The 129,170-nt window shown below is 49.2% G+C and overlaps 1 protein-coding gene and 1 long non-coding RNA gene across 2 annotated transcripts; one reads left to right on the forward strand and one right to left on the reverse strand.

The window, feature by feature from the left end:
• The first annotated feature begins 5,755 nt into the window (after positions 1-5,755).
• Positions 5,756-107,393, forward strand: RPH3AL (rabphilin 3A like (without C2 domains)). The gene is given in 10 exon segments (XM_038548448.1): positions 5,756-5,774; positions 18,737-18,848; positions 24,171-24,314; positions 27,726-27,855; positions 54,048-54,134; positions 80,477-80,651; positions 101,367-101,480; positions 104,378-104,493; positions 104,495-104,524; positions 106,255-107,393. Coding segments are annotated over 9 exon segments (1,056 nt in total). The 5' UTR covers positions 5,756-5,774; positions 18,737-18,771; the 3' UTR covers positions 106,438-107,393.
• Positions 28,416-31,082, reverse strand: LOC111097456. The gene is made up of 2 exons (XR_005364756.1): positions 30,879-31,082; positions 28,416-28,749 (listed from the first exon to the last, which is right to left on the reverse strand). It is a non-coding gene; the product is annotated as an uncharacterized LOC111097456 (long non-coding RNA).
• Positions 107,394-129,170: the final 21,777 nt, after the last annotated feature.

The following is a 129,170-nucleotide window of genomic DNA, read 5'->3' on the forward strand; positions in this document are numbered from 1 at the left end:
ATTTTATTTGTTTATTCATGCGAGACACAGAGAGAGGCAGAGACACAGGCAGAGGGAGAAGCAGGCTCTGTGCAAGGAGCCCAATGTGGGACTCAATCCTGGGACTCTGGGATCACACCCTGAGCTGAAGGCAGATGCTCAACTGCTGAGCCACCCAGGCGTCCCAATACAAAGTTGTATTTTATTTAAATAATCTCTATACCCAACGTGGGGGGTCAAATTCATGATCCATAGATCAAGAATTGCATGCTCTTCTCACTGACCCAGCCAGGAACCCCAAGAATTGTTTTTTAATTATAAACAGTTTGAAGGCTTTTTATTTTGGCATAATTTAAACTCATATAAAATTTGCAAAAATAGTTCAGAGAGTCCCCATTTCCCCTTCACACTGCCTGCCCTGCTTATATAACGATATGGCCACTCTTCATTAATTTTTTCCTTATCTTTTATGACATTCCCAGTTTTGAAGAGCCCTGGTCAGTTACTTTATAGACTGTCCCTCAGTTTGGCTTTGTCTGGTATTTTCTAGTGATTTTTTTGGAGCTATGCATGTCTGGTAAGAATCTCACAGGGTGATACGTCTTTCTCAGTGCACTGTATCAGGAGGTACATGATGTCTAAATGTCTCATCACTGTTGATATTAGTCTTGACCACTTGGTTAAATTAGCGTCTGATGGTTTCCCCCCTGTATAGTTCTTATTTTTGGGGTGCCTGGGTGGCTCAATTGGTTAAATGCTTACCTTGGGCTCAGGTCAAGATCCTAGGGTGGAGCCCTGAGCCCCCCATCAGGCTCTCTGCTCAGCTCTCTGCTCAGAGGGAGCCTGCTTCTCCCTCTCCCTCTGCTTGGCACTCCCCCTTGCTTGTGCGCATTCTCTCTCTCTGTCAAATAAATAAATAAAATCTTTAAAAAAAAATAGTTACTATTTTTTCCTTTGAAATCAACAGCTATTCTGTGGGAGATGCTTTGGGACTTTGCAAATATCCTGTTTGTCTTCAAACTTTTGCCTTCTAATTTTGGGATCTATCCATGGATCTTCCCTATAACAGTTATTACTGAAAAAAAATTTTTTTTTTACTGGGATGTTTTAATGGCGATTCTTCTGTTTCTTCAATTCCTCCTACATTTATTTTTTATTATCTAAAATATTTTATTTATTTATTTCACAGAGAGAGAGAGCACAAGCAAGCGGAGCAGCAGGTAGACGGAGAAGGAGAAGTAGGTTCCTCGCTCAGCAAGGAAACCAATATGGGGCTCCATCACAGGATCCCAAGATCATGACCTGAGCCAAAGGCAGACACTTAACTGACTGAGCCATCCAGGTGCCCCACCTTCTACATTTATTAATTGGAGCTCTTCTACAAGAAAGAGCTGTCCTCTCTCTCTATTTACTCAATTTTTTATATAAGGACTCATAAATATTTATCTGATGGCTTATAATCCAATGCTGTTGTTATTTATCTTATTGCCCAAATCATTCCAACTTTAACCATTGAGAGCTCATTATGAAAGCTTTTATTGTGAAAGTTTTCCACCATTACAGAAAAGCTAGACCAATAGTACAAAGAAAATGTGTCAGACGCCTGGGTGGCTCAGCAGTTAAGCGTCTGCCTTTGGCTCAGGGCGTGATCCTGGAGCCCCGGGATCGAGTCCCACATCAGGCTCCCTGCATAGAGCCTGCTTCTCCCTCTGCCTGTGTTTCTACCTCTCTCTGTGTGTCTCTCATGAATAAATAAATAGAATCTTTAAAAAAGAAAAAAAGAAAGAGAAGAACACTTGTTATCCCTCCGCCAAGATTCAGTAATTCTTAGCATTTGACCATATTTGCTTTCTCTCTGTCTTTCTCTTCCCTACCCCTCTCCTGCAATGTTTTCACAAATGCACCATCTGTTGTGTGGTTTTGTTTTGTTTTGAGGTTAATTTACAGTTAATCTGGCCCCAGACCAGCAGGGGTGGATGGTAATATAAGTGGCAAGCTCTTTGCCCCCTGGAGACCGTGTACTGCCTATCTTGTTCAGACACTAGTTCATTCACTGTGCCCCATGATTTTTCAAACAGCTTTATTGAGATATAATTCACATATCATACAGATCACCCATTTAAAATATACAATTAAAAAAAAAAAAACACCCAGGGAGTCCCTGGGTGGCTCAGCAGTTTAGCACCTACCTTTGGCCCAGGGCATGATCCTGGAATCCCGGGATCGAGTCCCACATCAGGCTCCCTACATGGAGCCTACTTCTCTCTCTGCCTGTGTCTCTGCCTGTCTGTCTCTCTCTCTGTCTCTCATGAATAAATAAATAAAATCTTCAAAAAACAACAACAACAACATACAATTCAGTGGGTTGAAGTATAGTCACAGATGGGGCAACCCTCACCACAACCAGTTTTTGAACATTTTCATCACTGTGAAGGTAAACCTAGTATCCTTTCGCTGTTACTTGCCCTCTTCCCCCATAAGCCCTGGGCAACCACTAATTTACTTTCTATCTCTATAGATTTGCCTGTTTTGGACATTTCACATAAACAGTCATATGGCATGCAGTCTTTTGTGGCCAGCTTCTTTTGGCATCACGTCTTCAAGGTTCACCCATGTCATAGCATGAATTGGGACTTTGTTCCTTTTTATGGCCGAGCAGTATTCCACTGAATGGTTTTACCATATTTTGTTTATCTGCTCATTTGCTAATGGACATTGGGTTGTTCCCACAGCCTTTTGGCCATTGTAGACAGTGCTGCTATGAACATTCTTTGGGGGACACACCTAGCAGTGGAGCCGTTGAGTCATATGGTAATTCTGTATTTAACTTTTTTTGTTTTTTTAAGATTTTATTTTATTTTAAAGATTTTATTTATTTATCCATGAGAGGCACACACACACACACACACACACACACACAGAGGCAGAGACACAGGCAGAGGGAGAAGCAGGCTCTATGCAGGGAGCCTGAAGCAGGACTCGATCCCAGTACTTTAGGATCACAGCCCTGAGCCAAAGGCAGACGCTCAACCACTGAGCCACCCAGATGTCCCTAATAAGAATTTTAATGAGAAATTTTTTAAAAGATTGTATTTATTTATTCATGAGACACAGGGGGAGAGAGAGAGAGGCAGAGACACAGGCAGAGGAGAAGCAGGCCCCATGCAGGGAGCCTGACGTGGGACTGGATCCCAGGTCTCCAGGTTCCGGCCCTGGGCTGAAGGTGGCGCTAAACTGCTGAGCCACCCAGGCTGCCCAGATTTGCAAATATTTTATCCCATTCTATGGGTTATCTTTTCACCTTCTCGAGAGTGCCCTTTGGTGCACTGAAGTTTTTAATGTTGATGATGGCCAAATTTTCTGGTATTTTTTTCTTTTGTTCCTTATGCTTTTAGTGTCATATCTAAGAAACTGCTGCTAAATTTGAGGTTGTAAAGATTTACCTGTATAGGGGTGCCTGGGTAGCTCAGTCAGTTAAGCATCTGTGCTCAGCTTAGGTCATTCCCAAGGTTCTAGGATTGAGCTCCACATTGGGCTCCCTGCTCAGTGGGGAGTCTTCTCCTTCTGCCTCTGCCCTTCTCCCTGCTCATACTCTCTCTCTCTCTCTCAAATAAATAAATAAACAAAATCTTTAAAAAAAAGATTTGCCCCTATATTTTCTTCTAAGAGATTTTTTTAAAATATTTTATTTATTTATTCATGAGAGATACAGAGAGAGATGCAGAGACACAAGCAGAGGGAGAAGCAGGCTCCATGCAGGGAGCCTGATGTGGGACTCGATTCCGGAACTCCAGGGTCACACCCTGAGCCAAAGGCAGACACTCAACCACTGAGACACCCAGGTGTCCCTCTTCTAAGAGTTTTGAAGTGTTAGTTCTTCAATCCATTTGGAGTTACTATTTTTAAATGGTGTGAGGTAAGGGTCCAACTTCATACTTCTGCATATGGCTACCCTGTTGTCACAGCAGCATTTGTTGAAAGGAGTCTTCTTTCCCCATTGAATGGTCTTGACACCTTTGTCTAAAATCAGTTGGTCATAGATGTATGGGTTTATTCCTAGACTCTTAATTCTATTCCATTGCACGTGTTTTTTTTTTTTTTTTTCCATTGCACGTGTTTTGAGCATCGTCCAGGCATGAGTCTCGTCTCACTCCCAGGGAGCTTTTGGTCTGATAGGAAAAGTCAGACACATTCATAAGCCATCAGAAATTGGCACATGCTGGGAAGGGGTAAAAAGTAAGTGTTTATGAAGATGTCAAGGAGGGAGTAGTTGCTTCAGGCTGGGATAGTGGGTATGGAGGAGGGGGCAGCGAGAGAGAGCCTGGAGGAGGAGTGGGCTTAGACACAGGGGATGATGCCAAGTGTTTCTGTGTGTCTGGAGACAAATTTGGCAAGGTAGAGTAGAGCCTGTGGATGGCCATGAACTTCTAGGTGAAGATGTTGGGCTTGATTTGGAAGTGTCTGAGTAGAGCCTGGCCTTTGTCGGGCCCATCTGGTGGCAGGGTAGGTTACATCTGGGCGGGGGAGCCTGGACAGGTGAACCACTTAGGATCAGAGGGTGATTGGTGTCTGGGTGAGCTCCTGGGCTAGGCAGTGGGAATGGTGAGGAGCAGGGGTGTCACAGACCTGTGACTTTGTGCCACACTGCTCTGTGGGCCATAGACTGGGCCAGAGCAGCCTGCAAGTGCTGCTATGACCCAGGTAACCCTGAGCCTTTTCAGAACTGTTTGGCCAGTTTCTCCATGTCTCAGTTTCTTTGAACTCCTGGCATACTCCCTTGTGCTGGGAACACAGAAGATGGTTGGGTCTGTTGTTTTCATAAGATGTCACATGCCATAGCCAGGGCTCCTTGGGGGACAGAGAGGGTGACAGAAAGGGCCAGGGGCCAGCTGGATGGCCTTGAGGCTGCAGCTCTTGTGTCCAGTCTCAGGCTGCTTCTCTGGAAGGGGATGATGGTCAAGCCATTCCCTTAGGGATTGTGATGAATTTCAGTAGGTCAGCCTACGGCAAGTACTGGCAGATTGTCCATGCCCCGTAAAGCCAACTGCTTTCCCTTTCCAATCAGATAGCTCAGGGCCAGGGATGAACATTTGCAGATACATTTTAATTTGTAGGCTGCTTCTAAAATCCTCAAAAACTATGGCAAGATGCTGGTGGTCCTGTTTGGCTTTTTCCCTGCTCATCTCCTCTGTGCTATGCCATGCTCTGGGGATGATTCCCTCTCTCATCCGGAGTCCTTAGCAGTCCTCACCATGGGCATTCATCAGGGCACCCCTATTTGTTTGGGGTCTAAGCCTCTACCAGGGGAACAGGGAGATGCAGAGAAGTTGACAGCTGGCACCTGGCAGCGCAGTACTTAACCTTGAAGTTGGAACAGAGAAACGTCTGTTTGTGTTTCCATGAACGAGAGGGGACAGCTGGCTGGCAGATAGCAGGCTAGGTCAGCTGGGGCTTGCCTTGGCTGCTGGCTTTAAACAAATAGCCAGGGCCAGGGTTCCCACCCAGGCTCTGGTGAAGTGGGTGGAAGAAGAGTGGAGAAGTACCTGGCAGAGCCTGAGAAGAACCACCTGAGAACTGGTGTCCTAGCAGGACTGGGGGCGGGGGGGGGGGGTGGGCACTGGGGGTGGCAGCGGTGCAGAAGCTGATCCAGGGACCTGGAGGACTGCCCCTGGCAGCATACCTGAAGATTGGGACTTTACCAAGCAGGTGAGAAGGGGTGAACATGCTTTCCTTCCAGAGGTTTCTCTGCTTCACAGAGAAGTTTCTACTGGGCTCCTCCAACAAGCTGCTCCCAGGTGCGAACTAAACTCAGATTTCCTTTGCAAAAATTGTTTGTCTACGACTTTTCAGACACACACAAATTACATCCATGGAAGCAGGCTTGCCTTTCTGTACTGAAAGATAAGCAGCACTAACACCCTTTACTGTGTACCCTAAGCCAGGTGCCTGGTGGCCCTGGAGGACTTGAGCATTTTCTGAGCAGAGTCCCTGGGGCCACAGATACCTGATTATCCTGATAAAGCTTGTTTTCTCCTGGTAATGTTAATCGAGCTCTAATTCTATCTCCTGTTCTTTTTTTGTGCCATCGACCACCTTTCTTTGATAGTCTGGTGAATCCTGTGGAATCTTTCTCGAGATAATGATTTTTTTAAAGATTTAATTTATTTATTCATGAGAGAGAGAGAGAGAGAGAGAAAGAGAGAGAGAGGCAGAGACACGGGCAGAGGGAGAAGCAGGAGCCCAATGCAGGACTCCATCCCGGGACTCCAGGATCATGCCCTGGGCCGGAGGCAGGTGCTAAACTACTGAGCGACCCAGGGATCCCAAGATAATGATTTTAAATGCACAAACAGGATTACAGAGGAGCTAATTATATTGACTTAGAGTTATCAGAATATTTTTTTAAAAACAAGCTTTAGATACAGTAATCTATATCCTTGGTTTTTGAATCATTAAGTAAACGACTTCACAATAGGTCTAATAACTATTCTAATTTTGAAGTAGCGATGAACATGAATAATATTTTGAGATATCTACAATTCTGTGATATGTAAATATCTGTTGATCTGTTAACCACCGAGCCATGGGTACTGATGATATGACTGTGATGTGTTGCCTACATTCATAGTGAAAGAAAATAGACAATTTCAGTTGCAGGTTAATGAAAATAAAGGTATAACTTATTCCCATCTGAGTTCATGGCTCCCCTGTTAAGAGCTCCCAAGAGAAGCAATGACCAAAGGAGATTGTTTTCTTGAATCCTCATTTTGAATCAACTGTGATGGCTTTCTTAGATTTAGACTCCTCTCCTAGTTTTCTGCACTAAGAAACTCCAGGGGGCATTTTAGACCAACTGTGCGTACACACGCAAGGGCCCTCCCCCCAGGGCAGGGAGGGCTTCGGTTTCTGGCATTGCCCTGTGTTGCAGGTTGAATTCTGTCCCCCAGAGGGATATGTTGAATTCCCAGCCCCAGCCCCTCTGAATGTGGCCTTATTGGGAAATGAGGGCACTGCAGTTGTCATTGGTTATGGGGAGGTCACCCTGGAGTCTCCCTGTCTCCTTCCTGTATAGTGAAAGACACAGGGGAAGAAGACCATGTGAAGATGAAGACAGAGACTGGAATGACACAGCTTCAAGCCAAGGAGCATCAAGGATTGCTGTGCAAACCCCAGCAGCCAGGAGAGAGGCATGGGGCAGATTCCTCTTTAGGTCCTTCAGAGAGAGTTTGGCCCCGTCAACATCTCAGCTTTGGACTTCTGAGCTCCAGAACTGTGTAAGCCTCCCAGTTTGTGGTAAACAGATGGAGCAGCCCTAGGAGACTGATGCTGTGTGGTCCCGTGGGGGATGGCCCACCGCTGGGGCCTGGCAGCCAGCCTGTGAAGCTTCCCTCCCTCTGTACGCTTGCAGGTTGTGTCTGGCTCAGGGGGTCTGGTTACTCGGTAGTGGGGCCCCACCAACAGTGCCTGCTTTGATCTAGGACATGTCCCTGCCCTGTTTTAGACCTTTCAGAAATGACAAAAGCGAGCTGTGCCTCTAGGGACATGTAGGCAGAGCTTGTGGCTGTTAAAATTGGAGGGCTGGCTCTAGAAGTGAGAGGGAGAAGTGGGATGCTTTGCATCTCATTTTGGTTGGAGGCTTTCCATAGCATTTCATCCTGGGAATAAGAAAACGGTTTCGGTTAGACAAAAAGACGGGCAGGGGCTTGGGCCCAACAGAGTGGGCATTGTGGATGAGGATTCACTTCCATAGGGGGAGGCACTGCCGACATCAGGGAGGCCCCCTACCACCTGAGACTTTCTGGGGGGCACAAAGAACTGCCCCAGCTCACCCAGCAGCAGACTCAGACATACGGTCAACACTCAGGGCTGGCTTGTTGAATGAATGAGGGCAATGGAGCCAAAAGTACCTGCTTCTTGCCTTTCTGAGGACCACAGCAGACTCAGCTCTGTGATTCAGTGGGGATAGGCCACGGAACAGGCCACAGGGTGTCCAGGATTGGCTGGCCTGGAAGACCACAGACAAGAAAGGCTGTGGGAATGCAAGCAGGGGCTGCTGGGTCTTACAGAGCCCCACCTAGAAGGAGGAATGTGGGCAGGAGCCAGAAGGACAGGTAGGGTGCCTAACTTATCCTTGGAAAATATTGCTGAAATAAATTCACCCACAGTACCACACTGTACTCCTCTAATACAGGGACTCTGCATTTCCCACATGGGTACATGTTGGGGATATCGTGCTATCATTGTGTTTACCACTCGTTCTACTTCTTGAAACTAATTTTGCCGTAAACCTTTTTCTGGGTCATTTGTTATTTGTGATATTAATTGTGCCTTTGTGCCCAGATCTGGTATGGTTGACTATTCTCAAGAGTTGGGGTCCTTCTGTATTTCCTGTGGTTCTAGTTGGGGAAAACCACTTTGCAGAGGAGGCCAGAGGCAGGGTGCTTGAGGCCCATGCAGTGGATGGGCCTGTGTGTGTTTGAGGAAATGTGAGAGTCACACTGTGAGGCCTTTGGTTCAAGACCAGGGAGGCCAGGTGTTAGTCCCTGGGCTTGCGGTAAACTCTTGAAAGTTAGTGTTGGGTCCACAGAGGTGTACGCATACCTGCTAAGTTCTGAGCACTGTGCTAGCCCCGGGACACTGAGGTGTATCCTGGGAGCTGTGGTCTTCATACAGGTGACGGAGGTAAAGACCCCCCAGGATACAAAGGGGGATGAAATGCTGTGGGAAGGCAAGGGAGGTAGAATCCAAACAGGAGCTGGATGGGAAGGAGGGAGGGAATTCCCGGAGGAGGTGGTACCAGGCCTCTGCAGGTAGATAGTGTGCAGGAATGACACTTTACATGTGAAGTTCTGGAGAAAGAGCTGAGCAGTCAGAATGTGTCCAGGTGCCCAGTGGCTGGAGTGTGAGTTTTGTGGAGGGATGCAGTAATTGGTGAGACTGGAAGGGTAGCTTGGGCCAGATCATAGATGACCTTGAGTGTGGCTTCTGGGTTTTTTTCCTTTGGCAGTGGGGAGCCATCGAAGGTTTTTGAACAAGGGAATCACATGTCCTGACCTGAGCTTTAAGGAAGACCTCTCTGGCTGCAAGGGAATGGCGTGAGGCCTCAGGAGGTCCAAAGGCTTTTGCCACAATCAGGGCAGGAGAGATAAAGAAGTGAACAGGGAGGGGTGAAGAGTCATCCAAGGAAACAGATCTGTCAGGACGCCTGCTGACAGAGTGGGTTCTAGGGACGTTTGTCAGGCACTAGCTTCCTCGGGATTCCTGTCTCGTCTCCCAAGCCCTCAAGCCTTGCCTCATGCATAATTAGCCCAAGACACCATAGAGAGATTCCTTCTGGTTTCAGACAGGCCTTTGAGGCTTCCGGTCTGGATCTTTCATCCTCCTGGTGTGGTGTGACAGGTGGAGGAAAGGTGGATGTCTCAGCTCACCTTATCTTGCTATTAGCATGGTGCCCGTATCATGGTAACAGAACAGATGTCAGGGCCTGTTGCTAAGGGTTCCCTGGAATATTAATACCTGGGCGTAGAGCTGAGGGCTCTTACAGGCATCTCGGAGGCCTTGGGAAGCACCAGCTTGGGGGCAAGTATTTTTTATATTCATCTCTGCTTTTTCTTCCTCCATTTCCCTACCTTGTCTGCTCCCCACCCTCTACCCTGGCCAATCACAGCTAGCTTGTCTTGGGATGGCAAACTGGACAGTAGCGGATGTATAGCCCCTCTCCCAGGCTGCCCCAGGCAGGCATGGTTGAAGGCACACAGCAGTATGTTCCCCCAGAAGCTGGATACAGGCTCTGAATCCTTCCCAGGGCAGCTCTCTGGATGTTGGCTCAGACTTGGCACCAGGATGAAGCCTCTTTTCCAGCCTGGCACTGGCCACCTGAGAAGGCTCCAGGCCCTTCCTCCACCCTCTGTCCTCACTCTGGACAGAGTGAGGGCGGGAGTAAATGGATTCTGTTGGCCCCTCGTGTCTCCTGTTTGCCTCCCTCACCTGGTCTGTCGGCCTTCTCACCACTCACAATTTTGTCTTTTTTTTTTTTTTTTTATGATAGTCGCACACAGAGAGAGAGAGAGAGAGGCAGAGACACAGGCAGAGGGAGAAGCAGGCTCCATGCACCGGGAGCCCGACGTGGGATTCAATCCCAGGTCTCCAGGATCGTGCCCTGGGCCAAAGGCAGGCGCTAAACCACTGCGCCACCCAGGGATCCCCTCACCACTCACAGTTTTGAAAGTCAAACTCCAGACAGCTCTAGGAGGGGTTTGGCTGGATATTGAGGTCCAGGTCGGGATTTTATTTACCAGATATAATTTGTATCAGTTATATGTTTCCGTGATAATGCTGCATGACAACCACCCCCAAACTTGACAGTGTACGGCACTTATTTATTGTTCCTAAGTCGGTGGGTCAGCTGTCTGTGGCTCTTGGCTGGACCCCACATTTCATTCATTGTGCTTCGGCAGTGAGAAAACCTCCTGCGCCTCACATGGAGGGATGTGTGTTCACTTATCCTCTCACTGGCTGTTTGGAGCAGCCGTGTACTGTGCTTGCTGCTGACTTGTATTTGCCTTTGCATGTGGTGTCCCCTCCTAGACCCTGTGGTCTCTTTGAGCCTGTCCATTTGGTCTGCTTTGTTCCCACTGTTTTCTCTGTATCATTTCTTCTCTTTCCACAAAGTTGTCTATCCACACCTGGGGGAGTCATCAACAAAATCAAGGAGGCAGAAAATGCCAGGGTCCAAAGGCAGGAGACTGAAGCACACCAAGGACAGGTTATTAGCTTTGGTAACGAGGGCAGTTGCCTCTCATCCCCATCCTGGCCCTGGCAGGCAGAGCAGAGAGCCCCAGGGTGTGTGTGTGTGTGTGTGTGTGTGTGTGTGTGTGTGTGTGTGTAATCCTTCTCAAAGGGCAGATTGTTTGGTAGCTCACCACCCTCTGTTACCTCAGAGAGAGTGTGGGCTGCAGTGTTTCCCAGCTCTGTTAAAGCAGTTGTAAGTTTTGGAAGGTTGGGGGTCTGACAACGGTGTTTTCTTGGATGATTAGTGATGATTGTGCTGCTCTGGGTGCTTTTTTAAAAATATTTTATTTATTTATTTGAGAGAGAGTGAGTGAGAGAGCACGAGCAGGGGCAGAAGGAGAAGCAGACTCTGTGGAACGGAGAGCCCGATGCAGAGCTCAACCCCAGGACCCCAGGATCATGACCTGAGCCAAAGGCAGATGCTTAACCTATTGAGCTACCCAGGCGTCCCAGGAGTGTGCTTTTATCTCATCCTTACCAGGAACCTGGGGTGGAGGGAGAGCCCCTGGCCCTTTTTGGAGGAGAACATTGGCTGGAGGGGTGTTCTGTGACCACCTGGGTCACTTGGGGCTCTGTGTTCAGCTCTGTGTTCACTCTACTGGATTCTGAGCGCATGAAACCCTTTAAGGGGCAGAAGGTTTCTTTCAAGTAGATATGAATGTTTGTGGAGAGGAGACCTTTTTATTTTATTTTATTTTATTTATTTTTTAAAGATTTTATTTATTCATGAGAGACACAGAAAGAGAGAGGCAGAGACACAAGCAGAGTGAGAAGCAGGCTCTGTGCAGGGAGCCTGATGTGGGACTCGATCTCTGGACTCCAGGATCACTCTCCTAGCCAAAGGCAAATGCTCAACTGCTGAGCCACCCAGGTGTTCAGAGAGGAGGCCTTTTTAGTGATTACAGGACTATGTGCATTATAAAACCAACTTGGGAGTGTTCCAGATAAGCTTTTCCATCTTGGAATCCTGGGATCGAAAATACAAAATCCGCATGAGGCCAATAAGACAGAGCTACAACTCTGTCACTACAAGAAGAAGTGGACCATTCTAGAAGCACCTTCAAGAGAGTAGGCTGAGGCCCGTGAGTGATGGCTTTGAGCGGCTATAAATGTCAATGTGGTAAAAGTTGCTTCAACAATATATTAGAGAAAAAGTATACTTTGCCTTTGAGGAATTTGTACTAAGGAAATGATCAGAGATAGGCACAGAGGTTCATCTCCCTGATACCTATTTTTGTGTTGAATATAAACATAATAGAACAGGGAGGCCTCAGTGACTCAGCAGTTGAGCATCTGCCTTCAATTCAGGGTGTAATCCTGGAGACCTGGAATCGAGTCCTGCATCGGGCTCCCTGCATGGAGCCTGCTTCTCCCTCTGCCTGTGTCTCTGCCTCTCTCTGTGTCTCTCATGAATAAATAAAATCTTTAAAAATATATAATAGAACAAAATTGGAAACAATCTGTGTGCTCCCAAGAAGGAAAATGATAAAATACAGAATGCTAAGTTACAATTAAAACCCATGTTTTTGAGAAATTTTAATACTGTGAGAAAGTACAGCGTGAGAAGAAAACAGCAAACAGGACGTGTAGTGAGAATCGATTTTATTTGAAATCTCTACAGAAATACCTGGATAAAATTGGGAGGCCTCCTACTGAGATGTCAGGAGTCTTCCTCTGGGTGGGTGATGATGTGTGTGGGCTGGTTTTCCCTGTGATACCCCGTAGACCCTAGGAGACGCTGTGTGCAGGTGCGTCATGGCCATTGCCCCTCAGAGACAGCCAGCCATGACTGTAGTGTTTGCTGGTGGTGACTAACACCCAGGGTGATGAGCTTTGGACTTGAGGGAGAGGAGAATTAGGTCTCCTGCAAGAATGAGTTGGCTTTCACAGATCTGCCTCAGAAAGTTGCTGGAGGCTCCAGAACCTCCTTCTTCCCCCACCCTGAAATGTATCAGGAAATCCTAGGCAGGCATTTCCTGTTCCTGGTTCCTGGTTCCACCCACACACACACCCCACACACACCGTGAGGCCCCCTGAGCCCATGGGCTCCTGAGGGCACAGCCTCTGCTAGCTTGGCTAGTCTCACTCAGCAAGATAAAGGTGGCACCTGGAGGCTCAACGTCCTAGTGGAGACCTTAGGGCACGCTGGCCTCTTGAGGGGAGGTGGCTCAGCTGCCAAGCCACTGGGTGCTGACTACCCTGTGGGGAGTCCTGAGGAACAAAGTGTTTTGTGAGTGAACAAGTCACAGAGCATGGTTGGAACCCAACTCTGCTCTGTTGTCTGAATTACTCCTTATCTGGGAACAGCCATCTCTCTGATGAAGTCAGTTCCACCCAACAGAGTCACTGAGCACCTGCTTTGTAGCAGGCCCTGCGCTGGGCTCCAGGATGGAGAGAGGAGGAGACACAGGCCCCTAGGAGCCCACAGGCCTGTCGGGGAGGAGAGAGGAGCAGACTGTCAGTAGAGCAGGACTCTGGGTCCCCAGGTGTGAGCCCACCTCCCCCAGGAAGTCTTCTTTCCTCAGCAGAACACACAAGCACATGTGCACACACACACAGGTGCGCACACGTGCACAAATGCACACCACATAACCTCTCTCCTTCCCACTTACAGCTGGAAGGACTTCAGGGACAGGCCTGGCCCCAGCAGCCTGTTCTCCCCTTGTTTCCAGAGGAGGCCAGAGCTCCATGCAGCCCTCTTTCCACAGACCGTGTGGCCTTGCTTCTCTCTAGGCCCTTGGCTGAGTCCCTCTTTCCCCCTGAGGAATTGCCAGGGGGAATCTCCTGCCTTTTCACTTGCCTCCTTCTAGCCCCTGTGTGGTTCCCTCATCAGTTGATTTTGGCCAGGCATTAGCATTGGTTAAGACAAGGGTGTGGCCCACATTCAGCTCCCCTAGCACTGCTCTTTGGAAGCTTGAAGGACCCAGCTCGTAAGAGGGCACAGGTCTGGGGAAGGGGGCCTCCCTGGCCCTCTTCCCAGAGTCCCCAATGGAGGGGGGCCCAGCCCAGGGTGTGTGAGCACACAGTGGTTCTGGATGAAGAGGGTTAAGGAAGCCGGGAATGGGGCTTGGCTGGAGAGTCCGGAAGCTGGTGGTTCAGACTGAAGAGATTTGGAGAACCTACGCTGCCTTTGTTGGCAGTTCTTAAAATGTGGCTCCTGGAGCTGCCCTTCCCTCTCACCATCTGTCCCGAGGCTGCTCTGTGTGGGTGGAGGACAAGTGTGCCTTAGGAGACGTGTGTTAGGTGCAGCCTGGGCAGAAGCCCCAGTTCTCTCCCCGAGCTACCCCTGTGGACACGCTCAGCCGGGATCTTAGCATCATTGAAGACCCGGCCAGCCAGTGTTCACAGCCCCAGGCCTGGGAGTTGACCTCCGCCTCCTCAGTCTGGGTGGGGGATAGAGGGATGCCTTCTTGCTCCCGCCCAGGGGACTAGGCTAGGGTGGGGCTCACTTCCCACCTCCCAGGTTGGAGCAGCCACCAGCCTCCTGCCCCAGGTCCGGTCTCCCGTCTCCCCACCTCCACCCCCTTGCCTCCCTGCGCAGATTGGCAGGGAGGGTTGACAGCTCAGATTGCTCAGGGCAGTATCTCCAGCCTGTCCATCTCAGCCTTTTTGGGGACCTATGAGAAAACTGAGGCCCGAGGAAGATAACTGACCGGTTCCTGGCCTTCCAGTAGGTCTGCATAAAAGCCAGACTCTCTCGGATCTCTTTTCTCTCTTCTTGGAGTCTTTCTTCCCCCTTCCTTTTTTACCCCAAATCCTCCCTCTGCCCTATGGCAGAAGGTGATCCAATGCAGAGATGTTACTATGGAAAGAAGGGTTAGTGGACCAGCACAGTTAGCTGTGTGACCTCACCTCAGTCTCTTAACCTCTCTTGTTTCTCTTCTGTCCAACAGGAAAAGCAGTGATTAGATTCAGGAAGAACAGAGCAGAGTAGCCTGTGGGTCATTGCAGAGTTGTTTGAGCTAAAGTTTTCAAAAGAAAAGAGGAATAGAACTCAAACAAGGGGTTGGGGGGTTGTGGCACCTGGGTGGCTCAGTCAGTTAAGTGTCTGCCTTTGGCTCAGGTCATGATCCCAGGGTGCTGGGGTGGAGCCCAGGATTGGGCTCTCCACTCAGCAGAGTCTTGCCTCTCTCCACTCTACCCCCACTCATGCTTTCTCTCAATGGCTCTCTCAAATAAATAAATAAAAATCTTTTTTAAAATGAATTCAAATAAGTCAGAGGAAGGATAAATGTTAGCTTGAAAGTTTTCTTGACAGTGATCCCTAAGGATTTTGCCCTCTTTAGAAGTAACCCAAAGGGGACAAAAGGGACTCATTCCCTAAAGATTGATTTTGGCCTGTGAAGAACTGCTGCCTCTCTACTCCAGTGATGTTGTCTTCTCCTGGATGTCCCCACCTGTCCTCACCAGAAAGGAGGTGAAGGTTTGAGTGTGAGAGCATAGGACCCCTTCTTTCTCCTCAACCCCCCACTCCAGCTCCATACACTCACTGTTTAGAAGCTTCTGCAGAAGATGGAATTCCCACCCTGAGGTTCCCTGGCTTGCTCCAAACTTCTGGGGTCTCCACTGGTGTGCCCCCGCTTCTATGGGGGTGCCTAGTAGAGCAAAGGGGCCACCCCTTTCCTCACTGTGTCCAGCTGCTACTAGACAGGCAGGACGGCTTGGGACCCTCCAGTCCTGGGAGCTGTGGCCCGGGATGTGGCGCCCCCTGCAGGTTGTGGCAGGAGCGGTGGCATCTGTGAGATGATCATAAATGGCCAATTGGATGCCCAGTTTACCCAGGCACAGCCTCCTGATCAGGGAGGCCCCTCATCACTTTTCTTTCTTTCTTTTTTTTAAGGTTTTATTTATTTATTTGAGAGAGAGACTGAGTGAGAGCCCAGGGTGGTGGAAGACAAGAGGAGGAGCAGATTCCCCACTGAGCAGGGAGCCTAACATGGGACAAGGTCCCAAGGACCCTGGGATCATGACCTGAGCCAAAGACAGACCCTCAACTGACTGAGTCACCCAGGTGCCCCACTTCAATTTCCTGAAACTCGTATTCTTTTAAAAAATAATAAACAGGGCTAATGAATTATAGTATGTTCTAAACGTTTACTTGGAATAGAGTAATGCTTTTCACACCCACCTGGCAGTGTGATTGTGCTATTCACAAGATAACAGATTCTGGAAAACAGCAAAACAAACCATAGAGCACTGAAGGCTGGAAGTGAGATGCTGGTTTGCACTTGTTTGATGAGTGTGTCATTTTGACTCTCTGTTTTCCTGGATCATATGTTAGCCTTACTTGGGAGAAGGTCAAGACTTTCGATTTGAGGAGGCTTTTGGGATGGTGGCATCCTAGTGCCAGGCCTGGCCATGGGGTCTCCACACGTGGCTCTTTAGGGTCTGGATGTGCCCAGGGCTCTCTCCAAGGTGGCCCACAGAGGAGAGCAGGTGCTTGGATGTACTACACACGGGATAGAGAGACCACTGCAGTCAAGGTCATGGGTTTGGTCTCTGTGTGGATCAGTTGGCTACTGTCAACACGCTGCCCCCTGCTGGTCACTATAAAAATCGGTGACCTTGGTCTGGCACAGTAGGTCTCAAACTGATCCAGGGATCCCTGGGGCGGGGGGAGGGGGGGGTATCTCCAACACCTTTCAGGAAATCCACAAGGTCAAAACTATTTTCATAATAATAATAAAATCCTGCATCCTATCCTCTCAAATATACAGAAAAGGATAAGTTCATTAGTATGGTTTCAGATGCCACATTAGAACTAATCTTTAAGAAAGTACCATCTGTTGAATTCTGGTACAGTATGAAAGAAGAATATCCACAATTAACTGGAAAGACTGTGAAAATACTCCTCCTTTTTCCAGGAGTACATATTTGTGAGAGTCTAGATGTCCTTCATGCACTTTAACAAAACCGCATAATCACAAAAGATTGAACAAGAAATCAGATATGAACATCCAGCTGACTTTTGTTAAACTAAACATTACACAGATTTTTGAAAATGTGATACATAGCTGTTATTTTCATTAGTTGCTTTTGTTCTGGAAAATATAGCTTTTTATTACTTTTTATTTTTATTTTTATTTTTTTAATTTACTTATTTATGATAGTCACACAGAGAGAGAGAGAGAGAGAGGCAGAGACAACAGGCAGAGGGAGAAGCAGGCTCCATGCACCGGGAGCCCGACGTGGGATTCGATCCCGGGTCTCCAGGATCGCGCCCTGGGCCAAAGGCAGGCGCTAAACCGCTGCGCCACCCAGGGATCCCCTTATTTTTATTTTTTAAATATTTTATTTATTCATGAGAGACAGAGGGAGAGATAGAGAGAGAGGCAGAGACACAGGCAGAGGGAGAAGCAGGCTCCATGCTGGAAGCCTGACTCGCGACTCGATCCCGAGACTCCAGGATCACACCCTGGGCCAAAGGCAGGCGCTAAACTTCTGAGCCACCCAGGGATCCCCTGGAAAACATAGCTTTTTAAATAAAATATGTGAGCATCTAATATGTTTATTGTTTTTTGATCAGTATTTCACCTTTATGGCCAAATAATATTCCATTGTGTATAGATACACCATATGATACCCATTTATCAGTTGGCAGACATTTGAATTATTTCCACTTTTGGCTGTTGTGAATAATGCTGCTATGAACATCCATATACAAGTTTTGGTGTGGGCATGTTTTTACTTCTCTTGCATATATACCTAGAAGTAGTTTCTGGGTCATATGGCAATTCCATTTAACATTTAAGGCACTGGATGCCTCATGGCTCAGTCAGTTAAGTATCCACCTTTGGCTCAGGTCATGATCTTAGGGTCCTGGGATTGAGCCCTACATCAGGCTGTCTGCTTAGGGAGTCTGCTCCTTCCTCTACCCCTGCTACTCCCTCTGCTTGTGCTCTCTCCCCCTCTCTCTATCAAATAAATAAGTAAACTCTTTAAAAGAAATGTAAGGCACTGCCAGACTAATTTCAGTAATTTAAAATAAATTCAGTAATTTTTAAGAGTATGAAGGATTCCTGTGTTTGAGATCTATTGGTCTAGATTGGATTGGACCAGGGGAGTGTGGATAACTCAGTGCAGGCTTTCATCTTTGCTCTGGGATTGAGTTCCCCCTTTTTTCTCCCCCCAACACTCTCTCTCTCTCTCTCTCTCTCTCTTCTTTCAGAATACGTGAGCAGTAGCCTTATACTAGATAATCCAAGAGCTGGTCATAGCCTTGATAGCAAGGAGAAAGGCAGCTGAGCTAGACTGTACATGTCAAACCAACAGGAAGTTCTGAAGCAGGGTTGGCTCCCTGCAGAATTCCCAAGGGTACCATCTTCATCGTAGTCTTGGTGGACTGTGCCAGGGTACCCCTACAGTTGTACAGGGTGGCAGTCCTGGCTGTAGCTGCTGCTCCCCACCCTCCTTCCTGCTCTGGGGAGCACTGTGATGGCCAGCAGAACATGCTGGGGAGAAGAACCCATGAAGATGGCCAATTTTAGCTGCACCATGGGCCTGGAGGTGCCACGATGGGTCCCCCAGGTTTGAGAGTGGTATAAGGGTTCCCCGGGTTGTCTAGATGCGTGCACCCTGGACCTAGCCCCTCCTGCTAAGCACTGTGCTCAGTACAGTAGGGGCTGTGCTTGGGAGGAGCAGAAGTCAGGAGGCTACCAGCCAAGTTGAAGATTACTGAGATGTGCTTCTTCCCCCCTCTTTCTGCTTCTGACTTGTGATGTCCTGCCAGTCATGTCCAATTTGATCACTTAGCTACGTGAGCCACCTAGTTAACCCTCCCAGAATTATGATCCTTTTGAAAGAGGAGCTTTGAGGGAACAGTATTTAGTTGGAGGATTCTGATGGCAAGGCATCCACAGGTGGCCAGGTTTGGGGATGCACTGGAGTGCCTGGTGCGTGAGGGACCCTGGCTGCCATCTGCACCCCAGCTGATGATGTGCTCTTTGTTTTTCCCTTCTCACCTCAGATGTGACTCTCTGTTCTGGCTGGGCACTCCAAGCCATGGCTGACACCATCTTTGGTAGTGGGAACGACCAGTGGGTTTGCCCCAACGATCGGCAGCTTGCCCTGCGAGCCAAGTGAGTACCTCCAAGACACTGCCCGGCCTTCCCTTCCCTACCTCTCCCCAATTCCTTCTTTTTTAGGGGCAAGACTCAATATCAGGGACTCAGAAAGAGGCATTTGGAGACAAGTGCATGTCTAATGCACACCACACTCCAGGCCCCGCGGTCAGCACTTAACAGCCATTCACTTATTTAACTGCCATATGGAATTGACCCTCATTTTTACGAGGAAGAAAGGGAGGCTGAGCCCCTTGCCCAATGGCAGGGTTGGGACCCACACTTAGGCCCACCTGTCTCCCATGGCTACAGCAGGCTACAGGGGATCAAACCACTTCCTCTGCCTTCTCTGCTGAGAGTATAAATCCCCATCACTGAGCCTTTGGTCCCCAAACCCCCGGAGGTAGGAAGCCTTGGATACTTGGATACCTACTTCATGGTGAATGCCTGGCACTTACAGGACAGAGTAAAGGCTTGTTAAGTGAACGAAGTGTTGCCGTCTGGGCTGAAACACACAGTCCACCTCAAAGCATCCCCAGTCTCTTTTGTGCCCTGTCAGGGTCTCTCTGGTTCTTGTTTTTTCCCTTAGGATCCCAGTTTTCCTGTCCCCCCCGGCCCCATCCTGGTGGCCCCTCAGATGCAGTTAGGTTAGGCCATCTCTACCTACTTTCCTCCCATGGCCAGAGGCCTGGGCCTCCTGGATGCCTTTCCTGCCTTTCAGTCTTCCCCATCTATCCAGGGATTTGGAGGTCCCTGGTGTCTGGTAAGCCCAAGAATGCCTCTCTATCTGTCAAACCATGCCAATTATGGAAGCCAGCATTTCCCAAATGGGACCAAGTTCAAGAAATTTGCAATTAGATGTTATAGGCCTGCAGGGGGACAGAGCTGAAACATCAAAGACAGATAGAAAAACTAATCCAAAATGCCCAAGAGTTGAGTCCTGCCTCATTTGCAGGAATCTCTGTGCAACAGTTAATTTGTTCCTCTCTCTGGGATGGTTTAGCTCTGTTTGGCCCCTGTACAGCCCCCATAGGGGAGAGACCAGGGAAGAAGCCAGCCCCTCTCCCTCTCTGCTCTGATCCCAGGCAAGATGATGTGTCCTCCCTGGCAGGATACAAGGAGCTGGGGAGAGCTGTGCTCTTGTACCAGGGCCTAGTGTGACCCCTGGCAGCCCCTTTGGCATTTCCATCAGTTCTCCCTGACCTTGTCTTGCACTCAGCAGCAGCCAGAAGCTGTTGTAGCATCTTTGAATAGAGCAAATGCTTTGATCTCCTCCCCAGGGTGTGCTGCCTTGTAATGCCAGGCTCCTTGTAATGCCAGGCTCCGTAAAGAAGAGTACTACAAATCTTGCATCTGGGTGCTGTGCCCTGAGGGTTCCTCTGGGAGGTCCGGGGAAGTTACGTTCCCTGGCTTCAACTCAGGTCTGTCCTCCAGAACCATCAGACATTTTCTAAACCCCTACTATGTCCCAGGCACTGATTGCACAGCAGTGAACAAGATGAACATGGTCCTTCATCTTAAGGCACTGATGGGGAGACGTGAACATTATACATGTAATTACCCATGTGTAGCTACTTCTACAGTGGAAACAGGCAGTGGAGTGAAGACAGATGCTGACTTAATCTGGGGGTATATAGAGGCTTGCCTGAGAATGTGATGTTTGAGTCCTGGAGGAGGGATAAATATTAGATGGACATAGGGGGAAGAAGATTCTAAACAGAAGGAAGAACATGTGCAAAGGCCCTGAGGTAGAAGGAACAGAATGAATAGAGGGCCTGACAGGAGGCCTGTGTGGCTTGAATGCAGAATGAGGTGGTAAGCAGGGTAAAAGGAAGTTGAGGAAGTGGGCAGGGGCCAGATGGTGTAGGACTGGTCCTCCAGACACATTCTAGAGGAAGAGACAGAGGATTCCACCTGGCCTTGAAATAATGTTTAATCCCCATGATGGACCCATGCTTGGGCCTTCTGGGAGCTCTGAGAATGAACTCAACCCATCTTGAAGGTGATCTTCACCAGGAATCTTTTTTTTTTTTTTAAGGTTTTGTTTATTTATTCATGAGAGACACACACACACACACACACACACACACACACACACACACACACACACAGAGTCAGAGACATAGGCAGAGGGAGAAGCAGGCTGCCTGCTGGGAGCCGGATGCTGGACTCAATCCGAAGACCCCAGGATCATGCCCTAAGCCAAAGGCAGACGCTCAACCACTGAGCCACCTAGGTGTCCCTTCATCAGAAATCTAAATGAAGTCTTTTTTTTAAAGGTTTTATTTATTTATTTTGGGGGGAGGGCATGAGTGGGAGGGCTGGTAAGAGGGAGAGGGAGAGAGAGAATCTCAAGTAGATACCACACTGAGCACAAAGCCTGACAGGGGCCTCCATTCAAGATCATGACCTGAGCCAAACCCAAGAGTTGGACGTGTAACTGACTGAGCCACCCAGGCATCCCCTAAAAGAAGTCTTAAAAAAGAACAGGAGTAGCCTAGTGGACAGGAGGTTTGGGAGGTGGGCAGGCACTGCAGATGGAGGGTGCAGCATAAGCAAAGGCTTGGCTGCAACCCAGAACACAAGGAACTAGGGGCAGCTTTGGCAACCTGTGTGAGGCCAGGGCAGCTGAGAGATGAGGGCACTGTATGGGGGGCCGTACAGATGGGGGGCACCAGGTGCCACTGAAGATTCTTCCTTGGAGCTTACAACCACAGCTACATTTGCTGGCCAGGAGTTGGCCACCTTTGGCAATATGGTGGGGCCTTTAGGGGAACAGGATGCTCAGAGGCAACCAAGGCCAGATGTGGGAATTGCAGTCTGACTGGACAGGAGCAGTGGGCCAGGGGAAGAGGTTGAATGAGAGGACAGATTGTCAGGGCTTGGTTGGTGACCAGATGGAGGCAGAAAAGGAGGCTGAGAGGATGCCCCAGGGAAGCCTGGAGGGTCTGGCAGCAGCCACTGGCCATGGACTCCTTGGGTCAGGAGGCTGGCCAACCTCTGACTTGACTTCACAGAGCCATGTAACTGCTCTCAGCCTCTTTACCCCACTGAGAAAAGGAGAGGCCCAAGGGGAGGCCTGCCTGATAGGATGACAGGAGGGCGTGGTGCAAAAGGAGGTGTCCCATGCCCTGGACTGGCACCACGCCCACAGCTAGCTGGGTAAGAACTGTACTCCCAGGATACAGGGTGGTGCCATGCCTTCCCATTTCTGTGCTCCTTGGTCTGCCTTTTCCCTATGTGGTGCAGCTCTGAGCTTGAGGACCCTGTTTCTCAGTTCTCCTTCCCTGGCCCAGGGGGTCACACATGGAGGGCATCCTGGCCAATCACTAACTGCCCGGTCCCTCAAATGCTCAGGTGGAGAAAACATGCAGGTTGGGATGGGAGCATGCTCCTTTTCAGGGCCTAAACCCATTGAGTCTGCTCGGGAGATGGAGGAAAGGTGGGTGTGTGCTCTCCTGCCCTTTCCAAGGACTGGCCTCCCCTCCTCTGTCCCCCAGCCCCACTCCTTTCCCATTGTTGGCATCCCCCAGCCCTATGAGGACTGCTCCAAAAGTATTCATCTAGGGCAGTGCTGCTTTTTTTTTTTTTTTAAGAGTTTATTTATTCATAAGAGACACACAGAGAAAGAGGCAGAGACATTAGCAGAGGGAGAAGAAGGCTCCCTGCAGGGAGCCCAATGTGGGACTCAATCCCAAGACCCTGGGACTACCACTAGAGCTGAAGGCAGATGCTCAACCCCTGAGCCACCCAGGTGCCCCTAGGGCAGTGCTTCTCTTTGAATTGGAGACATAAGCAGTCTAGAAGTCTGGAGACCTTCGGTGCAGCACATGACTATTATGTCTTTGCACCTTTGCACATGTGGCTTTCTCTGCCTGCACACCGTCTCCTTCTTTCCATTGGCCAAGTTCCTGTTCATCCTGCAAAACCTTTCATGAGCACTGCCTCTTTGGTCTAGCCATTCCTGATGGTTCTACCCATGAGAATTACAGTAATCATCATTAACCACCACTGATTAAGCAATTGGGCATTTGCTATATGCAGAGCACTTTGCATACCCTGCCTCATTTAATCTGCATGGCTTCTTTTAAAGAGACAGATCAGGTAATCTGGGATGAGCAGCTGCCCACATTCTCACGGCTGGGAAGGGACAGAGCCTAAGATAAGACCATCCAGTAGACTCCAGTCTGAGCCTCTCACCTTAATCAGCCTGCTCTCCTTACAGAGAAAGGACATGTTCTTTAGCTCTCCTAACTTACACAGTGTCGACAGTACATGAACTGTTGGTTGCGGTAGCTCGGATCAGGCAGTGATATGAGACCACCAGTGTCAGCTCATGACAGGGAACCGCCAGGAAGGCATCCACATCCTCATCCTCCTGCCCTGTGTCCCGCATTGAGGACCCTTGGATGCTGTCACTTCTTTTTTTTTTTTTTTTTAAGATTTTATTTATTCATTTTATTCATGAGAGAGAGAGAGAGAGGCAGAGATACGGGCAGAGGGAGAAGCAGGCTCCTCACAGGGAGCCCAATGCGGGACTCGATCCTGGGACCCCGAGATCACATCCTGAGCCAAAGGCAGACGCTCAATCCCTGAGCCCCCCAGGCGTCCCTGTTGTTGTCACTTTTTAGGGAAGTGGGTTTAAGGAAGTAGGGACTGCCCTCCTGCCCTTCAAACCCTCTAGTTTTCAAACTGCTCTGTGCATCTCCTTTTATATTCAGGGTTCATTTTTAATCTAATTACCATTCTTTCCTGTTCCATAGTAAGTTCCATTTCCCTTATATGCCTCAGATCTCTGTCTTTTTTTTTTTCTTTTAAGATTATTGATTGATTGATTTGAGAGATGGAGTGTAAGAGAGAAAGAGAGCATAAACAGCGGGGAAAGGTAGAAGGAGAAGCAGACTCCCTGCCAAGCAGGGAACCCGATTCAGGGCTTGATCCCAGGACCCCAGGATCATGACCCGAGCCAAAGGCAGATGCTTAACCAACTGAGTGACCCAGGTGCCCTCAGATCTCAGCCTTGATGACCTTCTATGCTCTTCCTTCAAAGCCCCACGTGCTGTGGCAGTGGCCTTCTCTGTTTGTCCAGTGGGTCACACCCCATGCTCCTGTCTCTTGTGGTGCTAAGGTGGCACTGCCATCTTTGTGAGGCCCAGTGGCTGGCAGGTGGTCAGAGCCAGCATTCGAAACCTCTGCCCTGTTCCCTGAACCCCTCTCCCTGACACACTGCACCTGGGCTGTTCCCAGACTGTTCTCAGCAGGGGCTTTGTGAAGTGGCACTATGGGGAGGCCTGAGTTTGCACTGTGGTGGCCTCAAGGCTGGCTGTGTTCTCTCTCCAGGCTGCAGACAGGCTGGTCTGTGCACACCTACCAGACAGAGAAGCAGAGGAAGAGCCAATGCCTCAGCCCAGCCGAGGTGGAGGCCATCCTGCAGGTCATCCAGAGGGCAGAGCGGCTGGATGTCATGGAGCAGCAGAGAATTGGGTAAGGGCTGCTTCTGAGCTGGGGTAGAAGCAAGATCCTGGAGAGGGAAGCAAAGTCCTTTTGTGTCAGATCCATGGGCTGAGAATGGCGCCCTGAGTCCTAGTGACTGCTACCCCTGGGAGTGAGTCTGCTCTGCCCGAACACTTCTGAGGTGTAGATGTGTAACCCAGCCCCACAAAGCCTTAATACACTCCTCTGTAAGAAGTGGATAGTGGCTCCTGTGTGGGCCCCAGGCCATGGGGGGGATGAATGAGCATGGTGACATGCATCAGGGGCTCTTCACTTCACATACAGGAAGGTTGGCTGTGGTTCAGCCAGAGGAGGGATTCAAGTTGGAATTGAACCTAGACCTCCGTGTCCCAGTGAGGGTTCCAAGAGAAGAGCTGCTCTCCAGCATGTGTTCTAAGCTCTTCTCCTGGCCCCCTGCACCCAGAGCTGACTTCTGTACAGCCTGCAGACAGTTTGTTGTGTCCATTGTTTAATTACAAAAGCAGTTCATACCTCCTAGAAAATTGGAAAAACACAGAAAAGCACAAATGCAGTTCACTACACTGGGCAGGAATTCATTTGATTTTGCTCTCCTTGTTCTTTTAGTCGTCTTTTAGTAGTCTTTTGTTTATCAAATGTAAGATCATTTAAGAAGTCAGACCTTAATAGAAACGCATAGTTCTAAATGTGAAAGCACCACTACAAAGACCACTGCTGCCCAGTTTGTTGTATGTGCCTTGATAACGCGGACATACTAAGGGCAGTTTATTACAAAAATGGTGTATATCAGACAGACTGATTGTCTTTAGCTCTTTCCTTATCTAAGCTGGCTAACCCTGTCCCCTGCCTAATCCTTCCAGGATCCTGCAAGAAGCTGTGCAGCCCCAAGCTCATGACTGACATGCCAGCACCCCCTGTGTCCCTTGGGCTCCCCCAGGAAGGCATGCTGGGAGCTGGCAGGGGGTGCTTCATGTGGGTCCTCCCACGTAGCAGGAAGTGTTTGCACCCCCTCATCCATCTGTCTGGCCCCCATTGTGAACACTGGTTTTGACAGAGCTAGGGAATGCCCCAGAAGGCAGTGCCTCAGATTAAATGTCTCAGAAGGAGGAGGTGTATCCTATGGGTTTCCATGAGTTAGAAGGCATGGGCTGTACTGACGTGGGTCCCTGAGAGCAGGCAGTTCAGGCCCGAGGTGGGGCTGGGCTTCAGCAAGGCCCCTGGGTGAGAGACAGTGGAAGGGACCTCTGTGGAAGTCAGGAGTGCTTGCTGGAGGGCATGTAGGGAGAGGCACCTTCCCCTTGGCCTCCCAGGGAGAGCCTGATCACCTCAGGGGAGAGTATAGTATGAGATGAGGGCCTAGGCGTTGGGAACCACCTCTTAGGAACTATGTAATTCTGGTGGAAAGTGACTTTACATCTCTGGACCTCAGTCTTCTTGACTTTAAAATGGGGGGAAATAGCATCCTCCTCCCTGGGAGGGTTGAGATAATGTATCTGTGCTCTGTCCTCTGTTCGTTCATTCAGAAATTTTCACTGAGTGTCCCCTGGGTACTGGAGATACAGGCCAACAAAACGGAAGTGGCCACCAGTTTAGTGAGGGTCATAGTGTTGCCATGAAAAGAGGGGTCATAGTGGGCTGAGAGGCCATGGGACCCTGAGGAGAGTCACCTACCTTGGCTTAGCAGGGTTCTGGGATGGGCTCCTGGACACTCAGCAGCACAGGTTCAAAAAAAAGCTCATTTTTCTTTCTTCCTCTAGCTGCTTCCTCTACCCACTTGCTCAAACCAAAACCTCTGTATCACCCCAGATCTCTCTCTTACCTCCTCGCCCCCTATCTCCATGGATGTTGCCTCTGTCTCCCAGACTCAGTGCCCATTCACTGGGCCTCCTACCACCTCCTGCTGGCTTCCTCACCTGCCCTCCCCCACTGTAGTCCTGGCTTTCCATGGCTGCTGGAGTGAGATTTTAAAAATGCTGCGCGAGGGCAGCCGGAGCGGCTCAGCAGTTGAGCATCTGCCTTTGGCTCAGGGCGTGATCCTGGAGTTCCAGGATCGAGTCCCACATTGGGCTCCCTGCATGGAGCCTGCTTCTCCCTCTACCTATGTCTCTGCCTTTCTCTGTGTGTGTCTCTCATGAATAAATAAATAAAATATTTAAAAAAATAAAAATGCCACTTGGGGACACCTGGCTGGCTCAGTCAGAACAGCCTGTGACTCTTGATCTTAGGGTCCTGAGTTTGAGTCCTGCATCAGTGTAGAGATTACTTAAATGAATAAATAAATAAATACAAACTTTTAAAAATTACAATAAAAATTTTAAATGTCCCTTAGATCAAATCAGCCCTCTAACTAAAACTCTTCAGTGGTGGGGCACCTAGGTTGGCTCAGTGGTGAAGCATCTGCCTTCCACTCAGGTCGTAGTCCTGGGGTCCTGAGATCAAGTCCTGCATCTGGCTCTCCGCAGGGAGCTTGCTTCTTCCTCTAACTATGTCTGCCTCTCTCTCTCTCTGTCTCTTGTGAATAGATAAATAAAATCTTAAAAAACAAACAAAAAACTCTTCAGTGGCTTCATGTTGATCTTAGAAAATAATCTAAATTCCATTCTGTGTCTATAAAACCCATGTAATCTATCCGGTCCCTTCCTCATCCCTCCAGCCTCCTTTTATCCCAGGCTCTGGCAGGCTCACAAGGCAGTTGCCACACTGGCCTCCCTGCTGTTCTAATGTGCCAAGGCCTTTGTCTTTGCCCCCTGCCCTGCCTTCCCTCTGCCTGGAGTGCCCTCCACCTCCACCTCCACTTCACCCTACCCCCACCCCTGCCCTGCTCTTTACCTGATTTGGCCTTGTTATCCTTTAGCTCTCAGTTCACATGTTCTCAGAGGGGCCTTCACTGATCACCACCTGACATGCCCTCCCCATCAGTCTTCTCCCCAGTCTGGAGCTGTTTCCAAGATACCGTATCTTCCTCTTTCCTTTGTTTTTCACTCTAGTTTTCCTGGTACCTATCTTCCATGTGTTTTAAGCCTCAAGTTATTTTGGCCAACAAAACAGAGATAGAAACTTCCGTCCTGAGATTACACTGGGTGAGACACTTATTTGATTTCATAGCACTTCCCTTGTCTGAAGTCAGTTTGCTTGTTGACTTGTTTATGGACTTTATTAAACGTAAGTTCTGTGAGAGCAGGGATCATGTCTGTCTATCTCTGGCTTGCTTGCTGCAATATTCCTAGGGTGTGGCACGTTGTTGGTACTCAATAGTTGGTGAGTGAATGAATGATTAGGAGGTAGCCTAGAAAAGAAGTGGGGCAGGGAACAGTACCCCAGGTGAGGGAACAGCACATGGGCCATGTAGGGAGCCATACCTGGGCAGTGGTCAGGTTGAAGATAGGAAACATTCCATCTGACTCTGTGTGTCCTGTGTTGCAGACGCCTGGTGGAGCGGCTGGAGACCATGAGGCAGAATGTGATGGGGAATGGCCTTTCCCAGTGTCTGCTCTGTGGGGAGGTACTGGGCTTCCTGGGCAGCTCATCAGTGTTCTGCAAAGACTGCAGGAAGGTAAGGCCCTTCTCTGGCTACCCAGTCTGGACCTGTTCTGTGGCTTTGCACCCTGGCTTCCATGAGTGTATGTTGTATGTGTCTGTGTGTGTCCATGTATGCATGTGTATGCACATGGTATCCTGTGCTGCTCGGCAAGAAGAATTAGGGCCTAAGGTTGAATGGCCTGGCTTCTAGGGCCAACCCTGGGGAGTGGACCTCTGGATCCCACAGACCTGGGTATAAGTCTAGCTATTTCACTAGCTGGATGACCTCAGAAAACTTGTCTAATATATTGAGCCCTATCTTCCGCATCTGTAAGATATAGATAATGATAACATGTACCTTAGAAAATCATAATGATTAATTATATGCATAGGCCTTAAAAACTTTGGCACATAAGTACTCAGTGAATTTTATTAATCATTATAAAGGAATAAAATTCTCCTCAGGACCAATCATTGTGCTAGGATTATGCTCCTTATTCTCTTGATCTGCTCTTGACCCCTGACCCCTCAAATGAGAATGATCTTTGCTGCAAAGTCAAATGGATTTTTCCCTTTTCTTATACTCCACTGATTACTCTAAATTATGCCCCATATTAAATTGTTACATGTTGAGTCCAAGACTTCTTTAAAATAACTTTTTTTTTTTTCTGGAGTTTCTAATTGTCTTTTCTTGTTGACTCAAGTATAATATGCCTTCTAATCCTCAGGATTATTTAGCATCTCAATTTTACTCTATTGCGTGGAGCCTACATTTTTTTCTCCCTTTTAGACTTTTAGTTCTACTCCAGCATAGACTAATTGCTGCATAGCTGTTATCATGGTCTTCCCTTTACTGCCCTCCTAGGTTAGAGAGCTGTTTCCAAGATACTGTATCTTCCTCTTTCCTTTGTTTTTCACTCTAGTTTTCCTGGTGGAACCAAAAACAAATAATGATCAAATAAATAAGAATATTTCAGGAAATAAATAGTACATTCTAGGAAGAAATAACAGGAAATAGAAGATTGGTGATGGGGCATGGTGGGTGGTTAGAGCTAAGAGGACCATGGAATATAGAGAAGACAAAGAAGTAAACATGGACTTAGCCACATGGAAGTCATTGGCAACCTTATTAAGATCATTTTGAGTGGCAATTAAAAGCTGGATGAGAGAATCCAGATGCAAAAAGGTCAATATACCAAACTAGTAAGTGGAAAAGCCAGGATTAGGCTAAGGTCATTTTTCCCTGTTTTGTAACATGTGGTGAACTGGGCTAAGGAATGTGGATTTGCTGGTGAAGGGTCCCAAGAACAGTGGAGATGTGGGAGGGGCCTGGATGACAGGATAAGGGTGGGCACCTTCCATAGTCCCTGAACTAGATACTAACATAGGCAGCAGGCAAAGGGACTTGGAATGTCTTGCTCCCAGCCCTTGGGTAGATTAGGTTATACTTTGTGACTTCTGTCTGGGAGAATGGGGCCCAGCAGCCTGTTTCCACTCTCTGCCCCTCAACCCCACTGTAAATGCTGTAAATGTTCAGGTTTATAGGACCATGATGAAGGAGCAGAGCCTTGTCTCTTCCTCTAGAAGTCTAAGACGTCTGCTATTGGGGCAGGCTGCTGTCCTGACTGCCAAAGGGTCCTTGGAGAACCAGGCAGTCTGGGACTGCCACTGTTGTCTCCCCTCCCCTCCACTCTTCTAGATGCTCTTGACACTCACTACCCCATGATACCCTGGAACACTGGGCTGGTGCAGTTTGAAATTGTTCTTATTTTGCAGCAGGCTGAGGACCTAGTCTTGGCTTGGGCAGCAAGGTGAGGAGGCCTTTAAGTTTCCAAGAGGAGTTGCTCCTGGGTAGAAGTGGGAGGAAAGGGTGCTAGCTGGGGCCACAGCTGAATAGTGGGCATTGTGCGTTTTCTTCTCCATCCTCAAGAAAAGCATGTCACCTGTTTGCTCATTCATTCATTCTGCAAATAGTAGAGGGCCTGCTGTGTGCAAGGCCTGTTCTAGGTACTAGCAATAGTATGAATGAGAGAGACAAAACCCTTGCTCTCATGGTGATTTTTTTCCAGGAGTGAGAGAAGGGAGACAACAGACAAATAAAATACTGTCAAGTAGACTGAGGGCTCTGTAGTAAATTGAGGGCAGTGTGGTAGGGTATGGCCAGGAGTGCCTCTCTGAGCTCAGACCTGAGCATAAGCAGAAGCCAGTTCTGGGAAGATCTGAATGGAAAAGGGTTCCAGGCAGAGGAAGCAGCAAGCATGAAGTTCCTGAGGTGGAAACCCACTGGGCATGTTCAAGGAGCTAATGAAGGCATCGGAGACATGCCCATCACACAAGAGCTTCGTAAGTCAAGGTCAGGAGTTGAGATTTGATTCTAACCTTCATGGGATGCCACTGGAGTGTTTTAAGCAGGGTGTGATGTGATCTAATTTGTCTTTGTGAGGGATGAGCCTAGCTGCTATCTGGCGAGTGGATTGCGGAGGGACATAAAGTAACAGTGGGAGATAAGTTAGGCACTGCCTGTCATTAGGGGTGAGACAGTGGGGCTGGAGACAAGGTAGCACAGTGTGGGGGTCACATGTTAAGAAAGTCCATCTTTTCACTGTATCTGAGCAGGTGGGTGATTGAGGGTCCCGGGAGGAAAAGTGGGTTCTAGACTACAGACAGGCCAGAGCAAGGGATCACTTGGTCCATCCCGTGTGATGGGTGACTGTGGTCCTTCTGGGCTTGCCAGTAAGTGCCGTTTCAGTGCCCACGGGTATGGGTTGCAGCCCCAGCTGGACTACAGCACAGTGTCCTCATACGAGTCACTTAACCTCTCTGGGCTTCTGTTTCTTTAACTGTAAATGGGATAGGAAAGCTACTTATATCACCATTGGATGGGTGTGAGGAGGAGATGAGCTAAGAGGGCTCATCTCAGGCTCAGAGGAAGCCTTTAGCGGAGTGTAGGGTCCATTTCAAACACCCAGTATGGGATACCTGTTGCTGTTATTATTAAATCCACTCCAAGGTTCTAGCTTTTGAGACTGCCCACGTGTTACAAAGAATGGAACTGACCTTTCACAAAGCTCCGGTAGATTTGGTGACCCCACTGGTCTTAGCTCAGGCTGCCATGACAAAATACCACACACTGGACAGCTTCAGGAACAGAAATTTGTTTCTCACTGTCGGCTGATCGACTTTCTAGCAAACCCCCATCCTGGCTAGTCTTCTCATGTGGCAGCAAGCCAGCTCTGGCCTCTCTCTTTTTATAAAAGGACACCAGGCCTCCTGGATCAGGGCCCCAGCCTTATGACCTCATTTAACCTTAATTACCTCCTACAGAAACTGTCTCCAGGACAGTCACAATGGGGGTTAGGGCTTTAATATTTGAATTTTGAGAGGCTACAATTCAGTCCATAACTCCCCACATTTTCCTTGTTTTAACTCATGTTTTCTTTTTTTTTTAACTCATGTTTTCTTGAACTTAAAATTGAAGTTCCCCACAATTAGTCTCATATTTCTGATAATTTATATAAACCTCCCAGATATCTTTTTAGCCCTCCAGCATTGGATGTCCTGAGCCAACAGAGAGATGCCTTGGCTTTTGTACAGTACCTCATATAAATGTTAACACTCAGTCACTTAACTGTTGTGGGCTAATTCTGGGTTAGGGGAATCCAAAAGGAGAAGTGTCTAGAACAGTCATTTCCCTCAGGTCCGGATGGTCAAGGTGGGCACTGTATTCTCTAGAGTGGTACTCTACCTGGCTGGACCCAGGTTCCAGGATGAGAGCAATTGAGAGATCTGCCTGTAGGAGCTGGCTCCTGGAAGCTGGGTGGGCTTCTGAGAGGCTGAGAGTAGCACAAAGGGTGTTTGGAGGAGGGAAGGACAGCACAGAGCAGGAAACAGGCTGGGCAGGGACCTGTCAGTGAGGATGTAGGCCCTGAGGGCAAGTAGAAGGGGGCTGAAAGAAGGAAGGACCCAGGAGAAGGCATCAGATTTGACTTGGGAACAGGAACCTTGGGGGAGGGGCAGGGCAAGATCCTGGGGACTGGAAGGCCTGGGGCAGAGCTGAGATCTTTGGGAAGGAGAAGGGGGTTGTTAGAAGGAAGAGTTATTTGAGGACAAAGCTGCATTTGAGCAGAGTGGGCAGGTCTATAGGGCATTAGGTCCACCAGGAAATAGTCAAAGAGATGCAGACAAATCCCCTGGGGTCATTCTATCAGATGGTGGTCACTTAGGAGCCAAGTCCCAGAAGAGTCAGGAGCAAGGCCCAGACTTAACCTTACAGCCCTTCGGAACATCTGGGAGTGGAGGGACAGTGGCCTCCATTCAGTCATCCAGCAAGTATTTATTGTAGGTCTGTGTTTGCAAGCCCTGGGAATACAGCGTAAAGACACACAGACCCCTGCTCTGAGAGGGGAGTGTTAAATGGTTGTGGATAATTAATTACAGTTGTAATTGGGGTTACTGAGGCAGCCCTGGGGGCTGAGAGAGTCTAACAGGGCACTGGACCTAGTGGGGGTACCTCAGGAACCCTCTACTCTGGGCTCACCAATTTCTGAGGAGCTTCCCCTGTTTATCTCCATGTCCACCTTCCACCTCCTTCCCTTTTGCCTGGAGCCCTGGGTGCTGGGAGGTGTGCATGTAGGGGCAGGCTGCAGAGAGGGGATACTGGGAGATCTCTGACATGGGATGCATCTAGATCTAAGGCTCAGGTGCTCTTGGCCACATGGAGCTGTCCCCAGCAAGAGCCTTGGTGTATTTAGCCATAAGCTAATGAGTGTGCCAGTAGAGCCTGTGATGCCAGTCCTTGATGCCACGTCTGTCCCCTCTGTAATTGGGCCTGCACGCCCAGGCTGCCAGCCCTCATTATCGAGGGCCGTGGTGGGAAGGGAAAGGGGCTGGCTGGTTAATTAGAGAGGCCTGGTGCTTCTGATTGCTTAGAAGCTGAGTCAGCCAGCCTTTGGTTTGATTGAGAGTGTTTCCACCAACCATGGGGAGCCAGACAAGGCTGCAGGAGAACCAGCCTGAGCCCCAGATGGCACTGTCACTATGCAGGGGAAGCAATTGCATTTTTTCTGGTCTTAGCCAAAATGTGTTCCATGGTTTGGGCACAGAGGGGCCTGCCCATGAAGCTGTGGGCTCTATAATGTATGCTGAGTCCCTGGGGAAAAGGGACTCTTTATATTTGGGTCAAAGCCCTTAGAGGAAGTCCAGTTCATTGGGTTGTCAGGGATCTAGCCTGGTCTAGGGAAGCATGGAGGGAAGGGACCATGGCTGAACCAGATTCCTTGATTCCTGCCCCCCACCAAGGCTCTGAGGTGGTATGTCCTGCAAAAGTCAGCCCAGACCCACAGCCAGGGGAGCCTCCAGGAACCTGGGGCTGCTAATCTCATCTAGAGGGCCCACCTCCATGACCTCATCTCACCTTAGTCGCCTCCCAAAGTCTCCCCTCCAAACACCATCCCAGTGGGGGGTAGAACTGTAACACATGATGGGCAGCCCCAGTAGCTCAGCGGTATAGCGCCACCTTTAGCCCAGGGTGTGTGATCCTGGAGACCCGGGATCGAGTCCCACGTCGGGCTCCCTGCATGGAGCCTGCTTCTCCCTCTACCTGTGTCTGCCTCTCTCTCTCTCTCTGTGTCTCTCATGAATAAATAAATACATAAATCTTAAAAAAAAAAAAAAAAAAAAAAAAGAACTGTAACACATGAGTTTTGAGGGGGTACCTTCAGTCCCTGGTACCTACTGAACAGAAGCTCTGGGGGTGGGGATATTGATCTGTGCTTAACAAACACTCCAGGAGAAGCCGATTGTCTTTGGTTTGAAAACCTCTGCTGTAAGGTCCCAGACCCAGACACAGCTAAGGACAGTGTTAAAATCCCTCTGCTCTTCCCACTCCCCTTGTCCTCCCCCACACTTCCCCACCCTCACCCCTGCACCACACACCCACCACCAGCTCAGGGTCCCCCCACCCTCCTTCAGGCTGTCCTTGCCCTTGCAAACAGTAGACACCGAGGCTGTGGTCTTTCAGTCCTTGTGATGTCCTCTAGGGTTTTTAAAGCTCTTTCACAAAACTCATCCTTTTTGATCTTCAGGACAAAGCTGTAGGGAGAGCACGAGTGGTGACACTGTTCCCCAGCCACACAGATGGAGAGCAGTGGTTCATCTGAGGTCACGTGGCCTACTTGGGTTCCCCACCCCCCCGCCAGGTGGTGGGGAGCTGGGTCCCCCAGGGGTGTTCGCTGGGCCATGCTATGTCTCCACACCCTCAGGCCAGAGCAGTCACAGCATTTCCCTTCCTTGGAGAAGCAGGGCTGTCTTTCAAAAGAATGCAGGAGAAGTATATTCATGGGTTAAATATGGAGAATTTTTCTCTAAAATCACGAATAAGACAAGTTTTATGGATCTTTATCACTGCTTCTATCCACATAGAACCAGCAGCCAGGCCAGGGCAATCAGGCAAGGAAGGAAATGTATGGTATACAGGTTGGAGAAGCATAGCTAAAGCTGTCATTATCTGTGAATAACATCGTTATGTAACTAGAAAGTCTGACAGAATCTAAATACAAATGTGTACAATTAGTAGGTGAATTCATTAACAGGGTTGTTGTATACAAGTTCAATACAGGTGTAAGAAAATCAGTATTTCCATACATCTGAGACAGAAATGAGAGAAAATAAGTACAATTTAGTACAAGGGAGCCACTGATATGCAGAGAATGGTCTTTTGAATAAATAAGGCAAAGCTATCTGGATATTCATGTGGAAGAAAATGTATCTTGACTTTTACCTCACACTAGTCACAAAAGTCAACCTGCAATTGATTTCAGATTTACATGTGAAAGGTAAAATGATAAATATTTTTGGAGGAAAGATAGACCAATCAATAAAGAATGCAGGGGAAGTCACATTAAAGTCGAAGAGTGAGTGCCTGTGTCAGCATGGAAGATGCATTTGGGGACCCCACACACACCCAGATGGCCCTGTCAGGGGACCACCCTCCCACCTGTACTCTGCCTAGTGCCAGCAGTGTGGTTAGCTGGCTGCCCTCACCACCACTGGGGGAAACAGCTTTCTAGCCACCCTCCAAGCCCTTCAGAAGCAGCCTGAATGTTCTCAGGATGTACCCAATGCAAAAGCTAAATACCTGCAGCGGGATGGAACCTACCTCGAGGGGCCAAGGGCCTATGTGGGCAAGAGAAGGGAGCAGCCCTTTGGAGCCAGCTCAGCTCCCTAGGCCTGTCCTTGCAAATGAAATTGACTTTCATGAAGGGCTGTCTCTCTCCAGAATTCTGTCCTTCATTCATTCTGTGGTGTTAATTGTGTACTGACAATATGCAGGCCATGGAGGTACCTGTGATGAACAAGGCAGGAGGCAGCCCTGTGCTCATAAGCAATGCTCATAACCCTGACAATCAGTACTTCTCTCATGTCATACCAGATACTGGTCTAAGGGCTTTTCACACATTCACTTACTCAGTCCTCCTAACAACCCTATGGGGGCAGCACTGTTAGCATCATCCTTTTACAGGTGGGGAAACTGAGGCACTGAGTGGTTAAACCTTGCCCAACGTCATTCAGCAAGTTAGTTATGGAGTGAGGATTTGAAATCACGCAGGCTGGTTCTGAGCATCCTGGCTGTGCGCTGTGGCCCTACCTCACCTCTGTAGAGTATATGGCCTAGAAAGGCAAGATGGACAAGAATAGCTAAATACAATAATTTCAGAAAGCGGTGGGCAAAACATGAAGAGCAGAGGGAGGCACAGCAACTGCCAGTTGGACGAGAGGAGGAAGGAGCTATTTTATTTTGGACACACAGCATGGGTCTCTATGAGATGACATTCGAGCTGAGACAGTGACAAGACACTTACATTGGATCTGAAGAAAGTGTCCCAGGCCAAGGGGTGTGTGGACGAGGTGCTGGTGGGGGGGAGAGTGAGGCACAAGTGAGAAGCAGAAGGAAGAAGGCCAGGGAGCCTGGGGAGGGAGAGGGCCCCACGAATGACCCCTCAAATCTCTGTAGTCTGCCCCTCGCTTGGCCTACAGAGTGGGGCTGCCCCACCCTGCTCCTTGGATTGACTTGAGTCCCTCAAGACAAGAGGTAATTTTTTCAAATGTTGTTTAATTTGTAGGTAAAACGTACATAACAAAAAATTTACGATTTTAACCGTTTTTAAGTATATAATCTAGGGGCATTAAGTACATTCACACTGCTGTCCTACCATCTCCAGAACTTTCTTATCTTGCAAAATGGAAACTCTGCATCCATTAACACTAACTTCCATTCCCACCCACCCAGTCCCTGGCACCTGCCACCCTCCTTTCCATCTCTAGGAGTCTGACTTCTTCAGGTGCTCATGTAAACAGAATCATACAGTGTTTGTCCTTTTGTGACTGGCTTCTTTCACTTAGCATGATGTCCTCAAGGTCCGTCCACGTGGTAGCTGGTGTCAGAATTTCCTGCCTTTTTAAGGCCAAATAATATTCCACTGGGTGTATGTAACACACTCTGTTGATTCATGAATCAGTTGATGGAAACATGGGTTGTTTCCACATTTTAGCTGTTGTGAATAGTGCCTCGATGAAAATGAGTTGTGCAAATCTCTCTTCAGGGCTCTGCTTTCCATCCTTTCCAGAAGTGGAATTGCTGGATCATGTGGTAATTCTGTGTCTAATTTCTGAGGAGCTGTCCTCCTGGTCTCTGTGGCAGCCGCCCCATTTTCACAGTGCCACCAGGGTGCAGGAAGGCTAGGAGGGAATGGTTTTCCCCGCACAACCTGCCCCTTGGATGAGACAGCTGTAGGTCACTCGGGACGCCCTGTCCCCCTTCTTAGCCTCCCTCCAGTGGCTCTGCTCTGGCCCATGGGGGAGGCAGCCTCATCTCCTCACCTTGTCCTTACTCCTCCATGACCTAATTCAGATGTAGAAGACGTGCATTGGTGCCTCATTACCAAGATGGATTTTTTCATTCGGCTTACTCATGTTTCCTTAATTCCTGGGAAAAATCACTTAATTCGCCTGCCCTGCAGGCCTGCTCTTGCTGCTTGTGCATTGCCCAGGCTACTTGGCAGGAATTGACTTGGCTGCTCTTGCCAAGATCGGAGGATTGGACCAGACACCACACAGCATCTTGGAACATCTGCCTTGCTCCGGAGTCTAAGGGACAGAATATCTCCATCCGGGCACACATCTCTGTTGCTGCTCTGGTGCCCATGTGGTGCCTGTGGCATGGCTCCCCTTCCCCGACCCTGGCTTCCTTTTTGCTATTGTATGCAGTTCCAAGCCCATTCTGTTCACCCTGTCAGGCCACTACCCTTCAACTCAGGGTCATCAGAACAAAGGCCCCAGAGGAGCTGCCAAGCAAGGGTGGCCTCTGGGAACCATGCAACCTCCAGAGGTCAAGCCCTACAGCTTCCCAGGGAGAGAGGGCAGAGTTGTGGCTATTGGGTCACTTCCGGCAGCCCTTTGGAGACCCTCCCACTTAGATCACCTTCGTGCCAAGCCCCACCCCCTGGTGACTGGACAGTGCAGTGTGATGTGAGAACTGTGTGGCTCAGAGGTGTGGATGTGGAGTGATGGAAGTGGGAGGGCTGCAGAGTATAGCTGGTTCTCAGCCGGGCCAGGCCCAGGAGGGTGGGCACCAAGGCGCCAGAGGAGGGCATTTCAGGAGACATAGCTGTGTAGAAGCAGGGTGAGTGGAAGTGCTGGCACTGGTTGCTGGTGGTTGAGGGTGTGGGAGAGTCAGCAGGGGAGGGAGGGGTAAGAGGCAGGCTGGAGGAGGGAAGGAAGGGGGCGGGGCTGCTGAGGATCCTGTAGGCAGCAAAGCCATCAAAGAGTGTTAAACAGGGATGACAAACAGGTGGGTCTTTGCAGAGGTTCCATCCAGAGGCACATTTGGAGGAGGGTATGCTTAGTGGGTTGGAGAGCCTGTTGGATGCTGAATTATCCAAGTAGCAATAATGAGGGTCTGAATTCAGAGAGGAACCAGGATGGAGACTCAAAAGACAGTTATGAGTTATAAATAACGAAAGCTGTCAGGGATTGAGAGCCCACTGAATTACCAGCCACCCTGGGAGGTCATGATCCCTACTTTGCAGGTGAAGAAACAGGTGTATGGGAGTTAATCCCTCATCTGGCCACACGAGGGTCAGTGGCCAGGTCTGGCAGCCTTGACCTCTGTGCTATGCTTGTGCTCAGGGCCTGGCCTGCTGGGCTGGGCTGGGCAGGGGCAGGCATGGGGAGGGGCTGGTGGGACTGTTTGGGGCATGTGGGTGCGGATGGGACTGAGATCCTTGGGGGAAGTCATGTGAACCGTGTGGTCTGTGGGCAAGATCCCAGGCCACGAGATTTAAAGAGGGACCCTGGAGGGAGATGAGCAGCCCAGACGTTGGGATGTCAGGGCCACGGGCGGGGGGGCAGATGTGACCGAAGTGACATGGGAGAAAGTAAAGGTCTGGGTTGAATAGAAGACTCCCACCACATGCAGCATGGTGGAAAGGTAGGGGGCAGCTGTCTTCTTCCTTTGAACCTGCCTAAATGACCTACCTGGAGATATTTCTGTGACTTCTTGTCACCACGTGGGTGTCATACTTTTGAAGTGTTGGGGCCTCTCTGTACAGCAGGTGAACCAGGCTGGGTACCTGCTAGGTATAGTCAGATCACCCAGGTGTAAAGGAGTCACACTGAGAAGTACTGATCCATATAAATGTCAGAGAAGCTGCCTGGTAGGGTGTTGGGGGGCAGAGGACATTGCAGAGAGCTAGGCCTGGGGGGTTTCTCCCCAGCCATGAGATATGCACCACCCATCCTCCTGATTGGCCCTTGTGGAGCCCCTTCAGCAGAACCAAGAGCTCAGGGTTCTTGACCGTGCCCTGACTCTGCCAGCGTCTGCACTTCCAGCTCTGAGCGTGTTTCCAGAATTCACAACTCCTGTCCCCTACAGGCTGTGCACTCTGGAGCCTATACCAAGCATCCTGGGGACCCTGCCTATGCCCTGTTCCTCTCCCGCACCAGGGACCAAGAGCTGGGGTCAATAACTATTTTTGTACCATCTTTGAACTAGAATAGTTTTTACCTTTGTAAATGGTTTGGGGAGGGGAGGGAATCAAAAGAATATCTTGTGACACACAAATGTTACATGAAATTTAAGTTTCAACATCCATAAAGTTCTGTTGGAACAAACTCTGCCCATTCATGTACATATGGCTACTTTGGCTTGACAGTGGCACCATTGAGTAGTTATGACAGCCTAAAATATTTATCTTCTGGCCATTTACCAAAAAACTGTGCCAACCTGTTAGCCCCTGCCCAGGGCGCCAGGCCTCTGAGAAGTGAGAAGGGGTGTGTAACTTCCTTCCCCTCCTTGCTATGTGTTGTGGGTGGCCAGGGTTTTTGCTGGGGCTCCAGAGTAAAAGGATTTAGTAAGATAACCTTCCCTTATTTGTATTAGTTCTGTTTTCCTGGAGTTTTACTTTTTTATGATTTTATTTGAGAGTGAGAGAGCACATACACAAGCAGTGGGGAGAGGCAGAGGGAGAAGTGGACTGCCCGCTGAGCAGCGAGCCCCTTGCAGGACATGATCCCAGGACTTTGGGCTCATGACCTGAGCTGAAGGCAGACACTTCACCAACTGAGCTAACCGGGCACCCCTCCCCTTGGAATTTTATTTATTTATTTTTTAATTTTTATTATTATTTTTTTCCCCTTGGAATTTTAAAAAGTACTTTTCAGCATCTCATAGAGGTTGAGAGCCCTGACTTCCGGCTGCCTGGGTTCTCCTCCTCCCTTGGGCACATTGCCTCCCCTCTCTACCTTAGTTTCCTGACCTGGACATGAAAACTCCTGATAGCAGCTACCTCACGAGGTGGTAGGAGGGTCGGAATGAGTGACATGTATGGTAAGCTCTTAGAAACAATGCCCAGCACATGGTACCTGCACAACCATTCTAAAAGTCAAATACAGAGTATATAAAATTCAACTCCACACACCCATCCTTCACAGCCTGAGCGTTTGTCCTTCTGCACCCTTCTCTCTGCGCATGCATACAAGTGGACACAGTGACCCAATAGCCACCCACATGCACTTAAATGGGGCCATAATATACTCTTTATACTGTAGTTTCCTTTTTTCCCCCCACTTATTAACATCAAAGATCCCTCCCCTTCAGGTCTGTACATGGAATCTACTTCCTTCTGTGGGAGCTCTATGATGAAGGGGATCTTTCACACTTCCCTGAGGCCCTTCTCTTCAGGCTGCTTGCATACCCTTTGGAGGTCAGGACACAGGTGGGATGCTGGGCCATCCTCTGTCCCCCATCCCCATTAGGTGTGGACTCTTCTCCTCTCCCAGGGCCACAGCCCACCCTGCAGCTCAGCTCTGCTGCTTTCCTCTGCATAGGCCTTTCCCACACACAAACCCCAGCTCCCCATGCCTGAAATCCAGTTGGGGCATGGGTCAGGTTCTTTCTCAGAAGGGAATCCGATGGTGGACACAGCCAGTGGGTGTGGTGGGAGCAGTGGTGCCTGGCCCTGTAGGTGACAGACGCCACATCTGTGTCAGTGGTACCCACACCTGTGGCAAGGGGACCCATAATCAGGAGAGCCGGCTGCAGATGCAACTCTGTTCTGATGGCCCCAGGTGATTCTGAGTCAGAATCCCTACCATCCCCCACTCCCAGGCCTTGGTCCTCCCCCTGTAGAAGGTAGTACGGTCCAGGTGAGCATGTCTCTCGGGCCCTTCCAGCACCTTCCTCCTGTGACGCTTAGGCTGCGTCAGCCAGCATCATTCCTGCCCCAGACCTGCTCCCCAGGGGCCAGTGCCCGCCTTGCAGATCAGGGAGCAACAGCTGAGAGCTAAACCTCATTTTTCGAGCCTCCAGAACACAGTTGGGCTTGTTTTTTTAAAGCCATCATCAGTTTATTTCCTAGTCTGCTTTGGCTCAGGCTGTGATTGCATCTGTGTCCTCTCAGTAGGAGGAAGCCAGTGTGGGGGTTGGCATGTGCTTCTGGGAGCTGCTCTGCCTCCGATGTTTCTCTGATGCCATGTGGCCCTCACATCCCCCCTCAGAGGTAGGGTAGGCAAAAGGCAATGATTATACCCATTTTCTAGATGGAGAGATAAGCTAAGTGAGAACTACTCTCACTGCTTGGTTCAAAACTTTGCCCACATACCCTATGGGAAGTAGAGAGAGCTAAAGACATACAGGAGGGTATCCCTGGGTGGCTCAGTGGTTTAGCGCCTGCCTTCAGCCCAGGGTGTGATCCTGGAGTCCCGGGATCGAGTCCCACATCGGGCTCCCGGCATGGAGCCTGCTTCTCCCTCTGCCTGTGTCTCTACCTCTCTCTCTCTATGTCTATCATAAATAAATGAATAAATCTTTAAAAAAATAAAATAAAATAAAATAAAATAAAATAAAATAAAATAAAATAAAATAAAGACATACAGGAGACCACCACCGCCACTGCCGCCCCCCCACCAAAGGAAGATGGTCTCTAGTGCCAGCTTGCCCATGGGGTACCAAAGGTGTTGACTGCATAACCCCTAGAGCCGAGTATCACAGAATGCTGCAGCCCTCAATCCTAACACTGCCCCCTCGAAGCAGACTCATCACAGAGTGATCCTGGGGCCTTAGCCTAGTTCATCACACCCCTGAGGTATCCGGGTGGCAAGACGTGCGGGGGAGATCTGCAGGGAGTTGTTAGGGACCAGAGTCACTGTGAGGACAGATCCTCACTGAGCAGGCAAACGCTTCTGCAGGCTTGGGGGGTATTGGGGACCCTGGTCAGGCCTCTTCCCTGAGGACACCTGTCCAGCACCCCCTTGAGCCCCTTGCCACCTGAGCTCAGTGGCTCTTTTCCTCAGGTCTGGTCAGCGTAGCTTTGAGAGCACGTCGACAGCAGGAAGCAGTGTTGGCAAATCGGTTTAGTGGCTGTTACCAAGAACAGTAATTTTGTGCAGCCTCTTGTCCTCTGTTGTGGTAAATAGCAGATAATGACATTTCCAGTTAGTGGTGTGGCCCTCGCCTCTCCGGCTGTGCCCTGCAAGCCGCCACGCTTTGGAAGGCCTGCGATTCTTCATTGCTCTCAAACGGCCTCTGTTTTTCCTTTCACAACATTTCCCTCCCGGCTGTTTGCTGTTCACTGACCTTAACTGGAGGTGGATTTAGCCAGTTCTCCATTTCCCCATGGGGGGAGCACAGGGCACCTCTCCTGCTGAGGGGAGTCTGGGGGCTGGGGGGAGCTGACTCTCCTCTTGTGGCTCCCAGTAGGCCCAGCTTCCAAACCAAGAAAGAACCAGGGCTTTCTCAGAGACAGCTTGGGGGCTTCGTAACTTCCATTCCAAGCCCATTCCTCACCCTTATCACCCCACCTTTCGTGGGAGGGATGACTCTCCCAGGTGACAGATGGAGAAGCTGAGGAGGCCAAGAGGAGTTCCTGAGACCCCTCTGGGAGTTTCCAGACATGGCCAGGAGTGGGGTTGCCCCAGTGGGGCCTCCCCGCCCAGTTCCTGCCTGCTTATAGTAGAGTCTCATTTGCTTTCCAGCAAATGAGACTCTATTATTTGCTGGAAATAGTAGAGTATAATAAAATAATACATTTGCTTTCCTCTGCTTCTTTGCTCTGTCATCTTGCTTAGGTGGGATTGATGGCTCCCTACTGCCTACAGAATAAAGTCTAACCATCCCCGTATGGTATCCAGGGCCTCAGTTTGTTCCCTGGGCACAAACTGCTGACTTGAGCAACAGAGACAAACCCCCTGTGCTGGGAGTTCTGAGGCCTGAGGATTGGGCCTGGCTCCACTCCCCTTGGTGCTCTGTTCCTGCACCCCATCAGGGCCCCTTCTCAATTATTAGTGCTGCTGCTCCTGGAATGTTTTGAAGCCCTGGGGTGTTTGTCTAGCCTGCTGTATTTTTTCAAGTAAAAAAAAAAAAAAATTGGTTCCAACAACAGGTATTATTTTGGCTTCAAGGATGTTTACTGTGTCCCAGGCACTGGAGGGAAAGGGTATTTTCACTTAAACTGACCTTTGGAGAGCTACGATAATCCTGCAAAGTCAGAGAAGGCAGTCCTAACCCCCAGATGGAAGGTGGGGGCTCCCGAGAGGCCAGAATGTCTTATGCTGAGTTGGTGGGGGCAGGGCTGGGGGACGGCTGGGGTCTCCTGACTTTCACCAGGGAGCAGCTGCTGCTGGCTTGGCTTCTGTCGGACCCTGATTGGCCATCCCTTGTCTCCCCAACCCTCTCCTATCTCCCAATCTGGTCTTTTTGGCCAAAGCAACTTGAGTTTATTGAACGACTGGCAGTCGTGTCCAGCTTCGGGCCCCATGGATGTGCTCTGGGTCCCCATCTGCCTCTCCCCAGGTGCTGGTCCCCGTGGCAGCCCCTACCCCTTCTGTGCTGTCCCTCTCCATCAGCTCCTATCCGTAAGAGCCCAAGTGTTCAAGTCCCCTTCAGACTAAACAATTTGTTGAGCACCAACAGCACCGTCCAAGTTCTAGAGCCCCGTCAGAGAATGAGGCACGCCCTCCTGAAGCCCCTTCTAGAGCTGGTGAAATTGACAGTAGACAGCACACAGATCACTATAGAAAATTCACTGATGTCCAAGGCCTCTCCACCGCCCTTAAGTACCCAGGCTCAGCCCTCTCTCCCCAGCCCTGGTCCTGTGTATCTGCTACCACCAGGCAGCTCTTCCAAGGGAGTCCACATACACTGCAAATAGCATGTCCAAAGCCAGTTATCCAGGCTGACTCTCACCCTGCCCCATTAACTCCACCACCATATGCATCCTGTTTTTCATGCTAGCAGCCTCAGAATGACCTGGAGTCCTTCCTTTGCCTTACCTCCCTTACCCAGCCAGGAGTTGGAATTCCATAGGCATCTGGGAATGTTCCAGAAAAAGCATCTTTGCCAAGAATGTGGAAGACAGATCAACTGGGAAAGTGACTGAATCACTCTCAGCGAAGGCACTTTTTCTGAAACGGAGATCTACTCTGTCCCTCTCTCCTTAAAAGCCATGGAATCCCAGCTATGCAGCAGCCTGTGCTTGTCCTGAGCCCCCTCCATATTTTCCTAGCCAACGTCATGCTAGCTACCTGCTAAAGTTGAGCATTTGGATGCAAACCATGTCCTTTTTCTCCAAGGAGTCGTTATCTCAGGGGGCACAGTCATGGGAGAGGCAATTTCAGTATGATACAGTCAGCACTCTAGAAATGTCTATTCATTATGGAAATGCACAGGAAGGAGTTAACTAGTGCTTTGCTGGGAGGTAAATCAAGGAAGGACCTTGGAGGAGGAGATACTTGCATTGTGCCTGAAGGATACACAGAAGTTTGCTAGGCATGAAGCAAGAAAAAGCACGTAAGTCCCTAGAGTGTTGGAAGCAGACAGTGGGGCAGGGGGTGGGCTTGGAGGGGCTGAAGAGTTAAGGAGGGGCCAGATTCTCAGGGGTGTGTGCGTGTTTTCTTTTCTCTCTGCCGGAAGCCTCACTGTGCTTGTAGCCTGGCCCAGGACCTGGCAGTAGCAGGGCCTTGGGAAGTGTTTATTGAACCCCCTTGACCTGCATTATCTCTGGCCTGCAGCTAAGATCGCTGCCCACCAAATTCTAAGGAAAGGGATGGTGGAGGCTTAACAGAACACTCACCTTACCATAAAGATTTCAAGCCTTCCAACTGGGGGTTGTGACGTCAGGGTCTTTGGAGGTCAGGCCCACACTGGTCACATGCCCTGGAGGCGTGGAGTTTCTGAGCTAGGATCTGTTGGGCATACCTGGCCAAAGGCTCCGTGCATGGCCAGTGCTGACCACACCGAATATCCCGCCTCCAAGGTATGGCTTTGTGGCAGCCCCTGAGGAGCCAGGATTACATGCAGCTATTACTTCAGGGGATGCTGAAAGGGACAGGGCATTTTCAAGATGCTAGACGTAAGGAGGTTAAAAAAAAAAAAAAAATCCAGTCTCTTCCTCAGCTGTGGTTCTGAGAGCCAGGTTCCTTTAATAGAACCCGAGCCAAATTTCTACCAGGTGGCAGGAGTGCCTCCCAGTGAGAAATTGTCTGTGAGAGGCCTGGGCCTAGGGCTTCTGGAAAGCAGAGATTGATTATGCAAGCATGGCTGGGCTGAGGGAGGCCAGAGCTGGCTCTGGGACTTTTAATTCCGTGTATTCATATTCCTGGCATGGCCAGTGTCTGTCTCAGAAAGTGGGCTATTTATTTTCAGACCACCATTGTTCATAGGATCACTCTGTCCACTGGTTTTCTCCCAGTGACTCGGTTTCCTGGGCCCTATAAGCATCCTTCTTAACAAGAGTGTAGGTGGAAGGGGGCATCATAGAGGGCACAGGCAGGAGACAAGATCAGGACCAGAATCCCAGCCCAACTCTCCACTTCCTACCCTTGTATGACCCCAGATGAGTTACCTAAGCTGTCTGCCCCATTCCTGTCATTGTTAAATGAATAATCCATATGAAGCACTCATCCCCTGCCAAGCACACAGTATGTATTATATAAGCTCTTACTTTTATTATTATGGACCCAGGTCCCCACCCTGACTCTGCCACTTCCTTGTAACATGAACTTGGCCAAGTCACCCAGCATCTCTGGGCCTTCAATCCCTCATCCACAACATTCAGATCATAAAACCACCCTCACAGGGCTGTTGCAAATGTAGACGAGATTGAATGTAATAATGATAATGTGTGTTAAGCGCTGAGCATGGTGCCAGGCACAGAATAAAGTGCTCAATAAATGGTGGCTATTATCATTATTATGAGTTGTAATTCTAAGTAACCACCCAACAGGGAGCAAGATGGATGTAAGCCGGCTCCCTCCACCACCTGGGCCTCACTCCATCCTGATGGCACAGAGATGGAAAGCTACTGGCCGCTGTGTGACAGGAGGTCCTGAGAGCCTGTTGGTCAGAGCCTCAGCCTCCAGAGATTCAGTGGAGCCCAGTGGACCTGCAGCTAGGAGTCGGGGGCAAGATGTGCTCAGCCAGGCCTCCACCGCCATCAGTTCCAGGAGTCCAGGCTGGCAAGCAGGGTGCAAAAGCCAGGAGTCCTTCCCCTGCGTTGGAAGGAGCTAGTGAGGGCTCAGGATTCTAGTCCCAGGACTTGTTAGAGCCAAGCAGGAGGAGGCAGGTCATGTTCGGAGCTTATAGAGAGCTTGCTGGTGGAACTCCATCAACCACGTATATTCTTCTCCCTTGGCCGCTTGGCTCAGGGACAGGGGAGCCCCAAGGTGCATACCGGGCCCGGGAGGTTTTAGGAGGGTTGTGTTCAGGGACCTGATAGGACCATTCTCAGAGGAGTGGCAAGTTCTGAGACACACATTGTTTCCCATGTTTGTCTGGAAAAGAGGCAAAAGTCGGACACACGGGGTCTGGTCTGAAAGGTGATGCTGAGGATAAGCAGAACCTGAAAGAGTTAGTGGGGTTGAGGGAGCAGGTGGGGCAGCATCCATACCCCCACCCCTGACAGCCTGGCAGCTTCATCTTACCCAAAGTAGCTATATCCCCGTCAGACATGCACTATGGGGCTTGAGCCCAGAGATGACCCAAAGCCGCATGTAAGCACAACTTCTTATCATGCGCTTATGAATGTTAACAATCCAGAGATGATTCTGTTGCTTTTTTGAACCCCCCTGTCCACTCAGGGCTCAGTGCTGACTGGCTGGGGTGAGGTGTTCCTGAAATCTGCCGTGGTTTCTTTCAAATGGGAGAGGCAGCTGGGGGCTGGGGGCTGGGGCCTGGGGGTGGCTGATGGGCAGGCGTCGGTGGCTCATCTGGTGGAGGTGGGCCTGCTCAAAGCTGACTGTGAAGCCTCCCGGAATCTTGGGTGAAGAGGGGAGACCTGGCCCTGCATGGCCCTGCACCTGCCACCCACAGCCAGGTTGGAGAGAGCAGGTGTTTCCTGGGCTGGGCATATGGGGGGAGCACGGAGAGAATTGACTTCCCTCCGAAATTCTTCTCCTGTTTGTCTTCTGGCTTCTGTCTCTGAAGGAGCAGCAGAAGGCTGGCATTGTCAAGGCTGCATGTCTTTGGGCCCCAGTGACTCCATGTTTGTAGGTGGTCAGAGCTAAAGTCAGTGTGCCTTCAGCCCCACTGGCCCCCAGGCTGTGTCCCACTGAATGGGAAGGACACAGCGCCAGGCTGTGTCCTCTCCCACTTTAGGCTTGACCTAGTCTGCAGCCCCGGAGAGGGGCCAGCTCTGCTTGTGTGGGGGCGAGGGTGGGGTGAAGGCTTGGGTGAGTATCTGCTTAAGCAGCTACCTGGGGCCCAAATAGTTTGAGGTTCACATCCCAGCTCCCCTTTGTCAAGTTACTAACCCTCAAGCCTCAGATCCCTCATATATGAAACAGGGACAGTAATGCCCACCTTCTAGGTTATTATAAAAATTAGTAAGATTCTACATAAAACACTTGTAGTTTGGTGTCTGGTGTAGCATAAGTGCTCAGTAAAGTGTATAAATATTTATAATATGTACCTCAGTATCTCAGCTATCTGAGGTCCTTTGACAGCAGGACCTGGGTTCCAGATACTGAATGTGTGGCCACAAGTCCATCCCCAGCCCCTGCATTCCTGGCCCCTGGGGCAGGTGAAGCACCTCCTAACCTGCCTCACGACTCCAGGGTTGAGCAGTGCTGAGCCTGTGATGGGGAGGGGGGTGGTCAGTGACTCAGTGACACCATCTGGGAGAGGCTGGGGGACAAGGCTGACTGTTGACATTTGAGCCATAGTCAGCCAAAAAGCCCGGTCTCCTGCCTATTCATGCATGTGCTTTCAGTTTCTTTAATCCTTCCTGACCCACAAAAATCCAGATCCAGCCAGAAAATGAACTTGGGGCGAGTGATTTCCCAAAGCATTTAGCATAGGCTTCTTTTAAATAGGAATTCTGCTTAACCATTTAAAATAGATTTTGACTTAGCACAATGTGATTTACATTTGGGGCACTATCCTTCCATATATTTTCCTGTACATGTATTGATTTCTAAATAGATACAGGCACTTATACATATTTATATGGTGGAGAATCACACCATGCATGCTGTTTATAACATGCTTTTAAATTTAATTTATTGTGAGTATTGCTCCATTTCAGTACAAATACAGCTTCACTGTGATTGTTTTCACTCTTTTGGTTTCCATTGTCAGCATTTTTATTGCTGCATAGCTTTCTCCAGCAAAAGCAGGTTGTTCGTTGTTGAGGATTTGATCTCTAGCCCTGGGAGCACATTGTGTGATCTGAGGGGCATGCTTGCAGGCTTGGTCTTCACGTGGCTTCATACAGGTGCTACAGTGATTCGGGTGGGGCCGTTTCTTCCCCCATTCCATGGGGATAGGAAGGCCACTCCGTGAGTATCACAGCAGCATTGGTCCTCACGATGGCATCTCTCCTCCAGATTACCCTGAGATGATGGGAACTCTTAGGAAAGTCCTTTCCTCGATGAGTTTTGTCAGTTCATAAACTCCTCCGTTCAGTGGGACCTCACTGAGTCATTGTGGACAAGGGGTCATGCCTTGTTCATCCCCTTCCTTCCTAGAACAGAGCCTTACTTCCAGTATCAAGTGTGTGCTGAATTTTTTGTAAAGATTTTATTTATTTATTCATGAGAGACACAGAGGGAGATGCAGAGACATGGGCAGAGGGAGAAGCAGACTCCGTATGGTGGGGGGATGCAGGACTTGATCCCAGGACCCAGGATCATGACCTGAAGCTAAAGGCAGACGCTCAAGCACTGAGCCACCCAGGCATCCCTAGTGTTTGTTGAATTGAAGCATCAAATATCTTAAAATTAGCCATCTTCAATATTCATTTCTGCAGCACAGCGGACATCTTCTGGTCTCCTTGCATGGAACATTTGAGCACATTTTCATCTCTTTTTGCTTGACTGAGCATCACAAGTGTGGCTTTCTGTGTGATAACTGATAATGCTGTGAAGCTCTCAGGACCCGTTGAGGGGTGTATGGCTGTTTCCCACTTGCTAAATGCTCTCAGACCTCTGTTCCTGGGAGGTGTTGGAGTCTGCATGCCCTGCAGCGTCATTCCTGCCCAGTGCTGGTGCTGCGCCCCCTCCCTTCTCCTAATTGGCAGTAGGTTGGGAACCCCCAGAGAGCATGGGATCTCCCTGAAACAGGTCAGGGGCTCACACTGAGGATGAGAAAGCCTGGCCTGGGAGTAAAGTGCGTGAGCTCTGGTGCATGTGACTCATAGACCTTGTACTTTTGCTTCTTGGCTGTGGTGTGGGAAGGTGATGCTGTTGGATTGCAATGCGCATTTTCAGGGAGTAGAGGGGTAACTGAAGTGGCCAGGATTATGAGGATGTTGAAGAGAGCACCCAATGAGATCTTGGGCTGAGTCTGCACACACAGGTGGCCTGTAGGGTGTACCCTGGGGCAGCAGGCAGAAGCAGTCAAACAAAGGGTGGGGGACACATCCCTCCCACCACACCATCCTTAACAAAGGACCCCAGTGTCATTTCTTCTGTGACTGGGGCTGCCTCGATTCATGCCCCATATACCCTAACAGTGAGGCCCACCTGGCCAGCATCCCTACCACCTTGGACACTGCCCTACATATGGGCTCTCCTGTTGCCCTGCTGGTGAACATCGCTTGGTGTGGACAGGAGTGCACACCCTGGCTTGTGGTGTATACTGTTTCCTGCCTCTGGGTGTCTCATCTCCCCAACAAATTGGCACATTCTAGGAAGGACTATGTCTTGCCTCCTCAATTATAATACTAAAAGTATCTCCTATTTATTTGTTCATTTATTCATTTCGCAGATATTCATTGTGACAGTCATGGAAACAGGAAAGTGAACAGAAATGGACATGGCCTCCACAGTTGGGGATATGACAGCCTAGTAGAGGCAGTGACAGTGGAGGGCAAAAATCTTGACCGTGACAATGGAGGAAAAGAGGCAAGAGCCTGTTATGGAAGCTCCAATGGGGTAAGAAGTCAGGGAACACTTCCTTGATGAAGTGGTGCTTTTGCTGAGGTCTGAAGGATGCATAGGTTAACAATGAGAGAGTATGGCCTAGTATATCCCAGACAGAGGGAGCAGCATATGCAAAGGTCTTGTGGCAGAGGCAGCAAGTGAGGACCAGGGACTAAAGGCAAACCAGCAAGGCTAGGTCTCAGCACGTGGAGAGCAAGGTAGTAAAACAGGGGAGAGGGATGTAAACTGAGGCAGATGAGGAAAGCCCAGCCTGAGCAGGTGTTGCACAGCATGTAAAAGCAGGTGGTCTTCATCCAGAAAACAGTGGGAAGACTCTGGAGCCTTTTAAGCTGGCAGGGACAGGAGAAATGACATGATTAGATTTGCATCTTGAAAAGATCACTCCTGCTGCTATGCCGGGAACCAACTGGAAGCTGGCCAAGATAGGGGTGAGGAGATCTACTGGGAGGCCGCAGTGCAGGCCGGGCACTGGAGGTGACCACAGGGTGGAGTAGGGGCACGGTAGAGGGGAGGTGACAGTGTCAGGTGAGATGTAGAGTTCTTAGTAGTGGGTTGTTTGGTGGGAAGGAGGGAGCATGGGGACCAAGGATGATTCTGGGTTTGCTTGTGTGACTGATGAGTGTTGGCACCCTTCACTGAAACAGGTGTGCAGGAAAGAACGGTGCTTGTTGCTGCTCTTTACCACGCAGTGTGCTAAGCACTTTCATGAATCATCTCCCTTGATCCTTCCAACAGTGGCAGGAGTCTGCCTATTACCACCATTTTATGAGCAAGGAAATGAGGCTCAGGGAAACTTAGAAACAATCCCAAGGTTGCATCTAAATGGTGGACTGTGCTTTCTTGCCCCAAAGCCTGTGTTCCGTGGACTGTGTCCTGAGCCACCCCTCTGAGCTGGAACACAGAGTTGTAAGAGGAAGGTGTAAGGGCAAGGAGAGAACAAGGGCAGGCTGCAGGCCTGAGACTTTGTCACTTCTGCTTGGAGGCAGGCACAGGAGCTAGACTCGTGTTATTTCACTCTTGGACACAGTTCTAGGCTGCAGGAAGCAAGAGACAGCCACGCCCGGGAAGCTGGTACCAGCTCCCCCTAGGGCAATTCTGCTCAGTGGAAGCTCAATTCCCCAGGCAGAGAAGTCAGTGAGCACCTCAGGCCCGGAGACCATCCCGACATAATGGCGCGGTGTTCCCTTTCCACCGAGTCGATATTGTGGCTGGCTTGCCCTCTCTGTCCCTGGCTTTTTAAAATGCCACCTGCCTAATTTTCTTTATTGGAACCTAGGAACAAAGACCAAGCCCATAAGGTGAAAGGTCTCATTATTCACATATTGATCCAAGATTTAATAGAGCAGCAATTGTGTATTATTTGAACTGGAGCATGATATCTTTTTGCTGGCTTGGATTCCCCAGCCAGAGATGCTGCAGGCATGTGAAGACAACAGCGCAATAGCGAGACCTGTGGCTCAACCAGCGATGGCTGGTCACCTGAAAACAGGCTTGTGCATGGGCTGGAGCAGATGTGTCCTGTTGTGCCACCTGTGCCACCTCTGAACCCCCCACAGCACTCCACAGGACAAGAGGCAGGGGGACATTTGGGACATGCATCCCATCCCTCTTCCTGCCCTCCAGACTGGGAGTTGACCAACAACAGCCTTTAACCCAGCCTCGAGTGCCACTGGTCCATGCCACTCCTGTCCCCAGACTGGATGGGTCTGTGGGTAGAAGACAATACAGCTGTTATGCACTCTGTTCTAGTTTCTTGCATTGCCCCTGGTAGCACAGATGTTCATTCAGCCAGATATTTATAGAGGGCATGTGCCCACCCACCCTCCTAGCCTCACGTCCAGGTGTTGGCTCCTAGAACCTGTGTCATGCAGCTGGTAAGCAGTGTGGCTGCTCCCCCATCCCCAGCAAAGCCTTGTCTCAGGGTCATCCTGCGTTGCCCTCTCTGCCTATTCGAGAGGCATCAGCCCCACTCCCAGGGACATGAACCAGCTCCCTGGAGAGCCATGGGCATCAGCTGGGCACCTGGGCAGGGGAGGGAGTTATCCAACTCTTCCTGGAAGAAATGGTGGAAGAGATCTGGAAGAAGGGAGCCTCCTAAATCCTGACTGCCCCCAGCAAGCTGGGGTTCTTGGGCAATCGCGAACACTTCCGAGCCTCAGTTTCCTCATCTTTATAATGGAGATGGTGATATCCCCGCCCTCATTCATACTTTGTCGTCAGGGTCCCAGTGCATGGCACATGCCATTGCTCAATAAATGGTAGCAACTGGTCCCCTACTCTCTCGTTATTCCTCGCACCTTCATTTCACTGGGAGGAGGAGAGCATGCTGGGAGGGCGAGCTGTCATCCTACCCTCTAAACAGTAGGAAAATCTTGCTTCTCTGGGAGGACCACACTTACTTTCACACATGTCCCATTTTATTTATTTTTTTTTAAGATTTTATTTATTTATTCATGATAGATAGAGAGAGAGGCAGAGACACAGACAGAGGAGAAGCAGGCTCCATGCAGGGAGCCTGATGTGAGACTCGATCCTGGGACTCCAGTTTCACAACCTGGACCGAAGGCAGGCGCCAAACTGCTAAGCCACCCAGGGATCCCCACATGTCCCATTTTATACAGGATGGTGGGAATTAGCAAGGAAAACAGCCAACTGGCTTCAGTGCTTCCTACCTCTCTCTTTCCCCCCAGCAAGAAAGGTCCACATTAGGTTTTTTGGAGGCCCACCTGATGGGCTTATGGGAGCCCCTGTCCTAGGTGGTAGAACAGTTGTCAGGTGGGGTAGGAGGAATCCCCAGACTAGGTCAGAGAGGTCAGCCCAGGGCTTTTGGCCCCTGGTGACACAAGCCCCAGCCTGTCACAGATTTCCAAGCCCAGGCCTGGTACAGAAGTGGCTGGGCCTCTTCCCCCTCTGAGGGACTGTGGGAGCCCAGGAGGGAGAGAAGCACAGCAGTGAGCAGCCCAGACAGCACTCACTGACCCCTTCCCAGATGGGGAACCACACCACCCAAGACCCCAAGCATAGGACCTTCACAAGAGCTGGGTAGATGTCTCTTCTAGCCCCGACAGACAAGAGCTTGAAGCAGATTCCATTTTATTTGGAGAAATAAAAGTGACACTTCTCATACCTGAGTGTCAAATGATAGAAAATGTCTACCCCCCACAAATGTATCACAGCTTTCCTTCTGCTGAGAGCTGAGTCCCACCTCCTGCAGCGCTGGGCTCAGCCACCTGAGCCGGGTGACGACATGTTCTGGGAAGCCAAGTTGGTGACATTTTCCTCTCGGAGGAGAGTGTGCTTCTTGCTCAGTTGGCAGCCTGCAGAAAAGGCCAAGCTACAGCTCTGGACTTCCCTGGGTGGCGGGAGACAGGAGAGAGCCCCCCAGCCTGGCAGAGACCGGGCAGCTGCCCTGCGGTAGGAAGATTGATTAGCCGGTGGGACAGCTCTCTGAGGAGGACGCACTGTCACTGAATCATCCTCTGCCTGGGTTTGCTGGAAACTCATCTCAGCTTCACGAAGTCTCCCTTTGCTTCCCTGTGGATTTCATTTGACCTTGCCCACCCCCGCTTGTTGCTATGTGTTTCAGAGAAGCAAGATGGAAATGATGCAGAGGTTAGGAACTTAGGCAACACCATAGAAGGAAAAACACTGCAGAAATTAGGTTCTGGTTACTTGTGTGTCTGTCTAAAGAAAATAATATAATGGCTCTAGAGTCATACCTAAGTGCATTATTTACCTGCTATGTGAACTGGGGCAAATTTTCAAACTACTCTGACCCCAGATTGCTCACCTGTGAAATGGGCCTAATATTTACATAATAGGATTCCTGGAATCATTCTGTGGGCAACGGGGCATAAAGCTGTCACTGGTGTTTCTCACTCAATCACCTTCTTACCTTGTCAGGCACAGGTGTGAGGTTTTTGTGCAGTTATATACAAAAGTGTGTTTTCTGTGTTGAATAATATCATTTCCTGGCTGCATTACCAAGTATTGACACAATCTGCTAAGTCAAGGCCACATCATATTCTGTTGTTTGCCTGGTGATCCAAACAGAACGTAATGGGGATAGTAGTGATGACTTTATATCGTGGTGAATGCATGGATGGGTACATCCATTGTGCCCCAAAGCCAGCTACAGATGATCTGTGCCCTCTGAGTTGGGTACTCTGACAGCCTAAAGCTAACACCATCCCCTTGGAAGATGCCAAAGGGCTCCTTGATTAGATTTCTCAGCCCCTAAGCTGAGGAGGAATTAGCTGAAGTGCTTACATTCCCATGTCCTCTCTCTTGTAGAAAGTCTGCACCAAATGTGGAATTGAGGCCTCCCCTGGCCAGAAGCGGCCTCTGTGGCTATGTAAGATCTGCAGTGAGCAGAGAGAGGTAGGATGCCCAGGACAACAGGTGGAGGTGGGCTGGGGCAGGTCCGAGCACACTTGCACTTGGGGAAATTCATGGGTGGTCGCTGAAAGGGCCTTCTTTAAAGGCCAAGGAGGACCTACCAAGCATGGCCAAGGAGCAGGGTGGGGAGGGCTAGCCTGAGCTATAGTGAGTGCTTGCCTGTTCCATAGTGGAGAGCTGGCATGCGCCTTGGTTCTGCTTTGCCTGGGTTCTGTGGTCTCAGTGGGAAGCCCCTCACACTGTGTGTAGGTACATGCAGCATTTTGGGCAAGGTTATTATTATTGTAATAGTAACGGCTATCCCAGGTTGAGGGTTTACTAAATTTAGTGCCACTGCACTAAATTCTTTACATAAATAAATTTGTTTCATCCTGACACAACCCCATAGGTGGGTGCTATTATTACCCTCTTTTATTGATGGAAAAATGGAGACACAAGAGATTAACTTAGGGGCACAGTGCTAGTTAATGGAAGAGCTAGAAACCAAACATAGCCGTGGTCTGCTGTGGGACCAAAGTCCCTTCTGATGCGATGTTTCCATAATTCTAGTTCTGACCCCATTTTAGGAGAAGAAATCAAGGCTCAGTGAGTTCTCTGAGGCAATCATGATCAGGGACTCAAAGTAGGTCTCCTAACCCCAAACCCAGAGCCCCCTTCACTGCACCAGGATCAGGGCTAAAACAGAGCAGGACATTGGCAGGCAGCTTCTCTCTGGAGAGGGTCATGAGATGGGGAGTGTGGTAACAGAACAATCCCAGCACCAGGGAGTAGATCCCCTGCTTTTCCAGATGTGGAGTTATTTTTTTCACTTAACTCGCTTGGCAACCAATAATGGGCTTTTAATCTGAGGATCCATAAAAGGTCTTCAGTTATGGGAGATTTTCAGCCATGCTGTCCTTACATGTTGCTCTCCTGCTAATGCATGTCTCCTCTTCTGGAAGTCCCGTTGGATACTTTGTAGAGCCTCAGTCCATCCTCCTGGAGCTCCCAACAGCTCTTTCCTGTTTCTTTCTTTATCTTGCTGGGATACTTTCTGGAGAGTCTTTAGTTCACTAAACCTTAGAGGTTAACTCCCAACTGTTGGTTTTGTCGGATGCCATTCTTAGCGTCTGCTTTCCTCAGGTGTTTTTGGAATTTGCGTTTGTACACTTGAGTGGGAGTCCATCTGTCTCCCTTCCCACCATCTCCACCCAGCTGTCCTTGCGAAAAGATCTTGCATTTCCTCCACCCAGGTCCTGGGTCCCTCTTCTCACCTCCCATGTCAGTGCAGAGCCGGGTGTCTTGGGTTAGCGATGGGCTTTGTGTCCATAGTGACAGTGCCCAGAGCTGAGCATCACTACGTCAGGCAGCTTAGCCAGGCCCTGGATGTGTGTGTGCTACTTCCAGCTGCCTCAGCGGTCACATTCTTGGTCTTGGGCCAGGAGGCAGTCTCTGCTTTTTTCAGCCTCCTTCTCAAGGTGGGAAATCCCTTCACCAGTTCCCATTTTCAGTGACTCTGGCTCTTGGGCCCCACCCCCCAGGCACCACTTTTAACCCCTGTTCCCTGGCTTTTGGCTTCCTCCATCTGCTTCTGTACCCAGACCCCAGCAGGCTCTGTCTTCAGCCCCTCAAAATAGTAACTTTGGAGTTTCTGATCTGTTGGATAGGTAGATAGATCTTATTTTTAAACACAGATAAGTTTTCTGTTTGTTTTTAGAATATTTTTATCTGTCACTGCTGTGTTTTTGGAACAGAGAAGGTCTTAAGAGTATGGATCAACACTTTGTCTTGCCCAGAGGTACCTGATTTCTCTCCCTGAAATGGAGATGAAAGCACCAATTTCCTAGAGGTGTCATGGAAATCAGCAAGGTCACTGAAGCGTATAAAATGCACAGAATGTCTGGCCTAGGATAGGTACTTCGTAATATCAGAGGCCTCCCTCTCACCCAGCCAGAAATCCCACCTTGAACCTGAGGTCCTTCTGGTCTTGGAGGTGGGGGGCTCCCTTTTTAAGATGCAGATACCAACTGTCAGGAGAAAGGAAATCCCTCCAGAGATTATCCTGTGGCAGACACTGAGCAGGATGAAGTGCCGGTCACCCCTCCACCTGCCAAGCTGTGGGAGGACAGAGAGGAAGGAGCTATCCGGGAAAAGGAGGTGGAAGACAAATTTAGCAAACAGAACACTTTAGTGGAGCATTGAGGAGGCAGCTGCCCCTGACCAGCCCCCCACAGGGTGCCCTCACACCCCCTCACCTTCCTGAGCTGCCACGCACAGGGCCCACCACTGGCCCATCCTAATCTTCAGAGTGCTCTGGTGCCCAGAAAAGTCCAAAATAACTTAGGGTGAATTTTCTTATCTCTTCTAAGGCAAAGAATATGAGGCTGTGCATTATGCTATCAGTTTGTCCTTGAATTTCTAGAGGTTGATATAACTTAGCAGGACCAGGAATGGCCCATTTCCTCTCTGCAGCACTGGGCACACAGTGGACAGCTGGGAGGGTGAGTGTGTAGACAGGCTGTGAAAGTGCATGTGTCTAGGCATCTGGGTGCCTGTGGGGACCATACCTGGATGCTGCATTTCCCTGCCTGCTTTTGGGGTGAGAGAGTGACAGGGTAATTGGTTTTCTCATGCCTTTTTGTCTTAAAAAATTATCTAATCACAAGAAGATAGAGCATTTAGAATGTCATTTTAAGTGCCGCACATAGCTGATTCTGAGTCTGTGATAAAAATGTGGTGTTCTGTCCTGCAGCAGAAGCCACATCCAATGGGAGAACTTGAATTTTCCAATGGAAACTCTTACTGCTATGCCCAGACACTCCTGTCTATCTTTCCTTTTGATGCTTCCCTTCTGTCCTCTCTGACTGTAATTGTATGTTATTTTTTCTGGATACTGGTTAAATGTCCCTGGGGCTGTCACGTTGGTTTGCTGCCCACCTTATGTACCTCAGTGGTACAGCAGTGCGAACTGCAGCCCCTAATCTTTTTTTTTTTTTAAGATTTTATTTATTTATTCATGAGAGACACAGAGAGAGAGGCAGAGACACAGGCAGAGGGAGAAGCCGGCTCCCTGCAGGGAGCCTGACATGGGACTCGATCCCAGGTCTCCAAGATCAGGCCCTGGGCTGAAGGCGGCGCTAAACTGCTGAGCCACCCGGGCTGCCATGCAGTCCCTAATCTAATGCATATATTTATTCAAGCATTCAACACGTATTTATTGAGCATCTTCTATGTGCCAGGCAAAATAACTCTCTTGTGGGGAAAGGAGATCACAGACACCCTAAAGTAAATTCTGGCATGTTACAGATGGTGACAAAATGCTCAGGACAAAGAGCAGGGTGCTGAAAACATTGGTAGCTGCTATATTTTACATGGGAGTCAGGGAAGGGCTTACTGACAAGATGACGTTGGAGACACTATGTGGCTATGTGATCGGAACATATTCCAAGTGGAGGGTACAGTGAGTGCAAAGGCCCTGAAGTAGGTGTGTCCTTGGTGGGTTTGAGGAGCAGCAAGGAGACCAGTGTGACTGGATGAGGAGGTCAGAGTAAGGCCAGGGTCAGAGCAGGTTGGTCCTTCTAGACCATTATAAGGACTTTGGATTTTACTCTAAGTGAAATGGGGAACCCATGGAGGGTCTTGAGTAGAGGAGAGACATGACCCGAATCCTCTCCCTCTTTTTATTTTTAATTTTATTTATTTATTTGAGAGAGATGGAGAGAACGAGCACACACACAGAGCGAGAGGGAGAAGCAGGCTCCCCATTGAGCAGGGAGCCCAATGCAGGGGTTGATCCCAGGACCCTGAGATCACGACCTGAGCAGAGGGCAGATGCGACTGAGCCACCCAGGTGCCCCTCCTCTCCCTCTTTTTAAAGGATGCTCTGGCTATATTGTTTTGAGAATAAATCATGTACTATAATGTCAGTGTTTCATCTCTCCTAATCATGTTATTTAAGTTCTTAGCTGTTGTTACTCTCAGAAGTTTTCGTTTTAAAAATTTTTTTTAGGGGACGCCTGGGTGGCTCAGCTGTTAAGTGTCTGCCTTTGGCTCAGCATGTGATCCTGGATTCCTAGGATCGAGTCCCACATTGGGCTCCTTGCATAGAGCCTGCTTCTCTCTCTGCCTATGTCTCTGCCTCTCTCTGTGTCTCTCATGAATAAATAAATAAAATCTTTAAAAAATAATAAAAATAATAAATTTTTTAAAATTTTAAAGTTTTTTTTTATTTTTAAGTGACCTCTTTCCCCATTGCAGGGCTCAAACACACCACTGAGATCAGGAGTTACATGCTCTACTGACTCAGCCAGCCAGGCGCCCCAAAGTTTTCCTTTTTTTTGAAACATTATATACATTTTACTCTTTTCTGATTATGAAATTAATATGAATCATTGACATTTACAGTGTATTAAAAAACAGAAATATCCCCCAAATCGAAAATCTTATGATTCAGAGACAATCACTGCTAACATCTTGGCATGTTTACTTCTGACTTTTTTTCTGACTTTTTTTCTTTATATTATTGAACCTGTGTTTTAAAATTAACATTATATCGTAAGTAGTTCCAAAATAATCAGTAACTCTTTGTAAATATTCTGCCATATGGCTATTTCTTTTAATTTAGGATATCTAAGTTACTTCCTTTTTTTCCCTTCTTTTTAACAACCGCAGTATACATCTGTACACAACTCTTTGCCTAAATTTTAAATTATATCCTCAGAATGGGTTCTTAGAAGGGGAAAATAAACACCAGCATTTATATTCCCTCTTTTCTTATAGGCTCTCAAGTTACTATTTTGATTCATCCAATAATTAGCTGGTATATAATTTTATGTAATTGTAAATAAGGGCACATGGATGGTGTTTTCTGAGTCTTTTGCTATCTAATAATAACTCTTGCTTTTATTCTTTAATTTTTCAAAAATATTTATTTGATAAAGAGAGAGCAGGGGAGGGGGCTGAGGGAGGAGAGAGAAATCTCAAGCACACTCCCCGCTGAGCACAGAACCAGAAAACATGCAGCTCCATCTTACAACCCCAATCGACTGAGCCACCCAGGCACCCCAGTAGTTCTTGCCTTTACACAAAAAGACAAATTGACTGATGGTAGAATTGATAATAATCTTTCCCACTCAAAATTCTGTGCCCCTGTTGTCTGCCAACCATATGTGGAAAGAATCACCATGAGGGAGAGTCAGCAAATGTAACAGCTAGGATTGGTGTCTATAAAACTGGGGATAATAGAGAAATTAAGAGATATAAATACATTTTTTAAATTAGTGAAATAAAAGAGATAAGAGACAGAGGAGAAACCACACTGAACAAATAGGACCTTTAAAAAGGGAATCAGCAAATTTGAAAAATACCCATTGAAACGTTTTCATTTCTAAAAATGAGAAATGTTATAAATTTAAAAACTCAACTGAACCATGCTTCAGTAATTTTGTAAAGCAATAAACCTTGTCATTCCCATTAGCAGCCACACACGTTTCCTTACCATTTGCTTCTTACTGTTTTTGATTTTTGATCTCTGGTTGGCACACCCAACAGCCTGGAGTCCCGAGTCTTTATTTCTGCTATACCAACTGTCGTGAATATGAAGTCTTTGTGACCACACAAAACTACAATCCTTACCCAATTAGCCTTTTTTCAATTTGCTTCTAGGTAAGCTTTCGATCTCTGAACTCCTTCCCCCCACCCCCATCTCCATTCCCTCCCTGAACAGGCACACTTTGTGGTCACTTTCCTGACTTCTTTGTGGTCAAATGAATAAACTCAGACATGTGTTCAAGATTTAAATAACCAGAAGGGACAAGCCATGAGAGACTCCTGACTCTGGGAAACAAAGAGTTGTGGAAGGGAGGAGGGTGAGGGGACAGGGTAACTGGGTGATGGGCACTAAGGAGGGCACTTGATGGGATGAGCACTGGGTGTTATACTATATGTTGGCAAATGGAATTTAAAAAAACAAAACAAAACCAGAAGGGGGAATGAAGCAGCCCTCGGTAGACTGGTTAAATGGCACATCAGGCAGGACCACAGAACCCCAAGACAGACTTTGTGAGCCAGAGGACCATTTCAAGGATGCAGCTGAGCCTACAAGTAGATGAAGCCCGTTAAGAGAAAACTGAGAAAAAGAGAAGGCGGGATGACAAGATCCAGTGCACAACAGAAAGTAGTTTTCACGCAAGCACAGACATGGGGGAGAAGTCTAGAGCCAGACTTTGCTTTTATTCCTCTTTAAATAAGCTATGGACATGTTTTATATATATATTAGCCTTTAATCTCGATTCATTAAAAAAAAAAATAGAGTGGCACACACTCAAAGTTACACTGTAACCCATGGAGAAGTTAATTAGATTCTAAATTCCCCAGGATTGGGGATCCCTGGATGGCTCAGTTGTTCAGCGCCTGCCTTTGGCCCAGGGCGTGACCCCTGGAGACCAGGGATCGGGTCCCTGCATGGAGTCTGCTTCACCCTCTGCCTGTGTCTCTGCCTCTCAGTCTCTCTGTTTCTCATGAATAAATAAATAAAATCTTTAAAAAAATAAATTCCCCAGGATTCTAGAAACCTTTCCTCTAGCTCTTTTTAGGGCCTGTAGCTCTGGAGTAAGTCTTTGAGGATGCAGGCATTCTCCAAGGCAGCTGAGCTGGAGAGGGGAGAAGACCAATTTAAGCAATTGAAAGCTGATTAATACAATTAGAGCACATGCTCTGCCTTCCCAGTTTCATTCCACATCCTGATTATAACTCAGCAGAGTCCGGGAAGGGGGAGGGGGGCCATGGACACTTACTCTGTTTCCTGCAGTGCTCTGCACATGAAAGGTGCTCAGGAAACATTTGCTGATTGAAAGAGACATTTGCAAAAAAGGAAAGCCGGTTCCTTGTTCAGATCACTTTAGAACCTTTTCCCAGCAGGGCGCTTTTGATTTGATTTTCCCCCAAAGTCTCATCGCAGCTGGCCCTGGCTGGGGTCCTACACTGATGCCCATTGGTGCCGAGTCTGTATTCTCATCTCCTGGCCCCTCTCTTCTGTTTGTTGATTGACTGAAAGAGGGGCTTCTGAAGTAGGAAAGTGGCTTCACATGGTGGTCTTTAACTCATCTCTCAATTGCACAGCCTGGATGGTGACCAGTACAGCCCGGGTAGGCCCCGTGGAGGGTCCACCTTGGCACAGGCTTGCAGGAAGCCAGGAGAAGCAAGAGCTCCTCAACGGCAAGCCAGCACCAGTGGGGAGCAGCTGTGCCAACCAAGCCCGGCACCCTCATGGCGCCTGCCTTCCAGGCTGGCAGCCTGTGCTCACTGCCATCTGCTTCCCCACGCTGGTTCTCTCCTGGTCCTGCTGTTACTTGCAGTTTGGATTTTTGCTGCAAACAGCTTTGCCAGAGGAACCCCCCCGGAGGCCCACAAGCGCACTCAGGAGTGGGTGGCTGGCACTGGAGCAGGCAGGCGAGCGGCTGCTTGAGTGCCCCACCATCTGTGTCTGGCTCTGGACTGCTGTCACAGCGTCCCGGGGGGACCCGGGTGGTCAGACTTCCTCATTGTGTTGGTCACCTCCCACACTCCATGGCTCTGCCAAGCCAACCATCAGTACAGGCTCCTGGCCTCCCACACATGTAGAAGTGGCAGGAGGAGTAGGATGCTGGGGCCCACCAGCCCCCCTTCCTCCTGTAGGGTGTGGGGGCAGAGTAGTCCCCCCCACTTCCCTGCCCCTTATTTGGGGTGCCTACCTGTGCCTGTGTCTATGTGCTGGAGAAAGAACATTCAGAGTTGCTCTCCAGTCCAAGAGGACTTTGTCACCACTGTGCTCTAGTCTACTGGGCCAGTTGTCCTGCCCATGCATGCCAAAGGAATCCAGTCTGGCACCCACTGTGGGCTAGACAGTGAATATCTAGCTTTATCCTCTCAGGAGCCCAGTGAGGTACTCATTGTAGTCCTATGTGACAGATGGGGAAACTGAGAAAGGAGATCACTTGCCCAAAGACCCCAAGTGGTAATCAATAGAACCAGGGCTTGAAGCTCTTTGAGAAGATAAGATGTGAACAAAGACCTAGAGAAGGTATAGCAGGGAGGCCAGGGGCCGTCCAGGATGGGGACACACTGTACCGTGTTCACAGAGCAGCATGGAGCCAGTGAAATTCTTCGCCTTCCACGTTCAAGGTCCTGGGTTCTACTGAGGTGGGGGCAGGAAGGCTTGAGTACTAGAGGCTTTTTGGCTACAGGGAATAGGGAAATTAGTTGACATGGCCTGATATGAAGCCCCACCAGGAGCATGGCCCACAGCTCCTAGCACTTGGCTCTGTCACACCAATATCCCTCTAGCCCCTGCTTACTCAGCCACCCCAGGGTACTCAGCAGCCTGTGGAGTTAGGAATCATGTGACCAGCCTTGAGTATAACAAGGTGCAGACCGGCTTCACTGTCCCTCTGGATGTGTTGGTATAATAGTGTCGTGACACCACAGCCTAGCTCCCCCAGGCTCCCCCTGTCTTGGGCCTCTATGACCTGGTTTTCCTTGCCATGGTACCCTCCTGGGGCGGTGGGCAAAAAGCTAGGGAGAAAGCATATAATTTGGTCGTTTTCCTGCATTAATTTGAATAAAATTTTGAATAATCAGATTTTCCTGCCCATTTTTCAGATGTCAAATGACATTGGCTAGTACAGTTGTGCCCTTCTCCCTAGCAAGTGGTTTTGCAGATGGAGACTAGGGAGTAGAGTGTGACTGCATCCTTCAGGAAGTATTTATTAAGCTCCTAGGTGGTGCCAGCCCTGGAAAAACACATCCATCCCCTCTTCTAAGGAAATAACTCAAGACACATAACATACCACAGTGCCAGAAAACCGTCTATCAAAAAAGGAAGCAGAAAAGAACCGGCCTTTATTGGGATCCTCCTCTGAAGCAGGCATGGGGCTCTGTGTCTCATTTTCCAGCCAAATGGAAGCTCTGGGATGTTAAGTGACAAGCCCAAGGAGACACAGCGAAGACACAAAGAACTGGGATTTGAACCTGTCCGACTGGTTCTTGCCACTAGGTCAGCTTCCTGCTCCTGGTTTTCTACCAAACCTGTGACCACTTCTCTCAAGAATAGGCCCTCACCCCTTCCTATTCCAGGACAGCTCTGGGGCTGGAGGAAGACAGGATAAATAAATAGAGGCCCTCAGCCTTTCTCCCCTTCTTTGCCAAAGTGGTCATCCCCCAATGTCTGGGGGACTCCTAGCTCTCTGCCTCACTTCTTCTTGCTTTGACTTTGTAAGTAATTACATCCGAGACTGGGCTGATGTACCCAGAACTGAAGCCCAGCCTGGCCCTGACCACTTTCTAATAATGATTTGCATCTCTGAGCCTGGTCCCAGCACCTGGTTGTCCCCTTGTCCCTTGAATTTTTTCTCACTGCTCCCAAGATGCATCAAATTGAGGGTCATGTCATGGTCGTGGGCCAGGTCCTGATGCTCTCTTGTCTACAAACTAAATCAGAGGGGCCCATTCAGTAGCATCCTTGGCTGGTTCATCTCCACACTGCCCCTGGACTTTGTGAGTATCATCTTCTATGCAAGATGCTCCACCTCACACCCCACTCCCAGTTGTACGACCTAGAGAAACTTTCACAAGGCTCCCTAGGAAGCATGACCAAGAATGCATGTAGCAGCATATTCTGTAACAACAAAAAAATTGGAGACTACCCAATTGGCCTTTCATGGTGCAATGGATAGATAAATCGTGGCTATAAAATAATAGCAGTGAAAAAAAAAAGAACTTCAGCTAAACTCATCAAAGGATAAATTGAAAACACAATAAGCAAAAGAAAAAAATTTACCAACGAATACATTGATTCAAGAATATGATCAAACAAGTAATAGTAAATATTAATTTTATTTAGAAATGCACACAAAAAACAAAATGTTTTTTGTTATTGTTGTTGTTGAATAGAAAAGTGAGGGACTGCTTAATGCAAGATTCCCAGTGCTTACCTCTGGAAGACAAAGAGGGCTTAAAGAGGCCTCTCAGATTCAGTAATATTTAATTTCTCCATGAGTTCACAGGTGCTGAGTTGAGTATGTTTCTTTGAAGTGTACTATGTCTTTATGTACTTTAGTATGGATGCTGGATTTCACAGGCACACCTCTTAAATATAACAAGGGATCGCAAAAGTCAGACCCCCAAAAAGCTTGAATCAGTGATAGGAACAAAAACTTTAGGGATATCTGGGTGGCTCAGTGGTTGGGCATCTGCCTTTGGCTCAGGTCATGATTCTGGGTTCCTGGGATCAAGTCCTGCATCAGGCTCCCCACAGAAAGCCTGCTTCTCCCTCAGCCTATGTATGTCTCTGCCTCTCTCTCTCTCTCTCTCATGAATAAATAAAATCTTAAAAAAAATTTTTTTTTAAAGCTCTTCCAGAAGGCAGGGACAAAAGAGCTGAAAACAGTAAGAGACACTACAGTGAATCTGGAAGATGGATGGCCATGGAACCTCAGAATTCTAGGTTTTCCCCCAAGAAGGGACAAGACCAATTGGAAATGAAGCAATAATCAAATCCACAGCTGAGGAAAGCATTCCTGCAAGGCCCACGAGCCCTGCCAGGGAGTGGTCAGCCCAGAAATGCTGTCATATTGGCTTTGGAATATGTTTCTGAAACTGTGTTTAAACATAGGCATGTTTGTTGTTCTGGGAATTGAATCAAAATCATAAAGCTCCTCTGAAAAGACCTGGCTGGGTCTAATTGGCCTGTCCAATTTTCTGATTCCAGCTCTATTCATTTCCCGTGTATGGCCCACTCCATCTGGGGACAGAGGCGTGCTCTGCAGCCAAACACCACTGGAACACGCTTGTCCTCTCAAATCTGTCTTGGACCCGAGAAGATAGTTAAATATTTTGGATTCAAAGGGATTTCATGCTGCATGCAAATGAAGAGTGCGAGGGGGCCTATATGCAGTGTTGACAAAGCAAGTAATTAAGAACAGTTGTGAAAGAGCATCATTAGCCTGCATGGATTTGTTGAATTCCGGAGACCATTCTGAATACGGGGAGAAGATGGCCTGTGGGACCAGAGAGAGAGGGGAGATGGGGTTCCTGTTTTCAGTGGCTTGCAGGGACCTTTGCACAGTGCAGGTAATGAGGGAGATGCAGGGCTAGACACCTTGGGGGCACACAGCCCCACAGCCCGCAGACGTGGAGAGCCATTGTTGGGAGCCACCTCCCTCTGAGGCTGGCAAGTAATTGTGCAGAATTACCTCACCAGTAATTGTGCAGAAGCTTCACTGGAGCAAGCCCCTCGCCAGAGGTTAATGGAAGCCAAAGCATTTCCTTTGGTTCAGAAATAATCTAGCCAAGGTGTTTAAATTATCTGTCAAGAAAACAGCACTCTCAGAAGATTTTGCTCACTGCATTTTTTTCCGTTCTACTATGCTGGCAAATTGGCTTGCCTTCCAGATTGACCTGGTTACTCAAAACCCACTTGAAATGAAAAAGAAAATTCACAAGGGCTCCCTCCTGCTCTTGGGGCCACCTGCTCCTGGGGTGAGGGAGGAGCTGCCTGCAGTGGGGTTGCAGAAAGGGTCATCAAGTGTGTGCTCCATCTTTGCTGGGGCTTAATTTCCCACCTACCTCCTGGTGAGATGCAGGCCTGGCCCCAGGGTGGGGAGCTGGCCAGCCATCAGCAGTACCCAAAGAACTGGAGGCTTTTCAGACAGGGTGAGCAGGGTGAGCTCGAGGACAGTGGAGGCTTTCTCTCTGACTCACCAATACACACACCACACACACACCTGGAGGTTTTAAAGTAGCATTCTTTAAAATGCAAATACACAAATACTCCTGAGAGGAGTCTCATTTAGTTTTCTGCTAAAGCCTCAGTTCTGAGTTAGCACTTCCCAAGGGATAAGTGGAGAGCCTGGGGGAGGAGGAGAGCTCTGTCCCGCTGCCCTGGTGCTTCTCAAAGCCCACTGTTGGCTCAGGATTGATTACTCACACTCTACATCACAGACTGAAGGTTTCACCCCAGGTGCTTGGGGGATGGATGTAGGGAAGCTGCATCAGCGCGGAACAGCTCACGAAGGCAGAGCATGAACACTCTCATGTGGAAGGAAAACATGGACACAGACCCCAGCCTGGTATGGATTTATGCCTTGGACCACTCATTTGCAAGAACATTTGATCTTTTCTTCTCCGAGGCTCTGTCTTAACACATAGGAGGTGCTGAATAAATGTTATTTGAATAAATTAATATCTACTCACTCTGTCTTCAGGGGTTGACCGCCAGCTTCAGCTTTCTGAAGGAGGGGAAGCAAGCAATGAGGAAAAGATGGCTGCTCTAAAACTCAATTTCTGCTCAAAGCAAAAATGGCAAGAACAAGGAGAAAATTTTTAAAACCGAGAGAGAGACAGAGAGAGAGACAGAGAGAGAGAAAGGGAGGGAAGAAGGAAGAGGAAAAAAAAAACTCAAAAATCATGTATTTTGGTGTGACAAAACTTTTCCCTAGTTTAAATTCTGCTGATTGTCTTAAAGGGACAGATAAGTATATATATATAGATATAGATACATATATATATACATATATATATGTATATATATATACACACATATTAGTGTTTAAATATTTAAGCCAGTATTTGTCTAATTGCTTATATTATAATAGAAACAGTGTCTAATAACTTCCCTTGCTGCTGAGGATGAGGAGTCCAAAGCTTTTTTTCAGCCACTTTTTTTAACTTCTTTAAATTCAGTTAATTAACATATAGTATATTATTAGTGTCAGAGATAGAGTTCAGTGATTCATCTGTTGTATATAATACCCAGTTCTCATTACATTACATACCCTCCTTAATGCCCATCACCCAGTTACCCCATCCCACCACCCCCTCCTCTCCAGCAACCCTTGGTTTGTTTCCTATAATTTAGAGTCTCTCTCTCTGATGTTGTCTTGTTTTATTCTCCCTCCCTTCCCTTATGGTTGTCGCCTGTTGTGTTTCTTAAATTTCACATATGAGTGAAATCATAAGCATGATACCCTCTAGTTCCATTCATGTCGTTGCAAATGGCAAGGTTTCATTTTTTGTTGGCTGAATAGTATTCCATTGTATATATGTACACCACATCTTCTTTATCCATTCATCTGTTGATGGACATCTGTACATTTGTATTTTGGGGTAAATACCCAATAGTACAATTGCTAGGGCATAGGTAGCTCTATTTTCAACTTTTTGAGGAACCTCCATACTGTTTTCCAGAATGGCTGCACCAGCTTGCATTCCCACCAACAGTGTACGAGGGTTCCCCTTTTTCTGCATCCTCACCAACATCAGTCATTTCCTGACTTGAAATACGTTGTGGTTTTGATTTTTATTTCCCTAGTGCCAAGTGATGTTGAGCATTTTTTCATGTGTCTCTTGGCCATTTGTATGTCTTCATTGGAGAAATGTCTGTTCATGTCTTCAGCCCATTTCTTGATTGGATTATTTGTTCTTTGGGTGTTGATTTTGGCAAGTTCTTTATAGATCTTGGATACTAGCCCTTTATCTGACAATTCTTTGCAAAAATCTTCTCCCATCCCATTGGTTGTCTTTTGGTTTTGTCAACTGTTTCCTTTGTTGTGCAAAAGCTTTTTATCTTGATGAAATCCTAATAGTTCATTTTTGCCTTTGTTTCTTGCCTTTGGTGATGTGGTCTAAAAGAAGTTACTATGGCTGAGGTCACAAAGGTTGCTGCCTGTGTTCTCCTCTAGGATTTTGATGGATTTCTGTTTCACACTTAGGTCTTTAATCCATTCTGAGTCTATTTTTGTGTATGGTTTAAGAAAATGGTCTGGTTTCATTCTTCTGCATGTGGCTGTCCAATTTTCCCAACACCATTTGTTGAGGAGACTGTCTTTTCTCCATTGGATATTCTTCCCTGCTTTGTCGAAGATTAGTTGACCATAGAGTTGAGGTTCCATTTCTGGGTCCTCTATTCTGTTCCATTGATCTGTGTCTATTTTTGTGCCAGTACCACACTATCTTGATGGTTATTACAGCTTTGTAATATAGCCTGACATCTGGAATTATGATGCCACCAGCTTTGATTTTCCTTTTCAACATTCCTTCGGCTATTTGGGGTCTTTTCTGGTTCCATACAAATTTTAGGATTATTTATTCCAGCTCTGTGGAAAATGCTGATGATATTTTGATAGGAATAGCATTGAATGTATAGATTGCTCTAGGTAGTATAAACATTTTATTTTATTTTATTTTTTTAAATTTTTATTTATTTATGATAGTCACAGAGAGAGAGAGAGAGAGAGAGAGAGAGGCAGAGACACAGGCAGAGGGAGAAGCAGGCTCCATGCACCGGGAGCCCGATGTGGGATTCGATCCCGGGTCTCCAGGATCGCGCCCTGGGCCAAAGGCAGGCGCCAAACCGCTGCACCACCCAGGGATCCCATTTTTTTTTTTAATTTTTATTTATTTTTTTTAATTTTTATAACATTTTAACAATATTTGTTCTTCCAATCCATGAGCATGGAATGTTTTTCTATTTCTTGGTATCTTCCTCAATTTCTTTCATGAGTGTTCTATAGTTTTCTGAGTACAGATCCTTTCTCTCTTTGGTTAGGTTTATTCCAAAGTATCTTATGGTTTGAAGCCACATTTCACTTTTCTTGAGACAATCTGAAATCTGGGGTCAGATTATTTTTGTTAACTGATTATTTTACATCAATATTTTAAGCATCATTTCCTTCACATTTTTTATCATTTTGTAGTTATACATACACTAGTTATTTAGACTAAACTCTGTCTTTATTTCATTGATCATTTCATTTTCTGGTACCACGAGTTCCTCATTCATGAGCTTTTTATTTTAATTCATCTGTTGATCAAATGAACTCTACTTCTGAGCAATTTTTTTAGGCAGACTGGATGCACCTGATTTCTGTTTTTTGCTAATGTGATCCACAGTACCTTTTCAGGACAAGAATCGCAGCCACCTTCTGGATCACAGAGGCACCCAGTTTCCTGGAGTATGTAGAGGTTGCTGTTGTAGGCATTACAGCTGACAGAGGGCTCCCTGGGCTGCCTCTGTGGTAACAGGCCTTGGGGACCTGCTCCCTGCCCCCACTCACTGCTCATGTTGAACAAATGCACACGGTCAAGTCCATGCCAGAGTCACACACACTGTGTAAACGCTGAGTCTCCTTGCTCCTTGAGTAGGGCAGCAAGTTATCAAGCTGCCAGCCAGAACTTTAAGGTAGGATGATCCCAATCTGGTTTGAGCGACAGCATTACCAGCACGAACTGGTAGTAAAACGTATATGTGCATTGCACTAGCACATCTCATGTCAGCTTGCCTTGCTCAGTATCAGCTTGTCGCCTTGGCTGTAATTATGGCTTTTCATACTCAGCTTGTCACCACGGAAACCTGGTCAAAGGGTACTGGCCAGCTGTCTTTGAGAGCAGTCTCCCTCTAACCCAATGCTCCTGGCCCTTCCTGTTTTCTGAGGGATCCAGCTCTGCCTGCCTTTTATGCTTGGAAGCCCTGGTTCCCTTTGAAAAACTGTTCAAGTTTTTCCCATCTCTGACTCCTGGAGGTTAGATGGGTACAGTGACATCTGAGGGGGAACTTGGCTTTCTTCAGGGACAGAAATTTCAGTAATATGAACTCATGCAGGTGTTTTTCAACTAAGCATAGTTTGGTTCTTTTCCTATCCTGTGCTACTACAAAAATTTTTAATTACCGGGCACTTGGGTGGCTCAGTGGTTGAACGTCTTGCCTTTGACTCAGGTCGTGATCTCGGGGTCCTGGGATTGAGTCCCGTATTGGGCTCCCAGTAGGGAGACTGCTTCTTCCTCTGCCTATGTCTCTGCCTCTCTCTGTGACTCTCATGAATAAATAAATAAGATCTTTTTTAAAAATTTAATTACTGCTTTCTTTTCCTTTCCTGAACTACCAACTTTTCTCTCTTAATCACATCCAGGTTCAGTATACTAGCCATAGATGGCCCAACTCCACATGTGTCCACCTGCCATGCAGCCCAGGAATTCAATAACATGAACATCCAATGACCAATTTGTTAGAACTTTAATATTTTTTTTTTACTTTATTTATTTGACAGAGAGAGAATGAGCACAAGCAGGGGGAGCAGCAGGCAGAGGGAGAGGGAGAAGCAGGCTTCCCTCTGAGCAGGGATCCCAATGTAGAGCTCAATCCCAGGACCCCAGGATCATGACCTGAGCTGAAGGAAGACACTTAACCAACTGAGCCACCCAGGCTCTCCTTTATTGGGGTTTCTATGGGAAAGGCAAGGTAGGGCAGGGTACTTATCTTCAGATTGGCTAGTTTAAGCAGTTTAGGGAGGCATTGGGGAATAGGGAGGGACCCTGGGTGATTTACAGTAGAGGAGTTTGGCGTGGTATGTGAGGGTTAGCTGAGGCAGTGGTGTAGTGTGGACTCAGGATTGGCCGGAGGGTTTGCAACATGACTTTCACAGGCCTGCAAAAGCCACATCACAGGATAAATAGCAACATCTTTGGCCATTATTTTGGCCATGTGATTAATGGATGCCAGATAGACAAATAAAGAATCTAAGAAAAGTTAGAGCACTTTGTCTCCAGGTTAGTGCAGGTTGAGAAATCTATAAATAGCATTTAATTTAGCAAACCCGTATATGATTTTATGAGAGGGTAAAGAGGGCAGATCCCAGAGCTAGACTGCCTGGGTTCCAGTTTTGTCCTTTTCTTCCCTGTTCTCTCTGCACCTGGTGTGTCCTTGTCTGTAAAATAGAGCTGATGGTAGTACCTACAGCATAGGATAATGCTGAGGGTTAAATAAGTTATTGTATTTAAAATTCTTAGGACAGTGCCTGACATATACCAAGTGCTCAGTAATTATTGGGGATTTGAATTTTTAAAAATTTGTATATAAACATTAAACAGCTCAGGGTCAAATGGTATGTGAAGATCACATTTTGGTAACTACCTTGACCCCTGCATCCCCCAAATGAAAATGATCCTAATAACATGACCTGATGCATTCCTTTTTAATTTTTCATTTCTGAAAAAAAAAAATTTTTTTTCATTTCTGTCACATTTTAATTTACCTAATATTTAGATCATGACCTTTCCGATCTGATTTTTAATTTTCCCTCAAGGTTTTTATTGATTTTTTTCTAATGACAAAAGAATCATGAAACTTATGTCCTTTTATGCAGCTCCTTTTTTTTTAAGATTTTATTTATTTATTTGAGAGAGAGCATGAGCAGGGGAGAGAGGAAAAGGGAGAAGCAGGCTTCCCAAGAAGGAGGGAGCCGGACGTGGGACTCAATCCCAGGACCCTAGGATCATGACCTGAGCGGAAGGCAAATACTCAACCGACTAAGCCCCCCAGGTGCCCTTTTGTGCAACTTTACCTTTATCTTCTGTTGTACAGAGCCTTCTCTTGCCGTGTCAGAAACCCCTGCACAACCTTCCCAGCTCCAGCCTGCACTAGTTACTGAGAGCCAGCCTCATGGGATCTCCTTCCACTGCCCTCCTGAGTTGGAGACACTGTTTCTAGGATCCCAGTGTCTTCCTCTTTCTTATTTTTCACCAGTATTTTGCTGGAACCCATCTGTACAAACCCATACAAAGAAAAGTTTGGAGTCCTTGCAAGTCTAAAAATGTCTCTATTCTGCTCTCATGTTTGATTGATAGTTTGATAGAATTCTAGATGCATGGTTTTTTTAGCGTCTAGTATTGCTGATGATAAGACTGATGTTGTTCTGATTCTGGTTTCCTCATAGGCCTGTTTTTTTCTTTCTGGAAGTTTCAGGATCTTCTTTTTATATTTGGAACTAAATGATTTTATGAGTATGTGTGTCTATTGCTTTTTACTTTTCATTTTTCCTGCCTTATATTCAATAAAAATCTTTTAATCTAAAGACACGTTCTTCTTCAGTGCCTGGAGATTTTTTTCATTTTTCTCTCTCTGGGGAGTCTATTATTAGGAAATAGACCCCTCAAATTGAGCATTTTTGTCCCTTATCACTTCTTTTTTTTTTAAGATTTTATTTATTCATGAGAAACACAAAGGCAGAGACATAGGCAGAGGGAGAAGCAGGCTCCCTGCAGGGAGCCCAATGCAGGGCTCGATCCTAGGACCCCAGGAACAAGACCTGAGCTGAAGGCAGCAGCTCAACCACTGAGCCACCCAGGTGACCCTGTCCCTTATCACTGTTTTTTTTTAAAGATTTTTATTTATTTATTCATGAGAGACACAGAGAGAGGCAGAGACACAGGCAGAGAAGCAGGCTTCATGCAGGGAGCCCTACACGGGACTCAATCCCAGGACTCTAGGATCATGCCCTGGGCCAAAGAGAGGAGCCCAACCACTGAGCCACTCAGGCGCCCCCCCGCCCCACCCTTATCACTTCTTTTACATTTTTCTGTTTATCTTTGTGCTCCACATTCCAAATGGCCTCATTTTTATCTTTGAGCCTTTATTTTACATTTTTATATTTCTGCACTGTATTCTTCCTAGGAGCCTTTTCCTTTCTAATTATTTCGTTTAAGTCCCTGAATTTAACTCTATTGCTTTATTCAATTAGTTATCAACATACCTGATTGTTTCTTTTTTTAGGAGTGTCTAAACAGAGGATAGGTGACCTACTGGAGGCAAGGAGCCTTAAATGGCTTAAAACGACAACATTCCTTTGCTTGTGATCCAGCAGTTTGGGCTGGGCTCAGCAAGGAGGTTGAGCAGGGCTCATCCAAGGGTTGCAGGCCTGGGCAATTCAATAGGGAGGGACCCAGGAAGGCTCACTCCTCTGCTGGTGGCACTCGCTATGGCTGGGGTGTCTTGGTTGTCCACCGGGCCTCTCATCTCATCCACTGGACAAGGCAGTCTCTCGTGGTGGCCAAGGTGTTCCCAGACGGTGAGAAAGGAAACTGCTGGGCCTCTTGAGGTCTGGTCAGAAGTCCCATGGCACCACCACCACATTCTGTTGGTCAAAACAAGTCACCCGCCTAGAGCAGGTGGGGGACATAGACCTCACCACTTGATGGGACGAGAGGAAAATAACTGGGGGCCATTTTTCATCTTCTACAGCCTCCTGAGAATCTTCTCCTGTGTTGTCCTCAGCTCAGGCTGCCATAACTAGAGAGCGTAACAGGATCCTTAAACAACAAGTTTACTGCTCATGGTTCTGGAGGCTGGAGTCCTAGATCAAAGTACTGTCAGGGTTCCCTGTGAGAGTGCTCTTCCTGGCTCACAGATGTCAGCCACCTCTCTATGTCCTTACACAGAGGAGAGAGATGAAAGCCCTCTGGTGTCTCTTCTAGGGCACTAATCCCACGATGAGGGGCCCACCCTTATAGCCCCATCTAGCCCTCACCACTGCCCAAAGGCCCATGTTCCAACACTGCCCCCTAGGGCTTCAACATATGAATTGGGGCATGGGGCACAGCTTAGTCTATGACACCCTCTAAGCCAGTGCTTCTCTTAAGTAACCTGAGTTACATAAAGCCTTGAAATTTGGATGTGCTCAGTAGCCTCAGATGACAGATTTTTGTGTGCTATCATGCATTGGGGCCCCTGTATGCATCCTACCAGTATGGAGTTTTGAGCTTTTGATCTGGTGCGGGAAACAGGCGTACATAATTTTGTGTGCATTGCAGTGGGAGACCTGACAGTTCTGTGGAAGCTTCTGGATAATAGTAATTTCCTAAAGGCTGGATTTCTTTATCCTAGCCCATGGAGGGAAGAAGGAAAAGCATGTACAAAAACCTGGAAGCAAGCTTAATGTGGCCAGGGAGTGAGAGTGGCTGTGTCTGGCTGATCCCAAGCATGGACCAGGAGGAGGCAAGAGATGAGTCTGGTGAGGGTGGCAAGGATGGCAGAGTTCTGGGGTCCTGTTGGTCATGCTAACAGGAGTTTTGCTTGCCTGGTAGAGCTCCTGGCAGGCTGGCACTCTGTGCATATGTGTGTGTGTGTGTTCAGGTAACTGAAGGGGGAAGGCTGTCCGGCCTCTCTGCCAGGTGGATTGCCCCTTTAAGAGCCCTTTTTTAAAATACCAAAGTGTAAGCAAGAAAACTTCTCTATAATAGGCCATTTCTTTTTTTTTCTTTTTTTCTTTTATTTCTTTTCTTTTCTTTTCTTTTTTTTTTTTTTTTTTTTTTTTTTTTATAGGCCATTTCTTGTGGCTTTTCAAGACTGGACCAGCCGGAAGCTTGTTAAGCAGACAGAACTTGTCTCCTCAAAGACAGAGTCCCATGTTCTGTCCCCTGAGGATGATTCCTTTTCTTTGCCTTCTTCGTTCATTCATCCGTTTTGTTAGTCAGCAGCATTCTTGCCTCACACAGGCTCCTCGTGGGGTCCTGGGAGTACAGGGGTGGCACAGACACAGCCTTGCCATTGGGCTCAGCTCCATGTGGCCTCCAAGAGCATGGCAGAGGTGCTCTTGTTCTGCACCAGGTGGCACAGAAGACTTCCTAGGGGCAGTGTCACAGCCTTGGTGGGAGATGAGGATGAAGGGCATCACAAGTAGAAGGAACAGCATGTGCAAAGTCTGCAAACTGTACCCCTGCTCCGACCCAGGTGTGGACTTCTTGCCTGAATCTGTGCAGGTGCATTCCAGAGTTGCTTGGGAGGCAAGAAGAGGTGGTAACATTCAGAAGGGGTGGGGCAGTGGGCAAGGACAGAGGTCTTGGGCTGTCCTTTGCCCACCCTCCTCAGTGACTGGTCCCCTAGGATCCTCTTCTTCCCAATGGGGCCTGGCAATCACCACCTTCTCCAGCCACAGCCATTTAGGAAATGCCAATGATTAGCAATTGTTATCATGGTAATTAAAATTCCCTGGGAACGGCTTGGCTAATATCCATCAGCAGTCAGGTTGGCTGTGAACTGAAATCCTAATGAAAACCTTGAAGCAGAGCACAAAGCAGTGCTATGGGGAGGATTTAATGCTGCTGGCCACTCCTGTGAGTGCCATGGCGGCTGTGTGGGTCTTTTCTTATTAAATGGCATTTTCAAGATTGGCTGTTGTGCTGGCCTTATCACAGTAAACCACACATGAGGAGCCAACTAGGGTTTTGCAGATCCCACAGCTTCACTAGAAAGTGAAGGTTTTCCAATCTGTGGAGGGCATTTCTTGCTACTGTTCTTGGAGAGGTGGCTGGGTGTTGGGCCATGCAGTGGGTGATAGGCCTGGATGCACAGAGCAGACATCATGTGATTAAAAGCTACAGTTGTGCATTTTGCAGGGTGGAATGGGCAGCAAGGCTAGAGAAGGTCTGAGGATGGCCATGGATTGACATGAAGGGAAGAGGGGTGGCAGCTCAGAATTCAGCCCAGCTGGGGTCCCTTATGCCTCACCTCAGCAGTCCTGCTCTCCCATGGGGAAGGCAGTTTCCAAAACACCATGTTTCATGCACTCCTACCCAGGAGGGCCCCTCCATATTGGCCCCACCTGTGTGCTCCAGTACCCCTACAGTGGGGTCTCAGGAACTGCAGCTCCTCAAGCTGGTCCAGGACCATGGGCCTTTCTGGTCTCAGTCTTGGTCCTTCTGCCTGGACCACCGTGCCAACGGGAGAGAAGGAGGCAGACCCCAGGCCCCATGACCATGGACTCAGGTAGAATGACTGACCTCCTGGGCCCCAGGGAGGTGCTGCAGGCCTGGCAACCCCATGGGGTCATTGCCCTGCTGAGTATAAATATCAGAATGAATTATATGAACCTTATGGGAGGATTTATAGATAAAAAATGATCAAATACCAAAAAAACCATTGATTATCAGCATGTTCATGCAATTCACCCTAATACTTTGGATCTTGGCCTCTTTATCCTATTTTCTAAAAGCACTTTACTGATTAGTATTTTTTAAGCATGGGGGAGGGGTAGAGGTGGATTGTTGCAACGGAAGATGAGGCTGAGGACATGGGGACTGCTGGCCGTGACATTCCAGGGGAGCCAGGGGCAGCCAGGGGCACATTGGTGCTTGATGAGGAGCTGGGAGCGCACAGCCAGGGAGGTTCACTGCCGCTTGCTCTTCACTGGCAGGCCCTGCTAAGCACTTCTCCTTTATCCTTCTTTAATCTGAAACAATAAATCCATTTGATTAATTACAAGAATTTAGGTGAGAAACCCTCAGGCCACATCTCCAGAAAGGTGGCAACTATATAGATTGGGCACGTTCCAGCAAACTACCTATAACTCTACTTCAGCCATACAGCCAGTGTTTGCTGAGCACCTATTGTGTGTCAAGCCTGTGCTAGAAATTTGAAGATACAGTGGTGAACACAGTGCCCTGGACCTGCCCCCCTGGAGTTTAAGTCAAGTGGTTTCTAAAAATGAAAGGACCAGGGCAGCCCAGGTGACTCAGCGGTTTAGCGCCACCTTCAGCCCAGGGCCTGATCCTAGAGACTTGGGATTGAGTCTCACATCGGGTTCCCTGCATGGAGCCTGCTGCACCCTCTCTGCCTGTTTCTCTGCCGCTGTTGCTCTTGCACGCGCGTGCGCTCTCTCTCTCTCTCTCTCTCAGGAATAAATAATAAATAAAATCTTTAAAATAAATAAATAAATAAATGAAAGGACCAGCCAAAAGGTAGACACGACCCAAGTGTCCATCAATGGATGAATAACTAGACAAAATGTGATGCATACCTGCAATGGAACACCATTCAACCTCAAAAAGGAAGAAAATTCTGACACAGGGTTGCAACACCTGAGGTTATTATGCTAAGTGAAAAAAGCCAGTCACAAAAAAGATCAATACCATACAATTCCATTCATATGAAATATCTAGAGTAATCAAATTCTTTCTGAGTCAGATTATCAGAAAGTAGAATGGTGGCTGTCAGGGGCTGGCGGGGTACAGAGGAATAGAGAATTGTTTAATGGGTGCAGGGTCTGTTTTACAAAGGAAGTTCTAGAGACTGGGTGTACAACATGAGTGTGTTTAACACTACTGAACTATATACCTAAAGATAGCTAAGATGGTAAATTTTATGTTATGGATATTTTCTGCTATTAAAACTTAATTTTAATTGAAAACAAAAAAGGAAAGAAAGGACTATGCACACACATAGACCAGAACTGTTGTCCCAGCTCGGCAGGAACTGCCCAGGAGCCCAAGATGAGGCCTTAAGGAGGATCAGTGATGTGTCTGGCCCTGTGGAACCCCCGAATGCAGCTCTATAGCATTTCTTGGTCTCTCCCACTGAAAGCCACATAACAGTGATGTAGTTTACATCTCAATGAGTCACCCTTGATGTTGTCCTGCCCACTCCCCTTCAAACAGCACATGTGACAGTGTGCCCCATCCCCAGGATGGGGACAGTGGGGTCCCCATCCTCCCTGCTATGGCACTTAACTCTGGTGGCCTTGGGTCCTAACAAGCACCTTCCCCACACCCAACAGCCCATGGGAACTGCTCCTGAGCAGGGCCCCAAGGCCAGACCCTAGATCCCACCAGGAAGTGTAGTGTGGGCTTCCCACTTTGAAGACGCTTAGCACTTCACTGGATATTCAACTTTTCTTCCTGGAGGGTGGTCTGATGATATATGTCATCATCTAAATATACACATCTCTTGACCTGGCAGATCCGCCCCTTGGAGTGTTTTCTAAGGCCGAAACTGACGCCTGTCTGATGTGTGTGCTAAGACGATCGTTGCAGCACTGTTAACAAGAGTGATAATCTGGAAGCAACTTAAATATCTATGAGTGGAGGGCTGGTTTAATTAAGTTTAATAAGTCCAAACAATGAAGCTATTAAATAATAGCAGTGGAGACCACCATTACTTATTAACACAAAACAGTTGCTGTGATACATAGTTAGGAGAGAGGCAAACACAGGTTGCATCTACATGATCCTTCAAAAAAATTGCATATATACCCCAGGTATACAGTTGGCTCTTGAAGGCTTGCTTCATTTGTTCCCTCTGAGGCCCAGTGCATGTTGGGGGGCAGGAGGCTGGTACGCTCAGGGTGACAGGTGCTCAGACCTTTGCTCAGCACAGGGAGGCCAAGTGAGCTCCTCACTGGCCACCAGTGGCTTCATGGGCTTGGGCACATGTTCTCAGAAACCATGTGGCAGCTGTGCAAAGACAGGGTGGCCTTGGCAGTCACAGCAGCTCCCTCCTCTCTAGGCACCCAGTCTGCAGGACACTTAGAGTCCATGGTGATGTCTGCCCTGCTGAGGCTTTACTCACCACTCAGCCACACTTAGTGAGCATCTTCTTTGCTTCTGTAAACACTGGGATGAGACTCTGGGGCCTCCGGTGTGGAATAGAGGCCAATAGAATGGTGGGCTGGCCTTGGGCGAGTTGCTTAAGTTGTCAGAGCCTCGGTTTTCCCATCTGGAAAGTGGGGATAATAAGAGCTTCCTCAAAGAATTTCTCACTGGATGCCTCTGGGAATGGGGAGGAGACTTTAATTTTGCACTCTGTGAATTTTAGACCATGTATACACGCTGTCAATTCAAATAAATACTTCCCATAGGAGGGCCATGAGAGGACCGGAAAGGATTTTTTAAAGGGGGCTCCATGAGCCATTCAACCCCTTCAAGCCAGAGACAGGGTTGGGACTCAGTGGCACTGTGTCTGGCACTCTGGAGCATAAAGAGATGACTCATGATAGTTGAGTGATTCCGGTGCTGCACAGTTAGGTGCTGAGTCTACACAGACCAATTACTAGGGTTGAGCATCTGTAGGAAAACTTGTTGAGTAGATTCCAAGTGGGAAACACCACTTGGTGTTTTTTGGCTCTGATGGAGAACTCTTTGTATATTGGCACATTCAAGGCTCTGACAAGTCCTGCAGTAATGCTTGGTTTAACCACCTAGTGCTTCCCAAGTGTACATGATCAAAAACCTTTGTGTGTGTGTGTGGGGGGGGGGTCCAGTCCATGTTAATATCTCACAGAATTAATGTACAGAGGAAGACTGAGGATTAGGAAAACTTGTCCTAGAGAAAAGCAGGGTACCCTCTGGCCTTCTGATTTTAAATTATCTCTTTTGAGGGATGCTTGAGTGACTCAGTTGGTGAAGCATCCAACTCTTGATTTCGGCTCAGGTCATGATCTCAAGGTTGTGAGATCAAGCCCCATAGTAGGCTCCACAATGGGCATGGAACCTGCTTAAGATTCTCTCTCTTATCTCCTTCTGCCCCTACCCCCTCTCTTTCCTTCCTTCCTTCCTTCCTTCCTGAATGAATGAATTCTGTATTTTGAGTAGGGAACATGGTCCACTAGTTGCTAAACTTCCATGTTTGTCAGATGAGAGGAAGAGGGTGATCATGATAATCACAAGCATCACATCTGTGAAATGGCTGCTCATGCCTGGCACTGGGCCATGGGACCTTACATTCATTCAAGAGTTTGGTCCTTGGGCAGCCCCGGTGGCGCAGCGGTTTGGCGCCGCCTGCAGCCTGGGGTGTGATCCTGGAGACCTGGGATTGAGTCCCACATCAGGCTCCCTGCATGGAGCCTGCTTCTCCCTCTGCCTATGTCTCTGCCTCTCTCTCTCTCTCTCTCTGTGTTTATGAATAAATAAATAAAATCTAAAAAAAAAAAAAAAAGGAAAGATACGAAAAAAAAAAAAAAAGAGTTTGGTCCTTGGGATGCCTGAGTGACTCAGTCAGTTGAGTGTCTGCATTCAGCTCAGGTCGTGATCTTGGAGTCCTGAGATTGGGCCCCTCATTGGGGTTCCTGCTCAGTAGGAAGGCTGCTTCTCCCTCTGCCTCCTGTGATTTCTCTGGCTCTCACTCTCTCTCAAATAAAATAAAATCTTAAAAAAAAAAAAAAATCTCATGGCTGCTCTATGAGGTGGGCACTGTTCCTACATTCCACCTACTGATGATGAAACTAGGGATCCAGAAGGCTGATGTGTCCAAATCTCACAGCTGCCAGGGGACAGATCCAGGGCTCAAACCCAGGCTGTTTGCTCTAGCAAACCAAGGCTTGCTCTTCCCTGAGAAGGCCACATTCCTTCACACTCTTCTGATCTTACTAAATACCCTGAATATGTTTACTTCAGTGGAAAAGAGATTATGGAGTACTTGGTGTTTCTTGAAGTAGGCATTAAGAGTTCAGGGGTCTTATCTCTGTGCTGCTCTGAATTCTAATCTGGGGTTCTCAGAGGTCTGCCCCGCCCCCCCCGCCCCGTGCCTTCCCAGACATAGTCTCATCCCTGGGGAGCTCTCTGGGACAGCTTTGAGTACTGTGCTGTCACCCAGCCCTGGCTCGCTCTGCCCCAGAGCCTTGAGGGAAGGGGCGGCAAGAGGAATGCAAGTGGCATCTACTGAGTGTTAAGCACTTTCCAACAGGGGAGGAGGGTGGGTGTGCGTGGGAGCATGGCACAGGGAAGGCTGCTCTGCACCCCTTGCTCTAAGCAGATGTCACCCCTGCCAGGTCTGGAAGAGGTCAGGGGCCTGGTTCTACAAAGGGCTCCCCAAGTACATCCTGCCACTGAAGACCCCCGGCCGGGCTGATGACTCCCACTTCCGACCTTTGCCCATGGAGCCCACCGAGCCAAAGCCCAGAAGCATTGAGACTAGTCGCATCTACACATGGGCCCGAGGGAGAGGTAAGTCCCCTCTGGCCCCCTCTACTGGGAGAGCAACTGTCCGCTAGCCGGGCAGTGCCATGGGCACCAGGCCAGCGTCTGCCATACCCTCCAGGTGGCTCATACTGGTGCTTCGTCCCTCCCTGTGCCCTTGTGTGGGCAGTGGGGCCTTAGAACAGTGACTGCTCGAAGCAGGAGGATCCACTGGAGGCCATTTCACAAACAAGTGCTAATTTGGGGCTGGGGATGCTGTGAGCACTATGGATCTTTGCAGAAATGTGATTCCCTCAAGGTTTTTTGCAGAGTATGAAAATGCATCTTTCCAAAGTTGGCCTGTACCATCTCTTCTTGGTGCTTGTCTTGCATCTCAATAAGGGAAGACTCCTGGAGTCCCTGGTCCTAATGAGCAAAATGACTTCATGCCCAGGGCCCTTTGGTATTCATGGAGGTTACGCTACTGTGATTGCATCCCGGGCAGCCGCCGTCAGAAGGGGAGCTCAGCCCCACCAGCGGGAGCATTCCTGATGTGGTAGATGACCCTCCACAGCTTGCATGAGGCTTGCATGTTCATGATTTTAATTTTTAAAATTCTCATCTCACAACAGGCTCCGGAGGTGACCAGGGCAGGTATTTAAGTCCTGTTTTGTGAATGTGTAGCCTGAGGCCCCAAGAAGAGGAGGCACTTACTGAGCCCCTGTATGGCTGAGCTGAGACCAAAAGGCAGCGTCCTGTCCTCTGGGCCCTGGCTCCTTCTGTCCTAAAGGGTCCAAGTTTCAGCCCAAGACTTAGAGACTGAGGGTCCTTAATGAGAGAGAGCAGTCAGAGGGACAAGTGGCTTACCTGATGCTGGGGCGGGCAGGCAGACGTGAAGGGCTCTTAGAGATTTCTGTCTTTGGATTATGAGTTGGCATCTATCTTTATCTCGTTTGGGCTTTTTTTCCTCTCTTGTTGCAAAAGTAAGGTGTGTTTATTATAAAGTGTTGAAGGTTGTCAAATGATACTATGTAGAAGGTAAAAATCTGCTATAGGGCAGCCCCTTCAGACAGGACTGGTATTAACAGCTGGGCCTCTGTTCTCCTGAAATCTCCTCAGCATCCCCCGGCTCTTTCTGCAAAGGGCCCTCCTCCCTAATTCTGTCGGACTCCATTTGCACTTCTCATTCCCATAAGTTTGCCTCTCCTGCCATCACTGCCACGGCAAAGCCCTTGTAGGACTGTGGGCAAGTGCGGGTGGGCCCTGGGCCGGCAGGCAGAGGAGCAAGCCCTGCTGGGACTGGCCCCCAGGAGAGGAGCCCGAAATGGGGTTTGATGGGGAAGGGGCTCCCTCCTCTACTCAGTCCCATTTCCACCCTTGAGCTGGGGCTTTCTCCTGCCCCATCCCTGTCAGGGCACATCTTTGTCCTTCGGGCTCAGGGGGGACATTGCAGCTAGGGAAACAATGTGGCTTCAAGTGGGTTGAGGTGGGGGGCCCTGTCTGCTCAGACTCAGCACAGAGCACGCATCCATGCACACACACATACAGACACACCCCTGGGGAGGGCAGAGCCTCCATCTCCTCGATCACGCAGGCACAGATGGCCTTTTAATAATGCGAGCGAGGAGGCCAGCGGCCCACATGCTTGCAGCCAGCACGGCTTATTAACTGAGTTTGCACTGTGGCCAGGCTAGGCTATGTGGAGGTCTCCCTGTGAACTTGAGCTCCTTCTGCAGATTGAGTCAGAAGCCTCCAGGACCCCAGAGCATGAGGCAGTGCATCTTTCCTGCCAGGTCCAGGGCCCGGCGGCATGTTGCAGCTATGTGACCACCCACCTTTTCCTGCCAAGCAGGAGGAGGTGGCCCAGATGGATGACCTATGTGTCTTGCCTGTGGACAGCAGAAGGGTGAGGGCTGCTGGCCCCAGGCTGGTTGGGGAGGCCCAGGGAGCATCTGCACACACCCAGAAATGGGACACACTGGGGGTGCATGGGGGTACCTGAACTCAAAGAAACCCACAGTCAAGAGGAGAGGAAGGAAGAATCGGAGCTGGCAGAGGAGACAAAGTAGGAGGCATTGCTGAGGAGGGAGGAGGAAAGCCAAGAGATTCTAAGCCACAGGAACCAGGGAACCAGAGCACCAGGCATTTGCAAGGAGGGGGCCACTAACAAGCCAACTGCTCCTGAACAGCTTCCACGCCTGATCCTGTGGTCCTCTGATTGGCCTATGTGGAAGCCAGGATCTGTGCTTTCCTTTTTTTTTTTTTTTAAGATTTTATTTTATTTATTTATTTATTCATGAGAGACACACACACAGAGAGAGAGGCAGAGACACAGGCAGAGGGAGAAGCAGGCCCCATGCAGGGAACCCGACGTGGGACTCCCGGGTCTCCAGGATCAGGCCCTGGGCTGAAAGTGGCACTAAACCGCTGAGCCGCCCGGGCTGCCCAGATCTGTGCTTTCCAATTGAGTTGGGGTCCCCTGGCCATTGCAGACATGGCCATGTACTCACAGAGGCATTCAGGTGGCTACTGGACACCTGTAGGGGACTAGAGGCCCTAGGCCAACTGGAACCATCCTTATAGCCTTCCTTATAGCTGGTCCTGGGCCTGGGGGTTAGGGAGGGCAGCCCCATGCAAGCCCTTCTGTGGCTTTCTGGTGGTGTACATGACCTAGAGGTCAAGTCTGTGGCAGCCACAAGGGAAATGTTGGCCTGGCCTGTCTGGGAAGTCTCCCAAGCTGGGGGGGCTGCTGCCTCAGCCCCAATTCCTTTTCAAGCTGGTCTCCAGGCTGTCAGACTCCTGACAGCAGACAGCCCTCAGCTGGCAGCCTTGGGAGGCTGGCGTGGGGGCACCCCTGGGCCTTCCCAGACCACTGACAGCTGGGGAGCCAATAAGCATTTTTCTGGCTCCAAGAGTGGCTTCCCCTCCCCCGCCCCACCATGATGCCTGGGTGCCTGGCAGCTGGCTGGGGTCAAAGCTGTAGTTTGTGGTCCAGATTAGGGCCTGTCGGGTAAGCCCAGCCCAAACTGAGCTCAGGGCCGGGCGGAAATACAGTGATCTGCATTGGGGTGTGGACCCCCACCACCCTGGAAGCTGCCTATGAGCAGGGCCCTGTCTGTCCTGAATAGGCCAATTTCTTACCACCTAGCATGGGAGGTGCATGGGACAGATGCTTCTTAGGTCAATGAGTGGATGAAGGAATGGATGAACCACCCACTCCCTGCTAAGATATTTGAAAAACTGTAGAAGGATTTTCCTTAGGGCCTGCAGGCTCCCCTGGATCAGAGTTCTGTTCTGGGCAGCCCCAAGAGACCCTTGAAGACTATTCAAACCACCCCCACTCCCAGGCTCTGCCTCTGGGAACCCTAGGGTCATCATCCCTCTCCTGCCCCACAGTCCCTGCTTCCCAGGGAGAAAGCTGCTCCTGCGGGTGCCTGAGTGGCTCAGTGGATTTAGCATCTGCTCAGGTCATGATCTCAGGGTCCTGGGATCTAGCCCGACATCAGGTTCCCTGCTCAGTGGAGAGCCTGTTTCTCCCTCTCCCTCTGCCCCTCCCCACCCTTGCTTGTGTGTTCTCTCTCTTTCTTCCTCTCTCAAATAAATTAAAAAAAAAAAAAAAAAAAAGCTGCTCTCTTCTTCCCCTGCCCCTGTTCTTCCCTTCCTCTCTCACTCTTTCATTCTCCCTCTCCCTCTCTCTCTCTCTCTCTCTGCCCTTGCACTCGTACACCTGTGACTTCCAGCTTCTTCCCCAGTCCACCCCACCCTACTTTCTTTCTCGTGCCCTGTTACAAGAGGAAGAATAATCAACACATATAAGCCATGAACTTTTCAGGCCATAGGTCAATCAGGTAATATATATTGATGTTTTTGAGGCAGGTTCCTTTTTTTTCTCCTTTAAATTTTTTGTACTAATTTTTTAAAAAGATAGATTGATTGATTTTAGAGTGTGAGTTGGGGGGAGGGACAGAGGCAGAGGGAGGGAGAAAATCTCAAGCAGACTCCACACTGGGTGCGGAACCCAATGTGAGGCTCAATCCCACAACCCCAAGATCATGACTGGAGCTGAAATCAAAGAGCCGCTTAACAGACTGAGCCACCCAGGTGCTCCATGTTGATTTTTAATTACATAAGTATACATAATATATTTTAACAAGTTAAGCAATTCAAAAATGTATGAAAATTTAAAATCTCTTCTGCTTGCTGTCATCCCCAACCCCTTTGTCCCTATTCCTACAAACACTTTATGTAGGATTGGTTCTTTGTTTTATTGCTTTTAACAACAAAAATAGGCTCTTACCTATAACTCTGCATGTTACTTTTTTCACTTAAAAGAACATCGTGAACATCCCTCCAAATTAATAGATATTTTACTTTATTCTTTTTCATGTTACCATGTATTATGATTTAATTATTCATCTATTGATGGACATTTCAAATTGTTTCTGGCTTTTCACTGATGCAGGCAATACTGAGAAGTCTTTAAGTGTATATGATGCTTTTATTTCCATGGGGTGGGTTTCCAAAAATGGGATGTGTGTTTCAAATTTTCATACACATTTGAGGTGGCTGGGTGGCTCAGTTGGTTGAGTATCTGATTCTTGATTTCAGCTTAGGTCATGATCTCAGGGTTCTGAGCTCGAGCCCCATGGCAGGCTCCAAGTCAGCAGGGAGTCTGCTGGAGATTCTCTCTCTCCTGCCCCTCCCTCCTGCTTGTGTGTGTTCTCTCTCTCTTTCTCTCTCTCTTTCTCTCTCTCTCTCTCTCAAATGAATAAATCTTGGTGCTTGCTTTGGTAGCACAGATACTAAAAATTACCTGTTTTAATCCATTCCTCATTTTTTATTAAGTGGTTTATTTTCTCATATTAATTTGTCAGTGCTGCTCTTGTGTTAGGGATGGTAAATGGCTAACAATGCTTTCCTCCTTGACTTCCCATTTTGTTTGACCTTAGTCTTTACTCATAGTATTTGGCCATTCAAAACCTGTTCCTTTTCATTTTTGTGAAGTCAAGTGTGTCTTTTGTTGGTTTTGTGGTTTCTAGGTTTCCTGTCTTAATTCTAAATGTCTTCCTCTCCAAGATTAAAGAAGTATATGCTAAATTTAAAAAATTAATATAAGAATAAAAGGAAATTAAATAACATGATAAAATTACCAAAGAAGAAAAGAATCTAACACCAAGTATTATATTCATTGGTAAAGAACTGAAGCCATGTTCTATTGAGATGCAAATCCCCACCCCATCACCACCATCACTTGACAGTGTTTCATAGTCTTTAACTAATATAATAAGGCAAGGAAATAATCTGTTGCTGTTGAAAAAAGAAGAAATGATCTTATTTGCAGATGATGTGGTTGCATACTAAGAAAACCCAAGAGAACCTACTAAAACAACCTAGTGGGTTTAATAAGACAGTTTGGGAACTGACAGGATACAAAGTAAACCGGTAGTTTATACCCCCCCCCCCAAAAAAAAAACAGTAGTTTTACTCTATGCTGACAATTTAGAAGGAGCAATGGGAAAATTCACTCATCTTTGCAACAAAAATGATGCCTAGAAGTGAAATTGAAAAGACAATTAGAAAAAAAAAAAGACAATTAGAGGTCTAACTTGAAGAAAATTATATAGAGTCTTATCAAAGGACCAAAAGTAAGACACAAACAGAGAGGCAAAGATCTTGATTCCTTCAAATTAATAAGTGTAATAATTCCTGTCTGATTGCCAGTGGAGGTTTTAGGAAGGAATGGATTCAAAAGTTTCTTTTATCCACTAGATAAACAAAATGTGGCATAATCATGCAGTGGAATATTATTCAGCCTTAAAAAGGAATTGAACTACAGACATAGGCTACAATGTGCACACTCTATGCTAAGTGAAAGATGCCAGAGACAAAGGTCATACAACGCATTACTCCAATTCTACGAAATGTTCAGAACAGCCAAATCCGCGGAGACAGAAAGTAGATTCCGGATTGCCAGGGCCAGGGAAGCAGGGGTCAGGGGAGCAATTGCTAATGGGTACAGAGAACATGTGACAAAGATGTTCTGGAACCTGGATAGTGCCGATAGTTGCACGACTCAACAAACATACTAAAAAACCACAGAATCATACACTTTCAAAGAGTGAAGTTTATGGTATATGAGTTATATTTCAATTTAACAAAATGGTTTGCTTGTTTTTTTTTAAGTGTGGCAAGATAGTAGAAGGAGCTGCCTGACCAAATGATAAGGGTTACTATAAAGTGACTATAATCAATAGAAATAGTATAGTATTGGCACCAGAATAAATAGAATATTTATTTATAGAATAAGTGAATAGAATAGAGAAGTAGAACAGAATAGAGAAGTAATAGACCTAAGGATGTATGGAAGCTGAACATAGGTAGTTTTTCAATTCAGTGAGAAAATAACAGGTTTATGTAACAACCAGAATTAGCATAATTAGATTTCCACCCCATTCCATGTGTATTCAGAAACACACTGCAGATAGATTAAAGATCTAAATGTTAAGGGCACCTGGGTAGCTCAGTTGGTTGAGCATCCGACTTTTGCTGCCAGCTCAGGTTACTATCTCAGGGTCCTGAGATGGAGCCTGCCTAAGATTCTTTTTCCCTCTGCCCCTCCCTACCCCTACCTCTCTTTAAATAAAAAATAAAAAATAAAAATAAATAAAAATAAAAACCTAAATGTTTTTTAGGGCATCTGGATGGCTCAGTGGTGGAGCATCTATCTTTGGCTCAGGTTGTGATCCTGGGGTCCTGGAATCGAGTCCCACATCAGGCTCCCTGCATAGAGCCTGCTTTTCCCTCTGCCTATGTCTCTGCCTCTCCCTCTGTGTCTCTCATGAATAAATAAATAATATCTTTAAAAAAAAAAAAAGACAAAGAATGCATTAGAGAAATATCCAAACTATTTTTTTCTGCTGTGTTATCTCAAAGAGAGCTGGTGACACTCTAGCACCTGCGGGACAGACTGGCTGACTACCTGAGTTTGCTACTCTCTTCCTCTTCTGGACAGTGGGTATTCCTGTGGGGCAAGCATTTGCCTGTAGACCCCTCAGTGAGCCCTCTGCAAGCTTGCTTATACCAGGTCATTCGTTCTTTCCCCAGAATGGGGTAGGGAACAGTGTGACCTGAGTGGCCCTGGGGTGACCTGCATACTTCTGGGAGAGGTCCACCCTCCCACTTGATCAGTCTAAATGGAGTGTGTGTGTTACATACTACTTTTCAGTGGCAGATCATTGCTCCAAGTGTATGGCAACAATGACCAAAGCCAGCTTTTGCACACTCGTGAGTCTCATTGTTCCCCTGTGAAATAAAAGGTGTAAAATGTAGAACCAGTACTGTGGGTTCTTGGGTCTTTATTGCTGTAGAGCTCGGCCCACTTCTTCAGCAAACTTCTTTCCTTTGAGCTGGATTCCCACCTTTGGGCTATGTACAGAGGTATTTGCTGGCAGTAGTGGTGGTGGGTACCATATTAATCAGATTACTTTTCTGGTCATATGTTAGAAAGTTTAGAGAAGGCGCCCACAACTTTGGTTCAGCAGCTCCGTAATGCCCTTTCCCTCATGGTCACAAGATGGTTGCTGCAGTTCCAGCCATCATTATAAATGGAAGAAAGTTAAAAGGGGAGCCTGAAAAATCAAGCCTTCCACTTCTGCAGCCTTGCATTATAATAGAAGGAGGCAATGGGGAGGGGCTGGTACTGGACACTGGATGAGCCTAATTCCCTATAAGAGCTAGAGAGACGGACACCTGGGTGCCTCAGTGATTGAGCATCTATCTGCCTTTGGCTCAGGATGTGATCCAGGAGTCACCGGATCAAGTCCCAGCTCAGGGTCCCCACAGGAGGCCTGCTTCTCCCTCTGCCTGTGTCTCTGCCTCTCTCTCTCTCTCTCTCTCTGGGTCTCTCATGAGCAAATAAAATCTTAAAAAAAAAAAAAAGACAGAGAGAGAGCTGAATTTATCTGACTGAAGTCATTATTCTCAGATAGGATTTTGTGCTTCTCTCTCTCCAGTGGCAAAGATCCTTAACATGATGGGGCTTCTTATTTTCTTCAGCCTCCACCTCTGACTAGAGGCAACATTACTCTGGATCTGCTCTGTGATTGGTCTGCCCCAACCTACCCAAGTGGGTCTGAGCTCCTGAAATTAGAGGCCTGAAGCCCTGAGTCTAGAGTCCATATACTGTTCACAGGGCTTCCTAGGATCTGTATACTTTTCTCAGATGGGAACCAGAGAGATGAGTGACCCTGGCTTGGGAAGCTTTGCTGTGTTAGCCTCTCCCTGGGAGCCTGGGGCTGGGCAGGTGGGAGGGGACCCCTTGTCTAAAGCCTTCATCACTGCCCTGTGGCCTGGCCGGATTAGGGAGGCCCTTTCATTTTGCCTTCCACCCTAGACCCCATAAAGCCCTACCCACAGGGTACAAATACCCATTTCCTCCCACTCCATCTCCTCCAAGATGGATAAGAAACCATGGTAGGCCAAAAGGCCCCTGGCTGAGGCAAAAGCAGACCTCTAAAGCTCCCATGGCCATGGAGCAAGTGCACTTTCCCATCCCATCTCCATGAGGCTGTATCACTGTCCCTCTGCAGGGACGCCCTCCCCCACCTCCCGCCCTCTGGCAGCCCATGAGCAGAGCAGGGGCTTCCTGGATTTGAACAGATTTACACACCAGTTGACTTTCAAGGTCTGTTCCAGAAAAATACTTCAAGGTTTTGGATTTGTTCCAGTTGGATCGTTTTGAGAAAAATAGAGGGGTTTCATTATCGCTTCATTGGTTCACTACATTTTAAGCAATTTTTTAAAAATCCTCAGCTGCAGTTCTGTTTGCAGTCCAGAAAAGCAAGCTTTAGGGTTGCTTGGGCTGAGCGGTCTGGTTCAAGTCAGGCTACACATGTTTGCCCTGGGCCAGCCTTCCTGAAGAACCCGGCTGGCCCACCTACCCCTATGCCACCACGTTCCTTGGGTGCCATGTTGGCACAGCTGGAGTTCTGTGGGTGCTCAGCCAGCCCGTGGGGGCAGCTTCAGGATGGATGAGGAGGGGGAAGCTGTCCTAGAGGCTGCGGCCAAGAAGCCTCTGAATCCCAGCCTGTTCCCCCCAGCCCCCCGAATTTAACACCGACTAGGCTATTGCCCAAATCACCACGAACACTGGCTGTCCCCATTCAGACTTGGCAAGAGGATATTTGGTTGCCAGGAACAGAGACCACCGAGGCCAGCTCAAGTAGAGGGATCAGTGCCAGGCACTCGGGGAGGTCTTCCAGAGCAGGGAAGGAGATAAGGCTTGCAAGCCCTGTGGTGGAGAGGAGTATGGCAGCGGCCACTTCTGCTTCTCAGGGAACTCTTAGATCAGCTCCATCTTCAGTCTCACATCTGCATATGCCCTTCCTCTGGCCTGCTCTCCTCAGAACCCCACATCTGCACTCAAGGAGGAGGTGATAGGCCCAACTCATTCCTACTCAGGCTGTCCTTTTTGCATATAGCTTGTGTCCTATCAGATATAATAGATGACATGGCTAGTTAGGGCTACTTTCCCTGAAAGCAGGCTGGGACAGCATAGGAAGGAATTCGCATATCTTGCTCAGTAGCCGCTGAGTCACAGAATTGGGTATCTTGTATCTGATATGGTAGTGAGTTCCCTATCTTTGGGAGCATTCGAGAAGAGACGGGCTATGATAGTGAGGATGCTATGCTTTAGATACTGAGAGAAATTCAATATGGATTTGTTACTGTGTGCCCAGAGTTAGCCCCCATACTGTGATCAGGGCTGGAGAGATGGGGATACAAGATAGAGAAGTCCACATGGCTCCTGAAAGCTTGGGACCAGAGACCTCTGTCTCGGTAGTGCAGAGCTGCAGCCAACTGAGCTAATCAGCAGTTCGGTGGCAGCCGTTTTTCCATCAAACCCATATGCTGTTTCCTGACTTCTTAACGCAGCGTGCTATTTATACCAGTAGATCCATTCATTCTTAATGAGCCACGGTTGTAGATTGTAAAATGTTTTATTTTCATACAGGATTGCTCACTGCCCAGAGCCAGCTGTTGCTATGCCACCTTCCTTCTTCTTCTGTTCCTAAGAAATTAGCATTTTGGAAGCTACTCCAAGTGCTCAGCTGCCCTCTCCCACCCACGACTCAACACCCCCTCCCCCAACGTTTCCCCAGCAGACTCTGGACTTGCCATTTCTGTCACATTGGCCCAAAAATGGCATGTGAACTCCCTGCAGCCTTTGGAGCAGCTGGGAGGGTATGTTTGTGCAGGGGGGCCAGGCTGGCTGAGGCTTGGAGAAAGAAGCAGAGGACATCAGAGCAGGAAGGCTTCCAGGTTGGGAGGTGGGATGCCATCTGTCCTCCAAGGGTTAGACATTTGCTGGTGTTAGCGGTTGCAAACTGGTGGAGCAGTGACTCGATCTGGCTCACTGCTTTACATTCACTGACAACTTTTTTAAACATGGAGAATTCTTACTAAAAAATTATGGAATTCTGGCTACTTTTTTGAAAATCAGAATGTCTGCCAATACTTCCCCCTCCTTGGACAAATTGAACAGGCTTAAGTAGCAGCTTCCCCCTCCACGCTGGGCTCGCAGTCTTGGGTTTACCGTGGTCCCCACCATTCTCTGGTGTCCCTTGGCACTCTGATCACCACCTTACACGGTTATTAAGAAGAAAGTGAAATAGTTCTTGTTTCCACATCCCTACAAAAGGAGGGGCAAGGGGCACCTGGGTGGCTCAGCGGTTGAGCATTGCCTTCGGCTCAGGGCATGATCCTGGGGTCCTGGGATCAAGTCCCACATTGGGCTCCCCGCCGGGAGTCTGCTCTCCCTCTGCCTATGTTTCTGCCTCTCTCTCTGTGTCTCTCGTGAATAAATAAATTAAAATCTTTATAAAAAAAAGAGGAACAATAGGAATTAGACCAGTGGGAGCATCTGTTGCAACAAAAGTGGACACACTTCTCTGTGGAAATCACTACTCATATCCAGAAATATCATAATAAGTATATCAAAATAAATATCATATCCAGCCCACGTCACCCACTGACCCTTTGACCAGCCAAGGACAGGCCTGATCGTATCACATCTGTGCATTCCCACTCCTAGTCCTGATCCCAGGCTAGGGAAATGAGTTTTTGGAAGTCCTTCCTTCTCTCTGGACTCTGGTTGCCCCAAGAATAGGATGGAGACCAGGGAGCCAGGACAGAGTCTGTTCTCTTCCAGCTTTCATATCTTACGGTTCCAAATCCAAGGGAAGGAAACTTTCTGGAGAAATTTCTGGCAGGTGGTGAGGTAGCTTGCAGATCGTACACTAAGGCTGCCCGTCTTGCAGAGATCAGCCTCCTTTCAGCACTGACCCTGCCCTCTGTGCATACACGTGGGTACGCGTGTACACACATACACACACACACACACACACAGTCCCTAGTGTGTACTGCCAGTGGAGCCCCTCAGACCCCCGAGTACCTCGTGCCACCCCCACCACACCTGTGCATGGTGCTTGTGGTAAGTGCTCACTAAGTGTCTATCAACTGACTGAATCTTCCTTTCAAAGTTCTGTCCCCGGGATCATGTCACTCACTTAATCATGGCCTTCTCTGTCGTGTCCATTTTACTCCTTGCATGGCTTCTGGAGTCCTAGGGTGGTGGAAGTACCTGGTAGTTTTTTATATATAAAGTTAATAGAAACCACTAAACACACCACACACACACACACACGAGCCAGGAGGTTTAGAGAGGAGGGCGGGAGAGGCTTCTAGCCATCTGAGAAGGCACTGTGGGTCCCTCACAGAACCCCAGACACCCCCTGGCTCAGGTCTGCATGGTGTAGGTCTGCTGTTTGGGTCCAGAAGGTAAATAAAGAAGAGTCAGAGACAGCGCTGTCTGGGGCTCCCACCAGCCATTTGGGGAACTGAATGTTATCCTTCTCCATGAGCAGGAGAAGGTGATGGGGATGGTGCTAGGTTGCCCAAACCCCTGTGGACCACACCAGGGCAAACACCCATAGTCAGGCAGTTGGCAGTCTTCTCACGTGGCCACCATTTCTCCACGCTCTGAGGGCCCGGGTGCTGTTTGCCTGTAGGTCTGTGCAGGTGAAAGAGGCAGCCTCAGGCCTCAGTGCTGAGTGGCCAAATAAAATCAGCAACAACTGTAGCTGCCAAGGATTGCATGGTTGCTCACTGCAGCCTGTGCCAGGCTCTGTGCACTCCTTGTTTCATGGAATCCCCAGATAACTGGGGCGGGGCAGTGGGGGGAGCTACTCTTGTCCCATTGCATAGTAGGGCATGGAGAGGTGATCTCAGTGTGGACAGAGGGATCCCCTCAGTGTTCAGGAAACTCTGTCCTTTCCCTAAATCCCAGGGAAGTAGAGGCTTGGCCATCTCTTATGTGGCTGTATTTTGAAAGAAAAACCCATGCATACTAATTTGTCTTGACCTTCAGAGCCCTTGGTGAAGCCAAACACGAGCCCAATGCCAGTGTTTGGGAATGGGAGGGCCACCCTCAGAACAGAAGCACCTCGGCTGCACTGCACTCCTGCCCCAGAAGCCCTCCTGCTTATCCTGGGCATCCTCACTGGCTTGGGGATTGATTCCCCAAGAGCAGAAGGCCCTCGTTAGCCACACCACAGAGGTCGGGGGCATGGCTGTCCATTCTGATTTGTCCAAGCCAGTAATAACCTCAGTTGATTAGCCAATTCCAAGTGCAAGGCAAGGTCTTAGGCCTCTTTGTCCCCACTCCCACCCCATCTGAATGGACACAGGGAAGCAGGGCTTCCAGCCAGCCTCTGGCTTTGGTTCAGTAGATGTGCACAGAGTTCCTGTCACAGCCTCCAGGGGCCAGGCAGGGCTGGGCTCCAACCCTGTGAGGTGCGCACCCTCTCCAGCTATTCACCTGTCTCACTGTGGGAACCTATAACCCCATCCTACCCACTCTAGATTTCTCAGCCTTCAGGGGCCTAGCTGAAGTGAATAAACCTGGGCCTGCCTGCCCTGTCTGACTCCAGTAAAGCCCAAGGAGATAGCCATGCCAACTTGGCTCCGTTCTTCCGCAGCTGTCTCCTGGGGTCTTCTGTCCATCATAGGTGAAGCCTGGCCTGGCACACAGGCTGAGCTGATTCCCCACTGCTGACCTGGCAACCACAGCAAGGAGAAGAGAGTCTGGCCGAGCCCAGATCTCCATGCAGGACAGGAGGCCAGGCCTCTCCTGCCTCACTTGTCTCTGGGTCCACCCAGGGTCCAGGTAGATCCAGCAGCCCACCCCAACCCCTAGGCTCTGAGTCTCTGCTTAGGTGCAGGAGCCGGAAAGATGAACCCAGAGGCCAGGAAGGCTAGACCCTTAAGGAATGGACTCTCTCTCTCTCTCCTCAGTGAGGCCTGAGGAGAGAGAGAGAGAGACCCAGAGACAGATGAGTGGAGATGCCAAGAGATGAGACAGGAGAGAGAGAACCTGATTGAAAGCAGAAAGAGGAACCAAGAGAAAACCAGGAAGCCCCAGAACACAAAGACACACCAGACATACAAGGCAGAACGAGGGAAAGCAAAGGCAGAGAGGGGCTTTTTAAAACATCAGCCTTAAAAGAGGCACCAAGAGACCAACTAAAAGATGAAGGCCCAAAGACCCACAGAGGCAGAAGGAGACAGAGAGAGAGCTGTGGTCAAGGACAGAACCAAGGCACATTCTGCATCCCAGCAAAGGCAGGAAACATGCACTTCCCTGACTTCCCTTCTCCCTGAACACTCTCTGCCTCCCCTTGAGAGTATCCGGTTCTCTCTGGAGGAAGCTGTTCTTGTCTTCTATCCACCCACCTCTCATTCTATCTGGAGCTCCTCCAGCAAAGCCAGGACTACAGGATTTCAGTGCTGGTGACCACATCACTATTGATTGATTCGTCTTCATTACCCAGTGCCTCCTGTCTGTCTGCGAGCCCAAAGGAGGTAGTTAATTAAAATCAATGGGGCACGCACAAACAATCCCAGGAAACCCTCCATCCCCCAGCTGTCAGTTCCCAGCCTGGTCTGTGTTATCCCTACTGGTGTCCTTGGTGGCAGCCCAGGAGGGAGACCAAGGCAAAGGGCCTCCCTTGGTGCCACAGGCTCACCCACGCTTTGAGGTGGTCCTGTGATACCTCCACCTCTTCCTTCACAGAGAAGGAATGGCCTCCCCTGGCCTTGAGGCCACCTTTCTCCTTGTCCGGGCCCTGGAGGGAGTTTGCCAAACAAAGGAAGAACCTGTTCCTCTGGCTTGGCCTTGGATTTGAAAGAAGAGCAGGCTCTCTGTGAGCAGTGCATCATTCCTCCCACCTACCACCACCCGCCCAGGGCCCATCACCCCATGTCTGTGACAAGCAGCCTCTGACAGCCCCTCCCCCCATTAGTCTGTCCCTGGCTCCACCAGCAGCCTGGCTTGTCCCACTTGAGTGTCCTTGAAGCAGGAGGAGGCTGTGAGGAGGTGCCTGCCTGATGGGGAGTCCACCTCTTCTGGAGATGGAGCTGGCTCACCACCACTGTGCCAACCGTGCCAACCGCCGTCCGGTCCTGCTGTCTCTGTACAGTGAGTGCCCTGTCCTCTCCTGGGAGGTTCTTCCAGGAAGCAGTCAGGTATTTACTGAGTGCCTGCTTGACTGAAGGCTCAGTGCTGGGAGCCCAGAAGAAGCCAGATGCAGATTAGGATGCGGCCCTGCCCTCAAGTGGTTCCTGGTACAGTTGGGGAAATGAAGGCAGGCATCCATGGTAAAGAAATGCAATGCCAGGCAGTGTCTGGGGGGCCAGAAGAGCTGCCCCAGCAGTCATGGGGAGAGCGAGGAAAGGCCTGTCTTCCATCTCTTCTTCCCCAGGCCAGAGACACTTTTCAGTAGAGGCACGATTTAAATAGGTTCCTGGAGGATGAACTGGAATCGAATTTTTAAAAATATATACAGTCTTGCATAGTTTTTTGAACTTGTAATGCTTTTTGTCCTGCTCGATCATATTTCCTTGGGGTGGCTATTGTCTCTGTTTTCCACATGAGAAGATTGAGGCTCAGAGAGATGAAGGTCTTTGCTCAGGAATGTTAGAGGCTGGACTCCACCCACGATGTGCGGAGGGAGCAGGGAGCCTCGCACTCACATCGCAGCACCTACCTCTGAAAGGAAAGGCCCAGACAGAAGCCTGGGAAGGGCATGTTGCGGAGACTGAGGAGGAGCTGGCATGCCTGGAGAGGGGAACTCCTGAGGGAGCAGAGCCCTTAGGGCAAGGCCAGACTGCGGGGTGCCCTGCCTGCTGTGTGGGGAGGAAAGAGCAGAGGTGTCAGCAGGAGCTAGGCCTGGGCTCACATCTCAGCTCAGCCTGCAAATGGCCCCTGAAGGCATCTCGTGCCTCCAATGTCCTGTGCAACACAACCTAGGAATCTAAGCCCCCTTGGGGAAGGCGAGTCCACCCCTGTGAGGTTGGCCCTGGCACCAAACGTTCTAACTCCAGAGGCCAGCCACGCGCCATGTGGTGTGGGCCACGAATTCAGGAAGAGTCCCTCAAGTAAAAAGCTCCTACCATGTGCCAGATACCTGTGTTACATTACTGATGATACTAACAACCCAGAAAAGGGCCCAACCAGGCCAGTGCCTCTTCACCACCCCATACCTTCCTCCTGCTACCACCAGAGCCCCAGACTTGGGAGGCATCTCAGTGGGATTCAGTCTGCAGGCCTGGCTCTATTTAGAAGTGAGGCAGCTCTCGCCTGTCCCAGGGGACAGTCCTGCGGCTCCCCTCTGCAGCCTGGTAGGCAGAGTAAGGCTAATTGGGGATGTCTATGCATTCCCCAGGGCCTTATCATCTTCCCTTTACATTAAAAAAAATTATTTTGTTTTTAGTATGCAAAATTTTCCACCATCTGCTTTGCCTTGGCAGAATGTTTGCTGAAAATATCTCTCTTCCTCTCTAATTCCCGTAGTTTTGGGGGGCCTTTGGAAGCCTCCAAGTGGAACAGCAGCAGCTCGCAAGTGCCTCCCAGGCTCCTGGGCTGTTCTTGTGCCAGGCAGGCGGATGTTGTGGCCCAGAAGTCACATCACCAGAGAGGAACACTGGGATCCCTCTACTGATGAAATAGAGCTAATCTGAAGTTGAATCCTAGGATTCAGACCGAGTAGCTGTCCAGGTTGGATTCTCTGTGTGTGACCCCTGAGAGATGCCCAGGGTCACAAAGAGAGGTGGTGGCAGAGAAGAGCCAGAAATTAGGTCACCCAAATCCCAGTATGGTGCTATGAGGTCAAGTGGTCAGCATCCTACCTCTCGCCTGGACCATCCCAGGCGAGGTGTCTTCACAGGATGGCAGCTGCCACATGTGTCCTTTGAGGGAGTCAGAAAAGACTTTCCAAAAGGGAAGACTTCCCCCCACCTTCATGTACCAAAACTCTAAGTTTCCATGGTGACAGTCAAATTGCAGATCCATCTAAGAGTGAGCCAGGAAAGAAAAAAATCTGGCCTATCCCCAGAGAAGTGGGCATGGCTGGCACTGGGGCCGGCCGCTGCTAAGGATGAGAGCCAAGCAGAGGGGGGCACCCCTTCTGGGGCATGATGGGTAAATCTCAGAGATGACAGCTCCCTAAGCAAGAGGTCCAGGGTCTCAGGCCACAGGAGTGGGGGAGGCCCAACCTCCTCCCTGCCTCCTGGCAGAGCCCAGGTGAGTCCATTTGGTGACTCCTCCTTCTTGGGAGGACAAGTGGGACAGTCTTCTCCCTGGTGTTTTCCCAACTTCGATCTGAAAAATGAGGCGTGGGTTGAAGGCAAGCACTCATCGCCAAGCCATCCTAGACTGTCTTTGGGGAATTAGAAGGGAACAATCAGCCTTCAGACACACAGAGTGTTCTGTTGAGGATGGAAGAGCAAGGGCCAGAAGATTTATGAGCTTGAAAGCTTTGTTAATAGACCTGGAAGATTTACAATCACAGCTGCCGCGCAGCGAGAAAGGTGGCAATCAGCAATCCAATGGCAAATTAGCCCAGGTTTGGGTTTTGTGGTGACACCCTTCCCCATTGTCTCCTTTGGAGCTCCAAGTATTTTGTGCTCTCTGTCACCGGCACAAGAGCACCAAAGGACCCAGGCATTGTTTCAACATTCGGGTGCTGCACATTGCCCACCCCTCCTCCCCCTGCCCCAGCTGTGGGCTGGCCCCAGGATGATCCTGCATTCCAGATCAGGAAGAACGGCTGCCAGAGACAAGGGGAAGCCAGTGTGGACAGGAGTCCTGGCTCTCCTCAGGGACTTCTGTCTGCCTAACAGGCTACCAGACCCTCTGCTGATTCCTTTACAGCTGCCCCCTCAAGGGTCTCCCTTGGTGGGGGCACCACTTGCTACCTCTAGCCTACCTCCCACTCCCTTTATCTGGGGACCCACAGGGTTGGTGCTTAGTCAGTCACCGAGTGAGTCAAAAATATGTAAATGCCTATAAAACCAACGCTGCAAGGTCCAGTCGGGGGAGTCGTGATCAAAGAAACCCAATCTGGGACCCGCAAAGCAATTGCAAAATAAATCAGGCCTTTGCATTTTTCAGATACTATGAAGGGGCATGTGGATCACAGCCCCTCTGAATTCCCTCTTGATTCTACAGCACGAAAGCCCAAAAAGCCAAAGCAAAACTCTTTCTCATGAAGGCAAGGAGGGAAAGAGCAGAAAAGGCAAGATCCTTGAGCAGATAGAGGAAGAAAAAGCTGGGAAAAATCAGGTTAGCATCACTCTCGCCCCGCCTGTGTGGGCCTGGCTGTGCAGGAAAAGCACATCATTCACAGTGTGCTTTGGCCCCTACTAGGAGCCTGGGAGTCTGCTGGGGGAAGCGCACACGTGCACACACACATACACACACACGCACACATGTACACACACACACACTCTGAAAGCAGAGAGTGGCTGTAGCAGAATGCATAGGGCATTCAGCCAGCCAGGCACAGGAGATAAGGAAGGCTCCCTGGAAGAGATGGTGTCCAAAAGGAGCCAGGAAAGGGGCACCTGGCTGGCTCAGTCATTACATTTTTTTTTTTTTAATTTATTTATGATAGTCACAGAGAGAGAGAGAGAGAGAGGCAGAGACACAGGCAGAGAGAGAAGCAGGCTCCATGCACTGGGAGCCCGACGTGGGATTCGATCCAGGGTCTCCAGGATCGCGCCCTGGGCCAAAGGCAGTCACCAAACCGCTGCGCCACCCAGGGATCCCTGGCTCAGTCATTACAGCATGCGACTCTTGACCTTGAGATTGTGAGTTCAAGCCCCATGTTGAGTGTTGAGATAACTAAAAAAATAATATGAGCCAGAAGAAGAGCCATGAGCAGGGCATTCTGGGCGGTAGGAAGTAACTTGCTGTAGGAGGTACCGACCAGCAGTTTGGTAAGAATTCAGCCATGTGGAAAAACCTGGGTAAGATTGTGCAGGATGGGAGCGTGTACGTGGCTCAGTCAGTTAAGCATCTGCCTTTGGCTCAGGTCACGATCCCAGGATGCTGGGACTCAGCCCTACATGGGCTCCCTGCTCAGTGGGGAGTCTGCTTCTTCCTCTGCCCCTCCCGCTCTTTATGCTCTCTCTCTCTCTCTCTCTCAAATAAATGCAATCTTGAAAAAAAAAAAGATTGTGCAGAACAAGGCTCAAGAAGTAGATGAAGAACAGGGCCATGGGCATGTAGGTTACAGGGAGCTTCTAAGACGGGTAAGCTAGTATTTGTGTGTTAGTTGGAGCATTCCCCTCTGTGCAGAGAGAGGTGCCCACAGGTGGGGCCCAGGTGGGAAGCTATTGAAGGAGTCCAGGCTGGAGACACTGAGCTCTTGAGCTAATCAAGGGCTGTGGCCAAGGTGAGGAGGCCACTGTTTGAAGAACTGTTTAGGAGGCAAAGCTGGCAGAATGTGGGGTGAGGGGGAGAAAAGAGTGAAGTAGTCCTCAGTGCTTCCCGAAGCACCTACTAGGTACCAGATGCTCTGCTATGGAAGCACACGGTTGACAATCTCCTAGAGCTGAAATGTTTGGCCAGCTCCATCTGTCTGGTTGCCCAAATTCTGTGACCTGTGACTCCTTTTGACATGGGCTGAAGGCACAAAGGCTTTCCAAAAGACCCTTCCGGGTAGAAGCTACATGACACAAGTCCTGCCACTGCTGCTCCAGTGCCCACAGCGGATTTCCCTACCTGATCAGGCTCTCCTTGCTGTGGGCTGCTAATGCTGTCTCAGGGCCCTCCTCTACACACTGCTCCACAAGGAGCCCGGACCATCAGATGAAACCTCTTAGCCACTCTTGGCATAGACCGATTTTATTTCCAGTCTCATCTCCCACCAGACTGGTCCCTGTGGCATAGGGTTGATTGGCAGTAGTGCCATCTGGGCACCTGGCACTGTGCCAAGCAGAGTGCCCAAACTCTCCTCAGCTCCCTCTGTAATCAGCATTTTGCACACTCACTAGCAAGGCACACTGACTCTTACCCCATCCACCAGGTCAGTCATCTGTGAGTGCTCCTTACCTGTGATCCCAAACCTTTCTGTGCTGTTGAACTTGTTATTAGAGTTACATCGCATAATCAAATGTTATGTAAACAGATGAAAAGAGCCAGGAAAGACAGAGTTGTTTCATTAAAACCAGGACTTTGGAAAGTCTTGATAGAAGCCTACTTGCTTAAAAAAGCTATTGGACCAGGTGTGGGCAGGACAACTGTAAAAAGCAAGAGAAAGAAATGGAACAGCAGAGAGGGATTCTAGGGATTTGCTAGTGTCTAAGTTGTGCTGCAGTTTAGAGACACTAAGCACAGGGATCACAGACGGTGCAATGTGGGTGCAGCTCGGACATGAAAGACCATGTGGGCCCTATCTCAAAGCCCTCCATCAGAGGATTGGTGAATGGATGTACATGTCTATGCTTAAAATCAATATAGGATGTTTAATCTATTAATACATCCTGTATAATGACTCTCATGATTGACCAACCAGCCAAATATGGTCCCATTTAGTCCAGAAAAGAAGATTTCTACCACAGTGGGAGTTCCCCATGAGAGCTCCCTGCCCTCCCCTCTCCTGGAACACCAGCCCCATCAGTCTGGCTCCCCTCTGCATTCACAAGGCCCTGTTGTGAATTCCTAGACGAACTGAAATGAGGGCCCAGGCCTCCCCACTTCATTCCTTCCAGCAAAATCACAGTGGTTACAAACACAAGGTGTAGAGCCAGCTGCCAGGGTAATCGTCCGAGCTCTCCCACTTACTACCTTGGGCAAGTGCTTTGGGTTCCTCACCTGTAAAATGAGCACAGTCCTGTCTTCCAGGGATGTTCTGAGGCTTCAGCAAGCTAGCATATGTAGAGTGCCAGGAGTGCTTCATAAGGGCTGGCGAGGACTGGAAATTTTGTTACAAGCAGAGCTGCTTTGCCTCATTAAAAGGTAGAGCAGCATTGCACCCCTGAGCGTTACCGGGTACAAGCCTCAGAGAGGTTGTGCCTGCACCAAAGAGGATAATTGGCTCCTCCTCCAGCGAGAGGCTTCTGAGTCCGCCCCTGGGATGGGGTCACACATGGAGGCCGCTGGCTGAGGGGCCAGCCCTCCCCGCTGGTGCCAGTCACTCTGGCCCCGAGTCAGGGCCTCCTCACACCAGGACTTGCCTCTTCGGCTGACAGAACTGCCATCCCTGTCCCCAGGCCACTTTTCTGTGTCCCAAACACAAGGACCAGCTGAAGTCGTGTGCCGCTTTGTCCAGGCAGAGGGGAGGCCTGCCCCAGCCCCTCCGTCCCATGTGTCTGCTGAGAGTGACTGGTCAGGGTAATCTCCTATGCCTGTGTCTGTTCCAGTGGTTTCCAGTGACAGCGACAGTGACTCGGATCTCAGCTCCTCTAGCCTGGAGGACCGACTTCCTCTGTCGGTGGTCAAGGAGCCCAAAAGTGACAAACCCTACAGTGAACCAGGTAAGCACAGCAAGGATACTGCTTGTTTCTGAAGCCCCCCTGGTGCAGATGGCTTTGCTGCTTCCTCAGATCATGGCTCCCCAGCTAATGTCTACAGAGCCACTCTCAATGAGGAAGGAGGAGGGGGCCTGAGGCTGGGATGGCTAGGAGCTAAAGTGTTAGCACCACTGCAGAGCAGGACAGAAAGCAGACCCCGCTGTACTTGCAAGGGTGGAGGGAGGAGGGCAGACCCAGCTGTGTGTGCAGGGGTGGAGGGAGGGAGGCAGACCTAGCCAGCCTGCCTGCACACCCAGAATTCCTCAGTCTCCCTGTGAGCATTCCCTAGATGAGATTGTGTCTCGTGAACGCTGAGAGCTGCAAAAAATCAGGTATGCAGTTCCTTGAGCTAGCTCAGCTCTGCCATGAAACCACAGTGGGGCCCTGAACACATATCTTGACCTCTTGGGCTCCTGTCCCCTTCTGTTCAGCACAAATGTGATGGAGCAGGTGGTCCCCCAAGTGTCTTCCGGATTTAACACCAGAGCTCTCCTCTGTGACCTCATATGGAAGAGAGTTAACAGGGCCTTGAGGCTGGTGCAGAGATAGCCTGGGGGCACATTTTTCTTTCCTTTAAACACTGGAAGGGCCTTCCTGGGAAAAGGACCAATGTCATTCAGAATTACTGCAGAGGTTAGAACCAGAATATTTGAAAGTTCAGGGAGGCTGATTTTAGTGCATAAGCAGAGAGCTTTATAATAACTTTCCAAACTGGAACACCTCAGGGTGCTGTCCTAGGACCAAGGCTGAGTGATCTCCTAGAGCTGTTATGGAAGAAATTCCTGGTGGAGGCTGAATTCAGGCTAGATGGGAGATGGCAAATGCCTAGCACACGTACTTCCACTCCCACTCCTGTGCCCTTGGCAGACATTACTAGTTGATCATGGTACTCTCCCACAGAGCCTGACATGGCCTCAGAGTCCTCCTCCGCATAGTTTTCCAAGTGGTTAGTATCAGGTGGAAACAGCACAAGAGACGACACCAGCTTCTGGACCAGATGATCTCTTAGGCTTCTCAAGCTAAAGATTCTATCTTAGAAAAGTATAAAAGAGGGGCACCTGAGTAGCTCAATGGTTGAGTGTCTGCCTTTGGCTCAGGGCATGATCCCAGGGTTTGGGGATCGAGTCCCACACTGGGCTCCCTGTAAGGAGTCTGCTTCTCCCTCTGTCTATGTCTCTGCCTCTCTCTCTCTCTCTCTTTCTCTCTGTGTGTGTGTGTGTGTCTCATGAATAAATAAAGAAAATCTTTAAAAAGAAAGGAAAGGAAAGGAAAGGAAAGGAAAGGAAAGGAAAGGAAAGGAAAGGAAAGGAAAGGAAAGGAAAGAAGGAAGGAAGGAAGGAAGGAAGGAAGGAAGGGTAAGGGAAGGAATGCGGCAGAAGGAGCACTGACTTGTATCAGTGACGCGTCTCCGTTGCGGCGGCCTGCAGCCTGCCTCTTCCGCTCGTACTTTCTTCGTTCCTTGCCTTCTTGAAAGGACGGCCTGAAAGAAGGAAGGAAACCTACTTGCCAGCCTTGGTTTCCAGGGCAGGTTTTATAACCTGTTCCCCTTATAGAGCTCTTAAACCCGACTAACACCAGCTCTCAGCTATGACCAGGGTGGTCTGGGAGACAGGGAGAAGATGGAGTGCAGTATTACAGGTCCCGCCTCTGTGCTCCCAGACAGCAAGGTAGCAACCATATCTGAAGAAAGTTTCCTTAGTTAATAAAGGCAGCAATGAATAACCCCATTGGTGGGGGGGAGCCTGGGTGGCTCAGCTGGTTGGTGTCCAACTCTAGATCTCAGCTCAGATCTTTTTTTTTTTTTCCTTAAAGATCTTATTTATTCATGAGAGACACAGAGGGAGAAGCAGAGACATAGGCAGATGGAGAAGCAGACTCCCTGCAGGGAGCCCAATGTGGGCCTTGATCCAAGGACCCTCCAATCAGGACCTGAGCCACCCAGGTGCCCCTCAGCTCAGGTCTTTTTTTTTTTTTTTTTAAAGATTTTAAAAATTTATTTATTCATGAGAGACACAGAGAGAGAGAGAGAGAGGGAGAGGCAGAGACACAGTCAGAGGGAGAAACAGGCTCCATGCAGGGAGCCCAACATGGGACTTGATCCCGGGTCTCCAGGATCACACCCCAGGCCAAAGGCAGCACTAAACCACTGAGCCACCCAGGCTGCCCTCAGCTCAGGTCTTGATCTCATGATGGTGAGTTCAAGCCCCATATTAGGCTCCACAGCCAGCTTTTAAAGAAAAAACCCATGGCGGGGGGCACCTAGCTGGCTCAGTCAGTAGAGCATGCAACTCTTGATTTCAAGGTCGTGAATTCAAGCCCCACATTGGATATAGAGATTACTTAAATATATAAATAAGTTTTTTAAAATGTCATTGGGTTAATGGAGATATATACCTTTCCCCCTCATTCTATAAAGGCAAGAAAAACTCCTCCTCACTGTAAGTTTTCATGTTGATGACTTGTTCCTTACTGAACCAATCTGGGGACCTATGTAGTGGCCTTTATATATCCTGAACCAATTAGCACTGGCCAGAGAGGAAGATCTCACTAGAACATGGCAACCACGTGGGGGCAGAGGGTTGATGGGCTCTGAGCAGACAATCCCACAGATACCTACCACAGTTCTAGATGAGAAGATTTGTTTGTTTTTAAGTAGACTCCACACTGAGTGTGGAGCCCAACATGGGGCTCGAACTCATGACCCTGAGATTGAGACTTAAGCTGAGATCAAGAGTTGGATCCCCAACTGATTGAGCCACCCAGGTGTCCCACAAATGAGAAGACTTTAGACTAGCTCCTTATCAGTCTGAGATCATCCTTGTCTCTGTTCAAGGCCCAAAGAGCACCCATGTCTCTTGCAGGTGGCAGTGTGGAGTCCCCCAGGATGGGGCCTGCCCGCCGGCCCAGCCACCTCTCAGGAAGCCAGAGCAGCCTGGCAAGTGAGACTGGAATGGGCTCTGCAGACCCACAGCTGGGCACCCCATCCTGGCCAGACCCAAAGGGCCCCAGTGAGTACCAAGCCATACCTTCTAACCTACCGGCCTCTCCCTCTTCTGCTTCCCCATGCTCCTCCTCCTTCCTTACTCAATCCACCCAAACTGGAGAGTGCTAGATGATATTTGCAATTCTCTGTTTATTGAGCGCTGTGCCAGGCACTGGGGGGAACAGAGGTGAGCCAGACCCCACCCCTGCCTGCAATGAACAGAGAAAGGGACCCAAAATAATAAGGGGAACCACCCCTATCCATTCTTAGTAATCCTAACAATGGTTCTTACCATCCTCTGCTTTGTGAAACATGTCATTTTTCAAAGCATCTACCCATCTCCACAGTAGCCTTAGTAACTACTGTTTCAGGAACACCTGCCATGCACCAGGCAACCAGTCCTCACCAGGCCCAATCGTGTGCCCAGCCTGGGCAGGTACAACACAGTCCCTGACCTTCAGAAAGGTCACCTACCTACAACTACCTACCACGTGGCTGAAGAAGCCCAATCAATTCACCCAAAACAACCCAGACCTAAATCAGTGTGAGAATTCAGATCCACAAGAGCTGGTGGCGTGGAGCCTAGCCTGCCCTCGCACCCCTAAGGGCCACTTGCATTCTGTTGGAGCAGTAGATGGAAAGCTTATTATCCCCATTTGATGGGTATGGAAACTAAGGGTGGGAACCCAGGCTCTATCCCACCAGGCCCACTGCCCCTACCTGACCAACCTGGGATCATCGTGCAATGGGGGTGGGCAGGCTGAGGGTCCTCAGTCCTGCCCTCAGTCTCCTTCAAGAAAAAAGCCCCAGCTGGACCTGGGACCTCTGGGCCAGAAGACCCCGGGACATGTAGTGCACACATGGATCTGCACAGCAGCTGACCTCCCCAGGGGTCCGAGGACAGCTCACTGCGGGAATCTGCATGCAAGCCTGCGGGAGCCCCCCGCCCCAGTGCCCGCACCTGCTCCCTGTCTTCCCTCCTCCCCCTCTCTACCGTCATAATGCCAGGAAGCTGCAGGGCAGGGCACGTAAGAGAGGCCACAGGTGGGCAGGTCTCTGGGAGAGGTAGGCCCCTTGGCAGGGCCGTGGAGCAGACCAGCTCCCCTCCGCCTGGCCTCCTGAAATCCTCCACAGAGGACAGTTTGGAATCAACCACGTTTGTGTCCCAGCCCTACCACCCACAGACACGTGAGCTTGGGCAAGCCATCAGATTCAACCATAGGAAATTTCCTTTGATCCTTTGATCAAAAATAGTCAAGTATTGGCATCGATCTGACTCAACCTAATATCTCATCTCACTGACCCTGTTTCCATTATTGCAAAAGTGGGGACCAGCTGTGTTCCTCATAGGGCCACGAGGAGGGTGAGATGAAACATATATCCAATAAGGGGGAGGCCATGTGGCCCAGAGCCTAGAAGGGGCCCGGGGCTTGTGAGACAACCCGAGGGGAGTTTTAGACTCCACGTCGTTTGTTCTTCCTGGCATCTAAGATCGCCCGTGTTCGCTGCCCCCGTCTCAATGGCCACGCTGAAGCACAGGGAGTAGATGATTTGTTGGCAGCGACAGCGGAAGGAGCAGAGCTCTGCTGGAGCGTGTGTCCCCTGCCCAGGGCACCAGCCCCAGTCCTCCCCGCCCACCCCCGTTTAGGGGCAGAAAGGGAAGCTGCTTCAGGTGCAGGCTGGAGCCCGCCTGTCACTGGGGAGGATCCCCGCCTCTGCTCACCCTATAGTGGCCTTTTTTTCTCTCCCCTGAAGGCAAGAAGCACACCTGGACAATCCCCCGCTGCTGACACGGCCTCCGAAGCTCTGTCCGCCAGCCCTGGCACGGGCCCGCTTGGTGCAGGGAGCAGATGTCCCAGTGGAAGAGTTCGAGGGAGAAAGCAAGCTGGGTGGGTCTGGGGAGCGGTGTTGGAGCCCTCAGTGGACCAGCCCTGTTAGACGTGACCTCAGACCCAGCAAACCAGTGTTTGGGGGTGCTGAGTCTCCTTTCCCCCCACTCAGTGCCTTTCTGCACCCTTCTGTCCTGGGAGGCACCCCCCACTGCCACAACCCTCAGCCATGACCTTTATTTATTCTCTACCGCTCGCCTCCGCGCCCTCCCCCAGGCTACCTCCACGTTCATTTTAGGTTTGTCCTTGTCCTGGGTTGGGCCAGAAGGGCCTACAGCCCCAACTCAGGGGGCCCTCCCATATGCACTGCGGTTTCGGAGGACACTGGACTGGGCTTTCTCCATATTTGTATTAATGGAAGAGGAATCCATCCCTGAACATTGCCCTTCCAGGCTGAACTTGGCCCCAAGAGATGAGCAGCAGATCCTAGAGAGTGAAGGTCGCCTGCCCTTTGCTCGAGACTGGCTCAGGAGCAGTATCCAGACCTGGCTCTCACTTGGGTTCCTTGTGGAACCCCTCTGACAGCCTCCCCAGGCTCTGCTCAGCCTCTCCCCAGCTTGTGGAGTGGGGAAGGGTTCTAGTGGATACTATGAGTTCACTCATTGAAGAACAGCCTTCTGTTGCATCCCCAGGTGGGGTACAAGGCCCCCCGAAGCCTTTAATTCACTTCTCTTCAGTAGGTTTGATTTGGCATGAAAAATAATTAATTCAGCATGTGAGCAAATGCTTCTGGAAAATGAAGACAGAGATTGAAAGAGATTGAGAATGTGTGTGTGTGTGTGTGTGCGCGCGCGCACGCGCGTGCATGTGTTTTGTGTCCATATCTTTTCTTCCTGCCCCTCATCCACCACCCCTCATACCTGGTCCTTGAAAGTCCTCTCTGGGCTCTCAGGCCCCCACCATTAGTTTTTTGGCTCTTGCCGCTGGCAGATGGTAAAAAGACTGTTTTCCCTGTGACAAGTTACGCTTCAGAATTCTAACAATAAAGATTAGAATTTGCATTGAGCCAGTGTGCTGATCAAAAGGCTGTAGTCACTTGTGTTTCCGAGATGCATCGATAGACAAATGGATGGAAGAGAATGTCGTATGTTGACCGCTGGAGCGCTCTCTGAGCCACAGTGAAAGGAATGAGCTCGGTCTCCGTGTGGTAGAGCTCACAAACCTGGTGTTGAATGGAAAAACAAGGCCATTCACATTTAGAAAAAAAAATTAACCAAATGAATTGTATGAACTTCTGTGCACAGATGTGAAAATGCTTGTAAAGCAGACAGGGACTTGTGGTTAAATACACTGGGCTGGATACATTTATATCTCCTCTGCCCCCCAGGCTCTATCAGAGTAACCTAAAGGAATGAAATGCGTGAATTACAAAGCCAGAAAGGAGAGGAGAGGTCTGAAAACTTTGAAAGATGGAAGAGTATACTTTGTTTAGTGCCAGCTTCCCCAGCTCCCCAAAATGTCTGCAGGGGAGAAAGGCAGCCATGAACCAGTCCATTTGCTTTGCAGAATCCACCAAATTGGAGAACTTGGAGGGACCAGGTGTTCCTAAGGTGGAAACTAGGATGGATATGAAAGTCATATTGGTTGCAAGCACTGAGACCCCCAAGTCCCTTTCCCTAGCCCACAGGGCCCTTCCCTGGCCCTGGGAGAAAACAGGTTTACTGTTGGCCAAGGGTGAACTAGAAAGTTGGTACTGGGGACCCCAAGCCCAGCCAAAGGCTGGAGGGAGGCAGCAGTTAATGGAGAGACCCTCCATCCTCTCCCCCTCCAACACCTGGCTATTCTCCATCTACCCACCCCCCAGGCAAGATGTTACTCAGCCCATCACTGGAGAACTGACTAAAGAGAAAAGATGGACATAGATCCTGCTGTCAGCAACTCCCCCTTCTCTGCCCAGTCACCCCCTGCAAGGCCTCCTTTCCGCAAGCCCCACCTGCACGTACAATTTAGCTTGTAGCTTGGCTGTGTTACACTCAATTGAAACAGCCAAAGGCACCAACAGTTGACCAAAACCAACAACTAAAAATACAGAGATTCTAATAAACAGGAAGAAGGAGTTAGGGAACAACCCTCTGAAGACACCTACCCATGAAACAGGAAAAGAATGTTATTTAGTTATTCAGTTATTTATGTTTAGAGAAAAATCAAGCAAGTGAAGGGGGAGGGGGCAGAGGGAGAGAGCATCCCCAGGCTGACTCACCGCTGAGTGCAGAGGCCAATGTGGGGCTCGATCTCATGACCCTGAGATCATGACTTGACCTGAAACCAAGAGTTGGTTGCTTAACTCACTGAGCCACCCACGTGTCCCTTTTTATTTTTTATTTTTTTAACACTTCCTTCTTAAAAAAAATAACATTCTTAGGGTGCCTGGGTGACTTAGTCAGTTAAGCATCCGACTCTTGATTTTGGCTCAGATCACAATCTCAGGGTCCTGGGATTGAGACCCAAGTCAGGCCCCATGCTTGTCAGGGAGTCTGAGGATTTTCTCTCCCTCTCCTTTTCTCCCTGCTCACATTCTCCCTCTTTCAAATAAATAAATAAATCTTTTTAAAAAAGAAAAAGGAAGTGTTAAGACTCTTAAAAATTAAAATATAGGAACCCCTGGATGGCTCAGCGGTTGAGCGTCTGCCTTTGGCTTGGGTCATGATCCCTGGGTCCTGGGATCCAGTCCCACATCAGGCTGGAGGACCACACTCTGTAGCACCAGTCTAGGGCAGTGGTTGTCACCACTGGCTATTAACTGGAATTGCCTGGGACGTTTTACAAGCACATCACACCAGTCTTCCCCTCCTCCACCTCCCCGAGAGATTCTGATTTCATCAATTTGGGGCATAGCCTTGATAGTAGGATTCTAGGGACGCCTTGGTGGCTCCATGGTTGACTGGGGTCCTGGGATCAAGTCCCACATCAGGCTCCCCTGCCTGCTTCTCCCTCTGCCTTTGTCTCTGCCTCTATGTCTCTCATGAAAAGATAAATAAAATCTTTTTTTAAAAAATTGGGGGCACAGGGGATCCCTGGGTGGCTCAGCAGTTGAGTGTCTGCCTTCAGCCCAGGGCGTGATCCTGGAGTCTGGGGATCCAGTCCCACATCGGGTTCCCTGCATGGAGCCTGCTTCTCCTTCTGCCTGTGTCTCTGCCTCTCTCTCTGTGTGTCTCTCATGAATAAATAAAATCTTAAAAAAAAATTGGGAGCACAACCTTGATAGTAGGATTCTGTGAACCTCCATACATGACTCCAATGTGCTAGTGAAACTGAGAACCATTTTCATACAGAAGCTCCTCTAAGTGGGCTCCAGGAGATGTGGACAGAGTGTTAATTTAGAGCAGTACCTTTTTATTAGCTAAAAATTGAAAACAACCTACAAAAAAAAAAAAAAAGAAAGAAAGAAAACAACCTACATAGCATCAACAGAAGAATAGATGCATAAGTGGTGATACAGTGTAGTCAAACAATGGAATATCATGCTGGTGGAAATGAGTGGGTATTCTCAGCGTAGATGACTCTACAACCATGAGCTAAGAAACAGATGGCAGAAAAATACATACTTTATGACACCATCTATATATAGATTCTAAAACAGGGAGAAATGACATATATTAACATATATTTTATGCAGCGAAAGAATAAATGCACAGGAAGGATAAACAACAGATCTCAAGGCATGTCTTGAGAAGACAGGGCCAGCTAAGGGGGGGTTTCAACGTGTTAATGTTTTAATGTCAATGATGGATAGATGGTTTTGCAATATTTATATTATAATACTTCATTATTACATATGCATTATTTTTATAGGTCTGAAATCTTTCAATATTAAACAATTTAAGGAACTATAGCAAGACTTCTTATCATGAAGTTTCAGGATTCTGGGATTAAAAATCTGAAAGGGAAAAAGAGAAAAAAACCAACAAGTCACATACCAAGGATCAGGGATTTTAAATGACACTAAAATTCTCAAAGCAGATTTTGAAGTAACATCTTCTGAATTCTGGGACACCTGGGTTCCTCAGTAATTGAACATCTGCCTTGGGCTCAAGTCATGATCCTGGGGTCCTGGGATTGAGTTCTGCTTCGGGCTCTCCACAGGTACCCTGCTTCTCCCTCTACCTATGTCTGTGCCTCTTTCTCTGTGTCACTCATGAATAAATAAATAAAATCTTTTTGAAAAGAAAAAGATCTGAATTCTGATAAGAAATTGTTTCTTTTTTTTTTTTAATTTATTTATTTATCAGAGACACACAGAGAGAGGCAGAGACACAGGCAGAGGGAGAAGCAGGCTCCCTGTGAGGAGCCCGATGCAGGACTCCATCCCGGGACTTTGGGATCGCGTCCTGAGCTGAAGACAGATGTTCAACCACTGAGCCACCCAGGTGTCCCGATAGGAAATGGTTTCTAATCTAGATTTGTATCCAGCCAAATTTCAGTGATAGTAGAATAAAGATACTTTCAGAACGTGAGTTTTTTTAAAAATTTACCTCCCATACATTCTTTCTCAAACAGCTACTAGAGGATGTACCCCAACCAAACAAGAGAGAAAACTAGGAAAGTGGATATGGGGACACAGGAAACTGGAGATCCAAACAGGACAGGAGGAAAGAGAATCCCCAGTGTGATGGCAGTGGCTGCGTGCCAGGCTAGCAGCCAAGGCCAGCCAGCCCAGTCTGGAGCATGAGCACAGAGGAGGTATATAAGGATATAAAAGTATAAGAAGCACATGTGTTTTGGAGAGATTGTATATGGTATGATATTTTATATTGTGACATATAATATGTAATACTGAAAAATACATAAACTAAAAAAATCAAGAAATAGAATCAGCATGAAATTTCAGTTACAAACGTGAATACCACAGGAGGCCTGAGTGGCTCAGTGGTTGAGTGTCTGCCTTTGGCTTGGGGCATGATCCTGGAGTTCTGGGATCAAGTCCCATGTTGGGCTCCCTGTGATGAGGCTGTTTCTCCCTCTGTCTATGTCTCTGCCTCGCTCTTTCTGTGTCTCTTATGAATGAATAAATAATTTAAAAAAAACCACACACGTGAATACCAGCAGAGGGGTTAGGAATTCGAAGGTAGCCTAGAGAGGGACGTGAGGAAGGAGTTGCTGCCCTATGTTATAAACTTTGGAGGACGGTTGCCCTTATTTCATCTTATAGCATATTGCATTTCTAACACTGAACTCTTTTTAAAAGAAGAAACATGTCAAATTCAAAATAACTGCACAGGGTAGTAGTGAGAATCCTGAGGCCATAGCAGGTGAGGGAGAGGGAGCAATGAAGACCTTCCTGGTGAATATACAACCTGGGAGGTCTCTATCCAGATACTGGCCTGTGAATCTTTTTTTAAAGATTTTATTTATTTATTTTGGAAAGAGAGAGTCAAACATGAACAGGGGGAGGGGCAGAGGGAGAAGCAGACTCCCCATTGAGCAGAGAGCCCGATGCAGGGTTCGACCCCAGGACTCCAGGATCAGGATCATGACCAGAGTGGAAGGCAGATGCTTAACCAGCTGAGCCACCCAAGCTCCCTGCCTCTCACAAAAAATAAAATAAAAAAATAAAATAAATAAATCTTTAAAAAAAATTAACTTTTAGAACTAGGCCTTTCCTGGCAGGGGGGTGGAAAATGTTATGTCATCTGCAAAAATCAGGGAGTAGAGACATGACCTGATTTGTCATCAGTACTGGATAACCCAAGTATCCCTAAGACACATAGCAAGTGGAGAGCTCATGAAGTTGGACACCTAGTTATAAATCCCACTCTACCACTTAGTAGCTGAAATTATGGGTACCTCTCTGTGCCTCAGCTTCCTCCACTATGAAATGGGATCATACTTCTCACAGGACCATCATGGAAATTCAAAGCCTGAAAGCACATATAAAACTCCAACCACTGCTATTACCTATGACTCCCGTAGAACTCAGATGTGGTGCTTGCCCCGCAAGGTGTTCAGATGACATAAGAATATGAGGGCCGTGGTTGCATGGAGTCGGGGGCATACTAGATACACTCTTCCCTTTGGGATAATGATGCTCATCTGCTTCCATCCAGTATTCACCGGGCAGCTGCCTGGTGTCAAGTGTAGGGCTAGAGGCTGAAGCTCAGGCGTGGACAAAACACGTGGTCCCTGCCCTCCGGTAGCATCAGAATCACCCGACGGGTTTGTTGAACACTGGGCACTGTCAATGCTCCTCACTGGGAGATCGCACCTCAAGAAGGACTGGTCTAGGGCAACCGGGTGGCTCAGCGGTTAAGCATCTGCCTTCAGCCCAGGGCGTGATCCTGGAGACCGGGGATCAAGTCCTGCGTCGGGCTCCCTGCATGGAGCCTGCTTCTCCCTCTGCCTGTGTCTCTGTGTCTCTCATGAATAAATGAATTTAAAATCTTAAAAAAAAAAAAAAAAAAGGACTGGTCTGTGGGAGCCAGTTTACCTGCATTTTCTTGGACAGCCATTCCTAGGCCAACCCAGGCAGGGAAGCAGTGATGAGGACTGAACCGGCAGAGAAAACGCGGCCCCCACAAGCTGAGGGGACAAACCTCCGACAGAGTCCTGCTGCCATATCAGCAGGGGGACAGATGCGCTGCCTGGAGCCGAGAGCATGCACAGCCCAGCAGGTGAGGGCTGTTGTACCCACAAAGTGGGGCGAGATCTTCCCCAATGAGAAAACACCCCCTTCCAGGCATTGCAGCTCAAGGCTCCCAGAAGCCGGAGGTCTCTGTTTCTGCCTGTCTCTGCTTCTCCCATGAATTGTCTCTGTGTTCTGCTTGAGGGCGGGTACAGCAGGACTGAGAGAGAAGCTGCTGGGCGGGCTCCAGAGGGAGGCCCAGCAAGGACTCCCTGGCTTCCCTCGCTGCCCTCCCCAACCTCCTCACACCACTTTGTTTGCAGAGGACAAGCAGAGCCCTCAAGTCCACTGAGCCAGGGCCAGGGAGAGAGGGCGCATTTTGCTGCATAATATCCATCATGGGGGCGCCTGGGTGGCTCAGTTGGTTAAGCATCCACCTTCAGCTCAGGTCATGATCTCAGAGCCCTGCATTGGGCCCCCTGCTCAGTGGGGAGTCTGCTTCTCCCTCTGTCCCTGCTCCCCCAGCTCCTGCTGGTGCTCTCTCTCCTTCTCTCTCAAGTAAATAAAATCTTTAAAAAAAAACAAAACACCATTATAGCCACCATCTAGAGAGTCAATTACCTACCAGCTTTAGGGATCCTCACCCACCTATAAGGCAGATATTTCTATTGTTCCTGTTTAATAGAAGAGGAAACTGAGACCCAGAGGAGTCAAAAGAGCCCATATTGAATGCAGGGCAGTTGGATGCCAAAGACCACATTCAGTGCAGGGTGGGGGGTTAATAGGGATTCTGAGACTGGGGGAGCTGGGCACAGATAGAAGGGGAGTGGGGCTGTGTCAGCAGCACAGATCCCAACTTCTAGATAAATAGGGTAAAGTCAGCCACTTGTCCCACTGGGGTGTTTTTCCATTGCTAATGTAATAAATGAAAATTAGGCTCAGGCACAGCCCAGAGATTTTGCCCCCATGTTGGACGCTGTCCTGTGCCCGTGGCCCAGTGTGGCTGAGAACACCAGGCGCTCTCATAAATCATGCCTCTTGGGGACACCCGGGGTGGGTTCGGTAAAGTGGCTCTTTTCCGGCCACAATGTATAGGCAATTGCAGGCAGGGATGGATTTGGCTTAGAGGGTTTCCAAGAGCTTCCATCCATCAAGTAGCTTCTCGGGGCCTTTGGCACGAGGGCCTGTCTCTGGACTGCCCTGCAGCTCCTCCAAGGCCTAGGGGAGCTGCACCTGAACCTGGCTCCTGAACTCCAGGAGGGGGAGCTACCTTTCCTCAGCCCCCAGCACATCTTATTAGCCCCACAACTGTCTTGTCTTCCCATGCCACCTGCCTTTCTTTCCTTTTTCTCCCTATTGCAGCAAAATCCACAGAAGTTAACCATTTTAGCCATTTTTACATGTACAGTTCAGTGACATTAACTACCTTTACATAGTCAGGCGGCCATCCCCACCATCCATCTCCAGAACTTTTTGGTCATTTCAAATTGAACTCCACACCCACTGAGCAAGCCCCACCACCACCACCACCGGGGAGCCAGCGCGCATCCCTCTACCTTTACAAGCACCACTCTCCATGTACTTCGTGTACATGGACTCAGACGCCATGTGTTCTTTCACATCAGGCTTATTTTACTTCGTGGAATGTTTTCAAGGTCCATCCACGTTGTAACCTACGTCAGAATTTCCTTCCATCTTATGGCTGAAGAACTACTACTCTGTGAGTAGGGCCGGATCCTCCGTGGAGGCCGGATGAAGAGAGTCCTTCAGCTCTCCACTTGGGCTGGGGGCCGGAGCCCCTGCCTGGCAATGTGGGACATGGGCCCTCATCCTGGCCCTGCTGCCAGCCCTCTGCTTTTGTCACGCCCCATCCATGAGACGGGGGAACTGAACCAAATAGAAAGTTTTCTCTAATCATGTTCCCCAGAGTGCCTGGGGTGAGGGTGGGGGCACAGGAAGTCCTAGGGGGCAGTCTCAGACCCATGCCCACCCCTTCTGCCAACATAGGGGCTCCCCTTTGACCTGTTCTCAATCCTTGGTTCCACGGCAGGAAGGAGGCAGAGATGGCTAGGAACTGGCCTGTCTGGAACCCCCACCCCGAGCTGCCGACCTAAGTAGTCTGCCTCTCAGGAGGGAGGAGAAGCCTCCAGCATGAGGCTACCAGCTGGAGGGCCCAGCTGTGGGACAGGTGCCCCAGGGGCCAGCCAGAAACCCTTGCCTAGGGAGACAGACACCGAGCACCTACACACATGCACACGCTAGTGCAAACAGACACAGAAAGATTTAACCACTGACAAACTGTCTGACCGGTCGGTTCAGATTGCTCATCCAAAATGCCAGCACAGGCTCTTCTGCACCGAAGGATGGGACCAAAGGAAAACCCAGCACTGGCCTTGCCCACACCGCTACCGGGCAGAGACAGAGCCTCTGGCAAGGCTGTTCCCTGCAGAGAAGGGCCTGGATGCTCGGTGGATGATGCTCGATGTGTGTGCTCATCCCTGGCCCTTCCTCCGCAGCAGGCTCGAGGCCCCACTGCAGACAGCCAGGGTTCTGACCTGCCCGCACCCAGCCCCACCCCCGGCTGCCTGCGCAGAAAGCCAAGGAGAGCTCGCTCACCCCATCAGTCGGAAGGGGGAGGGGAAAGGACAGGACGGTGGGGCTGCCAGAGCCCCAGGAGACCCAGACAAGCTGCCCCCTAATCTTCACCCAGACAGGCGAGCTCTGGGCAGACCCCAGGATGTCTGCGGCTTGTTCGGGGCCAATTACTGGAGAAATAATTCAGCGTGCTCACCCCCTGCCTCTCAGCAGACACTCTTTGGGGACATTTTAATTCTGACTGTACCTGCAGAGCAGCTGACAAGTGAAGCCTCTCCCTTGCTCACTCCCTCCTTCCTGACTGCAAGCTCTCCAGCTCATCATGGTTCAGGAGGGCAGAGGAACAGAAGGCTGGGGGTTGTCTTCCTGCCCTCCCCCCATCAGCACACAGGCCTGCTCAGATCAGTGCCCGGGACTCACTGCCTGGACTCTGCTTGCACACTGTGTGCGTGCAGGGCTGGGTTCCCTGGCATCCAGACATCCCACCGACTTAAAGGCAGAGGCCTGGCCTTATTCATCTTTGGTTTAGCTGGCAAGAGATATTGCTGGATTAGAGGATCCCTGGGTGGCTCAGCAGTTTAGCACCGCCTTCAGCCCAGGACGTGATCCTGGGGACCCAGGATCGAGTCCCACGTCGGGCTCCCTGCATGGATCCTGCTTCTCCCTGTGCCTGTGTCTCTGCCTCTCTCTCTGTGTCTCTCATGAATAAATAAATAAAATCTTTAAAAAAAGAGAGAGAAAGAGATTGGTAGATGGGAGGCAGACAGGTGGATGAGTGGGCAGACAGGGTAGAGAGAGGGAGGGAGAGAGGGATGGAACGGATCCCAAACGTGGCCTTTCCCATGTGCAGGGCTTTCCAAATCTAAACAGATGACTCAGCACCGTTCCCTGTGAAGCACAGCTGCTAATATCTGGGCGGTTGGCCCCGGGAGTCCCCCTAGGGAGGAACTGTCTTTGTTTAGGAAAATACTTTTTTAAAAAACTTTTATTTATTTATTTTTAAAGATTTTATTTATTTATTCATGAGAGACACACAGAGACACAGAGAGAGGCAGAGACACAGGCAGAGGGAGAAGCAGGCTCCGTGCAGGGAGCCCGACGTGGGACCTGATCCCGGGTCTCCAGGATCACGCCCTCGGCTGAAGGCAGCGCTAAATCGCTGAGCCACCCAGGCTGCCCTAGGAAATTACTTTTAAAGGCTGATGATCATAGATGATCCTAAGAACATGTTTCACCAGGGGACTGAGGCCAAAAAAAGATATCAGAAGTGAACAGGTATTTAATGAAGGGAAAGAGGTCAGAGGCCGAAACTAGAGAGATGGGGATCCCTGACTGTCACCCCTACTGCCCCCGACATGACCACTCTCCCCTCAGGGGTGGCAGAAGCAGCAGCGTGCCATGTTCTCTTTGGTGCCATGGGTGCTGCAGCAATAGAAGCCACTCCTCACCCCACCCTGATCGCCCCCAGGGTCGCCTGCACACCCGGAAGCTTATGCATATGGATTTGAGTGAAGAAGGGCCCGAATTTCACATCTGGATCTCTGTGGTTCAGAATCTTGAATAAGGAAACTTAAGTTTGTCCCCCAACAAGGAGTTCCCTCAGCCAGAGCAAGAGCTCAGAGCCCGAGTGACGCTGGCGCTCAGGATTATACAGAACCTTGGCAAAGGCTCTGGCCTTCCCCAGGGCGCTGAGGTGGGCTCTGAGAGCTTCCATCCTGGAGCCAGCTCGACCACCGTCCCAGTCTCCCCACAACTAAGAGGATGCCCAGGATGCACAATAAAAATGCCCAAGCCAGCAGAGTCCCTGGGCAGCCTGGGAAGAGCCCATGTCCATCTGAGTCACACATGCCACGGCTGGCTGCTAGACTAAACCCCTCCCGTACTCGCCCCGCCCCCCCCATTAGTTCTCACAACCCTGAGAGGAAGGCATTAGTATTCCTCCCACTTTGCAGATGAAAAAACTGAGGCTGGGAGAGGGAAAGCAATTTACACAAGATAACACAGCCAGCACGGGGCCTGCACCCAAGGCTCCTGCTCTCAAGCTGTGTGCGCCTGTCCATGGTCTCTTGAGGATGCGCAACTGGTGGAAAACGGAAACTGAAGTCAGCATCCTTCCCAGCCTCACTCCAGGCCCTGGTCCAGGGCCACAGTCCCGTTTTCTGGAACCCTCCAGTGGCTTTGCCTTCCTTATGTCCCCTAGCTGTGGGCCCAAGGGGTGCTCTGCTACCCCCCACCATCAGCCAACAGGGCCCTGTGGAACCCCTCCACCACACACACACACGCACACACACGCACACACACACGCACGCGTGTGGAGTCAGCAGAAGCAAGAACGCCCCCTGCTTCCTGCCCTGGTTCTTACCCTCAGCCCCGTCCCCCATCTGACCACAGCACTCCTCCAGCCACGCCCCCAGTGGGAAGCAGCATTTTCAAGGGATTTCCAAACAGGGAATTCAAACAGCTCAGCATGGAATAGGCTCAAACAGAGTCAGCTAATGGAAATAACAAGATGATAAATTATGCCAGGGAAAGAGCAATTTCCCTTATACCCTGCTTGACTCAGAAAACAGTGATCACAGTAGAAATTGGAGGTGTCGGAGCTGGTATCTGGGAAGGAGGAATGAAAGCACTCTGCTGGCGCTGTCATGCCTCTCTCGGGGTGAGAGAGGAGGTGAGGTCAAGCCCAGGCCGGGCCCACGGCTGGCTGCCCCGAGAGGGATCCCCAGGCAGCAGAACCTGCGGCCCGCTGGCCCAAGAGGCTGGAGAGGCCACGGCGGGAAGCCCAGGCCCCGGGGACGGGCAGCAGAGCTGTGTCCTCTCCGGGGGCGCAGCGCGGCGGGATGGGAGGCCGGGAACCCCCGTGAGGACTCAGTCTCCGGGAGTAACAAGTGTGAACCCGTGCATGGCGCGGGCTTCAACACTGCCTCGTCCAAGGGGAGGGCGGGAAATGCCCTGACACCCACTGTTTCTGGCTCTGCCCACTCCCCAGAATCAGAGGGGGACACAGGATGGCTACCGGGCTCCGGGTGCAGGTTCAGCCAGCAAGGCCAGGACCAGAAGCAATTGGACCCATGGCCCCGGGGTACCGGGCCCACTCCAAGGCCAGCTCCCAAAGAAAAGCTCATGCCCATGCTGATGCCTGCCTCCCACCAGCCGAGGCGCTCACCCTGGGGTGCTCTCCACTCTCTGTGAAGCTGCCAGAGAACTGATGTTCATCCTTTCTCTTGCCAGTGGGGTCTTGTTTTGGTTTTATGATTGCTTCCTAGCCAGTTTTATGGAAACTTCCTGAGATGTATTAAGAGCATCCTGTTTCTCCAGATCAGCCTATCAGTGTCTTGTCCATTTTGGTTGACCATACAGGGTGCTGTGGAAATGAGAGCTCTTTGCCCCCACACTAAATGACCCTCGGTTTTGGGGGCAGCAGCCTTCCCTCTAAGTGCTTTTGTTAGGGACACCTGGGTGGCTCAGTAGTTGAGCATCTGCCTTCGGTTCAGGTCATGATCCCAGTGTCCTGGTGATGGGAAAACACAGGGCTAGCTGAGGACAAGGCACGAGCCTGGGGCAACACATTGACAATCCTTGAAACAGGCAAAGGGACATTCCTCTACGGACTCAACTGACTCAACTGCCTGGATGTTATACTTTGCTAAGGGCAGAAGGGAATCTTAGCCCAACCCCCAGGATCCTGTAAGTCTACCTTAACATATAGAAATTCCTTTAGAAATTTCCTTTATCTCTAAACCCCCAAGATATATATTGGCCATCGATCATCCCCCAAGCACATGGCCCACCCAAGCACATGGCCCACCGATATTCATCTGAAGGGTCTCATGACTCAGGTTTTATTGGGCAGTAGTAAGTGACCTTTTCCCAACAATAGCTGCCCCCTCAAGGTCCTTGAAACCTTGCTTCCAAAATACCTTAGAGAGGACGCTATCCTCAAACCCCTCCCAACTCCCAGCCTCCCCTCACAGGCCCAAGAGTCCTGTCCCTAGGCTTTAATAAAACCACCATTTTGCACCAAAAATGTCTCAAGAATTCTTTTTTGGTCGTCGGCTCCAGACCTCACCTATTTTCCAAAACTTCATCACTGGGATTGAGCCCGCTTCAGGCTCCCTGCTTAGTGGCGAGCCTGCTTTCCCCTCTGCCTGCTTCCCCCTCTGTCTGCCGCTCCCCCTGCTTGCGCTTGCTCTCTCTGGCAAATAAATAAATAAAATCTTTTAAAAAATAAATAAATAAGTAAATGCTCTTGTTAGCAGACCAGCCCTCGGCAGTCCTCCCAGTTGCCTTTGGAACCTGATGCTCACTGCCCCCGGGGCTGGGGCTGGCGCAAGGGAGATAAACAAGCTTTACCAACTCATTGTTCTTAATTTGCAGTGAGGCCAAAGCTTGGGCTCTGAATTGAGCTCCGTTCTAAAGACTTTATTTTTTTTATTTTTTTTTTATTGTTCAGAGGCCTTTGATTCCTTCACTTCCTGGGAACTGGCTGAGTTCCCAGGGTTGAGGTTGCCTTGAAGTCTGATTGCTGAAGGAGAAAGAGTTTCCGTCCATTTTGTTGTTAACTCAATCCAGAGTCTGAGCTGGTAACATAGAAATTGCAAACATCCTGGATAGCATTTCCCCAACTAGATTGTCTTGGCAAATGCAAATATGAAACGGGGAAGGATAGATACAGGATAGGTCTCAGTTGCAGGCTGAGGTATGCCAAGTGGTGGTCAGCCCAAAGAGACCCAAACTTTCAGGGGGGGCACAAACCAGAAAAAATCTCCCCCGGATTTGGGGACTAGCATGATGTTGCCCACATTTTTGTCTTGCCAAGTAAGAATATCAAATCATAACCACTGTAGAAGATCACTCTCGGGACACCTGGCTCAGTGGTTGAGTGTCTGCCTTTGGCTCGGGTCGTGATCCGGGGATCGAGTCCCACATCGGGCTCCCTTTGAAGAGCCTGCCTTCTCCCTCTGCCTGTGTCTCTGCCTCGCTCTCTGTCTCTCGTGAATAAATAAATAAAATCTAAAAAAAAGAGGCGGGGGGGATTTAACCTTGTTTAAAATTTACTATGTTGTCCTCTGCTTTTCCTCTTTTACCATGGCTGGGCAAAGCCTTCGTCACGACCCGTCAGCTTCCTAGCCTTTGCAAACCACCAGGCAGGACCAAGACTTGGGAGCTAGATGCCAGAACTCCTGGGTCTGGGCCCAGGGCAGCTCCTGTGCTGTTGCATGGCATGGGGCTGGCTGTTCCCCAGCCAGCCAGAGCAGAGACACAGCCTGGCTTTGCATCAAGAGCTCTCTTCTTGTTAGTTGTAAGATCCTGCTAAAGACCTGCATGCCTCAGTTTCCCATCTATAATGGCAGCAGTGACCACGCACACCTCATGGGCCTATGATAAGGCCACATATCTGGCACACAGCGCCTGCTCACTCGATGTTTACTGGTGCTCTTTCTTTTTTGTTTTTAAACCATTTTATTTTTTTTAATTTTATTTACTTATTAGAGAGAGAGAGCATGAGCAGAGGGAGGAGCACAGAGAGAGGTGCTTTTCAATGAGCTCCCACAGTTCCTTGAAGGTCTGTGTATGTTCAAAAGAGTCCAGGGACAGGAATGATCATTGGGGACAGGAAGCATCCAGGCCAGGGAGCAGAGACACGGTGGATTGGACTCCTGGCAGTGCAAGGTGGGGCTGGCCCTGTGGCTCCAGCAGCTCCAGGAAGTCTCCAGAGACCATGCCCGGCTCCGCTGAAACTTTAACAAAGGTCCTCAGCAGGCATGGGGCAGAAGAGGGGGCTGTGGGTACAGAGGCGGGGCTGAAACCCCCTCTCCTACCATGCACACACGCACACACACACACACATGCACACACACGCATGCATGCATGTATGCACTCTGACAGTCTCTTCCCTCAGCACCAGAGGATCTCTGAACACTGACTCTGGTCAGCTGAGTGTGTGTACACTGTGCACACGTGGCCATGTGTGCACGTGAGCATGAATGTGCATTTGTATGGGTATGTGCAGATGTGTGCACAAGCATGTAAGCACATGCGGTCACATGTCCAAGTGTGGGTGTGCATGCACAGATACAGGTATATATGTGTTTTTGTGGTATATGCATGAGCACAAAAGAATTTAAAAGTTAGTTCTTTTTTTTTTTAAGATTTTATTTATTTATTCATGAGAGACACAGAGAGAGAGCCAGAGACACAGGCAGAGGGAGAAGCAGGCTCCATGCAGGGAGCCTGATGCAGGACTCCAGGATCACGCCCTGGGCCAAAGGCAGGTGCTAAACTGCTGAGCCCCCCGGGGATCCCCTTAAAATTCTGACCTCTCTCTCCCTCTCTCTCTCTTTCCATCCGTCCTCCCCTTCCTTTTTTCTCCTTTTCTCCCTTCCCTATAATAAAAAAAGACAAGCTGCAGAGGAGACTAGAAGAGGGCCAGGGGACCTGGAAGTCACAGGGCCATGGGTCTGAATGCCAGCTCGGCCAGTTCCCATCCAAAGCCTCAGAGTCCCTTCTGGGGGTGTTTGCTTGACAGACTGCACCACAGGCCAACGCGGGCTCTCGGACGCCGGAGCAGGCACACATGGGACTGTTGCATTGCAGGCTCTGGGCTCAGGAGGCCGCATTCACAGCCTGTCCTGCAGGTTTCTTGCAGTGTGAGCTCGGGTGGTTTCTCGCCCTCTCTGTGCCCCGTGTCCCGGTCTCTAAGAGACCCTCCCTGACACAGGGGCTGTCAGGGCTCAGTGAGTGATATACTGTGTGAACAGTGCTTGGCACACAGTGGGAGCTTTATAACGGCAGCCAGTAAAATGTGTGTTGAGAAGCATTTAGAGAAAAAGAGAAAACAAAAAACTATTTAGACTTTTCAGGAGGGATGAAACAGTTCTAAAATTGGATTGTGCGGATAGTTACACAACCATGTAAATTTACTAAAAATCATTATCTCGTACACAAAACGGTTGAGTTTTATAGCATATAAATTATGCCTCAATTAAAGCTGTTTTTTTAATAAGGCATTCAGAGCTGAGTTGCAGAATAATGCATGCAGTATTGTGCCATTTATGGACAGTTCTAAACTGGATAAAACAATACTGCTGCTATACAAATACCCATAGTAAAAATCTTGAAGTCTGCCCCGAGGGGACCCACATCAGCTGCATCATTATTATGTTCACTCGCGGGAGAGGGGGTTGGCCATGAGACCCAGGAAGGGAAAGTTTTATCTGTGGTATTTCACAATATGGACATTTTTAAAACTGGGAAATCCAGGCCATGGTGTCACAGAACCAGAGCACAAGGGGGCAGGAGAAGCTGAGAAGCGTGACTGAAGGACCCTTGCTGGAGGCTTGGCGTCCAGAAGTCACTTCCTTATTTCACGACTTGGAAATGTGATTATGCATCCGTGCTCCAGGCAATTTTCAAGCACTTTTTTTCTTTTTAAGTTGAAACCCTCAACAAACAAACAAACAAACAAACAAACATGAAAGGGTTCATTTTGTTGAGAATGTTTTGGGGTTTGTTATGTTAATCTCTATACTCTTATTTGTTGAAATTCAAAATAGTTAAAACAAGATAATGGCTTGCCTGCGGGCTGGGGTGAGGGTTGTAGAGGGTAATGAGACTCTTCTGGGACCACAGACTGAAGCGCACAGGAGGGGGGCAGAGCCCTGAGCATCACCTCGGTCCTCCCTCCTCAACCAGGGTGGCCCTGGGGTTACCTTGGCTGCTCTCAGTCCCCATGGGAGCAGCTGCACTGCAGCGGCCCCTCAGCCTCACCCCCTCCCCGGGCTCCCAGACGCACTGAGCGCTGGCAGACAGTTGCCAAAGGGGCCTCAGACAGCCTCCCTGATTTACCAGGCTCTCCACGTCTCCCTGCTGATGGATGACCTGTGCTTTCCCTCTCTCCTCCCTCTAAATGCTTCTGTCTCCAAGGCCACCCGCCCAGAGTGGGAGCACGTTCACAGGCGGGAGGAGCTGGGCGGGCTGGCAGGGCCTGGGCTGGCCTTCCGGCCTCCTTCCACCCAAGCTGCCCTGCCAGTAACCCCGGGGTCTCACCCACAGCCAGAGCTAGGCCTGGGGTGCTGTTTTGCTCAGATCCCTCCCCTTCAACTCCTGTGAACGGAGCTCCACCAGCAGGGGCCAGGCCCTGAGCTAGATCCCTGCCCCAAGGGAGCCCCTGGACAGTAAACAATGAGCACCCTTGGCTTCGGTGGGGTTGTCAGGCCTCTCTAGAAGAGGGTCTGGAACAGAGATCTAAAAGGTGAGAATGAGGCACCCATCAAGTGATTTGGTGTAAGAATATTTTAGAAAAGAAGCTGACTGGGGCCGCCTGGGTGGCTCAGTGGCTTAAGCAACTAATTTAGGCTCAGGTCATGATCTCGGGGTCCTGGATTGGGTCCCGTCTGGGGGCTCTCACTCGCAGGGCATCTGCTTCTCCCTCTGCCCCTGCCCCCTGCTCATGGTGCGCTCTCCCTATCTCTTTGTTTCTCTCTCAAATAAATAAAATATTTTAAAAAGAAAAGAAAGAAGGGAGGGAGGGAGGGAAAGAGAAAAGGAGCAGGCTAGTACAAATGCCCTGAGGCAAGCCCATGCTTCTGTTCAGGGGAGGATTGGATGAAGGAAATGAAATGGATTCCTCCTCAAGACTGAATACCCTCTGCCATGGCCCTGGGGGGCAAGGGGAGGTGTCAAGGTAGAGTCACCACCAGGGCCACCAGAACCCAGGCAGGGCCAAGGGAGGAGCCCCAGGAAACCCCCACTGGCTTACTGAGTGGGCTTTAAGCCTTGAACCTAAGGTTGCTTCTAGAGGATCCCAGATGGCAGGAGAGGGGATGACCACCCTCTCTGCCCCTCAGAGCAGAGGGAGGTAGGGAGCCTCAAGCCCTGTCCCTGCCTCAAAATTACTGGATGACCTTGGACAGGTTGGGGCACCTCTCGGGACCTCGGTTTCCATGTTAGCCAAGATGTGCCATGCTTGTGGACCCTGCCTGCCCCTGACTGCAGAACCCTGGGAACGTGGGTGATTCCCAGGCCCCACTCCAGCTCCAGGCCTCTCTGAGGGTGAGTCCCGAGGACCTCCTGGGCGGTCCAAAGTCACCTGAAGTAACACCCCACATCTCAAGGGCCACAGAGATGGAGCGGTTCCCTCCAGGTCCTCAAGAAATTTGACCCTGTTGGGGAGACAGACTCTTAAACTAAAATCACCAGATGTGTGACAAGCCCTGTAACATGTCACGGACGTGGCCACAAGGGGACATGGTGGGAAGAACACCTGTGCTGGCGTGGAGGGCACCGAGGGGCTGGCTGCTCAGGGAGGGGTGAGGGCAGAGGCAGCCCCGCCAGCGGCTGTCTGGGCACCGGCCTGAGCAGCAGGAGAGGTGCCCAAGGAGTTGGAGGAGCCCTTCACTGTCCCTAACTCTTTGACTCTAAGTACAGATGCCACCAAGTGCTCCACACACTCACCCAGAAGGCAGGCAGCATGGGGGCAAGGGGGGGGTGACAGCTGGGCCTCAGACCCCCCCCCACCCCATCCCCTGGGCCCCTGCACACCACACGCTCCAGCCAACTCAACCAGAAACAGTTCTGCCAGCAGCCACACCTTCCCACACGGCCTTTAGTGCGGGCTGTGCCCCCTGCAAGGACCCCTTCTCGCTCTTCCACCGCCTTCACGAGGCTAACTCGTTCTCAGCCTTGGGTTTCGGGGACCCAGCAAGTGGGGCAAGGGAGGCAGGGCTGCTGCTGCTAACCCCACTCCCCCACACCGACCCTGGGTCCTCCGAAGAGCTGGGGGCGAGCCCTGAGGCCTACCCTGCAGGAGCCTGGGCCCCAGAACGGTTGTCCCATGCAGGCAGGGGATTGACCTGGGATTGACCATCACCGTGGGGGACAGTAAGCAAACCCCAGCCAGGCTCCAGACCCCCTAACACACTTGCAAAGAGCTGTGCTCTGTTATCTTCAGCTTAAATATGTGTGGCAAACTTGGATTGTCCGTGGAAGTTGGGGGACAGTCGCTGTCACAGCCAGGGTGATGGGGCTGAACACATCGGGACAGGGGATGGTTAAGAGCACAGATTCTGGAGCCAAACTGCCTGGGCTCAAATGTGGCTTCTGTCTCATTTCAGTTGGTGAGACCTTGGGCAACTGACTCACCCTCATGTACTTAATGAAAAATATTTCATTGTAATAACTACATGTTTATGTCAGTGTGCGGTAGAGAAATATAACTGACACATCGATTTCTGTCACAGGTGCTATTGTTAGGACAAAGCTAAGCTGGATATTTAAAGCAGCTTTAAGGCAAGTTGATTTGGGACACCTGGGTGGCTCAATGGTTGAGCCCTTTGGCCCAGGGCATGATCCTGGGGTCTTGGGATCGAGTCCCACATCAGGCTCCCTGCAGGAAGCCTGCTTCTCCTTATGCCTATGTCTCTGCCTCTCTCTCTGTGTCCCTCATGAATAAATAAATAAGATCTTTAAAAAAAAAATAAAACAAGTTGATTTGTAAAGAAAACTATAAAGTAAATAATGCAGGTCTCAGTTGAGAAGCTGGCTCATAAGCAACAGAGCCTGAGGAATGCCAGTTTCAGGGCCTGCTTAGCTCCGCTTTGGGGTTTCACAGGGGTAATGGTTTTCAAACTGTTCTTCAGACCTTGGGACCCCAGAAGCCTGGGCAGGTGGAGATGCATGGCCTATTGGGTGACAGAGTGGTCCATAGCAGCAGAGGGCCATGAAGGAAGCACCTCTGGACTGTGAGCCAGGCACTCCCACATCTGGTGCCTGATCCCTGCACCCTGTCTGGGCTCACAGATGTGGTTTAGGAACATAGCAGGGCCCAGGGTATGACCATGGGGGATGGTGACTGAAATGAAGCTACCAGGAAGGTGGTTGGCGGTTGAGGTGTCCAGGCCTGGATCTGTTGTGTTGGCCGCCAAGGCGTCGGGAGCCCCTGGAATGGCATGGATAGTGTGGGTGTTGACAGGGCCTGGGATGCGGGGGATGTGCTGGGAGGAGCCTCAGAGGGATTTGGGGAGACTCCACTGCCAGGGATGGAGGAGGGTGCTGAAATGGTGGGGAAGGCCCAGGTCTTCAGAAGTCTTACCTACAGAGGAGCAAGAATCTCTGAGCCCTAGGGACAGGGCTGAGAGGGAAGCCAGCAGTGGGAGGAAACGTGGAGCTAGGGAAGCTCAGAGATGCCTGGGCACCCAGGGCTCCGGTCCGTCGGTCAGTCTGTCGGTTGGGTCATTGTGGACAGGAGTCCCGCTGGGAGGTAGGCAGTGCTCAGCCAAGGGGAGGCCTCTGGAGCAGCCGCCTCAGCCCAGTGGAGGACCTGGGAAGTCACAGCGCCCTCCCGTGGGGATTCCTGCCTTGGTGGATCCCCGTGCTTCTCCTGAATCCCACCATTCCAGCCCTGGATCCAGGTTTAGGACTTGCCCTGGGGGCTGGAAATACAGACAGTGACTGTTTAAACAATTATAATTTTTTATTGAGGTATAATTGACATATATTCATGTAGGTATACAACATCATGATTCAATATTAGTGTATATTGCAAGACGATCAACATAGTCTAGTTAACATCCATCACCACACATAGTTATCATTTCTTGTCTCATTTTCTTTTTATTTATTTTGTTTAAAGATTTTATTTATTTATTCATGAGAGACACAGAGAGAGAGAGAGGCAGACACAGAGCCAGAGGGAGAAGCAGGCTCCCTGCGGGGAGCCCAACGCAGAACTCGATCCCAGGACCCCAGTATCACAGCCTGAGCTGAAGGCAGACTCTCAACCACTGAGCCACCCAGGCACCCCTCATTTTTTGTCTCATGGTGAGAACTTTTTTTTTTTAAGATTTTATTTATTTATTTGGGAGAGACACACACAGAGAGAGAGGCAGAGACACAGGTAGAGGGAGAAGCAGGCTCCATGCAGGGAGCCTGACGTGGGACTCGATCTCTGGTCTCCAGGATCAGGCCCTGGGCTGAAGGCATCACTAAACCGCTGGGCCACCTGGGCTGCCCTTCATGGTGAGAACTTTTAAGATATTCTCTTGGGGTGCCTCGGTGGCTCAGTCAGTTAAGTATCTGACTCTTGATCTCAGCTCAGGTCATGAGCTCAGGGTCGTGGGTTGAAGCCCCATGTTGGAGCCTACTTACAGAAGACCTACTCTCTCAGCATTATTTTATTTTTATTTTTAATTTTTTAAAAAAGATTTTATTTATTTATTCATGAGAAACACACACAGAGAGAGAGAGAGAGAGAGAGAGGCAGAGACACAGGCAGAGGGAGAAACAGGCTCCACGCAGGGAGCCCGATGTGGGACCCGATCCCGGGTCCCAAGGATCATGCCCCAGGCCAAAGGCAGCGCCAAACCACTGGGCCACCAGGGCTGCCCCATCATTATTATTTTTTAATGGTGCAATTAAAAACGTGTTTACGTTGTGGGCTTATTTTTTTCCTACTTTTTTATTGTGGTAAAATATACATAACATAAAACCCACATGTTCACCATTTTTAAGAGTATGATCAGTGGGCTAAGTACTTTCACAACGTTGTGCAAGAATCACTGCTATTTCTAGAACTTTTTCATCTTCCCAAAGAGAAACTCCATAATCATTAAAAAATAACCACCGCCCCTCAAGCCTCTGGTAACTTCTATATACTTTCTATCTCTCTCAATTCATCTATTCCAGGCTGATTTTTTTTTTTTGAGTTGGTAATACATGTATGTAGTAAAAGTGCACAGAGCAGAAAAATGTCTCCCTATCCCCCAATTCCCTTCCCAGATGAACTATTTTATTTTTTTAAAGATTTTTTAAATTTATTTATTTATTTATTTATTTACCTGAGAGAGAGAGAGAACAAGAGCACAGGGAGGAGCAGAGGAAGAGGGACCAGCAGACTCCATGCTGAGTGTGAAGCCCAATGCGGGGCTCTATCCCACAACCCTTAGCTCATGACCTGAGCTGAAACCAAGAGTCCCAGAGGTATCTGAAAGATATGAAAATATCCATGTGTGTATGCATCATTTTATATACTGTTTATGCCTCCTCTTTTTTAATTTAACCATACTTCTGAGATGAAAAGGTTTTTAGTGCATCAGAATATCAATAGAGGGGCGCCTGGGTGGCTCAATCTGTTAAGCATCTGCCTTTGGCTCAGGTCAGGATCTTGGGGTCCTGGGATCCAGTCCCACATTGGGCTCTCTATTCAGGGGGGAGCCTGCTTCTCCCTCTCCCTCTGTAACTACCTTTGCTTGTGCTCTCTCCCAAATAAATAAATAAAATCTTATTTAAAAAACAATATCAGGGATCCCTGGGTGGTTCAGGGGTTTAGCGCCTGCCTTTGGCCCAGGGTGTGATCTTGGAGTCCTGGGATCAAGTCCCACATCGGGCTCCCTGCATGGAGCCTGCTTCTCCCTCTGCCTGTGTCTCTGCCTCTCTCTCTCTCTTTCTCTCTCTCCCTCTGAATAAATAAATTTTAAAAATCTTTTTTAAAAAAATCAAGATGTGGGGACGCCTGGGTGGCTCAGCGGTTGAGTGTCTGCCTTCAGCTCAGGGCGCGATCCCGTGGTCCTGGGGTTTGAGTCCCACATCGGGCTCCCTGTGGGGAGCTGCTTCTCCCTCTGCCTGTGTCT

The sequence above is a fragment of the Canis lupus genome, chromosome 9, assembly GCF_011100685.1.
Source record: "Canis lupus familiaris isolate Mischka breed German Shepherd chromosome 9, alternate assembly UU_Cfam_GSD_1.0, whole genome shotgun sequence".
Classification (NCBI taxonomy): Eukaryota; Metazoa; Chordata; class Mammalia; order Carnivora; family Canidae; genus Canis; species Canis lupus.